Source organism: Chionomys nivalis, chromosome X, assembly GCF_950005125.1.
Source record: "Chionomys nivalis chromosome X, mChiNiv1.1, whole genome shotgun sequence".
Classification (NCBI taxonomy): domain Eukaryota; kingdom Metazoa; phylum Chordata; class Mammalia; order Rodentia; family Cricetidae; genus Chionomys; species Chionomys nivalis.
Genome location: NC_080112.1, coordinates 133,710,554 through 133,854,732, shown reverse-complemented (window position 1 = coordinate 133,854,732; position 144,179 = coordinate 133,710,554). Strand labels below are relative to the sequence as shown.

Sequence of the window (144,179 nt, the reverse complement as noted above, 5' to 3'; positions counted from 1 at the left end):
TCTCCCCAGCCCTTTCTATCTTTCCTAACATATTTTGTGTTAATGTGTCTTTCCCCAGCACATTGTCTTTTCCAACCCTTTATCCCATATCCTGTTTAGTACCCTTTCCCCTGATCCTATTGCTGTCTCTCTCCCCAACCCCTGTTCTCTAGTTCCTCTTCCAATGTCTGAGTTCTCTGCTTTCCCAAGCTTCTTCCCCATCCTACAGCTTTCCTCTTTCTGTTTCATGTCTCCATTTCCAACTCCCTTCTCCCCTTCCAGTCCCTTTGCAGCTCCTTTTCCTCTTTCCTTTTGTTTTCTCTTCTCTGCTTTTCTCCACATTTTCCCCATCCTTTGGACTCTGTATTTCTTTCATCATTTTTCGTTTTATTTTTTAAAAAAAACTATCTTTTTTTATTTACATACCAATCCTAGTTTCTACTCCCTCTTCTCCTCCTATTCCCTGCAAAGTCTGTTCCACCCCAATCCCATATCCAGTTCTCAGGGATGGTAAAGCACTTTGCTTTGAGGATTGTCCAAGGTTCTCCCTACTGTATCTAAGCTGAGCAAGGTATCCGTCCAAAGAGAATGTGTTCCAAAAAGCCAATACAAGCAGTAGGGATAAATCCTGGTGTCACTACTAGTGGCCCTGAAGTCTTCTCAAGCCATACAACTGTCACCCACATTCAGAGGGTCTAATTTGGTCCAATGCTGGTTCCTTCCCAGTCTGGCTGGAATTAGTGAGCTCCCATTAACTCAGGTAAACTTTTTTCAGTGGGTGTCCCCATCATGGTCTTGATCTCGTTGCTCATTTTCTCACTCCTCCTACGCTTCAGCTAAACTTTGAGAGCTCAGTCCAGTGCTCCACCGCAGGTCTCTGCCTCTGTTTCCATCAGTTGCTGGATGATCTTTCCATGGTGACATTTAAGATAGTCATCCATCTGAATCCAGGTCAAGGCCAGTTAAAGCACCCTCTCCGCTATTGCTTAGGGTCTTAGCTGGGGACATCCTTGTGGATTCCTGGGAATTTCTCTAGTGCCAGGCTTCTTGCTATCCTGTAATGGTTCCCTCAATCAAAATATCTCTTTTCTTGCTCTCTATCTTTGTCCTTCCTCCATCTTGATTATCCCATTTCCTCATTTTCTTTCCCACTTACATTTTCCCCTTACCCTTCCCTCCCCCTCCCTTCTCACTCAACTCCCATGTTCCCAATTTTGTCTGGAGATCTTGTCTATTTTCCCTTCCCAGGGGGATCTATTTATGTTTCTATTAGCATTTGCCTTGTTACTTAACTATCTAGGGTTGTGGTCTATGTTTGTTATTCTTTGTTTACAGCTCGTATCCACTAATGAGTGAGTACATACCAGTTCATCTTTTTGGGTCTGTGTTATCTCTCTCGGGATACTTTTTCTAGTTCCACCCATTTGCATGTGTATTAAAAGATATCATTTTTTTGTTTTGCTTTTTTTGTTTTTCTGCTGAGTAGTACTCCATTCTTCATCAGTTCTTCGGTTGAGGTATATCTAAATTGTTTCCAGGTTCTGGCTATTAAAAATAATGCTTTTATGATGATTGGTGAACAAATGTCCTTGTAATATGATTGAACATCCTTTCAGTGTGATATTGCTGGGTCCTGAGCTAGGTTATTTCCTGATTTTCTTAGAAAACATCATAATGATTTCCAGAGTGGTTGTGCAAGTTTGCATTCCCACGAGCAATGGGGGAATATTGCCCTTACTACACATTCTCTCCAGCATAACCTGTTATTAGTGTTTTTGATCTTAGGCATTATGACAGCTTTAAGATGGTATCTCAGAATCATTTTGATTTGCATTTCCCTGATGGCTAAGGATGTTGAACATTTCCTTAAGTGTCTTTCAGTCATTTAAAATTTTTCTGTTGCAAGTTCTCTGTACTGTATTTTTAATTGGATTATTTGGAATTTTGATGTCTAATTTATTGAGTCCTTTGTATATTTTGTAGATAAATCCCCTGTTTGATGTGGGGTTGGTGAAGATCTTTTCCCCATTCATTCAGCTGCATTTTTGTCTTATTGACTGTATCCTTTGCTTTACAGAAGTTTCTCAGTTTCAGGCGGTCCCATTTATTTATTGTTGCTCTCCATGTCTCTGATACCTGTGTTATATTTAGGAAGGAGTCTCTTGTGCCCATGTTTGAAGGCTACTTCCCACTTTCTTTTCTATCAGGATTAGTGCAGTTGGATTTATATTGAGGTCTTTAATCCACTTGGTCTTGAGTTTTGTGCATGGGGATAGATATGGGTCTATTTGCATTCTACATGTTGACAAACAGTTATGCCAGCACCATTTGTTAAAGATACTCTCTTTTTACTATTGTGTAATTTTAGTTTTTTGTCAAAAATCAGGTGCTCATAGGCGTGTGGATTAATATCCAAGTCTTTGATCAGATTCTGTTGGTCAACCTTTATGTTTTTATGCCAATACCAAGTTGTTTTCATTACTATAGCTCTATAAGAGTGTCTGATGTCAGGGATGGTGAGGCCTCTGACAGTTCCTTTATTGTACAGGATTGTTCAGGCTATCATGGGTTTTTTGTTTTTCCATATGAATTTGAGTATTGTTCTTTCAAATTCTCTGAATATTTGTGTTGGGATTGATGGGGATTGTATTGAGTCTGTAGTTTGCTTTTGGTAGCATTGCCATTTTTATTATGTTGATCCTACCTATCCAAAAGCATGGATGACCTTTCCATTTCTGGTATCTTATTCATTTATTTCATAAAAGACTTAAATTTCTTGTTCATCAGGCCTTTCACTTCTTTGATTATTGCTACTCCAAGATCTTTTATGCTATTTGTGGTTATTGTGAATGGTGATGTTTTTCTGATTTTACTCTCAGCTTCTTTATCATTTGTATATACGAGGACTAGTGATCTTTTGAGTTGATCTTATAATTACTGCCACATTACTGAAGGTATTTTTCAACTGTAGGAGATCCCTAGTAGTTTGGGGGGGTCACTTATATATCATCTACAAATACCAAATATATCATCTAAAATTTGGCTTCTTCCTTTTCAATTTGAATCCCTTTGATCTCCTTTTGTTGTCCTACTGCTCTAGCCAGAACTTCAAGAACTATGTTGAAGAGATATGGAGAGAGTGGACATACTTGTTTTGTTCCTGATTTTAGTGGAATGGCTTTGAGTTTCTCTCCATTTAATTTGATGTTGGCTGTTGGCTTGGTGCATATTGCTTTTAATATGTTTAGATATGTTCCTTGTATCCCTGATCTCTGCAGGACTTCTGTCATGAAAGGATGTTGGATTTTGTCAAATGCTTCTACTCTGTCTGTCAGTGCTTGTGTCTCAGAGAGCCACTTAGATATCTTTCGGCACACTCTCTTGGTCCACTCCTTGGTTTGCTCTCTTTGTCCACTCTGTGCCATCATAGCTTGTGCTTGAGAGTCTTTATTGGTCCTCTGTGTGTAGTTGCAGCCTGTGCTTCAGAGTTCCTCTGAGGTGCAGGAGATTAGAGTGCTTGGAGGCAGAGTGGGACTTGCAGCTTACTGGGTCCAATTGATGGCGTGGGGATTTTTGAGGGGTCTACATCTTGGACATGTCTGTGTATCTGCAGCTTGCATTTCAGAGTTCCACAGAGGTCACGGGGGATAGGAGGGTTAGGGGAAAGATTAGGACTTGTTGCTTACAGGGTCCAATTGATGGGATGCGGTCCAGGGTTTTACCCTGGTATGAAGGGCCTAGAGTTTGTAGTGCCCTGCTGGTGGGTGTTCACTTACCCCTTTTCAGAGTTCCTCTAAGTTCCTTGAGGATAAGAGGGTTTGGGGACAGATTGGTATATATAGCTTACAGGGTCCAATTGATAGGATGGTTGTGTTATAGCAGCTACTTACAGGAAGATTCCCTGCTGGCTGGCTAGAGAAGCTGAGGCAGGTGGGAGAAGGGGCCCAGGGATTTGCCCTAATATGGAGTGTCTAGAGTGTGGGGTACCCTGCTCTGTAGGTGGTAACTCACCTCAAGGTCGTCTTTGTGTATTTTCACCCTGTAGTTCAGAGTTCCTTTGAGGTTGTAGGGGACAGGAAGGTATGCGGGCAGAGTAGGAATTGTAGCTATATAGGGTCAAATTGTTGGGATGTGGTTTTTGGAGCAGTCTACCTGCAGGACACTTGCCTTCTGCTTGGGTAGAGAAGCTGAGGTAGATGGGGGAGGTGCCCAGGGATTTTTCCTGGTATTGAGGGCCTAGAGAGCTTGGTGCCCTGCCAGGTGGGTTGGCACTCACCTCTTGGACATCTCTTTGTAGTAGCTGTCTGTTTTTTAGAGTTCCTCTGAGTTCATGGGGGACAGGAGGATTTGGGGTTAGAGAAGATCCCATTGATGAGATCTATATCTCTGTTTTTTAAGAGTATACGTTTCAGGTATAAGTAATGTGCAGAGAGTATAAACCTGTTGCAATTGATGATCCTGGGAGGATCAGGTGTTAATAGGCTATCTGTTTCCACTTTTAATAACATGTAAAGGATTATTTTCATCTCTGTTCTTATGTCCAGCACTGGATAATGCTATTATTAATGTACTTCGGTGTCACATAGCTTTTGACTGTGGTATTACCTTGAGAGACCGTCATCTTTAACTTTTAATCTCTTGTTTCAGTTTTGGGTTGAATCTGTCTCTCCCCTCCATCCTTTTCTTCCTTCATCCCTCCCTTCTCTTACTCTCTGTCCTCCTCTGTCTATCTTTCTTTCTGTATATGTGAGTTTGTGTGTTTTTTGTGCATGTGTGAAAGAATGAGTTTAGTGTTTTCTTTATATGTCTGCATCTCTATGAATGTAAGTCTTTCTGCTTACTGGAGGCATATAGATTCCCATGGACAGCTTGCTGGAGCTGGGTTTTTGAATCCACAATATAAGTTTCTGATCGAATCTCTTTGCCAGTTATGAACCATGCATCATTTTGCAGGTGGCTCCTTGAGGTTTTTTTTTCTAGTATACAATACAGCTTTTCTACTCTTGAGGTTTTTTTATGCTATACATTTACAATTTCTTGCATGCTTATCTTAGTTAAGGACCTATTTTTAATATTTAAATTATGAATCTGTGTCTTTTAAAATTACCTAGGCCAGGCTTCAAAATGCTCTGTATCTCAAACATGTGACATCTTTTTGTATCCTTGACAAGATTTGTGGTGCTTATACTCTGACCTGTGCTTCTGTAGTGCTGTGATGTCAGGAGCCTACCACTGTGTCCACTGTGGAATTTTTTTCTATGTTTATTTTTTGTTTATTTATATTTTTTGGAATAGGATTTCTCTGTGTTACAATCCTTCAAGTATGAAAGTTGATTCATAGTCCAGGCTGGCCTCGAACTCATAGATATCCCCATGCCTCTGCCTCCCAAGGGCCATTTTTGTTTTTCTAAGAGAATGTAAGTTAATAACTGGCATCTGTGCTGGACTGTCCTGACCTCATGGTCTACCTGCTGCCTCCTCCATAGTAGTTCCATTGTAGGTGTGGGCAGTATGGCCCAGAAATTTTTTTCATGCTGTTTTTCACCCTCATCTCGGGTATGCATGCAGGCCATCATGTATTTTTAAAGCTGTTTGTGCTGTTATTACTCACGTTTGGAACTCATATGTATTATTTATTGTTGTTGTTTTCTATATGTCATTACAAATAAGATGTTTGCTATGTGTCTGTGAATAGTTCTGGGCTTTAAGATGAGGTCTCTTTGACATTTCTGAGGTATTCTGATTTTTTCTCCCTGCTGCAGGAACCTAGACCTGTGCTTGTCTTTTTGAGAACAAAATCTGTCTTTTATTAGTTTTTCACAGCATGGTGGCAAATGTCATTTTCTGGGCTTTTGTTGTCTGTAGAAAATGAATGGAATGATCCCACTGATGCATATTAAGTATATGTGAAGATGCTTAATGAAAAATTAGATTAAGAAGACAGTTCGTTCATTGAAAGAAAAATTATTCCACCCCAAGTACCAGTCCTGCTGCAGGGGAAAACACTGCGTGAAGGTGTACAGAGAGTATATTGGGCTCTATGAATAAGATACAGCACTGGGAGTGTAATAGGTTTTCTACAGTCCTTACACTTCCTCTGTGATAAACTGGACGCATGTGTGACTCAGTCCTGTTGGTTATTCAAAGATATGAATTGTACAGGTTAGCAGATCCATCATGTGGTCCATACACATCTAGTATGTGGAGAGCTCATCAGATCAGGCTCAGTTGTGCTTATTTTGCAGCCATCAGCTGTCCACACTGGTCTGTCTACACTGTATTTTCATTTGTTTGACAGTTGCACTCTCTCTGAGTTGTGCTTCTACTCTTTTGGCGTTTTTCTGTGTTCTGTGAATTTAACAGGGATTTGGCTCATTTGTTTTAGCCCTTTCTCATTTCCTAGACTTTTTGGCCATGCAAGTGATGTCATAAGGAATTATGTTAGTGATACCCTCTTACCTACCTCTATTTTGATGCCTTGTTCTGCATACATCTTTACTTTTTCCTGAGGTAAATGTTTTTCTGTTATTCTGTCTACTGTTTTTCTGTCTTCTATGCATCAACCTATGAGTTCTTGGCAAGTAAATGCTCTTTTCCAGGGTTTTCTTGTGTTGTAGGAGGCCGCTTGTTTGTTTCTGGCTGCACAGTCCCGAAATAATCACACAAAACTGTATTAATTAAACCACTGCTTGGTCTATTAACTCTAGCTTCTTATCGGCTAGCTCTTGCATGTTAATTTAACCCATTTCTATCAATCTGTATATTGCCACGTGGCTGTGGCTTCCTGGGTAAAATTCCAACTTCTTTCTCCGGCGGGGCTACATGGCTTCTCTCTGAGTCTGCCTTCTTTCTCCCAACATTTAGTTTTATTTTCCCTACCTAGCCACATTCTGCTAAACCACTGGCTGAAACAGCTTCTTTATTCATTAACTAATAAAAGCAAAAAACATACAGAAAGACCTACCACACCGTTTCCTCTTTTCTGTTTAAATAAAAAGAAAGGCTAACAATAAAATTACATATAAAAAAACAGGTATCAAGTCTACTTTATCTTTTATCATCACTAAGGAACACTATATCTATTCTTAAACTCCATTAAATACTCCATAAGGATAGAAACAGGAAGTGCATTTTAAGCAACTTCCAAACCTCTAGAATTAACAGAGACATCTTGCTGCCTGGACCATCACCCACGGTTCTTCTGCAATGTTAGGCACATACATCTTCAACCCACAGGCCCATTGTATCTGGCAGACTTTTCTACAAAGCAGGAAATTTCAAAGACAGTTCTACCTCTATTGACAGTTTGTCAGTCACTTTCTTCTGTGTCCTGCAGAATGTCTGGTAGTGTATTTTATGAAGCAGGAACCCTCAAGGATGGTCTCACCTTTAGGAAAGTTCAACAGTCATTTCTTTGTGGGCCCTGCATGTCCAGTTCACATAGCATATCATCAAGCAGTCCATGCAAGAGCAATTTCTTTGTGGGCCCTGCATGTCCAGTTCACATAGCATATCATCAAGCAGTCCACGGAAGGGCAATTTCTTGCCCAAATGGCTAACAAACTCCATGAAGAGCCTCTTCGATACCCATCATCCTTTTGAAGTAGATTGGTACTGCCAGAAGCAGATGTGTCTCACTGTCATGAAAAGTCTTAAGTTCTTAAAGCATTTTAAATGTCATACTGTAGTCTTTGAAAGATCTGAAGGATACTTATCTAACTGAAATATATCTGTATATCTAGAAAGCCTAACTAACATGACTACAAGCTTGACTATTACAGATGATAATCTAGTAACCTATATTTTTAATTATAGATTACATTTTTAATTGAGCTGAACAAACACAATACCTTACTCAAGAACAGAAATACGTATACAGAGTATAACAAAATTGACCTTAAATGTGTATCAATAAAACAAGTTCCATACAAATGGAAATATCTACAACATATCCCCCTTTAAATGTAAACAAACATTTATAGACAATATTTGGGAATACGGGCGCATTTCTCTCCAAACTGTATCCTGCTTTTTATTGGGGGAAGTAATTTTGGGGGGTATTTACGGTGACCTTTCAAGGGTATTGGTACTTCAAACTACATTAGCCTGGAAGGATTCCACAGGTTCTCATCTTCTGTGGAAACAAAAGAAGATCCTCTTTTCCAAAGCCACATATTCTTAGACTCAAATTTTGAAGTCAAGAAACCTTTAAAACATACGTGTTATTTTTGTTCAGCATTCCCCAGAATCAAATGTCTCTCTGCAGTCAAAAAATTTACAAAACGCAATAATATATATAATCCAGATTCTCTGTGTATATTCCATCTTTACATGGCTTATTTTCCTTACTCTATTACTTTTTCTACAAGTTTCATGTTTATTTTGTTATCTTTACTTTTTTAATTTATGACTGTGTAATATGTCTCTTTAAAGACTTTGTTTTTTTTTTTAAAAAAAAATTTACTTCTTTTTGTAACTCTCTATACTCTTTTTCTTCTCTCTTCCAAGCCTACATACATTTATCCATGACTGTGACCCATTTAGAGGCCTTTTCCGTCTGAATTTGTCTTTATTGCATATCTGTGGTCCCTTTCTGACCAGAATCACTTTTTAAAATGTTAAATGTCTTGGCTAGTACTAAGGCTGCTTTGCCTTTTGGCTCTGCCCAGTCCAACATGGCAGAGACATGTTTGCTATTTCTGAGAGCCACGCACGTTGCTTCAGTTCTAGGTATGCGATTAAGCAGATTGTAATCCACTGCTTACAAACCCCATTTAGGTGCTCAGCCTCCTGAATGAAGCAGAGTTAGTGCTGGCAGCATGACCCAGGAAGCTGCCATTTTGAAACTGCATTTTTTTTCCTGTTAACACTGAATAAGGAAGACTCTCTTGAGGGAGCTGTGGCACGCCACCCGCTGGAAAAAATGTGGCAAAACTTTGTGGATTTTTTTTGTCTAGAATTCCTTTTCAAGCTTTCTCTGGTTTTATGTGGATATAGTTGACCACATTGGAGCACCAGTTTGTTGTAGGAGGCCATATGTTTGTTCCTGGCTGCTCAGCCTCAAAGTAACCACACAGAAATTGTATTAATTAACTTAGTGCTTGGTCTATTAACTCTAGCCTCTTATTACCTGGATCTTACATGTTAATTTAACCCATTTCTGTTGATCTGTTTATTTCCATGTGGCTGTGGCTTACTGGGTAAAGTTCCAACATCTCTCTGGCAGGGCTACATGGCTTTTCTCTGACTCTGCCTTCTTTCTCCTAGCATTCAGTTTTGTTTTCTCCACCTAGCTCCAGTGTGCTAAGCCACTGGCTGAAAAATCTTCTTTATTCATTAATCAATAAAAGCAACACACATACAGAAGGACCTCCCACACCATTTTTGTATGCTTTTTTTCTTGAAACTTGTCACTGTTCCCCATGTCTTATGATTGTCTAGGTTTGTAAATGAATACACCATGGAATCAGGAGTTTCCCTCTTGAAAATATAGGCCCATATCCTTGTTATTATAGTGAAAAAACTCATATTTCCAAGAAAACCAGAGCTTAAGGATTAGAGGAGACCCTGCAAACATGGAGGATTTTGCAGAACTCTGTGAAAATGGTCAGGAGATCAGGGGAATAAATAGTTCAGCTTAGTGAACGTTGGATAAGGAGTGCCTCTAGAGTGTGGGTCCCTCCTAGCTACCTGTGTGACTTGAAACCTATGTCCCTCATTTGTCCTGGAGAGCAGGTCTCTTTAGTTTTGCCAGATCAGGCCTACACTGCTGGACTAAAGCCATCTTCCTCATCCAGCATTCCATATTTCTGGGATATGGGGTCTTTTGACATTCCCATATGTCAGGTTTTTTTTCAAATTATATGGAATGGAGTAAAGAGAGCTGCAATTGTGTTTCAAAGTCTCAGGTTATATTTTCAGTGCCATTTTGTTTTAGACCCGTGTCAAATTCTGCTCCAAAGAGGTTGTTGAGAGTGTGGTCATTTGTAGCTGCTATTTTATGCCTTTCTGGGTACTTTAAATCTATATATGCATACAAGTAGGCATGTATGTAGGCACATTTGTATGTATGGGTATGTGTATGTAGGTATGCGTTTATGTACACATACACACACACACACTCATGCATTGATTTCTCAGTGCTTACAGAATATCCAAAGCTGTTCTTCTTCTGACCCTGGTTTCTTTTTCCTTTGTCCCTTGAACTCCAGGATTTCAGGCCCAATACTTCTTTATAGATATTTCTATTGTATTTCTTTCTTTTATCATTCTTCAAACCCTTTTGTTGCACTTGAGTTGTCTGCAGCTTTCTCTGAGACACAGATGTGTGGAGAAGGAACTTAATTCCTGGGTGAAACCCAGGCACAGGCTTGACAAGTCCAACAGAGGCTTAGAGTTAGGCCCTAACATGGGTGATGTCTTTGGGTCCTAGAACCCAGGTCTTCCTATCGTGAGAGACCATGATCATCATTCCTATGGCCTGTGTGCACTCAGCTTGGGTCTCACCTGCATAACTCTGTGTTACCTTGTGCATCATTACTTGATCATCTTTCTACTGACTTTGTCTCCTTGTAGGAGAATTTTTGCTGACACTGTCCCATTTTTCCTTTTAGAAAAACTGTATATAGGATTTAGAATGTCCTAATATATATGCTTGTACCAGCAGTCAAATTGTATAAGCATGCCTGATCCCAAACTTTACTATCTTCTCTAACTTTTCATCCCCTGGTCATCTCTCTCTCTCTCTTAGGAACCAGTCAGTAGGAAACAACCTGCCAGTGCAGGACAACTGATTCCTCAATATGGACCCCAGACTACAGGAGGAGGAAGAGAAGATGCCCGTGGAGGAGTAGAAGATGCCCGTGGAGGAGGAGAAGATGCCCGTGGAGGAGGAGAAGATGCCCGTGGAGGAGGAGAAGATGCCCGTGGAGGAGGAGAAGATGCCCGTGGAGGAGGAGGAGAAGATGCCCGTGGAGGAGGAGAAGATGCCCGTGGAGGAGGAGAACATGCCCGTGGAGGAGGAGAAGATGAACGTGGAGGAGGAGAAGATGCCCGTGGAGGAGGAGAAGATGCCCGTGGAGGAGGAGAAGATGAACGTGGAGGAGGAGAAGATGCCCGTGGAGGAGGAGAAGATGAACGTGGAGGAGGAGAAGATGCCCGTGGAGGAGGAGAAGATGCCCGTGGAGGAGGAGAAGATGAATGTGGAGGAGGAGAAGATGCCCGTGGAGGAGGAGAAGATGCCCGTGGAGGAGGAGTAAGTATGGCCATAACATAGAGAAAACTAAGAGAAGCCAGGCTGAAGGACTGCCTGAAGGAAAAGCAGAAGGGTTGGGAGTACAATTACATAGGACAGCAGTATTTTAAAGAGCTCTTTCTCTTCCCTCATGTGCATCTGTTGCTTTTCTATTCTAGTTCTTGGGGTGTATTGCTAAAGAACTTAGAAAGAATCTTTACTTTCAATCAAGAAGTCTGCCTTGCCGGGCGGTGGTGGCACACGCCTTTAATCCCAGCACTTGGGAGGCAGAGGCAGGCGGATCTCTGTGAGTTCAAGACCAGCCTGGTCTACAAGAGCTAGTTCCAGGACAGGCTCCAAAACCACAGAGAAACCCTGTCTCGAAAAACCAAAAAAAAAAAAAAAAAAAAAAAAAAAAGAAGTCTGCCTTTAGTTACCTGAAAATATTTCAATAAATTTTAAAAATATGGGAGCATATAATTGAGAGTTTCAAGGCGAAGTATTTCCTAACAAAGTCAAATGTGTTTCGTATCGATAGGTTTGAGCTGTCTGTGTAGACACACGATTGCATTGCTTAGACCTATAGTGTGCATATGATTTGACTGTAATCTGAAACCCTCATAAATGTTGTCAGTCTAATCCAAAACAAACAGAAATTCACAGAAAAAACATAAAAATTCTAAACAACAGGAAGAGAAGGGGCTGAAGGAATGGAAGCTGCTTTACATCTCAAATTAGTTTTTCTTTGGGATGCCTCAGAGGACAAGGACATTGAATCATTAAAATTAAAAAAATATAAATGTGTATATATACTTAGAAACATATATACCTATATATATTTGTGTATATATATACATACACAAATAAAAAATATATATATTACCATTATGAAATCAACAAAAATAACTCTTGCCTGTATAGTATGTACCCCAATTTGGACAGAAACTAAATTATTTATCCATACCTTGTGACCTCAGGGAAAGTCTCAGACAGGCCTAGCTCTTAACAACCTCCAACCTAGTCCATTATTCAGGACGTTTCCATGAGCAAAATCCCAATTTTTACCCGTCTTTTGACTTTTAAGTTTGAAATATGTTCTCGGCAGTGGCCTAGGTCAGCTCTGTGACTGTTCTGTCACTAGGTGGGTTTGGAAGTAGTCAGTTGTCATGTGCTCTCCTCAGACCCTCAGACAGCTGGCTGGAGCACAGGCCTGAATTGCCTACACCAGATCATAGACATTCCTCCTTTCAGTCATGACATTCACCCACTGAGCCAATGTGCCTGAGCTAATGGGAGCTAACCCACTCTAACTGGACTGGGAATGAATGAGCATGGAATCAAACTAGTCCCTCCGAATGTGTTTGACAATTGGGGCAGACTGAGGGGCCAATGACAATGGCTCTAGAATTTGTCTCTACTGCGTGTACTGGGTTTTTGGGATCCTGTTCTCTTTGGATGTATACCTTGCTCAACCTGGATGTAGTGTGTTGTAATATCAGCGGCAGGACTGCGTCCCCGGCACCCGGCTGCCCGCATGGCTAGCTTATGCCCCGAAATAATTACACGGAAACTGTATTCTTTTAATCACTGCCTGGCCCATTAGTTCCAGTCTCTTATTGGCTAGCTCTTACATATTGATCTAACCCATTTCTAATATTCTGTGTAGCACAACGAGTTGGCTTACCAGGAAAGATCTTAACCTGCATCTGTCTGGAGTGGGAGAATCATGGCGTCTCACTTACTCGGCTTCTTTCTCTCAGCATTCTCTTCTGTTTACTCCGCCTATCTAAATTCTACCCTATCAGAGGCCAAGCAGTTTCTTTATTAATTAACCAATAAAAACAACAGATAAGATACAAGACCCACCTCCATCAGTAGTGGGGAGGGCATTGGACTTTCCACAGGGCAGGATGCCTTGTCCTCTCTTAGGATTGGAGGGGCATGGGGGAACGTGCGTGGAGGGAGTGGGAGGAAAGTGGAAGCAGGGGAAGAAGTGGAAATTTGGATTGATTTTTTTTAAAGTAATAAAATAAGAAAAGTAATGGCGTCTTTGAAGAAATGAAAGAATGCAGTTTTAGTTATTTGCATTCTTACATGTTTAGATGATGTTAACCTGTCTGTACAGAATTATCCTTATTTGGTCTCCTGTCTGTAATTTATTCATGTTGAAAAACAGGCTTATAAAGATACCATCCCAAGAATGCATGTCTACTTAGATTATGAAAACCCTTTTGTGAATATTTGTGATAACTTATAGAATTTTGTCATTTTGTCTACTGCTGCGTTGGAAATAGACCTGACTATAGAAATCATATGCTATAGTTTCTGAGAGCTTTGTTTATGAGTGGCTATCCTTGTTTAGCATAGGGTTAAAACTTATTCAAAAATGAGGTTCAATTTCTCCGAAGATAGAAAATGTAAAAGATTCTGTTGGTCTGTAGTCTTGTCAACTCTTAATGCTGTCAGGATATTAAGGTTTGCCTTTAGGAGAGCTTTTTGTCAGTGATGTATGCATATTTGTTTCTTGGACAGTGTTTTAATGTGTATATCATCAGTTTCAGTCATTATCACGGCTTTATACACTTTCTGATTCCCCCTTGTCCCAGTGACATCCCTTGTATGTCCTTCACTCATTTCTTCATTCAGTGGTTCATTTGTTCATTGGTCCTCTCTGTCCAGAACTCACAAATTTCCTTTTTCCCTACTGATGTCTGCTTCCCATGATCTGGATGCACTGGCCAACAGTGGTGGAATTTGTCTCCTGATTTGGTATTTTGACTATCCTAGGTATTTGTTTTTTTTCATATGAATGTGAGTATTGTTCTTTCAAGGTCTCTGAAGAATTCTGTTGTGATTTCCATGAGGATTGCATTGAATCTAGATTTCTTTCAGTAGGCCTGCCATTTTTATTATGTTGATGCTACCCATCCAAGAGCATGGGACATCATTCCATTTTTCTGGTATCTTCTTCAAATTCTTTATTCAAAGACCTAAAGTTCTGTTTTTAATTGATTTTATTGATCTATACATTTTTTTCTGCTCCCCTCCCTTCTTCTCCCCTCCCCTTCCACCATCTCCCATGGTCCCCATGCTCCCAGAGTACTAAGGAGAGCTTGTCTTTTTCTACTTCTCATGTAGATTAGATCTATGTATGTCTCTCTTAGGATCCTCAGTATTGTCTAGGTTCTCTGGGGTTGTGAATTGTAGACTGGTTTTCTTTGCTTTATGTCTAAAAGCCACTTATGAGTGAATAATATGATATTTGTCTATCTGGATCAGGGTTACCTCACTCAATATGATGTTTTCTGGCTCTGCATATTTGAAGATGACATTTTTTCTTGCTGTGTACTACTTCATTGTGTAAATGTACCACATTTTCCTTATTCAGTCTTCAGCTGAGGAGCATTTAGATTGTTTCCAGGTTCTGGGTATGACAAACAATGCTGCTATAAATGTACTTGAGCACATGTCCTTGTGGTACCATTGAGCATCTTTTGTATATATGCCCAAAAGTGGTATTACTGGGTCTTGAGGAAGGTTGTTTCCAGATTTTCTGAGAAATCGCCACACTGACATCCAAAGGGGCTGTACCAGTTTGCACTCCCACCAGCAATGGAGGAGTGTTCCCTTTACCCCACAACCTCTCCAGCATAAGTTGTCATCAGTGTTTTTGATCTTGGCCATTCTTACAGGTGTAAAATGGAATCTCAGAGTTGTTTTGGTTTGCATTTCTCTGATGGCTAAGGATTTTCAATATTTCCTTAAGTGTCTTTTAGCCATTTTAGATTCCTCTGTTAAGAGTTTTATGTTTAGGTATGTGCCCCATTTTTGTTGGATTATATGTTATTTTGATGATCAATTTCTTGAGTTCTTTGTATATTTCGGAGATCAGACCTCTGTCTAATGTGGGATTGGTGAAGATTTTTCGCATTCTGTAGCAAAGAAAACCAGCCCATAAATCACAATCCCAGAGAAATTAGACAAAAATGAGGACACTAAGAGAGACATACATAGATCTAATCTACATGGGAAATAGAAAAAGACAAAATCATCAACTCTTAATGCTATTGGGATATTAAGATTTGCCTTTAGGAGAGCTTTTTGTCAGTGCTTTTTGTATATCTGATACTTGTCCTAATGTGTATATCATCAGTTTAAGTCATTATCACTGCTTTATATGCTTTCTGATCCCCCTTGTCCCAGTGATACTCCTTGTATGTCCTTCACTCATTTCTTCATTCAGTGGTTCATTTGTTCATGTATTTCTCTCCTCCCATTTTAAAAATTCCCATTTCAAGGCAGGAGAACCTTCCTCAAATTTTCCCCCTTCTAAACTTTTTTCTTTTCTTCTCTCTCTCTCTCTCTCTCTCTCTCTCTCTCTCTCTCTCTCTCTCTCTCTGTCTCTACCTCTCTCTCTCTTTCTTTCTCCATGCTGTCTTTCCAACTCAGGACCTCATTTTCATTAATTATTTTTACATATATTTTTATTCATTTATTTTTAAATCTCATAGGTTCTGTTATTTTGTTTGGCTCCATTTTGTTTAACCTCATTCTGAAAGTCTTTTATTTTTTATCACGTTGTGTGTCAGAGAACGTATGTTGAAGTCAGAGCACAAATTTTTGACTCTGTACAAACAGAGTCAGTTTTTACCTTGAAGCAGTATCTCCCTTGTGTTTGTAGCTGCACTGCATAGTCCATACTAGCTGTCTGGGGACTTTCTAGGCACTTCTACTATCTTCACCTCCCATATCCCCCATAGGATTACTGAGATTACAGGTATGAGCCCCAGAATCTAGCTTTTTATGGGTTCTGGGAATCAAACTCTGGTTGTTATGTAGGTAAAAGTTTTCCTTGCTTAGGCCCCTTCTGCCAGAACCCATTTTTCCGATTGTTATCTTTTGTAGCAGTTTTTCTATGCTTGTCCCTAAGGATCCTGGAAATTACGAAAAAAAAAAAAACCAATTCTAAGTATTATAGCAATATGACATCCAGTTAACATGTTTGTTAAAGCATAGATCTATAGCCAAGTATCTTCTTTAAAAGACCAAACTAGGTATATCTGTTGTTTATATCTGAAGACTGAATGATATAGGTTAGTTAAGTTTGTTTTTTTATTATTGTTTATTTTGTTTTGTGCTTGTTTGCTTTAGTTTTGTTTTGTTGTTCTTTAGGGTCTTGCCACACAGGTCAGTCTTATCTCAAACTTTCAGTCTTTCTGCCTCCTTCTCCTGAGCATGCATTGCTTCAACTCCTGGCTTGAGCAATTGTTCCTTTCTCTATACATATGTTTTATGAATCTCTTCAGTTGTATGCCAAATTTTTCTCATGTGTGTGTTTTGTTTTTATTATGGGTTTTTAGCCTGGATCCATTGTGCATTCCTTTAATCATAGTACTTATAAAGTACAGGCAGGCTGATTTCTATGAGTTCATGGTCAGTGTGGTCTACGTATTGAGTTCACAGCTAGCAAGGGCTACACAGTGAAATCCTGTCTCAAAAAAAAATTCTGAGTTTCAATATACTATGACATTTTGTTACACTGTACTGTTAGAAGAGTGCATCTTACTCTTGTAAGGTACCCAGGTTCAATTCCCACTACCCATATGGCAGTTGCATTTCTAGTTACAATTGTAACTCTAATCCCTGGGGCTCTGACACTCACTTCTAGCCTCCTTGGGCATAGCAAATAAGTGATGCACAGATACCCATACAAACAAAACATACACATAACATTTACAAAAGTGTAAATTTTTAACCTAATCTAGATTTCTAGTTGATTTGAAGCCAAGGTAGATCTTGAAGTTGAAATACTTTTTCCTCAAAGTCTTAAATAGCTGGGACTATAGCACCTATTTTGTTTTCTGGATCTGAATACATGCATGTAAATTTTTATTATTTGCTATTAATTTTGCTACTTTCATTTTTATTCATTCTTTGCATCTCATTTATAGGATTGTGATTTCTTCATAAATAAGTAGTCTTTTGTCATGGAAGTTCATATATATATATGTTCAAATTGTGTGTTTTATTGTGATTTCCCAATTGATTAGGTTTGTTAACAAATAATATAATTTGAGAAAGAAATGTGGGGATCTAAAAAATATGAAACCTCATTTTCATTATGAAATGACTAATGATTTTCCTCTGAAGACCAAGACTCAAAATATAGATGAAATCATTTAGAATAATATATGGTATGCCACTCAAAAGCTTATAAAATGTTCAGTAAAAACTAGGTTAATACATTGGCTCATGAAATAAGGTATCAGGAGCTTTCCTGCCACATTTCTGAGAACCCTTTATAGCTTACCATAGGATGTTTAAAGGTTGTTTCTCTTGTTTGTTTCTTTGAAGTTGTCAGGGACCAGGCTCGACTAAAATACTACTCACCAGGGTATATCTTAGGAATTTTTCCTAATGCAAGCTCTCTGCCGACACAAAAATCCCCATCAAGCCAAATCACAACAAGCCAAATTTAAAAAAATATCCAAGTTTAATGGAATTCCTCTGCTCTCGGGTGATCCCGAGGAAAAACCGGGAGGACGCTCCTGCAACTACCAGGGGGAGGGAAAAAAGAGACCACGAGGAAACTTTCCAACGAAGCAGTTTAGATAGACTAAGGGCATGGTCAGGATTTTGGCGGGCTCGTCTTGACCCTCCTCCAGGGAGGGGTCAAGACTTGGTGGGCACAGGGACAGGGCCTCCGAAGATGGAGGCCAGAGACTGGGGCTTACATTCTAGATTGTTTGTATAAGGAGTAACAGGAAGCTGAGGGGATATTGTGACTAACATTTAGGCTCTCCTAGGAAAAAGGGGCATTGGGGGCATTGACTCAAGTCTGGCTACTTCCTGCAGGCATAGGGCAACATGGGAAAGGGGAGAGCTAGGTGTTAGTGTTTCCATGCTCAGCAAGAGGTGTGGCTGGAAAGGCATCCTGTGTACCATCATCCAGGAGACGTCAGGCATCTATTCCTTAGGAGAGGTGTGAAGGCAGGTGTCAAGTGTCCTGAGTAGGTGCCCGCTTGAACCTGGAGAGATGGTACCATCATGGGTGTCCCAGGAACTTGGCAGCCGGGGTGGTGGTGAGGAATACCATGTGAGGTCCTGTCCATCTCCATCGAGGTTCGAGAGACCTAGGGGTTAACTGTTTGAGGTGTACTCTGTCCCTTGGGGAGAGCGGGGCAGGTTTAGGGGCATTAGAGACCACTGGTCTGGGGCAGGGAGACAACTGTCAGTATGAGAATGGAGAAGGGACCTTAAAAGGGAGAGGTAGGGTAGGTACCCTGCCAATGGAGGAGTTTGGACTGGGAGGTGATAGTTAAGGAGAAAGGGCCTGCCATAAAGCAGCTCAAAAGGGCTCAGGCCCCTAGGGGAACATGGGGGTGGTCCTGAGGCGAGTAAGGGCAATGGGAAGAAGGGAGGGCCAAAATAACCTGAGTTCAATGGAGAGTTTGGTTAGCTGTTGTTTGATGAGTTCATTGGCCCTCTCCACCTTTCCTGAGGATTGTGGAGGGTAGGGGGTGTGGAATTTTCAGGAGATGTTGAGAGCTTCTGACATGAGTTCCATGACCCTGGAGGTGAAGGCTGGCCCATTGTCCATCTGGATGGGTTCGTGGGACACCAAACCAAGGAATGATGTGGTCCAGAAGTACCTGAGCCACCACATCTGCTGTTTCCCTGGAGGCCAGAAACACTTCTATCCATCCAGTAAAAGTGTCCACAAGTGTTAAGATATAACAGAGTTCTTTATGAGTAGCCATATGAGTAAAATCAACCTGCCAGTCTTCACCCAGTTGGTGTCCATGAAGCTGGTATGTGGAGAGCCCCTTGTGGGTTGGCCTGGGCACACGTCTGGTAAGAGTAGTGAACCTGTAAAATAGAATCTCAGAGATGGGTGGGGTCAAAATGGGACTCCAAGAAGCAGAACAAAGCTTTGGGGAAGTGGTAAGGATATCTCGACCCAGTAAAGGTGCTGGGAAAGCAGGTATCACTAAGAAAGAACGGGAGAAAAATTGTCCTGCAAGAATGCAGGGCAGTGGCAAAGTTTTAGGAGGGGAGTTTTAAGTTTTAAGAGGAACGGGTCCCATCCACCCCCATAACTAAAATTGGTGAGGGGAACATAAGGCCCGAGTGAGATGTTAGAACAGAATAGGTAGCTCCCGTGTCCAAAGTAAAAGTAATGGACTTACTTGCTACCTGCAGCTTTACCCTAGGCTCGGATAGGGTTACGGGATTTACCAAGTCTGGGCAGTGCCAATCCTCTGCAGGGCTGAGAAGTTCAAAGGCTGGCACAGTTTCACTTCCCGATGTTGGTGAGGCCAGACCCCTGTTGCGTGGCATAGAGGACAAGCCTGCATGGGAGCATTGTGATTTCCAGTGTCCAGGTTGCTGGCAAATAGGGCATAATGTCAGAGGAGGCGTAGTGCAATAGTGTGCCCATGACCATTTAGGCCACACTTGAAGCAGCTTGCCTGTGAGGTTGACTTAGGCTGGGCTCTATCAGGGTAGAGCCCTGTGGTTGGCTTCCCTTGTCCCCCTTCCTGTAACCTTAGGGCAGCTGCTAAAGCCTGGGGCTGTAGGTTACCTGCCTGTTGTAGCCTTGTTTGTTGGGAAGACTCAGCTGTTTCTTCTCAGGCATTAAAAACTTTAAAGGCCATTTTCACCAATTCTCGTATAGGGTTTTGGGGATACTTCTCAACATTTTTAACTTTAAGCAGAAGGATTAGTAGAAAAGGAACCTAGCCACTTTACTGTCTGAGAGAGATCTGGAAGAGAAAGGGGAACATGAACTTTCATAATGCCGTTGACTCCCTCCTCCTCCCAGAGAGGACAGAGAAGGCAGAGCTATGGTGAGATCTAGTATGGAAGGAGACTGGGGAGGATTTGGAGTGGCTAGACAGGGTACAGAGGGGCACAAGGGTAGGGAGATAAGGTAGGAGGGGGAGGGGGAAGGGGAAGGTGGGTAAGGTGGAAATTGACCTGGAACTTCTGGATTGGGAAGGGAGGGGGTTGACAGAGAAGAGAAACGTAGAGGATGTTGCTCCACAACAGGGGGAGTTGGGTAGTGTGGGCTTGAGGGAGTCGAGGAGGGGCCAGTGCCTCTGGCTGCATAGTCCAGCTGGAATTGTCTGGGTCCCAATTCTCAGATGACTGGGAATTTGGAGGCGTTGCAGCTTTAGCAACCAAGACTGGTGCTGCGAGACACTGGCTACTAAGGGAAAGGCAAGAGCGCAGAGCCCAAACACCATGGGCATATGTAAGCACCCATTTGTCTTTACGGTGGCAAAATTTTTTAGGTCCTGGAGGATAGTAGTACATAGGGAAATTAGCCATTTGGGACGGATTGTATCAGACAGGTCCAATTTTATAGAATAAAAATAACATTCCTTTGACTTTAGTAAGTTTTGTTGTTTTACTAAATTATTTTCGTGAATAATTAATACCTGAGAGTAGAAGTTGTTTGTATTTGTAAGTTTTGGATATACATAGTGAGATATGATCAGATCAGTCAATGCATGAAATTCATTATATATTATAGGTAATAGTAATTTTATATAATATTTTTAATAATGTGCATGAAGCAGGTTTTCATGGTGTGGATTTTTCTTGAAACATCATCATGTTTTCACTGTTTTTGGATTCTGGTACATTTTAAGTTATTGGTTTCAAGCTAAAGACATTCAACTTATACTATGCTAGGGTAACAATAGAAACATGATATTTTAAATTATTTTAAAATTTATTATGAACTGATTTATAATGCAGAACTAGTAAGTGTTTTATGCTTGGATATTAAATATAATCTTCATTGTAGATATATACTCTTAGATTTTCATATTTTAATTTTAATCCTACTTACATAATAAAAAGTTTTCATAAGTAAGTTCTGATCCCTGCAATACATGGTTTTCTTAATTCTTGGGTATCTTGAATCATCCTAGGTTGAAGTTCAATAGCCCTACCTCTATTGAGATTTCATTTATTTCTTTTTTTTCTTTTTATTGTTTATTTATTTATTAAAGATTTCTGCCTTCTCCCCGCCACCACCTCCCATTTCCCTCCCCCTCCCCCATCAAGTCCCCCTCCCTCATCATCCCTAAGAGTAATCCGGGTTCCCTGCCCTGTGGGAAGTCCAAGGACCACCCACCTCCATCCAGGTCTAGTAAGGTGAGCATCCAAACCGCCTAGGCTCCCACAAAGCCAGTACGTGCAGTAGGATCAAAAACCCATTGCCATTGTTCTTGAGTTCTCAGAGATTTCATTTATTTCATTCATCAGTCCTTAGTCACTGGAATTAGCTGGCCTCACTTCCAAGAGAAGGACTTTTTTCCTTTAGCTTCAGGGTTATTTCTACAGATTTTTTTCAGGTTTAAGAATTTTCAAATTCTTCTGTTTTTCTGTTTTCTTTGGATGTTCACATTCTTAAAGCATATTTTAAAGTAGTCATAATTTAATTATCCACTTTCCAGTTTGTTGCTGTGGTACAGTTTTGTGATGTCTTTTTACAAAAACAAGTAAGCACAGCCTCTTTGCTCTTCCTTAGTTCCTGTCTCTTTCCTCGTAGTAACCTTTCCAATTTTACTATGCTTAAAAAATACCTGCTATAAGTCGTTTTCAAGGAGTATGGAAAGTTAGATGCATACATTGTGCTCTTACTTGACATTAACCACAAAGCATTTCTTCAGGTAATGCAGTCCCCTGAGAAAAAAGAGTACCTAAACCTGATTTTTCTTTAACCCCTGTAGTGGCCTTGATAGGCCTAATGAGGATCAGGCACAGAGACCAGGTGGGAGCAGTAGAAGTATTTCTGGATCTCCTTGTTAAAATTTTAATTATATTTTCATTAAAATTTCTGTGTTTAGTACCAAGGTTTGAACCTAGAGTCTCCCACATGGTAGGCAAATGCTCTGCCACTTAACGAATTTTCAGCCCAATTAATTTAAATTTAATTTTAAATACCCACATGTTGCTAGTGCTATTATAGTAGAAGCCACATTTATTACTTGTTTCAAGATACAGGGTTAGGAAAAGTGTACTGTAGAATCATTTTAGGTTCATAAAAGATATAGTTTCTCATTTCTTCAATGACAAAATCAACATGCTCATGTTGTAAAGACCGTATGTGTTCTTTCTGAAAGTCTCAATAGTTACATTGTCTTTATAATGATTTCAAGGAAACAAAAATTTATTTATATTTATTTCTTGGGGGGGTATGCTAATATACGCCTGTGGATCTCAGAGGTCCTCAGGTCTGTGCACAGTTGCCTCTACTAGCTGAGTCATTTTGTCAATCTTGGTTCCTAGAAAATATTTTATTTCAATTTATGCAGTTTTTCGTCTAAAATTTGTTTCTCACTTAGAAATTTTCCAAAGTCACCAATGTTTAAGAAAATAAAATAGGATAATTTATTTATTTTAATATCTGTTATTAAAATATTCATCCTAAAATAATCCTGAATATTCAGTTTATAAATAGTAAAACATACTTGAGATGGTTGGTCACTTTGTTAACCATGGATTTAAATTATTTAAGGGTGTTCACACCAAAACACATTTGTGGTCATTTCTAGAGACCTTCACAAAGCTGCCTCATTGTTTGTGGAAACTGTGCTAGCAAATGCTAGATGACAAGAACCTGATTGTTCCTGACACGAAACCTTTAATGTGTTGTACATTGAAATTTTGCAGACTTCGGCTGGGTGTATTTTTCTTTACCTTTATTATCTGGTACTGCATAATAAAGAAGGTTTTACACTGTGAGTTTATTCAAAGCATCCCGCAAAGTTGCAGATTTCCATCTTCTTTTCTCAGTCATATGGGTTGAGAGTCCCCACCACTGTAGGGTAAAATATAGAATAATGGCTTATTCAAGGCCGTTGAGAACACAATTTCTTTTTTTTTTTTTTTTTTTTTTGGTTTTTCGAGACAGGGTTTCTCTGTGGCTTTGGAGCCTGTCCTGGAACTAGCTCTGTAGACCAGGCTGGTCTCGAACTCACAGAGATCCGCCTGCCTCTGTCTCCCGAGTGCTGGGATTAAAGGCGTGCGCCACCATCGCCCGGCCGAGACCACAATTTCTAGACTATGTAGGTGACTGAGTGACTCTAATTGCTCAGTGCCAAAGTTCAGAAATACAACTTACTGGGGGTTGGTAAGGAGCATTTATTATTTTTTATTATTTTTTGAAATTTCTAAAAAACAAGGGGGCCAAAAAACTTTGAGGGAAGTTTTTTTTCTATGAATTTTATGTTATCTTGTCTAGTGTTACTATATTCTTCATTAAAAGAACTGTGTTTTGCATGAAAGGCTACTTTTATTTATTTACTTTAACTTAACTGCTGAGTCCCTATTTGTATCTATAAACAATACATTGATTTAATTGAGAACTTACCATTGAAATCTTTTACTAAGTATGTTATGATTCAGTGATAAGTATAACAGTAGCTTTTCATGTCTGAGCAATATGATTTGATTTTTTGTATACCAACCCCACCATAATCACTTGTTTATTTGTCTGGACTGCGTACAGGTGTTGGAGCATGGTGGGCTCAGCAGCTACTACTACTTGACTAAAGAGTGAATATGCACCATGTTCCATGCAGATGCATTACAGTTTTAGAACTGGTTTTAGCTCACAGTTCTTTTAAACAGCCTGGGGATGCTAATATCTGCTGGGATTGTTTAATGTGCAGTTTGGTTTATTTTGCATCAGCCACAATTCCAGAAAGGAGCAGAGCCTACTTTAACTGCTTCTGCTTTGTTTTGCTAGTCTCAGGAGAGACCCTAGATGTTCAAAAACAATGCACATTGGATATAAAGCTACTGGTACAATACATATATAGAATTTTCTTCTTTGAATTTTTGCTGTATTTTTTAATCCAAGTGTTCAAATGCCACTCTGACTAAAACATTGCCCATTCATTCCATCCTCTTTTTTATTAAATCAACATTGTTGTGAGATATCCATTTATAAAAAGTTATTTGTAAATTGCGGTGAGGGATACTTTGAATGCGTCTGTAACTTAACCTGGAATTTCTGAGTAATTTTAAATGTTAAACCTTTCTTTTTTGAAATTCTGTTGTGGTTTTGCTGCTAAAGTGAGATTGATTACATATTTGTACTTTTCAATCCTCATTTAATGTTATAAAGATCCTAGAAAGTAAAAATGTCAAATGAGCAAAGACATCAGTGTGTTCAAAGAACAAAAAGTGAATTTGAACTAATCAAGGAGAAAAAATATGTTATCCTTCATAGGACAAAAAGTGCTATTTGCTATCTTTTAGGCCCTGAGTTAAGAGTTTAGATAGGTGACAACTTCTCTTTACCATATTACTTCTTTTTTCTCCCCCTTTCTATTCACTTGAGCTTTATAGTCTCTAATTATACCTTTTATTTTCGCATCTTAATTTGACTTTCTGCCCTTTCAACTAACTTCTTTTGATTATTTCCTTTGTAATTTGCTTATTTTGGGAATAAAAGCGCAAACAAAAATGTCTCATCTATGAAGTGCATAGAAAGTAAAAAAAAAAAAAAAATTCTGAATGTTTGTCCACTCAACTATTTTATTGGATTACATATCTGTTTCAGACAGTGAACTCATAAGGAAAAGAAAGGTTATAATTGACTTATATAGTACTGTTTATGAGACAAAATAAAACCTGACCTTGACTATGAATAAGCAAAGCTCCAAAGATACCTAAGATAGCTAATATTTAGTGTAGCTGGAGGTCAGACTATAGCCTCAGAGAATTTATTAACAGAAGATTACACTAATTAGAAGACAAATTCCAATGAAGTTCAGCCCAAACCACATCTTGTGGGATAGGGATATAGTGAAGTGATCTGCAACACTTGCTAAAAATGAGCATGGTGCTCTACCAATAGGCAAGAATTCGAAGGACAGATGTTGAGTGAAAGGAAAACAAACATGGGGTGGAGAGGGGGCTCAGCAGTTAAAAGCACAAGATGTGGATTTGGTTCCCAGAACCCATATCAGGTAGTTCACAGCATTAACTCCAATTCCTTAGATTTCATGCCTTCTTCTGGCCTCTTTGGGTACAACAAACTCTTGGTATACATAGAGACAAGCCGAGTAACACACACATAACACACCATTTTTAAAAAGAAACAAAAGACTATATATGTATATTTATGCTCATTAATAAGATATCAAGAAAAAGCATAACTAATTCATAGTAATAGGAATGAGAGTAATATCATTTGAGTTGGAAGGATGTTCATCATTGGGAAGAATCCTGAAGAGATTTTCTGGGTTCTAGAAGAAAGGTGGGGGATGATGGCTCAAATGGAGAATAAACATTATGAAAAGAGTAAAATCAAAATTAGTGTGTTTTGTTTTGTTTTGTGTTTTTATGTTCAAAGGACCACTTTTCAGCTGACAAAGTGCTTTTCCATCTCATCCAATATTCCATGATATAGGTTCATCTCAAACTGATACATAAAGGATGTGATATTTGGTCCTACTTCCTTTTAACAGATCTTATAACATTTTTCTCTTTTCTCTTTCTCAAATTTTCTCACTCATCTTGCTGTCTCTATTTCTAACAAAGCTGCATATAGCATACAGTGAGAATTCAGTAAATAACCTGTTTGAATAAAGAACTGAGTGATTATATTGAAGGCTAAATGTAGTATAATGTAGTATTTATGGAATCCATGCCAGTTTTCACAGCCTGTAAAACACTTGACTTGGCTAGTTAGCTCATATATCAGGTATTTTGCTATTACAGACTAATATACTTTTACAATGTGAGGATTGGTTAAACAAAATCCATGTGGTTTTCTGATCAGTTTGACCAGTGTTTTCTCATCTGTGACTTAAATGCCATTTATTTCTTTGCCACTGTTTATAATTTTTTTAAGTAGAGGCATAGGATTGGTTGTGAATAAATAACTAATTGATGGAGCTTGGAACTTGGATTTTAGACAATAACTAAGAGCTCCTAGTACAGTCATGTCTTCCTTTCACCTGTTAGGCTAGCTCTATGGCTTCCTAGCTGAATTCATTTTGTGTTACTTTTCCAGAGAAATTACTATTTTGAAGTTATAAAAATAACTTGTTAAAACCAACAGTAATGCTAAAGTCATCTCATAGCTTTTTGATATGTGCTTTCAGTTTAATAATGATATTAAAAGTTTTTCAAGAATCTAAAGGTATTTGTAAACTTAGTTAACTCTTAAGTACTTTATTAGTTATTTATTGCCTACCATGTGGTTTTTATCATCAAGGTGGAAATAGACAAATGCTGTTTACTAATTACAACTTGAATCTCTAATTTCTGCCTTTTGTGTTGTAATAAGAAATACATGATGTAGGAAAAACATTTTTTATTAGTTCATCCTAGATTTTTAACTTTATGTTTGCAAATAGTACTCAGTATAAGCTATAGCATGTGTATTGATAAAATTATGGGATAAACTTACCTAGAAAAAAACTATCTTTTTATTCTGCTTGATTAATATTAAACACAAAAGAAAATTTCAAAAGGAACTAACCAAACGCACTTGAGATACAGGATTTTGCAATGGATTTTGATTAAGACAAGAGTGTGGTAGAACAGTGTGTCAATAAAGTCATAATAGGTTTTGGTCTGAGTCAAGAGAACTATCAGAGAAAATTAATAGGAGTAAATCTGTTGCTTACTTGATAAATTATGAAAATGTGGATTATTTCAGCCGTAGTTCTTACCCTTTCAGTCCAAAGAATCTTCTCTGTAAATTAATGAAATTTGTTACACACGTGTGTAACACATACTGACCTCTCTCACCCCAGGCTCTACACTCAGTTTTGGAAAAAGTTGTAGAGCGAGGAGAAGACCTATCAGTAGTTTACTTTTGGTTAACATGGCAATTGTGTATTTTCCTAACAAAACTTTGAAATTGGCTTATAATAAACTCAGAACTAGAGGTGCATATTTTCTCTGAATTTCTATTTGATATATGTTGTGCAGATTGATAGGGTGTTTTAAGTCATTTTTTCCTTCCTCTCTTCAGAGTGATCTTCACTTATGCTACAGGTTCCTCCCAGGTTAGAAAGCATGTGGAGGGGCAATTCCAAATTGCACTATTTATGACCCTTCTGGGCCCTCTCAAATGTGAGCAAATGATTTCTGTCACTGGGCTGGTGTAGTGTCTTTTAGTTTAAGCATAAATTAAGAAGAACAACAAAATCCAGAAAGTGGGACTAGGAGGGCATTGGTGTTAAAAAAAAAAAAAAAAAAAAACACCCCATGGTTAAGAGGGATAAAGGTGAAAACATTGGAGCCACAAAAGGATGGAGTGAGTGCCTTTGCTCAAATTCCTGTGGCCAAAGCAGGAGTCTGACAGGCTGATGGGAGTGAGTTTCCAGGATGGAACTGGATGCTAGACTTCAGGGCTCTTGGGTGCAAGGGCTGCTGCTAGGTAGTTTTTTTGTTGTTGTTGTTGTTATGGCTGATAAGGAAAAACTGCCAAAAGGACTTTTCAGGGTCGCCATGTCTCTATGGTGGCCACTGCTTGGATAAGCACAAGCTGGTTACTGGGTCCAGGACTCAAGCTCCATCGCGGCAGCCCGCTGAGGGTGTGTTTGCAGCCAACACAGGGCACTTAGCCTGCTGTGGGAGGGCGGGGTGGCTAAATCGGTTGTGGGGCATGCGCGGCTCTGAGCGCGGCTTCTCAAAAATGGCGGCGGCAGTGTGAACTCTGGTGTCTGCTCCGGGAACTAGCATGACAGAAGTTTTGTTGCTAGGGCGGAGGAGACCCGACGTGCGTGGTGCCCCCGGCCCCCCATGGGGAGTGGCTACTAAGTTCTGGTGTTGCAGTCCTGATGGCTGTCTGCAGGGCGGGCGGTGGGGAGCCTTAGGGGCACGTCCTGCGCTGGGAACGCCCCCTTACTGCCGCGCCAGCGTCCCGCCTCAGTTTGTCCCGACACCCCTGTCTCACACCCCTGGACTCCTTACACCAGATGCCACGGCTGCCGTGTCTCACTTAGTGTTCGCTGTAGGCCACTTTGGCTGCTAGTGCGCAGTGCTGCCCTTCACACTTGCTTGGAGCCCCTCCACCGGCCCGTCTTGCTGCAGGCATTCTGGCCCCTGGCCCAGCTCCCTCGGAGGGCCCCTCTCCTGCAGTGCCGACAGCGCCCTCTGCAATTCTCCCCAGGGTAGGTGGGACCAGGCTGAAGCCTGGGGGCTTTGAGGGTGGTTGGTAGGGTTGAGTGGGGCAGAAGATGACTTCTTTGCAAGGTTTGGGTTCAGATCAGGATTTGGGAGGTAACTTGGATTTGCGGAGGGGATGTCAGCCTAGAAAGATGCGCCTGTGGCCTGGAGCCCGCGCGGGTCTGGTGCCAGGTGTGTGCCTTGGGGCTCCTCGCGGGGGTGGGGTGAGGTGGGGGTGGGGATGTGTTAGTTCTTTAGAGTGGATACCTCCTGGATGAAGTCAAATGGGAAGGCATGGACAGACTCCTCCTGAAAGGGTTTAGGCGAGGGGATGTACTCAGTCAAGGTTTGAGAATAGTGACCACTGTTCCTTCCATTTGAAAACAGCCCTGTAAAGGTTCCTCGCCTTTATTGATTTTTTTTTAAACCTGACTAGTATTCCAAGAGTCTGGAAAAAAAGATACGAGATATTAGGAGAATTTGGGATCTAATCCAACTCATTTATTTATTTATTTGTTTATTTATTTATTGGTGTCTTGAGCCACATATGTAGCTTCAAAGACTGAAGAGTAATTGCCCCTCTCCCCTCCCCTCCAGTCCTGTGTTGTATGTGGGCTGTTTTAAAATTGATGATGTCATGAATGTACACAGTTGCTCTTAAACATTGATTCTTATTTGTCACGAGGCATTTGGTCAGCCTTTTTGATTTATGGCTCAGTTAACAGGTCTTCATTAAGCACCTGTGCTTTTTTTATTTTATGGAATTCACTCAGTTTGAGGTATATTTACTCAAAGCCCATTTTGTGTTTCGGTTTCTGGGTGTTTAAGGTAACCAGTTCCACCAGTAGTACCTTATTCCTGTATATTCCAAGGTTGCTAAGGAAATCATAATTGATATAGAACATGTATTTCTTTGCCTAACGGTGAAATTCGAGTATTTTTGCCACTGTTCTTTACATTTTGGTTGTAACCAAGAATTATTTCTGATTAGGCCTGTGGGAGATGGGTATTTTTGCTAATATTAGTTGAAATCAGTATGCATATTGGAAATTGGGTATTTTAAAATGATAAACAATTGCACATTTATGACCAAGTAGCTTACGTTATAACTAGATTTAAAAAGTACTTTTTTTATTTCAAAATATATCTTAAATCTCCCTAAAGCCAAAATAATAAAGCTTATGATAGTCAGTTACAGACTAGATGTGATGCTCATTTTTTTGAGTGTGTTCCTTTTTAGCTGCCTGCCTGTTCCTCCCAGATGCTTCCTATCACCTCTTTTCCTGCCCCTGTTCTCTTCTGTTAGTGTCTGTTTCCGCATTAGTGAAATGGTCTGGGTAATCCTGGGCTGTCTCAAGAAGAAATAATTGATGATGGTAAAGTGCCTTAAAAGACTGAGTAAATACTAGGTCTTTTGAATGAAAATGACTTATCCCCTTGTTCCATTATAAGTTAGTTCCAAATACAAACTTTTAGTTTGAATTCTTATGGGGGGTATTTTACTTGAGATTTTTATTGCCACTCTCTTTGGGTTAAGTGGAATACTGGGGTAAATGCAAGAGGATCCTCTGTTCTTTGAGCTACTAGTCACCTTTTAGAAACAAAGCCATTAATGTCAGAGAGTTAGTCCATGGGATCTTCAGATTAGAAGTGATTGTAGAATTTGAAAACCTGGGAACGTGACAATAGTCAATGTTGGTGATTTTAAAAGTTCACCTTTAATGGAAAGTCTTGATACTCCTTTTTCCTGAGGGATACAGAAGGATGCCAGTTTCACTTACTAACTCCAATGTTGTATAATTTACTTATTTAATTTTATAAATATAGGAATAAAATAGTGTTAAATATGTTTTTCACACTTAGTAGCTTGGGCTTTGGTTACTTGAGGCATAGAAATACCTTTACCTCTAATGTCTTATTTTTGTAAAGCCTAACAGAAATGATAGTAAATTGAGAAACAATCTAAGATTTGAAATGGGCATATGTTGTTGGGTTTTCATGAGTAAGGCATTTTTGGTTATTTTGCCTTTGTTACCTGGTATAAGTATACCGTGGTAGCCATAGAAATAATAGTGATGGTGTTTATATCATGATTTTTATTAAACGTAATGTCCCTAAATCTTTCTCCTGCTTTTGTTTTGGGCATCTGGTGCGATGTTTGTTTTTTTTTTTTTTAACATGAAATGAGGATAACTTATTATGTGAAAAGTTGAGTGATTTTGAGTTCACACAGCTGGATATGCTGGTGTTTTAGAGACTATATGGACTCTTTAAAGAGTTAAAAAGTGGAGTAAACTTGTTGAATTTTTGTGTGAGTAAAGAGCTGGGAAATATTTGAAGATAGAGAACACTTAACTCCTCTACTTGTAACTTGTGTTTATGGCTGTGGGTCTGCCCCTTCCTAAGTTTATGGACCAAATTGTTCTAAGAGCGGAAAGAGAGTGCTCACCTTTTGTAGTAACTTACATTGTAAACTTCCAAAGGGTCAGATACACCGCAGTTCTATGATATACTTGAGGATGCTTTTTGTTTCTTGGGGAACAACTTGCATGTCTTGCTTCTTGTCTTCGGAATACACATCACAGTTTTCACTGCATTTGTTTCTCAAAAGGATTAGCTAGTTCAGAATTCCAGATATAAACAACTCTATTTGATATGTACCTTGTAGCCTTTATTAGTTATTTAAGAATGAATGTTGTCAAAGTCCTTGGTTTTAATATTTGGTCACTTTTTCTACATTTTATCAGTTTTGGCTAGCTTTTATTTTTATTATATATACTTAAATTCAAACACTAATTCAAATGTACTTAAGTTTTCTTTTGAACACAGATATATCCTTGTTGCTGTGAAACTGGGTTTTTTTCCTTTGAAAATAATTTAAAGAGTATTATTTGGATTACACTTTAAAGTTATTTTGAAGTAATGTCCATATTCAATTTTTAACTGACTTGGTAGAGTTTCATAAATATGCTCAGATAAAGCAATCTTTGTAGTCATTGTTGAGATAAAATAGCCAATAGTGACAAATACATGTGTGTATTCCTTAACTTTATATTACTTTATAATCTGATTTTTTTTTCATTTTAGATTTCAGAAGTTATAGAGCTATTTAAATGAGTAGTTTGAAGATACCTGCTACATGTTTGATATAGTGTCAGGGATGTTTCGTTTTCTAGTCACTTTAGATTTTAGTTTACTGCATGCTTTTCTCCACTGTTGTTTAGTAGGCACGGTTGTCATCATTTCCATTATTTCTTGTTGGACTGCTGTTAGAAACCATAAATCTAGGTTGCACTGATAATAGAAGCAGGCTGTAACTTGATCTATGTCTTTTGTCAAAGTATAACACCATGAGCTGCCTGTAGTAAATTGACATGCCATGCCATTAACTCTAGCCCTTCACAAATGTCAGTGGGCAGCAGGTCTTCGGGTAATTAGCTTGTGGCTGTGCTTTAAAACCGTAGGAATTTACAACTATAAACTGGAATTTTGGCAACCCTTAACTTGTATTTCATTTATCTATTCTCATATAAAATGCTGCCTGACTGTGTACAAAACTTCCACATGAATAATTTTAAAATGGCAAGTGATTCTTTAATTTGTAAGTTATAATTTTTAAATAACTTAAAAATATGACTAATGAATGCTCTTGCTTGCTTGCTCTCTTTCTCCCCTCCTCTCCCTCCCTTCCTCCCCCTCTTCCCCTCTCTGCCAGGGTCTCAATAGCTCCCACTGACCTTGAACTCCTTATCCTCCAGTCTCCACCTTCCAAGTGACATTGGATTTATTTTGACACACAAAAAGACTAATTTCTAGTTTCTTGGGGGTAGATCTTGCTAAAAGATTGCTAAAATATTTCCTATAGAAAATTTTATTTCCTTTGGAAAATTCAATTTGTTGCAAATCCTTACTGCCATAATATTCTAAGAATTGGTGAGTCACCAATGGACTTTTTATTCCATTTTATCCTTAGTAATATTTTACTTTTGAGACATAGTTAGTTTTCCTATTTGTCATCTTATCTTATTGACTTACCTTCTTGTGTGCTGGGGTTTACAGAAGTGTGTCACCATGCCTGGATATTTTTAAATGTATTTGTGCAATTTAGGGTTTTTCTAATTACTTTCATTTATATGTAAAAGAGGGACTTTTGATTATTTTAATAACCTGGGTGAATTAAATCCATAATCATAAAGTCTTAGCATAATGAATCATGACCGAGTCAACAAGTAACATATAGATATATACACCTTTTTTCTGTCTTTTTTTTTAAGATAGCTATCAGCACTGCAAAAGTCTTAGTTGTGAGAGTGCTTTTTTCAGAGAAACATGTTACTACAATATACTTTAATTAAATGAACACTTACTTCAAGTCAAATGAAAAACTTTTTTTAAGTGTGTGTTTTGTGCCTGTAACTCATATTTTTCACTCTTGTATACTATGATGACAAAGGATTTTAACTGAAAATGTTGGCTTTATAAATTTATAATATACATGGATAGAGTTTCATTGGAAGATTATTGGTATGTGGAACTTTGAAAGTGCATATAAAATACATACTTTCAAATTTGTATTTTTCGTGGGCTTGTGTGTGTGTTTGTTAATTGGAAGGATAAACAAGAGGTGGATAGCAGCATATATTACTTGATAGTTGGGTTAGAGGTGGTTTTTCATCCTCACAATTACTTGTCTCTAGAATTTTAAGGAGAATATGTCCAATGATGATTTTTTTTTAAAGAAAACAAAACAGTTTCTAGGAATACACAAGGCTGGCTCAGTGTGGGTCCAAAAGTTTTTCCAGTGTTAACTTAGCTTAAAGAAAAAAATACTTGTGGTTATTTATCCCAGAGTTATTCAGCACAAACATTGGTTTGGGTTTTGCTAGACCATTTCTCTGATAACTATTAGAGAATAGCTTCTCTTTTGGCAATGAAAATATCTGATCATTTAAAACCTATATATTTAACCTACCTCACTTACTTTGTTTATGTCTTTGGGTTCTCACTTGTTCAAGACTCTAGATTGGGTGCTATGCCTGTGTGGCGATATCTCACTTTCATGGCTAAATGGCTATATAGCCATGTTAGCTATAATTTAGCATTGGAAAATCTCTGAGCCATCTCTACGGCCTTATCCTCCTTTATTGTCTTCTGGGCTTATATATCTTGCATTTCTAGCTGGTATCAAATAGTCCTCCCAAATGATTATTCTAGTCCAACTTTTAAAGGTAAGGTCAAAGAAAGATGAGTGATGTTTTATGATTTGTGTGTGTATGGATACCCCATGAAGCCTTGAGCTCTGAGAGAATATAGAGGGAATTGAGGACCTAGAAGAAACATGATCAACAGTGGATTTCATCAAGCTAGTGGCAGAACAGGATCTTATTTTGTGTCTTCAGTCTGAAATTCCACTTTGTTCTTTCTCTGTTCATTGAAACTGTAAGCCCTGTGAATGACTCACCCCCCCCACACACACACACACTGTATGCATGCACAGGCAAATATAACCTCATGATTTTACTGTCAGTGTAGCAAAAGATGAAGCTTAGAAGTGGATTACTTGACCCTTTCTCCTCTTAGTATCCTCTTTATTACCAGCATTATCTTAGATTTGCAGTTGGGTTCCACACTTTAATGCCTCATTATACTGTTTGTGTGTGTGTGTGTGTGTATAAATTTTTTCCTCTTTCCTCTCAGAAAAAAATTATGCAAGGTTGTTCATAAAGCTGCTTTGCATTCTGTCACAACACCTTTTCCCTTGGGCTTATGAGGAATCCCTTTCCTACCTGTACTGTTACTCTGGGGTTGGAGCTTGCTTCATTTCTTATACAAAGCTGGTGGGTTTCAGGAACATTTATCATGTTCGTATGAGTGTTCTAAGCACAAAAAATGAAATTATCTTTTATATGATAAATTCAAGAACCTTTTTTATTCCAAGTTCATTATACTTTCTGATACTAGAATATCATTTTAAATCCTCTTAATGCCTATACTTTTGTTTTCTTTAATAATGTTATTTTCTTCTGTGGAATTCTTAGCTGTGCCAGGCTTTTTCTTTTAGGCCATCTACCAGCTCCCAAACCATGACACAGAGACTTATTATTAGTTGTGAATAAGATTGCCCTAGCTTAGGCATGTTTCTGGCTGGCTCATGTTTATGTTTTTATTTGTTTTCGTTTTTTTTTAAAAAACTTCTTTATTGAATTTTTTTGGGTTTCACATCTTGCACCCCAATTCTGTTCACCTTCTGGTCTCCCAGTATTCCTCCCCATCCCTGTTGCATTCTCCCACAAAACAAAACAAAGTAAGCAAGCAAGCAAACAAAACCAAGAACAACAACAAAACAATAAATTAAAACAGAATAAAATGCACACCTAAAACCAAAAACTCTCTGTTTCGCCTTCTCTCCTGACTCTTTATCACCTCTTCATTCATCCTGATGGTATTGGAGGCTTCAGTGTGTCATTTAGTATACTCCTTTGTCCCATCAGCTTGACTGGCAAATGTCCATTGCAGTGAGTCATTGGTCTGGTTCAAGGCCTCTGGTCTTTGGTACACCATCCTCACTGGATCCTCACCAGAGCTCTTCTGGGGCACCTTGTGTCTTGGAGATCTTGCTGGTATAGTTTCACAGGACCAGGCCTTTCACAAACTCCAGCAGGTCCTAGATGAGGGAGATGCTAGGGTGGGTCAACCCAAGGCCCAGCTGTGAACCTGGGCATTCTGCCTAGCTCTTTTAATTTTATTAACCTGTTTCTATTTATCTACATTTTCCCCCAGGGCTTAATACCTTTATTACTTTTGTATATCTTATTTTCACTGCTTCTCTACATCTGGGTGGCTGGCATCTGCCTGGCTTCTTGCCCTGGATGTGTCCCTTGTTCTTTCCTCCTTCTCTTATTCTTCCTCTCTTGAGCCTAGATTTTTCTTCCTATTTCTTATTTCTGCCTGCCAGCTCCACCTATCCCTCTCTCTGCCCAGCTATTGGTCATTCAGCTTTCTTAAAACAATCAGGTGCCTTAGGCAAGCAAGGTGAAACAAATGTAACATATCCTTATATAATTAAACACACATCCTTACGTCATTAAATGCAGTATAAACAAAAGTAACACACCTTTACACAGTTAAATATTCTGTAGTATAAACAAATGTAACACGTTTTTGCTTAAAGTAATATTCCACAACACTCAGCTTTTAAAAATATAGCACGCATGCACACCCACTCACCTGCCTGCCTGCCTGTCTGCCTGTTACCGTGTTTTGTGTTTGTGCTCTTGTCTGTCTTATGTTGTTGGAGTTCAGAAGATGGTTTCAGATCACCTGGAGCTGTAGTTAACAGCATCTGTGCTCCCGAACATGTTTTCTGGGAACTTCAGTATATTGTAGTATATTGTAAGAGTTCTTAACCATTGAGCCATCTCTCTAGCCTCCAAATCCCAGATTTTATGTGGTAAACTGTGTGTTGTAGCACCACCCCCCCCCCAATTTTTTTTTCCTTCACTCACCGTTCTTTCTGGGTACCAAAGCTGGTTTCAAATTCACGAATCTCCTATTTGAGCCTCTTAAGTGCCAGGATTATAGGCAGATTCTCCACTACTAACTCTAGAGTGTGTATCTTCTATCCACATAGTACCAAGCACATCATGGGAATTATATCATTATTTATTAAGTAAATGAATAAACTAAATTTAGAATCAGATACTTGTATTGACTAAAGAAATGGGAAAGCTTTCAGGAAATAGGTTGGGTTTATTGATGGTCTCTAAGAACTGGTAGTATTTAAAGAAGCAGAAAAGCCGGGCGGTGGTGGCACACGCCTTTAATCCCAGCACTCGGGAGGCAGAGGCAGGCGGATCTCTGTGAGTTCGAGACCAGCCTGGTCTACAAGAGCTAGTTCCAGGACAGGCTCCAAAACCACAGAGAAACCCTGTCTCGAAAAACCAAAAAAAATAAAAAATAAAAAATAAAGAAGCAGAAAAGAAGAAGAGGGTATTAGATGTAGTCAAAACAAGATGAGTCATTGAAACAAAAATCTTTTTCAGTTAGTATATATGGTGTGTTTGATTGATACATGTCTGATGATTTTGAAATTGAGGAGGATCTTATTATTAACCCATAGAAAGCTCTGGATTTTTTTCTTAATTGCATAGCCAGTTGAAGCCTGAGGGTGAATTGGGAGGAAAACAGCCCAGACTGTATCTGACATTATGCATTATTATGGTAGAAAAGTACACCTATGGCAAAACAAGTTGAACAGCTGTGTTACTACTCCAGGTAGAACTTAATGAAAGTATAGACCGGTAAGTGTCAAGGGGAAGGGTAATTAGGTGCGTAGTCTATTGTTGGCCACTGAGTGAAAGAACAGATGTACAGCTAAGTCTTGAGAGAAGTATTGGTATTGGTGAGAGAAAACTATCAGAAGCAGCAAAGTTTGGGGAGTTGAGGCTTTAAATGCAAATAAATCTCTTGGGCTAGAGATATAGAAATCTTTCTGCATAACTTCATAAATACATTCCCTTAATTACCAAGTTACATTCAGTCTGTATACCATCCCATCTTAACAACAGGCAAATATATGCGCCTGATCTTTTTCCTAATGCTTATTCTGTGTTTCATTAATATTTCTTGGATTGGACTCTTCTCGTAGAAGGATGGTCTAATATTTTCTTTTTCGTATTTGTTTTAGAATATGGGGCATGTTGGGGACATGCAGGAAAAAAACTAATTAATAGTAGTTTAAATCTATCAGGTCTCCTAACAAGCAGTTTGCCACTAAAATGAATTTACTTGAATTTTGAGACAGAATCTCACTATGTAATCCAGGATGACTTTAAATTTAAGATCCTCTTGCCTCGGCTTTCTGAGTACTGAGATTATAGGCCTATTCCACAGTACTTACTTGGCTCTTAACAGGTAATTATTGTTAGAAGATTTGTTTTGTGGAACTTTTCAGTGCATTTATGATTTTTCTACTCACTGATGTTATGAGGGCTCTGTTAAAGGCCTTAAATCAAAATTCAGTGACTGCCAATCTACCATCATCTCTGATTTACTCTTTCATTTTTGAGACCCTAAAACAAAGCCCTGTACTTACCCATGTTCCATTAGCAGCTTTTCATTTTATTTAAGTATCCAACTCTGAAATTCATATTTTGCTACTATTACATCTCAGAAATTTATGGTACTTAAGGCATTAATTGTTTTGCTTTTAGGAAAATAGAGGAGAAGGGAATACCATGGGACAAACAGTGAATGAAGGTAAGATTTGCTTATCTAAAGATTGTTTTTAGCTGTTTCTAACAAGTATCTTCGCATATACTGAACTTGTGAAATAAAGCCTTTAAAATGTTTTAACAAATAACATAGTATTAAACAATTACCTGCTGATTATACCTTTTTCCCTATTGAATACTGTCATACTCTGTTTCTAGTATTTTCCTTCCAGAATTATTTTCTTTTTCATATTTGAAAGAAGAAATGCTTTCTTAGATTTCTCTGTAGACATATTTTATTGACAATTGATTAGAGTACAGCATTCTTAGAAGCACCTTTATTTAGAAGGTAATCATCAAGTAATTGAGGAACTAAATTGCTCCTAATCTCAATAAATTCTTTGCTACATACTTGGAATTCTTATATTCATTTCTTAAAGTCAGTTTTATTGCCCTTATTTATTCTGTTGTCCCTTAAGGGATTCAGGTAAAGTCTTCTTTTAAAAATGATTTTTACTTTTAATTACATGTATATATGTTATGTCTTTGTGGATATGTGCATTTGAGTGAAGTTGCCTATGGAAGACAGAAGAGGACATCAGATGCCCTAGAGTTGTGGTTTCAGGCAGCTGTGAGCCACCTAAATAGGGTACTGTGGTAGTCATCTGCAAGAATAGTAAGTGCTCTTACCAGCTCAACTTTCTCTATGGCCTCCAAATAAGAAAACTAAAAGTCTTGGAGGTAACTGAACAGGTCTTATAATAGGGTTTTACCAAGCCAAAGTAAGAATAGAAATATCCTGGGCTGGGGATGTAATTTCGGCATTAAGAGGACTTGCCTAGCATGTAAAAAGCACTTTTTTTCAGATCACCCTACCAAACAATAAAATTAAAAATAGTAGAGTAGAAACTAAAAAAAAAAAAAGAATAAATAGAATTCAATTCTTTTAACTGTAATATTAATGACTAATTCTTTCATCCTGTATTTCTCTGTAGAAGTCTGCTTATTGACTCATTCATATGCCACACCTCTTTGCATTTTGTTGCGCTTTATTTGCCATAATACATTCTTCACACATTTGCCTCTTTATCCTAGTTCAAGTCTTGTATATCTTATTGCTTTCTTCTGATCACATGTTGAGTGCTGGATGCTGTCCTTTAATCTTGTTTAGTTTATTTGTTTGCTGACCTTGGTATAGTATTTATAAATAGATTGTTCGTTTCCTTAGAAAAAGACCCATGCTGTTAACATTTTTGTCATAGAAATTCTTACTACAGAACTATTTAGTAAATTTTTTAAGTGTGTGATTTCTTCAGACAATTTAATCAGAATTGTCTCCCTAAAATATTCATAGACCTTTAAGGATTTCTTAATCAAAACCTGAAATACATATCAATCATTGCTATATGGAAACTCTGAGTCCTGAGATTCAAGCATTCACACTTAAGATAATGAAAGACATTTGAAAACCAATGATACTGTTGATTATTTGATGATATTAAGAACTTAGGATATTTTAGCATTATATTTTATATTTATTTCTTTCATATATATACTCTAATTTGTCTGAGTGAAGTGATATATTTTAGATTTGGTGACATCTCAAGAATTTTGAGCCCTCATTGAAATATGTAGTTTAGCATAGAGAAAAACCTGAGTAGTTCATTGAAGTACATTGTGTTCTATTCTAGCTTGCATGTGATGTTTTTTAAACACTTGAAAGCATCACTTATTTCTAGGAAATTATTTTAAGCAGTGTAAGGATCCACCAACAGTTGATTTAGATTATTGACACATTCACTTAACAAATGTTTTAGTGCATTATATATCCCAGATCCTGGTCTATGTTGCAAACATGTATTACTGAGCAACACGGGCAGAATTAAATACTTATTTTTATAAAACTCTCATTTTAGTAATGAAAAATACAGTAAAGAAAATGAAAAAGTAAATTATAAAGTGTAGAATGTACTAGAAAGTATTAGGACACATAGCAAATGAAGATAATCATAAAATTTAAACATGTTCTCATTTAAATATTAAACTAATTTTATAATCTTTGAAGTGTTCTTTCAGACTATTCCAATTTTATTTTCTTTCCCTTTGGTTAGAATCAATGGATGTCAAGAAGGACAATCAAGAGAAAACAAGTCATTCAAGTACATCTTCTGTGCAAAGCAGTAGGTTTTTAAGTAATTTATTTAATACATGATTTTTCTTCCTCTTTCAGTGTTATAATGAACTCATGTTGCTTCTGGTATAGTATGTATATACTAACTTCCAATACCTTAGGAATCTTAGTCATAGAAAGGGTCAAAAATGTACTGTGATATTTTAACTTTTAATTTATTTAAAGATGAATTAATAAAGATTGCATGAAATTACAATTGTATATTTGAGTGCAAATTTGTCCAATTTTTAATGGTAGAAATTTGTCAATTAAAATTATCAGACTTTTTTATATATAAATGAGATTACCTAATCAACTAGACAATTATATGAATATATTTTCAAGGATCTAGACCATGGCATTTCATTTTAGTAATCAGTGAGTTACTGTTAGAGGTAAATTCTTTTTTTTTTTTTTTTTTTTTGGATAATGCTTGACACATGCAATAATCTAGTGCCAAACAGAACAGGTATGATTCCTGCTTTCTCTGATCTTCAGTGGGCTGGTAGATAGTAAATACCTAACTATATCTTAGTCTTTTGTTGTTTGTAATTTATGTTTTATTTTGTTCTTTTATTGCTCTGTTGGATCATGTGGTGTTAGAACTTCAGTTAGAATTGTAGCACTTCTGATTTTTATGTTAGGAGACCATGGAAATATTTTGACAATTTAGTTGTGGACTTGGATCTCAGTTTTTACTTTGGACAAAGCTATGTATTTACAACTTTAGGGACAATTTTAACATTAATCTTTTACTGTACACTATTTAGTACTCATAGGCGTTATTTAATGCTAAACACACATGGTACCATATGTACTCATTTTTAACTAAGGCAGAGACAGGGTTATATAGTAAGTCGTGGACCCGTACTGCAAGCAGGGAGGTCTGAGTCTGACACTTTGCTTCACGATTTTCAATACTGGGGGAGTACTCACTTTACGCCATCTAGAAGCAGGATCAAATTGTGATTTTAGATCATTGGCTGAGTTTAATGAAAACTTCTGTAATCTTACATATAACATGTGTATTACATATGCATAGATATGTGAATACTTACAATATTTTATGGTATACAGGGGATGGCTCATACTGACTTGAAGGAGCTAGTTGTACACATTTTCCTCCAACTTAGTGGTTAATAAGTTTGGTTTGGTATACTGCAGTCAGCCATGGTGTCAATATTTATATTATAGAAATCTACAGATACTTAAAGCCAGGTTTTATTATTTGTATTTTCCAGAAAATTGATTGGTAAATAATCTCTATTTTAGATATCTGTGTTATCCTTTGAAGGATGTAATAGTCCTTCCCTTGGGGGAGGTGTATTCCAAGATCCTACTCTGGTAGATGCTTGAAACTGGATAGTAATGGATGCTTTACATATAAATATGTGATAATTGTTTGATTTAAAAATAAGACACAATTAAGAGATTCTCAGCTATTAGCATAAATATCAAGACCCTCAGCATACTACTTTTCTTTCATTGTTGGGAGCTTTTACCTTTTCATTTAACGAAAGAATAGCCCTTTATGGTTTCTCTCTGGCATATCTGAATTACCAAGTATCAATATTCTTACACTTTGTGGCTATTGTTAAGTTGAAAGTAAGGTAAGATATTTGAATACTGTCTATTTGTTACCTTAGCAGGCAGCCTGATGACAAGTTGTTGCTAAGTGATTAGCAGGCTGGTTGCATTTGTGGCATAAATCTTTTGAGTGGGATAGAGTGTGACTATGTGAGATTTAATCACACTACTTACAGCAATTATACAATTTAAAACTTATGAATTATCTCTGGAATTCTCTCTTTAACATTTTGTGCTGCAACTGAATCAAAATAGTTGAGATTATACATAAGGGAGGCTGAGGATAAAAAAGTAGCACTGTGTATCAGAAACTGGTAACAGAGATTCACCTAGGGAAGAGAAGTCAAAAATTTATAGTGTTTAACAAGAACATAAAAACTTTCTGTTTGCTGAAAATTAGACTCTATATATGAATATGTATTTTGTAGTATTTCTAGTCAGTTATTCAAGTGTTCTGGCGGTCTGGCTAGCATAATGAAAGTGTTCAATCCAGGAAGAGAGACTACTTTCCAATAGCGCTGTGACATGTTATAAAGACTCTTGAAAGAGCACAGCAAGAATCTATAGAACATGTCTAACACTAAAATCATCCATTTCACTGACCACACTGTTCAGTGTTTACTGCTCTATCTTAACACCATGTTTTTTACATTGTGGATGGAAATTTAATATTTGGTTCTCCAGAATTTTCTTTTTGTGAAACATTGCAGTGTTAAAATTCTGTTAGAACACGTACTAATCACTTTTAGCCCCCCCCCCAAAAAAACCAAAGTGCCTTCATATTAATGGAATGGTATAATGTCAACAACATTGATAATCAAATGTATATTTGACACATATGCAAATTTTCTAGTCTCTAAATTTTTCTAGTTGTTTATGGTATCCACACCTTTTTTTGCAGTGTAAAGTCTTGAACCTCTACTTCTACTTCATACCCCCAACCCATTCCTTTAGTCCACAGTTCATTGAGAGGATATGGGTTATCATTACCATTAGGACCATTATTATTAGGAAGTTGATTTTATTTCTTGCATAACTGAATATAAATTAAGAAGTTTGAACTTGGTTTGTAGAAAGTATTGTTTCCCTTTTTTAATTTTTGAGATTATAATGTAAGTATAACACTTTCCCCTTCCCTTTGCACCCGTCAGAGCCCTCCTATATCCCTCCTTGTTCTATGTACATATTAAAACTTACGCTATTCAGAGAAAAAAATCATAACTATATACTCCGAACCTAACCTATTTTATGTTTTTTTTTCCAGATTATTTTGACTGGGACAAGTATTTGAAAGAAACTGGTTCTATAAGTGCTCCTTCAGAGTACTTCAGACAGGTATGCCAAAATTCTGTTGAAACTTTATACATTAATGTACAACCTTAACATGTGAAAGAGTAACTATGTGGTTTCAGGTTTCTGGTAGTATGAGGAGAAAGTAGGATTATGTTTGTGCCCAAGTGATCTATTTGCAGTTATTTTGCTAGCTATAGTAAGCCCTTAAAATTGCCCAATTAGAGGGAAAGACAAAAATAGCAAATATAACAAACATAGTAACTCGTACTGAGAGAGCTCCATGGAACAGATGCTATTTAAGATTGTTAGAATGAGAAGAAAGAAAACATGCAAAACAATTTAAGTATTAAGAGATGGCACAGAGTAGCTGGAATGCAAGGTAGATAGAGCACTGTAGGATCAAGGCTAAAGGTGTGTAAGGAGTTTGAAGTGTGTTGGAAAGTTTAACTTTATCATAGACTTTGATAGGAATTCTAGTTTGTTCATTTCAAGGGGAATAGCTTAATAGGATTCTTATTTTTTAATGTCTTTCAGGATGTATTTTATAGACTATATTTGTGTTTTCTGGATATACAGATGTGTGAGAATAGTGATAGCCAGCAAATTTTTTTCTGCATGTCAGTCAAAAGGAAGACTTTTCCTTGAGCCTTGTAACACTGACCTCATTCACCTGCTGTGACTCTACCTAAATAATGTCTCCTAAGTATTCTGGTAACTTAATTTACCATCTGTTTTTCTTATAGTTCATGCATTTTAACACAATGTTGTTTATATATTTAGTCAAAGATTCCACCAACTAATGAATTCCAAGTTGGTATGAAAGTGGAAGCCCGTGACCCTCGCAATATTGCTTCAGTGTGCGTTGCTTCTGTTATTGCAACTACTGGTGCCAGATTGCGTTTACGACTGGATGGTAGTGACAATAAGAATGATTTTTGGAGACTTGTTGATTCATCAGACATACAGCCTGTTGGGACCTGTGAACAGGAAGGAGATTTACTTCAACCCCCACTGGGTAAGGAGAAAGAAACAGTTCTTGAACATAGTCTTACTAGTAAGCTAAGCTATTCACTAGAGGTGGTTTGAAGTATTCTTTTAAAAATCACTTAGGCCAGCCAGGCAGTGGTGGGGCACACCTTTAATCCTAGCACTTGGGAGGCAAAGACAAGCGGATCTCTGTGACTTTGAGGCCAGACTGGTCTACATGAGCTAGTTCCAGGACAGGTTCCAAAGTTGTCTGTAGAGAAGCCCTGTCTCGAACTCAACACCCACCCCCCGCAAAAAAAAAAAAAAAAAAAAAAAAAAAAAAAAAGCCAATTTGGCCTTCTTACATGTTCATGGCCAGGGAGTTACAGTAGAGGACATATGATGTTCTAAGACACTTTCATACATACTTCACAAGTGTGCTAAAAGGCCTCATTTTTTGAGCAAACGTTATAGTAATCTTCAGATTTAAAACAGCAAAAGAAATTTCCGTATACCATGCATGCAAATTTAGAAACTCCTTTAGAAAAGAAGCCATTATACATCATGAGAGTGACACACCTCTTGATAATGTCCATTGAGCCATTCAACACTTTGGGTATGAAGATGAGGATAGGAAGAATGTGAGATTTTACATTATGAGAGGAGTACAAGAATCAGTACCTCTTAGACATTGAGAGAGTTCTTTCAGTCCTAACCAAAGAACCTAGTTACTGTTAGGCATAGAAAAAGATGAGAGAATGGAAATTTTAGCAAAAGGCTTAAGTTTAAGCGCATGTAGTATTTGGTTGGACCATGTTTTTAAAATACAAAATGGTTACGACATATTTTAGAAAAAAACCCTTTAAGAATTGAAGAATATGCATATAATCTGTAGAAAATAAGTGTTTAGTTTATTTGGTCATCATTCTTCATTTTAAGTGAATTTCAGATGTTAGTTTTCATATTCTTTACAATGCTTAAAATAAAAATTAATGTAAAACTCACAATGAATTTTTCCCTATTAGTAAAGTATTTCCCAAGAACCAATAATACATAATATTGAGAATAATTACTTTAGTATTATCTTATAAATTTTTGTTAATTAAAATTGATTTAGTTTAAGAACTGGAATGTAGCCCAGTGAGAAGAGCACACACAAAGAGCTTATTATCAATTCTTATTACCAAACATTGTTTTAAAGTAATTTTAAAGGAGATTCAGTGAAACTTAGTGACAAGGTGCTTGTTTAGCAGTCCCCCTTCATTGGTTTTTTACCTGTCCAAGATAGGTTTGTTTCAATGTTTTTGGGACTGTATTTCAGTAATGTAGCTCATGTTGCCCTTGAACTGTATTCATCCTCCTGTTTCAGTTTCCCAAATGCTGAGATTATAGGTATGTGCCACTACAAAAAAGTTGTTTTTTTTTAAAAAAAAAATTTGCCTTGTTTTTATTTCTTTTACACTTATTTAGTGTGTGTGTGTGGGGGGGTGTGGGTGTGAGTGTATACACATGTGATACAGAACACAAGTGAAGGTCAGAGTACAACTTAGGGAAATCAGTTTTCTTCCGTGTACCATGTGGTTTCTGGGTATCAAACTCAGGTGGTCAGGCCTAGCAGTAGACATTGAGTAGCAACCATTCCATGTTTCCACTATCACCATTTTTTTCCTAGTTATATTTTGGAGAATTCAGTAAAAGTTTATTTGATAATGACTTGGTGTATCTTAACATTTTTGCATATTTTGCCTGTTGATAGCTCTGTTGTCAGTGATTCACATGCACCTCTATCTTAGTGAATGAATTCATCAAGAGGTCATAGAAACTTTTTTCCAATTCTAGCATTTTGAGGAGGCAGGTTTTCAGTGAAAATGGTTGCTCCAGAAAACAGACTAGCAAACTAGTCCCTACTGTATATGCAAAATGTTGATATAAGTTGGTGAAATTTCTAAACAAGCCTATTTTGGTAACTTCTCTTTTAAATTTAAGATCATGTCTAGTATGTGTAAGAACTGCTAAAGGAAGAGAAGTCTTTTTCCTAATATTTTATAAAAGTTTCAGACATACGCAAAATGTAAAAGAATTTTACAATGAGTATCCATAGACTCACTACCTCATTATTTTACCATATTGATTTATTATTTATGTGTTCATCTGTCATATTTTTATGTATCCCAGGATAGTTGATATTAAATATTCTTCCTTTAAATACTTAAGCATGCATATTGTTAACTAGAATATAGTCATAATTTTTCACCTTTAAAAATTTAAAATAAGATGGCATTTTGTATATGTATATTTGTGAAGTTCAACAGACATGATCTTTTTGAAAGTCAGGGGCTCCAAGAAGAAGGACTAGAAGCCTTTTGCCACCTTTTCCTATTCTTGTGTGGTTTTTGGTTGTAGAATAAAAGGTTTACTGAACTGCAGTTTGTATCAACTGTATTATTATGGCCTGTCCTCAACATAAGTGTGTTTGTTGGCAAGCCCTATCCAATGGCTGCTCTAAAATGAAAGTTTCTGGTTCTACTTTGACTTTGTTGCTAGATGTCAAAGCGATGGTTGTAGCTACAAGAAGATCCATCTCCTTTTACTCAAGTCCTTAGAAAGTCATTCTCAGAAGATGATATATGAATGTAACCCATTTTTCTCTATTACCATAGTTTCACGGGTTTTTTTTTCATATCTAATTTATAAAACAGGGTACAGAATGAATGTTTCATCATGGCCCATGTTCTTACTACGAACACTAACTGGATCTGAACTGGCACCTGCAGGGTTCTTTAAGAAAGTAAGAAAAGCATTACAAAAAATCTCTGTCCTCTATCACATGATTTTATTTTCTAATGGGAATGCTTAATACTTTGTCTTTTCTGACATAGAAAAAAGTTGTTTTTTTTTAAATTGCAGATTAGCAAATACTTTGTTATGGCCACTGTAACAAAGTGGAGTAATTTATACAGTTAAATATATTTCCCCACAGTTTGGAGGCTAGAATAAGAATTAAGGTGCCTTGAAGACTGGTTTATAGTTGACCATCTTCTATTGTCCTTTTATGAACTTTGTGTGTGCACACCTAGTGGGTCTCTTATTATTATTAGGTCTCACCAGTCAGACTGGATTAAGGCTCCATTTTCAAATGTGTTCATATTGGTAATACTTCAACAGAAGTTTGTTATAGAACAGACACCATTCATTTCGTAATAGTAACTGAAGTTCTTATGAGTTCATGAATCTGATAGACCCATCACACCCAGAAAGATTCTGTTTTGCTCTGGTTCTTTCTGACCTCTGACTCTTAGAATCTTCCTGCCTTTCTTTTCTGCAATGGTTCCTGAGGCTTGTGGTGGTGGGATGGTGGGATGTGGTTATCCCGTTGATAGTTGACAACATTTATTCTCTGCACAATGACCATTGATTAACAGTTTCCTTTGTAGTATAGAAGCTTTTTAATTTCATAAAGTCAAAATTGTTGATTGTTGTATTTATCCTGGGTGACTGAAGCCCTATTCAGCAAGTTCTTACCTCAGTCAATATACTCAAGTGCATTCCCTGCCCTTTCTTCTAGAAGTTTTGCAGTTTCAGATCTATCATTGAGATTTTTTTTATTCATTTGGCTTGATTTGTGTGAAGGTTGAGAGAAAAGGATCAAATTTCATTTTCCATATGTATATAGCTAGATTTCTCAATACGATTTGTTTAAATAGCTACCTTTTCCCTAGTGTATGTTTTTGGTATCTTTGTCAGGAAACAGGTAGTTGTAGGTACATGTAATTATACCTGGGTCCTCAGTGCTCTTCCATTGCTCACCATGTCTTCTTGTCCTGGTACCATGCTGGTTTTACTACTATGACTCTCTAGTGTAACTTGAAATCAGGAGTACTGACACCTTCACCAGTGTTGACTTTATTATTCAGGGCTGTTTTGATTATCTAGGGTATTATTTTGGGCTTTCATATAATTTTAAGATTTTATTTCAGTTTATGTAAAAATATTTTTAGACTATTGGTAGAGATTGCACTGAATCTGTAGATTGTTTTTGGTAGGATAACCATTTTTATAATATTAATACTGCCATTCCATATGTATAGGAGGTCTCCCTTTCTTGTGTCGTCTTCAATTTTTTCTCCAGTATTTTCAAAATGTTTTCATTGTAGATGGCTAGATTATTTAAACATCAGTTCTAGAGATTCAAGTCTTACTTGAAGGTGTGGACAGCACTTCTGAAGCTTTCCGAATTTCCATGCATGATCTTTCTGTGTCATCATGCTTTTCCACAGCCTTACTGTTTTGTGACTGACTTCCAGAGCAATTTCTATTTTTATCTCTTCAGAATAAAATATATCTTTGATATTCTGACACTTCTTTCCTGAAAACAGAGAGGAAACTTTTTAAAGTGATACTTCTCTAGAAGCAATATTTAATATTTTTTGTCAGTGAATCTTAAATTTCTGCCATGTGATAGAATATATTTCTTGTGTGAGTGGATGGATCAGGCTAGTTTTGTTTCCTTCTAGATTCTTTGCTTTGCAGGGAAAAAGTAAAAAGTTAAAGGAATAGTTTATGATTTTTAAGAATACCTTTCTTCCTAATGAATATGAAGTCTATGTTTGGTTGCTAAGGATTATAAAAGAACACACTGAAAAGTTGGATCTTAATATACCTTATCTGTGAAGAATTTAAAAATGTTTTTTTAGGAACCACCACCACCACCCCTAAATAATTTTAAAGTTGGGATGAAGATTGAAGCCGTCGATAGAAAAAATCCATTTTTGATCTGTCCTGCCACAATTGGAGCTGTCAGAGGAGATCAAATTCATATTACTTTTGATGGATGGAATGGGACATTTGATTATTGGTGCAAATATGACTCTCGGGACATCTTCCCAGTTGGATGGTGCTGCCTCACAGGAGATGTATTGCAGCCACCAGGAAACATTGGTAAGCTAATTATATATTCTCTTATTTTACATCTTATTTTGATGGCAGTGTGTTTAGTAGTGGTGATCTTAGGACTTGGTACCAATTTAGAATGGTAGGTAGACCATTAATAACATTCTATAGTCTAGGTACTAGAGATGATGGAAGTTTCAAATTAGGATAATTAGAATTCTTGAGAACTCCCCACGCATCTTATGTTGCAGTTCATGCTAAGAATATTAGCAAAGCCAAAAGTCACATTAAGAACATTGGAACTGTGTTGTTATAAACCTTGGCTATGTATAGGAGATGGTTATATTTAAAATTGCTTTTGTAATTATTTTTCAATTAAAATGTATACTTGAGTTCTGGGGATATACATGGCTCAGTATAGAGTGAGTGTGTATCATACACAGGGTCCTGGATTCTATTCTCAACACCAAAGCCTTTTTAAAAACATTTGCACATGATATTTCATTAGGTACATCTCAACCGTAATTTTAAAATTTGGACATAAGTATTGGAATATGTTTTACATGGTTCTGTTTATATTTTAAAGATAAACTGGTACTCTGATATTCTCAAGTAAAATCTATATGTGAGTAAACTTTCTGACTCTGTGGTAGGTGTTGTAGATTTCTTTTGAGTAATTGAAGTTTTTGTCATTTGTAATGGTGTTTCTAGATTGAATACTGTGATCATGTAGATGCCTTCTTTCAGAGAAATGAAATCTCTACAAAATATCAAAGCTCTTTGCAACTCATCCAAGGGCTTAAGCAAGCCTGATGTGGTCTTTGAAGTAACATTGCTGAGATATACTGGCCTTGAGTTTAATATAAATTTACTGCTGGAATCAAATATAAACATGATTAAAGTTTACCTCACTAAATGTTATCTGTATCATGAAAAAGAAATATAAAATAAGTAGGTAAGGAATATAGTGGAAGTTAGGGACTAGAAAAAGGCTTATAGGTATGTTTTTATTGTAACTGACTGCCCTTGAAGTCTTCTGTGATTTAATACATCCCATTATAGTATAGGAATACTTACCAGTTTATTGCTGCTGTATCTAGCAAGTAAATGTTAGTGGTCAATTTTGGTAAGTGTTTCTGTTACACAGATCTATTTATGATACTAAGGCGGTTAATACATAGTATCTACTCTTACAAAATTTATTTGCAAGTGAAGAGAAATGGACTGAAGGGTATACCTGTTAAAAATTACAAAAATAGAAAAGTATGGTAAATATGGAAATAGCTCAAACTCTGGAGAGAATGATGATTGAGTAAAGAAAATCTTCAGAGAAATATATGACTGTTGATATAAATTTAATATATGACTGTTGAGAGAGGAGAAGAAATTTGCTATGCAGAATAGAACTGTAGGTAGGTATCACATGTATAAACTTTAAGTTTACATTGAAAATGGATGAATTTTGCTTAAAACATGGTTGAGTTTGGAATGTGTGAATAGGAATGCTTTTTCCTTGAGTACCAATTTTCTTATCCATTGAGCTGCATCCCCATCCATGTGGTGGTTCTGGTTATGATTTTGTGGTGATAGAAATCATACCCAGGACCTCCTTATATGAATCATGCCCGAAGTCCCTTTTGGCTTCTTTCTTTATGTAATAACAAGAAGATATTTGTACATCATTTTGTGCTTTAAACTTTCAGGTTGAAAGAGATTATCCCGAATATTCTATTTCCTTGCTTATTTCTCATACTATTATGACTATGTAGATGATCCCTAATTTAGGATGACTACATTTACAAGTTTTTTCAGTACAATTTAGTGAAAGCAATAAACATTCAGGAGAAACCATACTTTGAATAGTAAAATTTAATAATTTTCTAATCTAGTAATATATGTTAAAATATTTTATCGTGCTAGGCATTGGCAGTGAACAGAAAGGGGGAAAATGTTCTTCTGGTGTTGGTAGTGGATATATGATTCTGTTGGAGACTGTTCATGTTTTCACAGCTGATGATATTTGAAAAATGCCCATATGTGTCTCTTATATCCATATATACTTTCTGATTTTTACTTTGAGTACAGTTTTCAATAAATTAATAAGATACCCAGTATTTTATTTTAAAATAGGATTTTTTGTTAAAGTTACGTGATTTTACCCAACTATAAGCCAGCATAAATCTTCTGAGCATGTTTTAAGATAAATTAAGTTTAAGTTTAAGCTATGATGTTCAGCAGGCAAAGTGTATCAAATGCATTTCAACTATCAAAATGCAATCCCATCATATCTTGAACAAAACATATATTCCTTTATAAAATATGTCCCTACAAATTGCAATTTCATTCTACAGGCATTCTATCATATGACTATATGTAATTAATTAAATTTCCAGTTTGTTAGATATTGAAATCCTTTGACTTGTATGTATATTATTAGACTAGATGTTATAAGTACTTTTATGTTCATATACTTGCATTTTTCCATATTTCATACAATAATTTGCTGACATAGAGAATATGTTTTTAAGCTAGCAAATTGTCTTTCTCCTGAAAGACAACTCATACTTGTACTTATTACCCTAATAATTAGGTAAAATATTGCCACGCACCGCACCTCCATGTCTGTGCTCTGTGCACTGGCACCCAGTTACCGAGCTTCGGGCAAGAGGCAGGAGGTTGAGAATACACAAACACACATAGACAGAGAGCGACATGGGTCATCCTTGAATTCCCCAAGAATGCCCCCTTTTATTGTGTTCAGGGGCAGAGTCTATAGAGATAGCCATGTCCCAGCCAAACCCACCAGAATCCACTCTCCTGCCATCAGGAACTCCTGAAGGTCTTGTGCTCAGAGCAACTGTAGGCACTCAGATCAGGGGATTACAAGAAATTCAGGATCTGGGGTCTCACTGCTCCCAACAAATATTTTTCTCCATCCTGTCCAACCTTGAGGAAAAGATGTTTCTAAATTCATTATTTTCACATTTTTCTTCTTTAACTTATTTTACAGACCAACCAATTTTCTCTTCCTCCTCTCTGTCTGTCCCCCCCGACACACACTCCCATTTACCACCCTCCCCATACACTCCTCAGTTTCTATTCAGAAAGGGGCAGGTCTCCCATGGGCTTCAACAAAGTATGGCACATCAAATTGAGGCAGGACTGAGCTTTTCACCTTACATCGAGGCAGTGCCTGGTAATTTGGCATGGGGAACATGTTACCAAAAGGCAGCTAAATGCCAGAAGGTTCTGCTTCCACTGTTAGAAAGAGACCAAGATACAGGATTGTCACACACATGCAGAGGGCCTAGGTCAGTCCCATTCAGGCTCCCTGTCTGTGCTCCTGCAATCTCAGGTCAGCTGTCTCTATATGATCCCCAATCATGACCCCTCTGGCTGGTACAATCCCTCCTTCCTTTCTTCCACAAGAATAGGAGCTCAGGACAGTGCTTGTTTGTTAATCTCTGCCTCTGCTTCTGTAAGTTACTGGATAGAGTGTCTCTGATAGCAATAAAGGAAATCACCAGTCTGCTTACACTAGATGGCCAGTTCAGGTGCCCTCTCCACCATTGCTAGGAGTCTTAGTTGGAGTCATCCTTGTGGGTTTCTGGAGGTTTTCCTGGCACCAGGTTTCTCCCTAACCCCGATATGCCCCGCCCATTATGACCTCTCTTTTGTTATTCTCCCCCTCCATCCTGCTTCCAACCTGACTCCAGCATCCAGCCCACCCAAGCCTCTTCCTCTCCTTCCCATTCCCTCCTTCCCCCTAACCTCTACCTCCAGTACCCAGGAGATCTTTTCTACTTCCCCTTCCCAGGGAAATCCATGTGCCCCTCTTTGGGCCCTCCTTGTTACCTAGTCTCTCTGGGGATGTGGATTATAGGTTGGTTATCCTATGCTTTACTCCTAATAACATCTGTGAGTGAGTACATACCATGTTTATCGTTCTGGATCTGGGTTACCTCCCTCACTCAGAATTATTTTTTTCTAGTTACATCCATCTGCCTGCAAATTTCATGAGGTCATTTTTTTTACAGCTGAGTAATATTACCATTGTATAAATGTACAACATTTTCCTTATCCATTCTTTGGTTGAGGGGCATCTAGATTGTTTCCAGGTTCAGCCTATTGCGAATAATGCTGCTATGAACATAGTCGAGCATGTATCCTTTGGGTATGTGGCCAAAATTGGTATAACTGGGTCATGAGGTGTATTGATTCCCAGTTTCCTAAGAAACCCCCATACTGATTTCCAAAGTGGCTGTACAAGTTTGCAGTTCCACCATCAGTGGAGGAGTGTTCCCCTTATATCCTTTCCAGCATAAGTTGTCATCAGTATTTTTGCATTTTTCATTCCATAATTTGCTAGGGAGTTTAAAGCCCTTTCTTTCTATATGTTTTGTTTATTAATACTCCTTTATAATTTGTCTACTAATTGCCTTTTCTCATTTTTCATCTTAGAATACTACTATTTTTTTACTAGTTTGTTTGTTTTGTTTATTGCATAACTTAGAGAGATGGCTCAGTGGTTAAGAGCACTGCTGCTCTTCCAAAGGTCCTGAGTTCAATTCCCAGAAGCCACATGATGGCTCACAGCCATCTATAGTGAGGTCTGGCACCCTCTTGAGGAAGAGACCTGGTCAGTCATCCCCATCAACTTAGACCATGAAACCTAATATGCACAAGTTCAACAGAATGGCCATATACAGGCAGATCATGCATGCTTCAGCATTGCCAGGGGATAAATTTCATTCATTCATTCATTCATTCATTCATTCATTCATTCATTTCTTCATTCAAATCCATGTCCCCCAATTAAAAATATTTTCCTCAGTCATTTGATTTTTAATATGATAGTCTTTTTTTTCAACTAAAAAAATTTACTGTTTTGGGGCTGGAGAGATGGTTCAGTGGTTAAGAGCATTGTCTGCTCTTCCAAAGGTCCTGAGTTCAATTCCCAGCAACCACATGGTGGCTCATAACCATCTGTAAAGAGGTCTGGCGCCCTCTTCTGGCCTTCAGGCATACACACAGACAGAATACATAATAAATAAAAAAAATTTACTGTCTTAAATATTAAATAATTTAAGGTCTTGCTATTTTCAAAAGGCATAAATGATATTAAGTTAATCATATTTAATAAATTAAAAATTTATATTTTCAGTATTTAAATATACTAGAAGTGTCTTTCAACTTATAAACAATTTCTTTTTTATAGCACTGAAAACTTTTGAAAAATAATCACTAAACGCAATATAGTTACAGTGTTTTAGAAAAGTACAGTGAAACATGAATGCTATTTAATTTGGAGAATAGTAATAAAGTTTAATTTTCTTTTTTTTTTTCCATTGTTTTTTTTTTCCATTTTTTTTTATTCTTTTTTAATTAAAATTTTCAACTGCTCCCCATTTCCCTCCCCTCCTCCCACACATTGCCCCCTCCCCCCACTCCCCTCCCCCATCCCCACTCCTCTTCTCCTCCCCCCAGTCCATTCCCCCTCCCTCTCGATACTGAAGAGCAGTCCAAATTTCCTGCCCTTCAGGAAGACCAAGGTCCTCCCACTTCCATCCAGGCCCAGGAAGGTGAGCATCCAAACAGGCTAAGCTCCCACAAAGCCAGTTCATGTATTAGGATCGAAACCTAGTGCCATTGTCCTTGGCTTCTCATCAGCCTTCATTGTCCGCCATGTTCAGAGAGTCCAGTTTCAACCCATGCTTATTCAGTCCCAGTCCAGCTGGCCTTGCAGAGCTCCCAATAGATCACAGCTTATTCCATTTTTTTAAACTCCAAACACTTCTAGGATCAGAAAATAGTGGAGTTTTTAATTGGTCTTCGCAGGGGTAGATAAGTCTGTATTTTTTTCTTATTTATCCATTTTCTTTTCCAGGCTCTTGTTATGACCCTTGCTCTTTTAAAGTTCTTTGCAATGTCACAGCTGATTAAATTTCTTTCCAAGACTGTCAATACAGGGTATCTAGTGAAAAAAAGAAAAAGCAGAGCTGCATATGTATTGCTATGTTTGTAGCAACTTGGAGGAGACTATCACATAAGTAAAAACAAGGCTTATTGCAGGTTTTCTTTCAACAATTTTATCTTGCTGTTTTCTTTTTTCATTTTCTCCTTCATCTTCTTTGTAAGTCTCAGTTTCCTTTAGATTATTTATATACTGATAGAAATTTAATGATTCCTTATAAACTATTTATTTTTCTCATATTGCCCTTTCCATGTTTCCAGCATGTTGTAGGAGTTTATCACCAGCCATTAATACAGGAAGGAACAAACAAGATACTTTAGTATTCCTTTCTGTTTTTGGATGAGGATATACATTTGTCATTTGAGACATTCAGAAGAATAAGATACTACTTTAAAAAGTGCACCAGGGGCTAGAAAAATGATTCAGTGGTTAAGAGCACTGACTGCTTTTCTAGAGGACTTGGGTTTTATTCCCAGCACCCTTATATCAGCTTATCACCTTCTGAAACTCCAGTCCCAGTGTACCTGACATCCTCAGGTCTGCTGAGAACACTATGCATGGCATACACATCATGCAGAGACATACATGTAGACACAATATACACAAACATTAAAAATTTTTGCCACAGTAATTTTCCTAAGATTATGAAATTATTCAGTCTTTAAGAAATAGTTTTATTGTATATGTTTTACTTTGCTTTAACAATTCTTAAGTACTTTAAACATAAGCTATGTAAATTAAATTTGAACCTAATTTCCAAGACATTGAATTTTTAAAATTTAGCTATGTATTTATATATTATTGATTGTAATAATGATCTTCAGTAGTATGAAGTTTTCTTTCCCAATGACTCTTTAATCAATTATAATATATTCATTTCCTTCACCTGTTTGTGTTTTCCTTGATTTATTTAAGGGATTTGCTCATTTTCTATTTAAGTGCTTCCATCATCTTCATAAGAGTGAATTTAAGGTCATCTTCTTGTATGTCCACTGTTTTGGAATATCCAGGACTTGCTGTAGTAGGATAGCCGGGCTCTGGTGATGCCATATTGCCCTGGGTTGTTGATTGTGTTCTTATAGTGGCCCTACTGGGTTTGGGTGCTGATTTTTGAGTTTATCTTTTGTTGAATGGGTGCTTTTTGGATATTTTTCCCACTTGCTTTCTGTTTCCTCTCTGGTCTTCTGGCCTGAGTGATGAGTTGTAACATTAGAGACTAGCATGAAGAGCAAAAAGCAAACTTTCACAACATTTGGGTCCAAAGTTACAGTATCTCTAAGGTATGGAAGAATTCCTTCTGTCCAAGAGGAATTGTGGAGGAGGAGCAAACCTAATTGAGCATGGTGTAGCTATGCCTTCTATTTCATTTGTATCATCCCTAAGGTTAAAGTAAAAGAAAAATGAAGTAGATATTAACCATAATTATCTTTGTATTATTTGCTATTTCTTTGAATGTTTATTCTATGCTTTCATGCAGGACTGCATAAACAACTTAGTTTTTTAACTAAAAATATAATGTAGTAGATTTTGGTATCTAAATTTGATCCTCTAAAAATGTCTAACTGATTCTTTACGTAGTCTTTTCTTATTTTGGAACAGTAGCATTTAGCATTTTCTTAACTGTTTCAAAGTTTGTGTCTTGGGAAGTATTTTATATCTTTAATTTGCAAATAAGAAACAAGCTTTATTTTCTCCTTCTTTATTACTCCCTACACACCAAAAACATATAAATCATGGCTGCCGGTTTCTTTGTTCAAAGGATTATATATGTTCTACAACTTACTCTTTACCTCTCTAAATTTCAAACTTAAGATTTTGTACATTTTAAAGCATTTCTTTATCAACTTTATTATTGTAGAACTGTGTGTGTTTAGTTCAAAGCTACATAAAGTAGCTTTCTGTCAGATCAGACAATGGTAGTGTACATATAATGAAGGCTATAAAGCGTTCAAGATAGATTTGATCATATTGGCTGACATTCAAATACTCATTTAGATTTTTGCTCTTAATATGCTTTATAATACAGTATAAGCTAATATAATTAGTACATTGAACATTCTTTTCGTTAGGTATGAATTAAATTGCTAGAGGTGCTATCAACCCAAAAAGGCTTGAAATCTAAAACATGATATTTTCTGTCTTATATGAACAGCTTGGATCAAGTGTTTGACTTGTGTGAAAGAGGAAGCTGTTAGAGTGCAAAGAAGTAGCTTGTAGTGAATAAAGAGGCTTTTTTTCTGATGTAAATATTTCTTGCTAAGTATTATGCTAATTACAAGCAATGTTTACATTTTTAAATCTTCCTTGGTTCTGTGCTATGATATATTTTAGGAGGGTTCTCTTAAGGCTATTAAAAATGCCTTGGTTAAAGGAACATGCAGTTCAGCAGGGATAACTTTCTCGACAGACACAATGGATTGATAGATTTTGTGTGTCTTTTCATTTCTTTCCAAATTCTCTGACCCAGGGTAACCTTTGGTCCTTCTTGGAAGGCGAAAATGAAGGGAGTTTGAGCAGGTGACTGATGGTCCCTGTCTCAACAGCTCACAGACAATATACAGATTACATTACCAGCCCCTTTATCTACTCCCTTCACTCCTCCCTCCTTAAATCAACAATGCAAATAGCTCCATCCCCATTTGCTAGAAATTCAGGCTTGCTCAGGCAACATGGGCTTTGTTGTGAGTCCTTTTCTCTAGAAATTCAATTTTAATCCTGGTTAGGAAGAGTAAGAATATGAAGTGGAACCTAAGTCACTTTAATGGTAAATCCAACAGCAGCTTGTCATTCTGGGGTCTTTATAAAGGTAGGAATTGTCTTTATATTGTAACTAAAATCTGGGTAAAGAAATCTATTGTCTGCTTTGTTAGTTTTTGTGCATTACATATATTAAAGACTTTAGTTAGACGGTCCTGTTTTAAATATTATTTATTGAAACTTTGAACACTATTATTAGAATAGTCACTTACAAAAGTTGTTTTTAAAAGGCTTTAGGAAAAATTCAGTCTTTGCTTATTTCTACCATAAAAATGCTTGTATTTTTTAAAAGCAAGGAACAATCTGATTATAAGTAATATTTAGTTATTTAGAATACTAGTTTATAATAAAAGTATTCTAATTTTTCTCTTAAGTTTTAGGAATATAACCATAAATAATTTTCCACTAATGTTGAATGAGATATACTAAAAAATATGCTATGGAAATATAAATAACATTCTGCTGATTATTTTAAAACATTTAATTTTTTATGAAAATTGTTCCAATGCCTGCTGTGATTATTTTGAACAGTACAGCGGAAGTCAATGTTAGAAATTGTTCGGGAGGAAAAAAGATACTATGTTTTAAAATTCAAGTGATTTTTAAAAGGTTATATTGCTAGGTGAATTTCAAATTGACCTAAAACTGTTTCTTTTGTGTATGTGCAATTTCTTCTGAAAATATTAAAGATTATAGATATTGTGTTTTTTTAATACTGTCAGGTATATATTAGTAGCAGTTGTGAAATAAAATAGTCACCATGGAAAGTATTCCCCCAGAGAACTGAAGTTACAATAAGTTACAATGTTTCTATGGTCCACAAGCACATACACCTTTAAAATATGTCTCTAAAGCCCTTCTAAATTCTGGTTGTGATTTCTTGCTTATTGATTTTTTTTTTGCTTCTTTTCTAGGCTGAATATTTATGAGACCAACTATATAACAGGACTGAAAAATCATGTAAATGTTGTTAGATCTAGTTTTATTTCAGTATAGAATTATGCCAAGGGGAAAAGAAGCTCTTGTTTTTGTTTTTCAAAGACAAGATCTGTAATATAGGCTAGGCCTGACCTTACAGCAGCTTTTCTGCCTCCCTCTTCCAAGTGTTGGGATTATAGGCCTCAATAACCATTCTAGTTTTTCCCTTCTGTAACCTTTAAAAATAACTTAAATCCATAAGCCCAGTTTTGAAATAGGATTAAATCAAAGCTGTAGATAGAGCCTTTAAATATAGTTGAATTTTGGCTTAGTTATCTAGGCATAATGTTTTAAAGCTCTTAAAAATGGCATGTTATTGCTTCTCAAATGACAGTGCTATCTATATTTGACACTTTCCAAAGTAAAGTCATTTAGATGAATCCTTAGTTTTCTGAATGTGTCATTTCCTTTTATATAAGCATCACTTTTTATTGTGTGTTTAGGTAGTTTTGATACTGGAAAATGTATTGTTGATTCCTAGAGAGAAATCTATTTGAGTTCTCAAAGAGACTCAGGAAGGATGATGGAGGAGGTAAGGTCTAGACTTGTTGATATTATTAGGGTCTTAGAGTGTGGGTGATAAATAAATGGGCAGTTAGTGTAAATCTTCAGATCAGAATTGAGAAATTGATGCAAGACCCACCAAGTTTTAAAATAAAAACCTGGGACAGTTACTACTAAATTTTAAAAACATTATTTTCCTTTGTAGCTATTTCTTTTTTTTCTTGTAGCAGTTTGTAAATGTTAATAAATATTTGATAGATGGCTGAAACATAACAGAGAATACCGACTCTTGTAAATAGAGATAACATTGTGTTTGTAGAATTCAACTACCTGGACAACAGAGAGATCTTGTCCCTTATAGAATGCCAAGTCAGACTGTTTGAATGACTTCTATCTAACACAATCAGTCTATAATTGAATTCTGAAATTGCTCAAGACTGAGCAGTAGATTACTGTGTATCAGTTTTGAAGACTCTAAAGATCACTGCTGACATGCACTGAAACTATAGACAGTCATCCCTCAGTATACTGAGGGAATTGGTTCCATGGCCTCTAGACATAGCAAAATACGAATATGCCCAAATCCTATATAAAATGGTGGAATGTTTTTTATATAACCTATTTATACCATCCTTTATATTTTAAATCATCACTGGAATACAAACCTGGTCCAAAATAAGTGCTTCATAAATAGCTATCATTTAAGAAATAATGACAAAAGTTTGTGTGTGTGTGTGTGTATATATATATATATATATATATATATATATATATATATATATATGGTTTTTCGAGACAGGGTTTCTCTGTGGCTTTGGAGCCTGTCCTGGAACTAGCTCTGTAGACCAGGCTGGTCTCGAACTCACAGAGATCCGCCTGCCTCTGCCTCCCGAGTGCTGGGATTAAAGGCGTGCGCCAACATCACCCGGCAAAAGTTTGTAAATATTAAGTAGTAGTACAAATTTTTTTTTTCTCAGTGTTATCTGTCCATTGGTGATCAGATCTACAGATTTACTATAGGGCCAGCTATATGACCACTTAAATGCAATGTTATGCCTTATCAAATAATTTTTCTTTAGAATAGCTAATTCTGTTATTTATAGAAGTGGCTAGATTGTTTATCTTTTTGATACATTTTGCACTCTAAATTACAAATTGATATTTATCACAGAAGATTCAAAAAATAAGATAACAGTGGTCAGAGGATAATCTAAAATTGTATATATTCCTTCCTTTTAGAAGTAATGATTGCTAGCCGGGCGATGGTGGCGCACGCCTTTAATCCCAGCACTCGGGAGGCAGAGGCAGGCGGATCTCTGTGAGTTCGAGACCAGCCTGGTCTACAAGAGCTAGTTTCAGGACAGGAACCAAAGCCACAGAGAAACCCTGTCTCGAAAAACCAAAAAAAAAAAAAAAATTAATGATTGCTAATATTTTAGTATATAAGCTTTAGAATATTTTAATTAAAACTTGAAATATTAATTGCCAGTACTCATGACCAATTGGAGACATCTTACAGAGCATGTATTGTATTGTTGTCATGTGTATAGAGTTATAGTGACTTGATTCTATTTGCTTAGATATTCTGTTATTATTATCATTAGTGGATAAACTTTCTCTAAGAAATATTAAAGAAGCAAGAAATTTGTCACCAAGTACCATCCAAATATTTGGTGCAGGTTTTTAACTTTAATGTATAGTCAACATATAAAATTGAAAACACATTTGTTTTTACTCATAGTAATTACTTTGATGTCAAACAAAATAAACCTTTATATCAATATGAAGAAAACCTAAACATTGTCTTACTGAGAGCACATTGGTGCTTATTTCCAACACTACTTTAAATTGTATTCCTTTGATGTTTGCGTGTAAGCTTCCTCAAATTTGAACATAAAAAGGTTTTACCCTCATTACTTAATTCTATACTTTTTAAATCCTTTGGATTTTTAGTGTTTTATATTATAATATTATCATTTTTATCTCAGATTTTACTAATTTGTGGCTTCTTTGTTTTAGTTAGCTTAAAGGTTTATCAGTTTTATTTGTTTTTCAAAAAAGCAAATATTTATTGTTTTGGGGTTTCCATTTCATTAACTTTAGGGCTAGTCATTTTCCCTTCTAGGAATTTTTAGTTTGACTGTTTTTACTTTCCTAAGACCTTTAGATACATCATTAGGTTATTTAATTTGATATCTGATTTTATTGTAGGCACTCTTAGCTGTGTGTGTTTGTAAGTGTATGTGTGTCATCTCTATTAGCCAAACAATTTTAGAATTAATAACGTTTACTATGTAAATTATAGATTTTCTACAAAGGAAATTGTCATGGCATAATTAGTGAAATATCAGTTTTTAAACTGGACATAGACACAATTTACCTGGCAGATTATCTTTACACACAATATTAAAATTGTATGAATTATGCCACCAGGTAACTAGAAGCTGTATATCATATGAGAATGAATTTCTTCTTATGATGACATTGTATTAGAATGTATAAATTAGTATTAGAAGCTTTAATATTTGGTATGCATACAGGAACTTAATGTGTTCTAGCTTTTAAGTGAACATAATTTTCTTCACTTTATTTCTCAAAAAAGCTGAAAAGAAAGCAAGGAGCAAAGCAGGGACTAAACCTTGGAAAGATGGAGCCACAGCTTTGGAAAGTGAAGAAGCAGCTCCAGGTGATTGACTTTTTTCTACACCAATCTGCAAAATGATTCCTCTACATTGAATAATAGTGTAGTGTTTTCAGAAGGAAAGTCTCTTTTCTGTTTTAAGAAAAGTAGACCAATGTAAAATTGCTAGGAATTTTCGCTGTGATAAGTCGGTGGTGCTTGGTATTTAATGAAAGCCTACTTTTGAAAAAAATTAGACTATTTCCTGACTATCTGAAATTCAAATGTACCTAAAATTCCATCTAAGGTTAAAATATTTTTAGTTTTTTTTAATGCTTTTCTTTGAAAATTTCATATAATTTATTTTAATCATATACTTTCCCTGCCCCCTATTCCTCCAGGAGCTTCCCTTACCTCCCTATCCACCTAAATTCCTGTTTTTTACACTATTAAAAAAGAGAGACTGCTCTTTGGACTGGAGAGGAGGGGGAGAGGAGTGGGGGGAGGGGGAGGGAAATGGGAGGCTGGGAGGAGGAAAAAGAAGTTATAATTTTTTATCAAAATAAATATAGAATTAAGAGAGAGAGTGAAGCATATAAAAATGGGAATCTGATATGTGTTTTCAGACTATTCTTGAACATGGGGCCTGCCTTGGAATGATACCTAGTACCATTCCAGTGAACAAATCTGATCTCTTATCTAGCAGTTCTCAATTATAAATTGCTTCTTGGCTAGGGCCAGGACTTTGTCCCCACTTCACCTGTGCCACTCTCTGATTTGATCAGGTTTGAGCTTGTGTAAGTAAGTATTATACATTTTGTTGCAGTGTTTCTCTGTTCCTTTCTGCATCTGCCCTGTTAGGTCTTGAAAACCCTGTCTCCTTGAAGACTTCTACCTGTAACATGAGGGCCTGTTTGTTGGGGTTTTTGTCCCACCTGGTCTCCCAGCCATTTAGTCCCAGAGAAAAATCATACAGAGATCTCTATAAGTTATAAAATTGATTGGCCTATTAGATCAGTTTTTTTTTAACTCTTGTAGCTTTTATTAGCCCATTATTCTTATCTACGTTAGCCACATGGCTCAGTACCTTTTTCAGCCAGGCAGATTACATCATGCATTTTCCGTGGTCTGGGCAGGACTGGGAGGAATGGGCTTCCTCCTTCCCAGAATTCTCCTGTTCTCATTGCCCCTCCTCTACTTTCTGTCTGGTTGACCTGCCTATACTTTCCCCTGACCAATCAGCATTTATTTAAAACATAATTGACAAAATACAGACAATTCTCCCATACCATCTACCGTCTCTGGTTCTTACAATCTTTTTTGTCCTCACTTCTACATAGATCCTTGAGCCTTGACAGTAGGGGTTTGATATAGACATCCCATGTAAGGTTGAGTATTTCAAACTCTCACTTTCTTCAGGTTTCTATGTTAATTACCATACATTGCATAAAGCTTTTCTGACAACGTTTGAGGGATACACAGATCAATGAATATCTCATTAGAAATCATTTTATTGTATTTAGCAGAATAATAATGGTAGATTTTCCCCTTAGGACCCAAGACATATCTAGTCACAGGTTATTGGTCTCATTGACATGAGATGATCCTTCAGTCCAATGAAAAACTGGTCCATTCCATAACATTCTTGCTACTATTGTACCAGTGAGCATACCTTGAGGGCAGATGGTTATTAGAGCTCAGAGGGTTCATAGCTCTCTGAGATTGATGGTTTCTTTTTTCTGCTGGCAGTGTCTATAGATATGAACCCTAGATAGTAAGGGTGACGCTTTCAGTTGAGTACCGGCTGGTTTCTCTATGTACCTTGACATCAATATGTAGTGTGTTCAGCAATTTAAAACTACCTTGAAATTCTTGTCAAGTTGTAGAAGGTTACTAATAGCATAGGCAATGGCCTCTCATGTTAGGGATTTGGTCTATGAGAAACCCTTGGCCACTACCTCAAAAAGAAGTTCGATGTACTAGGGTTTTTATTGGTAGTATATGCTATCAAGTTGGCTTCTTGTCCCTCCATTAAATATTATCATTTCACTTAAACTCCATTGATTTCAAATTTTTATTTATTCAGTTTTTCTTTGCCTGTATCTCTTTTTTTTTTTTGCAGAACTTTTATCTGTTTGCTAGATTTTGTATTATAGTTGTTGAATATCTTATCCTATCCCTGAACTGCCTGGCTGAATTTACTTACATATTCATTTAAATCCATTTTGAGGTCATTAATCATCTGTAAAAGTAGAGTTTTGAATCCTTTGTCTCATAGTTTTACCATTTCAACATCTTGGATTAGGTTATATGGTAGTTGGAAATTTTACACACACACACACACATTCATATTTCTGTGTGTGTGTGTATGAATGTGTTTCTCAAAAGCATATAGGTACAGAGACAGAAAAAGGCATTGGATACTCAGCAGCTACAGTTACAGATAATTGTGAGCCTCTTGATGTGACTGTTGGAAACTTAACTCAGGTTCTATGGAAGGGAAGCAGAAAATACTTTGAATTGCTGACCCAATTTTTTTAGGCCCAATGAGAGTTTGTTTTTTATTTATTTATTTATTCTTTTTTACTGATTTTTATTGGGCTCTACATTTTTCTCTGCTCCCCTCCCCACTTCAACCCTACCCCAAGGTCCCCATGCTCCCAATTTACTCAGGAGATCTTGTCTTTTTCTACTTCCCATGTAGATTAGATCTATGTAAGTCTCTCTTAGGGTCCTCATTGTTATCTAAGTTCTCTGGAATTGATGTTTGTGGGCTGGTTTTCTTTGCTTTATGTTTAAAAACCACCTATGAGTGAGTACATATGATAATTGTCTTTCTGTGTCTGGGTTACCTGACTCAAAATAATGTTTTCTAGCTCCATCCATTTTCCTGCAAAATTCAAGATGTCTTTATAGTTTTAAGATGGTATAATAGAATATGTAAGCTAATACAGAGATGGCCTTTAAGCTTCATATAAAGTGGAGGGAGGGTTGGAACATTTGTTGAATGGAACAAAGAGATGGAGGTGGAAACTTAAATAAAAGAAAACATTTTACATAGTGATGTAACAGGTGACTATACTTAGAAACCGTCTGCAACAGCTATTCCTTCATACCATATCCAGCTCATGTAGCTGTGTGATGAGATTGCTTTTTAATGTTCTTTGGTTTGTTATTTTTTTCTTTAAAGTATACAAATAATGTGACAGACACAGAGACCATATGTATCTTTTGGAATGTTTACTGTGTAGCTCCTTACAAAACAAAATTGCCAACCTCTTGTGACTCAGAGGCAGGAGCTGACTCATTGCTCAGGAGCTATAGGAAGGAACACTTAATTTAGAAGTACTGGTGGAGATGGACAGTTGTGTAAGGTGTAGAGCCAGAAGAAACATAATGGATTGAATGACAATACAAGGAACTATGGGTAAACTTTGCAACAAGAGTGTAAAACTTGTTCAGTTCATGTGAAACAACAGATAGCAAATAAGGGAGTTGAAGGGTGGGCAAGGGGACACTGTTGTCTTGGAGATAAAATAGTTCCAGAAATTGACAGGAATAACCATTCCCAGGACCTTAGCTGGACTCTTTATTGAAAATGTCAATGTGAAGCTCTATGCTGGTCTAATCCTGAAAATCATGACAGGGAGACAGTGTAAAAAAAAATGTAATGTGAGTAACATCACTAGAATTATGTAAAAAATAGTGGACACATTGAACCAAGAGTTTAAAGTAGCTGTTAAAATAAGAAGACTGGGTTATATGAGTGAATTAGTTGTAAATAGAGGGTGAAGTTATGCCGATAGTTAAATGATCTTGTATTTGCCTTGGTAACTGAGGATAGACTACTTCTATTCAGTGTTTCATAGAACTAAAATAAGAAGGGCTACAGAGAGAGGGGATGTTTGCTATCACAGCTCTTGTTATGCAAACCGTGCGGTCTTTGGGTAAGGAAGAAACAAGTAGTAGACTGTTTTAACTTACAAAGTTCTGAGAATGAGAGCAGTTGAGCTTTAAACACAAGGGCATTTATGTGTGATTGTATGTGTTTCATATATCTCCTTAGGAAAGAATTTTTATTTAGAATTACTAGTTTTTACCTATGTAAAATAATCTCTCCAAAATAACCAAATTGTGAAGGTATTAATACTGAAATAGCTCTCGTTTTTAAATTGTAAACATAGACACAAGTAACCTGGGAAATAATGTTCACAAAATAATAAAAATTACCTGAATTTGGCTACCAGGCAACTGGAAGCTACCTATCACATGAGCATGATGGTAGCTTTTTCAAAACAACACTACAGAACCATCTATATTTTATAATAGGAAACTTTATTATTTGGCATACAGAACACAATGAAGTACACTGATTATAGCAACTGTAGTCATATATTATTTTTTATTTTTCATTAAATAACCCCCCAAAACTACAAACAAAAACTCCCAAGGACAACCAACCCTTTGGAGATTGAAGACAGACCTGTGAAAGATGATCAAGCAGCCCCAGACCATTGCTTCGGTTTTTATATTGATTTGCAAGATAATTCCTGTACACTGAATAGTGCTTTCGGAAGGAAAGAATCTTTTCTGTTTTAGGAAAACAAATACAGAAAGTATTTGCTAGTCCAACATTTTTCTTTTAGTGAAAGATTCCTTTTTATAGAAATAGACTATTGCCTCCTTTTTGGAGAATTAGACTATTTCCTGATTATATGAAAATTTAGGGTATATAAATCTTCATTTATGTGGCATATTTGTTTAAAATTATTTTCTCTTTATGTCAATGCTTTTATTTTTCCTTTGAGAATTTCATATAATTTATTTTTATCACATTTCTTGCCTTCCCATAACTCCTCCCAAATTGACTACCATGGGTTTTCATCTGACTTTTTTGAAAGAATTTTCTTTTTAAACTTGGAGTGTAAGGCAGTTGTTAAAAGTGAATAAGAGTTTAGTGAATAAAGTTGAGATGTGAATAAAGAGTGAAGTTATCGCAGCAATTAAATTTAATTAAATAATCTTTATAAGTCTGATATTTGCCCTGTACTTTAAAATCGACTTCATCCTTTACTGTGAACAGAAGAAGTGGCATAAAAAGGTTCTAGAAAGATGGGATATTTGTTTTCATATGTCAGGTTTATTCATATTTTATGTATGGTCTTTGACCCAGAAGAAGCAATTCTGTAAACTGTTTCACATTATCAAATAACCCCCCACAATGTGTGCATATGTTTTAACTCTCTTCCTACAAAGAGTTTTATTTAGAAATACTACTTTTTAACTAAGTAAAATTCATTTTTCTAATAACCACATGGTGAAGGAATTAGTTATGAATTTTTTTCTCTTGCTAAACTAGTAACAGAGACACAAATGTCCTGGCAGGTATTCCTCACAGATACTATTAAAGTTTTATCTGAATTGGTCTATCAGAAAACTGGAAGCCACGTATCACATGAGCAAGATTGTAGCCTTTTATTGACAACGCTATAGGAGATTCTATGCTTTATTATAGGAGAGTTTATTATTTGGGATACATAAAGCACCATAATGTGTTCTTGCTTTTAATGTAAATTATTTCTATTTTTATTTCATATCTCCAAGAAGCTGAAGAAAACCCTAAGGGCAGTGTATTCACCAACCCTTTTGAGGATGAAGACAGACCTGTAAAAGATGATCAAGCAGCCACAGGTGATTGCTTTAATTTTCCATATTGATTTGCAAGGTAATTCTTGCACAGTGAGTAATGGTGTAATGTTTCAGAAGGAAAGACTCGTTTTCTCTTTTAAGAAAACTTTTAGAAAGTAGCCTAAAGGTAAAATTGTTAGAATTTTTAGTGTTCTAGTTCAAAGTTTTTGTTGTTTTAAATCAATGCTTCCTTTTATACTACTTCCTAATTATATGAAATTCTTCATATTATATCTAATTCGATGTAAATATTCATTTATATACAGCAACTTTGATTTAAATTATTTTTGTTTAGTGTTTTTATTTATTATATAATAATTTTTATACATTTTTATTTTGCTCCTATTCTTTGCTCTCCCCCAAAGCTTCCCAAATTGTTCTCTATGCCTGCAACCTCTGGACTTCATGTTCTTACTTTCTCTTAAACAAACATGAAAAACATACAGAAATGGGAATCTGATTTGTGTAAAAACATGTAGCCTGCCTTTGTGTGTGGTTGATATAATTAGCATTATTCCATTAAAGAAAATGGGTTTTCCCTTTCTCACAGCTATCAATTCTTGGATAGGGCTTGAATTTGTATGCCCACTTCCCCTTCTCCATGCTGAGATTTTGGTAGGCTTGAGAAAGTATAAGACGTGCATTCAGTTGTGGTCTTTGTGAATTCCTTTGTATACCTATTCTGTTGTGTTTTTATTTTTTATTATTTTTTTATTTAAAAATCTTTTTTATTTTTTAAAAAATTCACAGAGTATATTTTGATCATATTCTTTCCCCTACCTCAACTCCTCCTTGATTTGATTCTTCTCTGTTGTGTTTTTAAATGCTGTCTGGGGGACATCATTTCCCAGCTCTAGGTCAACTCTTTCTGCCCATTCCTCTATATAGATCTCTGAGCCTTGAGGGGAGGGATGTGATACAGACATTCAATTCATGATTGAGCACTGCAGTCTCTTGCTCTGTGCATGTGGTCCACTTATAAGTCACTGTCTTACCACAACTTTAAGGAGCTTCTCTGGCGATGCTGGAGGGATGCACTGATCAATTAGTATAGCAATCTGTCATAGGAGTCATTTTATTTCTATATCCAGTCAGCAAAATCATACTAGTAGGATTTTCCCTAAGGCTTTTTATTTACCTAATCTCGGGTTCTTGGGCTAATTAATAGTGTCAAGTATGGGGGAAGGGGGAGAAGAGTGGGAGGAAGGGGAGGGAAATGGAGGCTTGGAGGAGGCAGAATTTTTTTTTTCAATAAAAAAATAAAAAAAAAAGTTGTACAACGAGAAAAAAAAAGTGCTTTGTTACTTCCATAATATTTGGTCTATCTTTGCACCAGTATATTTTATAGGAAGGTTGATTTCGTATATCACTGGGTTAGTATATGGGTCAGATTGATGATTTCTTTGCCCCTTTGGGTAGTGTGTTTAGCCCCTTTTGGCACTATGAAACATAGCCAGTTAGAGCAAAGCTTCCATTTCAATACCAGCTAGTTGTTTCCATGTTCCAAGACTTAAATTTATGATGCATTCTGCAAATTAAAACTACCTTGAAATCTTACTGTCAAATTTTAGAGAATAACCAATAGCATTACCAGTGGCTTGTAGAATATTAGGGTGGACACAGAGACACTGTTGTCTTGAAGATATAAGAGATCAAGAAATTGCCAAGAATAATCATTTCAGGGTATAAGCTGGAATCTTTTTTGATGATGTCAATGGGTTGAGGCATCACTGGTATGGTCCTGGTTAACAAGAAAAAGTAATGTAACATTACTAGAATTACTTAAATTTGAACCTGGGGTGTAAGTAAGGTAGTTGTTAAGAATGAAATAAGAAGAGTCTAGTGTATATAGTTGAAATTAGTTGTAGATGAAGTCTAGAGTTTTGGTGGCAGTTATCTGATCTTATAATTGCCCTAGTAACTGAGGATAGATTATATCCCTTTTGATGAGTAGAAGTAGAATAAAAATGCTACAAAAGATGGGAGAGCTTTTATGAATTTATGAATACTTTTGAACACGGAAGTAATAAAACTGTAGATTGTTTTAAGTTGTAAATCCCGTAAAATGAGAATAGTTAATCTTTGAACACAGTTGTATTAGGGTGTGTGTATGTATTTGTGTGTGTGTGTGTGTTTCATAGCTCTCCTTATTTATAATTGGTACATTTTGCTATATAAAATTATTTTTATCTGATAACCAAATTGTAAAAGTGTTGATGCTGAAATATCTCTTCTGTTATAAGTGTGAACATTGACACAAAGAACATGACAGATGCTCTTAACACAAAGCATTGAAATTGTCTAAAGTAGTTTACCAGATAACTAAAAGCTGTGTATCATGTGAGCATGATAGTAGCCTTTCCACGACAACATTATAAGAGAGTCTGTATTTTATTATAGAAAGTTTTATTTGACATCCATATCTGAGAATAATATGTTTTAACTTTAAATTTACACCCTTTTTTTTCATTTTATATCTCACCAAAGCTGGGAAAAAACCCAAGGGCAGAGGATTCACCAAACCTGGGAAAGACGAAGCCAGACCTGGAAAAGATAACCAAGCAACTCCAGGTGATTGTTTTTCTATTTTGATTTGAAAGTTAATTCCTCTATGTTGAATATAGTGATGCAGTATTTCAGAAGGAAAGACTTTTCTGTCTTAAAGAAAAAAATACAGAAAATAATTCAATGATTAGAAATTTTCACTGTTCGTTCTAATAAACGCCTTCTCTTTGAAGAATTAGACTAAAATGAAGGGCCTTCATTTTATATAATGAAACTAGTTCTTGATGATATCAAATTGTATTGTATATAAAACTTTCATTTTTGTGGCATTTTGGGTTAAAATTGTTTTTCTGTATTTAATGCTTTTATTTATTCTTTGAAAATCTTATACAATTCAATTTGATCCTATTCTTTCCCCTCCCTTAACTCATTTCAAACTGTCTTCCACCACCCTGTCCTTTAAACTTCATGTTCTTTCTCTCTCTCTTAAAAATAATGAAAATCACATAAAAAAATGGGCGTCTGACTTGTGTTAGCCAACTATTCTTGAACATGTGGCCTGCCTTAGACTATGGTTGATATACCTACCTAGTGTTACTCCATTGGAGAAAACTGATTTTCTCTTTCCCAACCGCTATAAACTGTGAATCAGTTTGCTAGGACTGGGACTTTGTGCCCACTTCCCCTCATCCATGCTAAGAATTTGTCAGGTTTGAGCTTATACTCATCTTGTACATTCTGTTACAGTCTTTCTGGTTTCATGTGGTTGTCTACTCAGTTGTTTCTGAAAAAAAAAAATATTACCTGGTGGAAGTCCTTTTCCACTTCTGGCTGGAATCTTTTTGCCTCCCATTCCACATAGAACCCTGAGCCTTGAGGGGAACAGTGTGATACAAATATCCCATTTGAGGTACAGCACTTCAAAGTCTCTCACTCTCTGCAGGTTGTTCAGCTGTTAGTCCCTGTATTGATTACCATACACTGCAAGAAACTTCTCTGAAGAGGATTAAGAATTACCGTGATCAATGTTCATAATATGTTTTAGTGGTCGTTTTATTACTGTGTCCATTTAGCAGAGTCATAGGAGTGGAATTTTCACTAAGTCTTATGATCTTATCTACATTAACAGTGTCAACTATAGATTCCATCTCATGAAATGGGCCCTAATTTCTATAAAAAAGGGTTGGTTTTCTCTATAAAAGTCGCATCAGTATTGCACCAGTGTATGGTGCCAGGAGGTTGTTATAATAGGTCACAGGATTAGTAGATGAATCAGGCTGATGATTACTTTTCTTCTCTGAGAGTGTGTATTGCAATGTTTACCACTATAAGTCATAGCCATTAGTGCTGAAGCTTCCATTTGAATAGCAGCTAGGTTTTTCCATGCTCTATAACAGAAGTATTTGGTTTGTTCAGTAAATTAAAACTATCTTGAGATTCTTGCCATCATGTTGATGAGGGTAATTAATAGCTTTGTCCGTGGCCTATAATATTAGGAATGGGTTCTCTGGAACATCTTTGTCTAACACCTCAAAAAGTGGTAACCCATTTCTTGCTTTAGCGGGGATTTTTGGTAATATGTGTTTTCTAGTTAGGGTTGTTTTCCTCTATTACATGCAGATTTCACTTCAACTTTTTTATATGCATATATGAATGTGTATATGTTTCAGGAAGCTTCTAATATAGTAGTTTCCTTATGGATTTTTTGAGAGGCTTTACTGTTAGATATTCTTCTCCACCTTCCTAACTCTGATCTTTATTCCTTTCTCCTACAACCTTTAATCTATATAGTTTTGAAATTTAGCCTACTTGATTAATCTTACAAATGTGCCTATGTCCATACAGTTTGTTGCAGATTATCTTCATTATTTATAGATGTGCTATGCAACTGGTGATTCCTCCTGAAGGAGATAAGATGTGGCACTCACAGTCCATGTCTAGCCTACACTCAACATCTTCAGGCCCATATCTTCTTTTCCCTGCCTGGGACCAGTGGTCTATTGAGTTTTAAATTTTGATTTAATATGTTTTCTTTGCCTAAATAATTTATTTGGAATCACTATTTTCACTTTTCTATGCAAGGTGCTAAGTTTCTTATCTGATTACTGAACTGACTGCTTGAATTTGGGGTCATTAGTCATCCTTAAAACTGAACTTTTGAATTCTTTATCCCAAATTTTTACCATTTCCGTATCTTTGAATTTCATTGTGGAGGAGTTAAGAACTTAATAAAATGACATATTTCTTTTAATCATCTGTCTGCATGTTTGTTTTTACACTTACATGCAGGTATCTTCAAAGGACAAAACAGGATATTGGAACCTTTGAGCTGTAGTTACAGGCAGTTGTGAACCATTTGCTACAAGTGTTGGAAATAAACTCTGGTCCTTATAAAGGCAGCATCTTGTGCTCTTAACTGCTAAACCATCTCTTTAGTCCCCAGGAATGTTTTAAGATAGTGTGATGGAATAGTTAAGGTCAATCACAGAAAGAGATGTTAATCTTTATATAAAGTGGAAGGTTGAGTCATTTGCTGAATGGACCAGAGAAAGATAGAGGTAGTAACTTAAGCAGAAGAAAACACTAGATCGTGAGAATATACTTAAAAATCAATTACAAGAGTGACTCCTCCTTGTAGATGAGTGTGGAATTTTCATAAAGCCCATGAAATTGGACACAAGATTGTTTTTTATATTAATTGGCTTTATTTATTTATTTATTTATTTATATTTTGCATACCAACCACAGTTTCCCTCTCTCTTCTTCCATTCCTTTCCCCCCACCTCCCTTTTACCTCTCCCATCCACTCCTTCTCTGCCTCCATTCAGATGGGGTAAGGCCTCTAGTTGGAATCAATAAAACATGGTATATCAAGTTGAGGCAGGACCAAGCTCCTCCCCCCTTCATCAAGGCATCCCACCATAGGGAATAGGTTCCAAAGAGCCAGTTCATGCATCAGGAACAGGTCCTGGTCCCCCAGCTAGGGGCCCCACAAAAGACCAAGCTACACAACTGTCACCCAGATGCAGAGGGTCTTAAGTTGGTCCCATGCCAGCTCCCAAGCTGTCCATCCAGTCTGTGAGCTCCCACATGCTCAGGTTCGCTGTCTCTGTGGGTTTCCCTATCATGATCTTGACCTTCCTCCTTGTTTGTATAATCCCTCTACCCTTTCTTCAACTGGACTCCTGGAGCTCGGCCCAGTGCTGTAGATCTTTGCATCTACTTCCATCAGGTACTCAATGAAGTCTCTATGATGCCAATTAGGGTAGTCACCAACCTAATTATAGGGGAAGGCCAGTTCAGGCACCCTCTTCACTATTGCTAGGAGTCTTATCTCTGCTCATCCTGTGAGTTCTTAGGAATTTCCCTGGCACCAGGTTTTTCCCTTAACCCCATAATGGCCCACTCTATCAAGAAATTTCTCTCATTACTCTTACCTCTTCGTCCTGTCCTCAACTTGACCGTCCTGATACCTCATGTTCCCATTCCCCTCATCATTGGTTTTATTTTTAACAGCAAGCACACAAATATGTTTATGTGACAGACTGTATATGGCCTTTAGAATGTTTACTATTTACAAATGTCTAGCTCTTTACAAAAAAAGATTGCTGACCACTTTTCTGTTGATTCTGCTAGAGGAAGTGATGACAAATGACATGGAGGTGAGAACTGATAGCTCAGGAGCATTGAAGGAAGGGATACTTCATTTTAAAAGCATTGCTGGAGGTAGACAGCTGAGTGCAAGTTGTGTCAGAAGTAGAGCAAATCCTGAAGGAGCCTAAATATAGCTGGACCCTAACATCTTCCTTGGGGAGGGAGTGAGAAGGCACTGTATCAATGACTCAGACACTGGGAATCAGGTAGAAGGCATATAGCAGACTCATTTATTTAGCTATGTGGAAAACTTTATATACGCTCCCAGCACCCAGGCATTCTGATCTGTTATCATTGTGTGGTTGCCCCTTATTGGCTAGGCATGAACAGGACCTCTGGAAGCACCTGTTGCTATGCCCTCAGGAAGCATTGTTTGGTCACCCCTCCTTGGCTAAGCACCATCAGGACCTCTGACAGGGACTGTTGCTAGCCCTTCAGGCAGACTCCAGGTAGACTCAACTCTCAGCCTTGTAGGCCTTTTCTTCCTGTCCCTAATGACTTGAATAAAAATAGAGGGAGCTGTGGCTAAACTTGGCAGTGCAAGTAAAACACTCTCATTAGTCTGAAACTAAAGACAGCAAGTAAAGGAGTTGAAGGTGGACAAAGGGACATGGTTGTCTTGGGAATAGAAGATTCAGAAATTGCCAAGAATAACAAAAGGGCCACTGGAATATTTAGTGATAATGTCAGTGTGATGGAGTATCAGTGGTCTGATCCTGGTAAAATCCTGATATTGATGACAGGGAGTGTGAGTAATATTACTAGAATTCTTTTAAAATAGGAGTTTTCAACATGAAATATAAGGTAGTTTGTAAAAATAAATGAGTATAGTCAAGTTTATTTAAGTGAATTAGTTGTAAATGGGGAGGTTAAGTTATGACCACAGTTAAATGGTCATATTTTTCCTGGTAGCTGAAGACAGATATGTATGTGTCTTTCATATCTCTACTTGTAAATAATTGTTAGTTGAATTCAGTATTTTTTGCTATGTAAAATTCATTTATCTTATAACTAAATTTCAAAGTCATTGATATTCTCTGTCTCTCTCTCTGTCTTTCTCTCTCTCTGTGTGTGTGTGTGTGTCCTGTGAACATAGACACATATAACCTGGCAAGTAATCTTTACATAAAATACTAAAGTTTTTTGAATTTGATTACCAGGCTGCCAGGCTGCATGTCAGAAGAGCATGGTTGTAGCCTTTTCATGTTATATGAAATAATAATATTTGGCATTCCTACAGGAACATAATGAGTTCTATTTGTAAATATACATCATTTTACTTTTCATTTCATACCTCAACAAAGCTGGGAAAAAACCCAAGGGCCGAGGATTCACCAAAACTTGGGAAGAAGCCAGACCAGGGAAAGATGTCCAAGCAGCCCCAGGTGATTGCTTTAGTTTTTTATATACATTTGCAAAATAATGCCTCTATATTTAATATTCTGTTTTAAGAAAACAAATGCAGAAAGTATCTCAATAATTAACTGCTAGTAATTTTCATCATGCTAGTTTAATGTATATGGTTGTTCTAAGAGAAGCTTCCTTTTGGAGAATTAGACAGTTTCTTGATTATATGAAAATCTACTGTATGAGAAACTTCAATTTTGTACTTTTGTTTGAAAATATTTTATTTTTCTTCATTTAATTCTTTTATTAATTGTTGAAGATTTTCATGCTGTTTATTTTGATCATATTCTTTTCCCTGTCCCACCTCCTCCAAAATTGTTCTTCATGGTCTTTCTCCAATTTCATGGTCTTTCTATTTCTTAAAAAAATGAAAGACACATACAAATGTAGAGTGATTTGTGTTACCTAGCTACTTCTGAATATGTGGCCTGCTGTGGAATGTGGTTGACATAACCAATGTTACTCCATTGAAGAGAAATGATTTTCCCTTTCTCAGAACTATCAATTATTGAATAGTTCTGCATTTTATATCCACTCCCCTCCTCCATGCTGGAATTTTGTTTGGCTTGAACTTGTAAAGACATGGACATTCTGTTTGTTTTTCTTTTTGAGTTCCTTTATGCATCTGCTATTTTGTGTTTGGAAAGCACTGTATCATCTAAGTTCTTTTCCACCTCTGTCTAAAATATATCTGCCTACTCTTCCACATCAGTAGCTGAGCCTTGAGTGGAGAGGGCTGTGCTATAGAAATCCCATTTAGACTTGAGCGCTCCAAAGTATCTCATTCTCTGTGGATTGTTGGGTTGTAGGTCTATTTCTTAATTAACATCCACTACAAGAAGCTTTTCTGAAAAGAATTGGGTGTTGTAGTAATCAGTGAGTATAACAGTAAGTCATTAGGAGTTATCTTATTACATTATCCCTTTATCACAGAACCTGTCTAGTCTCAGGTTCTTGATATCATTAACAGTGTCAGATATTGGCTCTATCTTATGGAGTAGTCCTTAAATCCATTTAAAACATGGTTGGAAACTCTCATAACATTGCGTTAGCGTTATGCTATTCAGCATGTCTTCTGGTCATGTGGTTATTATAGCTCACAAACTTGACAAAAATTTGTGGTATGCTCAGAAACCAAAAATACTTTGAGATTCTTGCCATCAAGTTTTAGAATCTAATCAGTAACATTGGCAATGTCCTGTAGCAGTGGTTCTCAACCTTCCTACTGCTGTGATTCTTTAATACAGTTCTCATGTTGTAGTGACCCCAACCATAAAATTATCTCATTGCTACTTCATAATTGTTATTTTGCTACTGTTATGAATTGTAATGTAAGTATCGCATATGCAAGATATCTGATATGCAACTCCTTTGTGGGTCATGACATAGATTGAGAACCACTGACCTATAGTGTTAGGGGTAAAGCAATTTGGCCAACATTTACAACTCATTGATGGCACAGGGTTTTGTTTTGTTTTGTTTTGAATTTTATAACATGTCTTGTCTGTTTGTGATGGCTTCCTTCCAGTTGTGTATATGTTTAATATTCAGGACCTAGAAGGGTTCCGTAAGGCTTTTTTGAAATGCTTTTCACTTTATATGTCCCTCCCCAAATTCCTTCCTCTACTCTTTGCTCCTATCCCCAGTTCCCTTGAATCCATATATTTTGTTTGTTTGTTTGTTTGTTTGTTTGGTCTATAGAATAAATCATTAAGGGTCTGCTTATGACCGTTTGATTTGTAGTTGGTTTTCTTCATTATTCATGTGATGTACAACTGGGGATTCCTATTGAAGGAGATGAGGTGTGATACTCAAATCCCTGCCAGGCCTTCCATACTCAGGACCTTCAAACCTATATCTCCTTTCCTAGGGTCTGTGCTTCACAGAATTTTAAATTTTGATTTATTAAAATTTTCCTTGCTTAGATCTTTTTTCATGATCTCTGCCTACTGACTTTTGTATGCAAGTTGCTGAATTTCTCATCTTAGCCCTGAACTCCCTGTATTTGTTTGTTCAATTGAGAACAATTTGAAGTCATTAATTGCTACGCACCGCGCTCCCGTGTCTGCGCTCTGTGTGCTGGAACCCAGTTCGCGAGCTTTGGGCAAGAGGACTGGAGGTTAAAATACACAGACACAGACAGAGAGACAGCGACACGGGTCATCCTTGAATTCCCCAAGAATGCCCCCTTTTATTGTGTTCAGGGGCAGAGTCTATAGAGATAGCCACGCCACAGCCAAACCCACCAGAAACCACTCTCCTGCCATCAGGAACTCCTGAAGGTCTCGTGCTCAGAGCAGCTGTAGGCACTTAGCTCAGGGGAAAACAAGTTGTGTACAAGAAATTCAGGATCTGGGGTCTCACTGCTCCCAACAATTAATCATTTTTAAAGCTAGACTTTTGAATTCATTGTCCACAATTTTTACTATTTTAGCATCATATTTAGACATGGAAGATTTATTTTTAATTGAGTTGTATTTATTTTTATATATGCATTTCATTGTCATAAGAGGATAGGTGAGTATTGTTTCTCTGGAAGTAACACTACAGGCAGTTTTGAGCCACTTGATGTAGATATTGGAAATGAACTGTGGTCCTCTGGAAGGGTAACCACAAGCACTCTTAATAACTGTCCACCTCTTCAGCCCTAAGGAATGTTTTAAGATGGTGTAACGGTATAGTTAAGGTCATTCACAAAGACAAATTTTAGTCTTCATATAAAGTAGAAGGTTGAATGCTTTGCTGAATGGAGCAGAGAGAGCTAGAAGTAGGAACTTAAGCAAAAGGAAACATTGTAGCCTCAATATATACTTAAAAGTCAAGTAAAACAGTGACTTCTCCATAGAAATTAATTTGGACTTTACATAGAATCATATACAGCCTATGTATTATATGTGATGAAATTGATTTTTGTGTTCTTTGAATAGTTTTTAGCAATCAGACAAAGAATATGTGAAAGATACCATATGTCATCATCAGAATGTGTACTGTTTAGCCCTTTACAGAACTAGGCTGCTAATCTGTATACTGTTGCTTCTTATTGAAGGAAGTAAATGAGTGTGTGACTTAGTCAGGAGCTGACTTACTGTTTAGGGGTGACAAAAGGGCACTTCATTTAGAAGTATTGATGGAGGTGGACAGTTGAGGACAAGTTGTATCAGGATTAGAGAAAACCAGAAGAAATCTAAGAGAACTATGGATAAACTTTGCAATGAGTGTGTAAAACATGATCATTTGAAAACTAAAGGTACTGAGTAAAGGAGTCGAAGGTAGACAAAAAAACATTGTAGTCTTGGAGATAGATCCAGAAAATTGTCTAGAATAACCAGTTCAGGGCCTTAGCTGGAACCTTTAATGATGATGTCAATGTGATGAGGTGTAGGTGGTCTGGTACAGGTCAACATCCTGAAACTGACAGCAGGAAGACAATGTAAGAAAGAATAATGTAAGTAATATTACTAGATGTTTTTTGTTTTGTTAAACTGGAAGTTTTAAACCTAGAGTGTAAGAATAAAATGGGTCTGGTGCATATAGGTGTATTGGTCGTAAATAATGGATACATTTATAATGCCACTTAAATGATGTTAATTTACACTCGCAACAGAGGATAGACTCTGTCCTTTTTTGGTGAGTAGTAGAAGTGGAAGAAAACGGCTGGAGAAAGATGGGATATTTGCTATCCCATGTCTTGTTTATGCATACTCTTGTGGTATTTGGGCAATGAAAAAAACAAAGCAGTAGACTGTTTCAACTTAAAAAATAAAGCCCTCAAAATGTTAGTATTTGTGCATGTGTGTGCATGTACATGCATGTGTGTCTCATATCTACCTACAAAGCATTTTAAATTATACTTAGTAATATTTGCTATGTAAAATTCATTTTTATTAATAACCTAAATTTGTAGGCATTGATACCCATATTTATTTTTTTAACTATAAAACACTTAGAAAAATAACCAAGTAGTTATCTTCACAGAAAATATAAAATAATCTAAACTGAGTTACCAGGCAATTGGAAGCTGTGTATCATGTGATCATGATATCCTTTTCATGACAACATTGTAGGAAGAGAATCTATATTTTATGATAAGAAGCTTTATTGTTTGGCATACATACAGGAACATAATGAATTCTAGCTGTGAATATAAATCATTTTTATTTTTTATTTCATACATCAACAAAGCCGGGAAAAAGCCCAAGGGCAGAGGATTCACTAAACCTTGGGAAGAAGCCAGACCAGGGAAAGATGTCCAAGCAACCCCAGGTAATTGCTTTGGTTTTGTATAAAGATTTGCAAGATTATTCCTCCATATTTAAGAATGTTGTAGTATTTCAGAAGGAAAGACTCTTTTCTATTTTAAGAAAAAAAATGTAAGCCAGGCTGTGGTGGCATGTGTCTTTAATCCCAGCAATTGGGAGGAAGAAACAGGCAGATCTCAGTGAGTTTAAGGCCAGCCTGGTCTATAAGGCAAGTTCCAGTACAGCCAGGACGTTTACACAGAGAAACCCTGTCTTGAAAAAAATCGAAGAAGGAGGAGGAGGAGGAGGAGGAGGAGGAGGAGGAGGAGGAGGAGAGAAGAAGGAAGGAAGGAAGGAAGGAAGGAAGGAAGGAAGGAAGGAAGGAAGGAAGGAAGGAAGGAAGGAAGGGAAGAAAGGAAGAAAGGAAGGAAGAAAGAAAAGAAAAAAAAATAAAAGCAGAAAGTAGCCAAATGATAAACTGCTAGAAATTTTCACTGTGCTAGTTCAAATTTGCTGGTTGTTTTCATGGAAGCTTTTTTTTTCTTTTTTGTGGTGGTGGTGAAGATTAGACTAGTCCTTAATTATATGAAATTTTAATGTATGTTAAACTTTGCTTATGGTGCATCTTTGCTTAAAAGTATTTTCCTTTGTTTAATGCTTGTATTCCTTTTTTGAAAATTTCATGAAATTTACTTTGATCATATTCTTTTCCCTCCCCAATTTTCAAATTATGCTCCACATCCTTATATGCCCACTTCATTTTTTTCTCTCTTGAAAAGAAATGAAGCCCTCCCAACACACACACAATAGGAGTCTGCTTTGTGTTAACTGACTACTGAACATGTGGCCTGCCTTGTTATGTGGTTGATATACTCAATATTACTCCATTGAAGAAAACTGATTTTCCCTTTTCTAGCAGTTATGAGTTCTTGGCTAGGGCTGGGAATTATGATCATTTCCTCTCTTCCATGCTGCTGATAAGTGAGGCTTGAGCTTATACAAGACATGTGTATTCTTTTAGTCTTTCTGAGTCCTTATGTTCATGTGTTGTTTCTGAAAAATGTTATCTGGGAGAAGTGCTTTTCTACCCCTGCCTAGAATCTTTCTGCCTGCTTTTTTTAACATAGTTTTCTGAGCATTGAGGGGAAGGATGTGATAAAGACATCCTCTTTAAGGTTGGGCTCTCCAAAATCTCTCATTCTCTGATTCTTGTTCAGTTGTAGGTCTCTTTGCTAATTACAATCCACTTAAAAAAGCTTCTCTGATGATGTTTGAGTGATAAATTAATTAATGAGTATAGCAATATGTCATTAGGAGTTGTTTTATTGCTGTGCCCATTTAGAAGAACCTTGGTAATAGGATTTCTCCTTTGAAATGTGACCTCTTGTCACAGGTTCTTGGACTCATTAACAGTATCAGGTATAAGTTACATCTCATGGAGTGGATGTTAAATTCAATCAAAAGGTACTTTGTTAGCCCTATAATATTTGTGCTATTATTGCACCAGTAAGCATGTCTTAGAGAAAGCTGGTTTTTGTAGCTCACAGAGATAATAGACCTGTCTTTTGATTACTTTTCTTCTGTGGTAATGTTTATAGCACTGCTTAGGAATATGAACCATAGGGAATAGGACTAAGGCTTCCTGTTGAGCATCAGCTACATTTCTCATTGGGGCATGACATACATTTATGGTATGTTCAACAGATTAAAACTAATTTAAGATTCTTGGTGTTATGGTATAGAATTTAACCAAGAAGTCTTAAGCCTGAAGTGGACAGTAGTTGTTTAAAATTAAATAAGATGAAGCTGGTTATAAATAGGTGAACTAGTTATAAATGAGAGGGAGTTATAGTGGCAGTAAAAGGATGTTACATTTGCCATGTATAGACTGCTCCCCCTTTTTTTAGTGATAAACTGATTGGCCCATTAGCTCAGGCTTCTTATTAACTCTTACAACTTATATTAGCCCATTATTCTAGTATATGTTAGTCACATGGCTTGGTTCCTTTTTCAGTGAGGCAGTCACATCTTGCTTCCTCTGTGGCTGGGTAAAGGACTTCATCCTCTTCCCATAATTCCCCTGTTCTCATCAACCCACCTCAACTTCCTGTCTGGTTGTCCTGCCTATACTTCCTGCCTGGCTACTGGCCAGTCAGTGTTTATTTAAAATATAATTGATAGAATATAGATGATTGTCCCACACCACTTCCCCCTCTTTTTTAAAAAATAAAAAATAAGAACTAGGAATCCAATATTCTTTGTTTAGCTTTTCTCCTGACCATTATCCATAACAACTTATAACCAACATTCTAAACAAAAGAAAATATTCATAGTCCATTTTTGGTAATGAGGGTGTAGTTTTCCAGGCTACTTCCTGCTTGCTGGGGGTGCTGATAATCTTATGGGGACCTAATGAAAATTTATAAGTATGATCAAGTAATGACTGGAATATCCTGTGAAGCTTCATCATCTCTGGCAGCAGTCTTGACTCTGTTCTAGATGTGGAACTCAGACATCTGGGTGATCTGTTCCTTCTGGAGATTTCTCAGGTGGTCTTCCTTGATCAAACTTGATTTTTTCTTAACTCAGAATGAATCCACAGCTTCTCATTTCCTGCAGAAACAAAAGCAAAACCTCTTCTCCAAAGTAACATACATTTTGACTTCAATTTTGAAGTCAAGGTATTTTCTAAATATTTATGTATTTATAAATATTAATATTTATTAATCCAGCAGCATTTATATTTAAATGTCTTTTAGCAATTCAAAGACAGCATAATAATATACAGTATCCAGACTCTCTGTGTCTTTTTCATTTTTACATGGCTGTATTTTAACCTCTATTTCTTTTATTTTTACTTTTAATTTTTGGCTTTTTGAGACAGTTCTCTGTGTATCTTTGGCTGTCCTGGAACTCCCTCTGTAGACCAAGCTGTTTTTGAACTCACAAAGATCTGCCTGCCTCTCCCTCCCAAGCGTTGGGATTAAAGGTGTGTGCCACCACTCCCAACTACTCTCTTTTTTTTTTTTTTTTTTTTTATTATATATTTTTTTTTATTCTTTTTTAATTAAAATTTCCAACTGCTCCCCGTTTCCCATTTCCCTCCCCTCCTCCCACACATTGCCCCCTCCCCCCCTCTCCCCTCCCCTATCCCCACTCCTCTTCTCCTCCCCCCAGTCCATTCCCCCTCCCTCTCGCTACTGAAGAGCAGTCCAAATTCCCTGCCCTACAGGAAGACCAAGGTCCTCCCACTTCCATCCAGGCCCAGGAAGGTGAGCATCAAAACAGGCTAAGCTCCCACAAAGCCAGTTCATGTATTAGGATCGAAACCTAGTGCCATTGTGGACTTTAACCTTTTTCTTTTCTCTCCCAAGCCTGTATATAGTTTTTAAACACACTATAAACCATTTACAGGTTTTCTTTGAATCTATCTTTACTGTATATCTCTCTTTTTCTGACCACATGAGTCTTTAATATGCAAAGCAATATGGAAAGGATTAAAGCCGTGACTTTGATGGCTGGATCCAGCCCAGTCCTTAGCTTTCTGAGATTCCTGCCTCATGGTGGAGGTATGGTGGGAGCCATGTTTATTGTCACAACTCTATGGCATTTCAAGGTTCCTGCCACCAAGCAAGCTCCAGCAGTCTGTTCACAAACCACACTCAAATGCTCTGTAGCTGGACCTCTTGTCTGAAAGAGTCAGATTTTGCACTGACAGGATGGCCCAGAAAGCTGGTATTTTAAAATGGAGTGGCATTTTTCCTGCTATGGATGAAAACCAAAAAGCATGTGGTCAGCTTTTCATCAATACCATTTAAGTGTTTTGTGGCATGACCTCTTAAAAGAGCTGCAAGGTTTTGCAGCTAATACTGAGTTAGGAAGCCTTTCTTAAATGAGAGCGCTTGCCTCTAGCAAGCAGAGCCCACTAGAGAAAATGCTGCTATTAATAAGCCATGCTTTACTCTTATTTTTTGTCTAGTATTACTTTTTAAGCTCTCTCAGGCTTTATGTGGATGCAGTTGTTCACACATTGGGCACCATTCTGTTGTCAGGATTTCTGTCCTGCCCAGTTCCCACAGTCATTAAGTCCTAAAGAAATCACACAGAGGTCTACATTAGTTATAAACTGATTGACCCATTAGCTCAGGGTTCTTATTAACTCTTATATCTTATATTAACCCATTATTCTAGTATACGTTAGCCACATGGCTTGGTACCTTTTTCAATGAGGCAGTCACATCTTGCTTCCTCTACAGCTGGGTAAAGGACTTGGCTGCTCCCTTTTTGGTGAAAAGTAAAAGTAGGATGCCAAAGCTGCAGAAAAATTTGATATTTGTTATCACAAGTTTATTGTATGCATATTATATCATCTTTAAGTATGGAAAAAGTAAAGCAGTAGTAGTCAGTCTGACTACTCTTTAAGTTTGTAAAGTAAAACACTCCAAGTAAATGTAGTTGAGCTTTGAATATGTTTATAATTTCATATATCTCCCTCAAAAGCTTGTTTATTTAGAAATAGTGGATTTTAGTATATAAACATTATTAAGTTGTTAAGGTATTGATACTGAACTATCTCATTTGTTTATTTGGTATTTATTTATTTATTTATTTATTTATTTATTTATTGCTGATAACATAATCAAAATTAGCCTGGCAATCAGTCTTCATCCAAAGTATTAAAATGACCTAAATTGGGGTGCCAGGTAGCTGGAAGCTGCATATGACATGAGCATTTTCTGAAGCTGTATAGCAGCATCTGAGTCTTTTCAAGACAACACTGTCTTAGAGAGTATACGTTATGAGTAGAACCTTTATAATTTGCCATACCTATTCAATATAATGTGTTCTAGCTTTAAATGTACATAAATTTGTCTTTCATTTTATAACATAACAAAGCTGAGAGTAAACCAAAGAGCAAGAGAGTCACCAAACCTTGGAAAGAACAGGCCACTCCTTTTGAAGATGAAGCAGAAGCCCCAGGTGATTGTGTTGCTTTATCTGTCTGTATTGACTTAAAAGGTGATTCTTGTGTATTGAGTGAATAATGATGTAGTGTTTTCAGAAGGAAAGACTTTCATTTTAAGAAAAAAATTTTAGCCGGGCATTGGTGGTGTACACCTTTAATCCCTGCATTCAGGAGGTAGGGGCAGGTGGATCTCTGTGAGTTAAAGGCCAGCCTGGTCTATAAAGTGAATTCCAGGACTGCTAGGACTATTAAACAGAGAAACCCTGTCTCAAAAACAATTTTAAAAAGAAAACAAATTTTAAAAGTAAAAATGATAATTTTATAGAATTATCACTGTGATAATTCAAATTAGATAATTATTCTAAGAAATTCATCCTTTTGAGAATTAAATGGTTTTCTGATTATAAACTCTTTTGGTTTTTAAAAAGAAAACTCTTTGTTGCAATTATAATTTAAGTCTAACCTTTCTCCCTTCCTTTAACCTCTCTCCAAATTCTACCATATACCTTTCCTGCTCTCCAAATTCATGACCTCTTTTCTCACTAATTCTCACATACTAATGCATATAATATACTGCATGCATATGTGCATGTGTATATAAATATATAAAATGTATTTCTAAATATAACCTGTCCAGTCTGTATAATGCTACTTGTATGTATGTTTCCAGGGCTGGCTTTTTGGCACCAGTCAAATAATTGTTGTGCTTTTCTTTGAGGAAGGCCACTTCTCCAGTTTCCAGCTTTCCTTGGTTGCTGATAGTTCACTGTATAGGGTTGGCACATTGTGGACTTTTCTCTTTCCAATTTGGTATATGAATAGTGAACACAAAAAATGATCTGTAGGTGTAAAGGCAAATGTTTATAGATTTTTGTTAGAAATTATGCTGGTTTAGCAAATTAGTGGTTGTAGATTCTCCTCCAATAACAATCACTTCACTAGCACAGAGGTTTTAGGTGGGTTTCAAATAGCAGACATAGTCTCCCTCTTGTTGAGTTGTAGGTTTTACGTCCAAGTAAAGTGCTATTGGTTACTGCCAAGGTATGTGTGCTACTAATACATCCTTAGGTTATCATGTCATGATGGGCATTATGACATATCAAATGATCAATAGGATAGCCTTTTCATGACTATACTGTAGTACAAGTTTTTTTGGCATACATACTAAATGGAACATAATACCTTCTTGCTTTAACTGGACATATTTTTTATTTTTATTTCATACCTAAATAACACTGAGAAAAATTATGTGTATTGATTTACAACCTGACTCCTGCATATTCAATAATGTTTTCAGTATAGAGTTTCAGTCTGGTGGACTTTTCTCTATCAAGTTTGCATACATATAGGTATCACTTTTGTTCAGCTCTTGTTTGGGCAATCATGTTGACGAAACTTTATGGGTACTGTTTTTTATATTACTGAATGACACAGTCTTACAGCAAGCTCCTCTATATTCTGACCTATCAAATCTTTCTACTGCCTCTTGGACAGTGTTCCCTGAGCCTTTCCTAAGGTGCAGGAGTATTTTGTAGATGGATTCATTGTGATTGAGCTCCATGTCTCTGGGTTTTGAAAGGTTGTGGATATTTGTAGTGATGTTTGTGATTTGCAAAGAGACGTTGCCCTGATGAAGAGTACAGACTACTATTGTCTTAGGATATGAGGACAAATGTTTATGAATTATTGCTAGGGATTACCTTGCTTAGTAAATCAGTACTTGTAGATTCTTTTCTAATAATCATTTCACCAAGCACAGAGTTTTTACTGGCTTTCTGGTACCAGGTATTCTCACCCTCTTGTTGAACGAGTCTTAAGTCCAACTAAAGAGCTGTCGATTACAAAGAAGGTATGCATGCCACTGCTCTATACTTAGAGTTGTCATACCATGAAGGGCATTGTTACATTTCAAGTGAGCTTGATGGTAGCCTTCTTTAGAATGTATGCATTACCATTAGAAGTTTTATTATTTGGCAAACATAGTGGATTAAACATAATGTCTTCTAGCTCTCAATGTACATGATATTTATGTTCCATTTTATACTTCAATAAAGCTAAGAAAAAGCCCAGGGGCAAGACAGACACCAAACCACAGAAAGACCAAACCGAACTTTTTGAGTATGAAGAAGCAGCCCCAGGTGATTGTTCTGTTTTTACTATATTGATTCATATAATGTTTGCCATATATTTAATAATGATATAATGATTTTAGGAGGCAAGACTTTTTACCTTTAAATAAACAAATATAAGTACCAAATGATAAATTTATAGGAATTTTCAATGTGATAAGTCAAAATTGTTTCTTAGTATAAGAAATTCATTCTTTTGGAGAATTAGATTGTTTCTTGAATACAGATTTTTTTAATATTTTCAAGGAGAAGTTTTTCATATTTATTGAGATTATCATTTAATTGCAACCTTTCTCCATACCCATTCCTCCCTTGAAAACCTCCCATTTTAACCACCTTCTCTGTGCCATAATTCATGACCTTTTTTACAGTAATTCTTAGTGATTGTATTTTAGAACGTCTATGTGTACACACACAAACACACATATTCATAAATATAACCTGCTCATTCTGTATAATAATACCTGTATATATGGTTTCTTGGCTGGCTTTTTGGTACCAGTGATTTGATGTATTCTTTCTGGGTATTCCCACACCTCCTGTTGATTGTTTCCTTCAGTTTTCTATCGTCCTTTGAGTAGGGTTGAAGCCTCATGGACTTTTCTCCGTCTAGTTTATATTTGTATTGGTGCTACTCTTGTTCATCTCATATTTGGACAGTGATGTTTGTCAGGTTTTATATTTGTTTCTCCTGATATTACTAAGAGACACAGTCATAAAGCAAATTAACTCACCCTCTGCTCTGATGAACTTTTAGGCCCTTCTTGGATAGTGTTCCCTGAGCCTTATCTTAGGTGCAGGCGTGTTCTGTAGATGTATCCACTCTGATTGTGCTCCACTACTCACTCTCTGCTTTGATTGATTGTGGATTTCTGTAAGGGTCTCGGATTTTTCCAGAGTTTTCTTGATGAGGAGGAGTAAGGCCATACTTATCTTGGGGTATAAGAACAATGTTTAGAGATTGTTGTTAGGAATTATGCTGTATTAGTAAGTTAGTGGTTGTAGATTTCTTCTTAATCATCATTTTACCAGCATAGAGTTTTTAGCCGGGTTTTTATTACCAGGCATGCTCTCCCTCTTGTTGCAATTTAAAGTACTATTAATTACAAAGAAGGTATGTGTTCTGCTTCTACATACTTTATCATGCCATGATAGGCATTGTGGTAGTAGTCTTTTTTACTGTAATGCTATATTAGAGCATATGCTTTAGTATTGGGATTATTATTTAGAAACCATAGTGGATTAAACATAACATGTTCTAGCTTTATTTTTTTATTGTGGAAGAATGTAGCATTTTTCCCTCTCTTCATGCATCACGTCACTGAATGCTTTTTTATCAGAGTTCCTTTCAACCAGTATATCATGTCTGGACTTTAACAAAAAGTTACATGACCTATTACACATCTGGAAGAGATGTAAGCATTATAACAAACTCAAAAATTCACTAGACTAGCATAAATGTTGAATGCTTTCTAAGTCTCTGGCAGGCCCAACTGGTAAGGATTTTTTTCATCAGTTACTAGATGTTCTAGTTTTAAATGTACATAATCTTTGTTTTTCATTTCATACCTCAATAAGCCAAGAAAAAACCCAAGGCCAAGACAGTAACCAAACCATGGAAAGACCAAGCTGGACATTTTGAGTATGAAGAACCAGCAGCCCCAGGTGATTGCTTTTTTGTTTTGTTCTTATCTATATTGATTCACGTGATGTTTGCCAAATATTGAATAATGGTGTAATGTTTTTAGAAGGCAAGAGTGTTTTTCACTTTTAAGTAATCAAATATAAGTAACACAATGATAAATTCATAGAAATTTTCACTGTGATAAGTTAGATTTGTCTCAGTATAATAAGTTCATCCTTTTGGAGAATTAGATTGCTTCTTGATTACAGAATCTTTTCATGTTTTCATGAAGAAGTATCATTTTTATGAGATTATCATTTAATTGCAACCTTTCTCCACATGCTTTCTTCCATTCAAAACCTCCAATTTCAACCACCTTTTCTGTGCCATAATTTATGGCCTCTTTTCACAATAATTCTTAGTGATTGTATTTAAAAACGTCTACACACACATGTTCATAAATGTAACCTCTTAGAATCTGCAATATATATATATATATATATTTTTTTTTCCATGACTGGCTTGTTGACACCAGGCAGTGATTCAGTATTTTCTTCATTGGGTAGTTCCAACTTTCCTTTTACGAGTTTTCTTCAGTTTTCTATTGTCTTTTGTGTAGGGTTTAATCCTCATGGACTATTCTCTGTCCAGTTTGTGTATGTATTGGTGCCATTCTTGTTCAGCTGATGTATTGACAGGGATGTTTGTGAGGTCTTATGTGTGTTTCTCCTGATATTGCTAGGAGATACAGTGTTAGAGCAAATTCCTTCATGCTCTGGCTCTAATGATCTTTCAACCCTCTTTTGCATAGTGTTCCCTGAGCTTTATCTTATGTGCAGGAGTGTTCCGTAGATGTAGCCCTTCTGATTGGTTTCCACCATTTTCTGCTTTGATTGCTTGTGGATTTCTGTAATAGCCTCTTGCTGTTTGATATAAGTTTTCCTGATGAAGTGTAAGGCAACCGTTATCTTCAGGTATAAGAATAATGTTTATAGATTTTTGTTACGGATTATGCTTTTACTGAGTTAATGGTTGTAAATTCTTCTCCAGTAATCATCATTTGAAAAGCACAGTTTTTGGCTGGGTTTCCATTACCAGGCTAACCCTCTTGTTGAGCAAGTTAAGTCCAGTTAAGAGTTCTAAGTTACAAAGAAAGTATGTGTGGCACTGCTGCATACTTATAGCTATCATGCCATGATGGGCATTGATATACATCACATGAGCATAATGGTAACCTTCTCTATAACAAGGCAATAGTAGAACATATACAGTAGTATTAGAAGCTTTATTAATTGGAAAAGTAGTGCATTAAACATAATGCATTCTAGCTTTCAGTGTATATAATCTTTGTTTTTGTTTCATACCTCAATAAAGCTACGAAAAAACGCAAGGGCAAAAAAGTCACCAAACCATGGACAGACCAAGCTGGACTTTTTGAATATGAAGAAGCAGGTCCAGGTGATTGCTTTGTTTTGTTTTGTTTTTATCTATATTTATCCACATGATATTTTCTGTATATTGAATAATGGTGTGATGTTTTAGAAGGCAAGATTTTTTAACTTTTAAATAAACAAGTGTAAGTAAGTACCACGATGATAAATTCATAAGAATTTTCACTTTGACAAGTCAAATTTTCTCTTGTTATAATAAGTTCATCATTTTGAAGAATTAGATTGCTTCTGATTGCAGATTCTTTTCATGTTTTCAAGGAGACTGTTCTCATTGTTTGTGAAATTATCACTAAGTTTCAACCTTTTGCCTTACCCTTTCTTCCCTCCAAAATCTTCTGTTTCAACCACCAACTCTATGCCAAAATTCATGGTCTCTTTTCACACTGTTAGTGCTTGTATTGATATATATATATATACACACACACACAGAGAGAGAGAGAGAGAGAGAGAGAGAGAGAGAGAGAGAGAGAGAGAGAGAGAGAGAGAGAGAGATTGATTAAAAAAATAGTCTGCTCAGTCTATATACTAATACTAATACCTGTATATGTGTTTTCATGACTGGCTTTCTGGTACCAGACTCTGAATTAGTATATTCTTCCCTGGGTATTGCCACCTCTCCTATTCTGTTTTCCTTCACTTTGAGTAGGCTTGAAGCGTCATGGACTATTCTCTGTCCAGTTTGTGTATGTATTGGTGTCATTCTTGTTCAGCTGATGTGTGGACAGGGATGTTTGTGAGGTTCTATGTGTGTTTCTCCTCATATTTGTAGGAAATTTAGTCTAGGGCAAATTCTCCCACCTTCTGACTCTGACGATCTTTCAGCCCCCAAGTTGGGGAGTATTCTTTGAGCCTATGTTATGTGCAGCAGAGTTCTGTAGATATATTCATTCTGATTGGGCTCTGCCACTCTCTGGTTTGATTGGCTGTAGAATTCTGTAATAGTCTCTGGCTGTTCCAAACCAAAGTTTTCTTAATGAAGAGTAAATACGACAATTATCTTCAGGTATAAGAACAATGTTTATAGATTATTGTTAAGGATTATGCTGTATTAGTAAGTTAGTAGTTGTAGATTTCCTCACCAATAATCATCATTTGATCAGCACAAGATTTTTAGCTAGGTTTCCATTACCAATCATGCTCTTCCTCTTGTTGAGGGAGTCTTAAGTTCAATTAAGGGTTTCTGGTTACAAAGAAGATAATGTGTTCTAATGATGCATACTTTGAGTTATCATGCCCTGATGAGCATTGTTACAAATTACGTAAGCCTGATGGCTGCCTTCTTTAGGAAAAGGATATGTCAGAGCATATGCTTTAATATTGGAAACTTTATTGTTTTAGAAAACATAGTGAATTAAACATGATGTATCATTGCTTTCAATGTACATAATCATCATTTTTCATTTCGTATCTAAATAAAGCTAAGAAAAAAATCAAGGGCAAAGCATCACCAAACCATGGAAAGACCAAACCGGACTTCTTGAATATGAAGGAGCAGCCCTAGATATTTGCTTTGTTTTGATCTACATTGATTCATATCATGTTTGCCAGATATTGAATAATTGTGTAATGTTTTTAGAAGACAAGACTGTTTTTCACTTTAGAGATAACAAGTATAAGTACCACAGTGATGAATTCATAGAGATTTTCACTGTGATATGCCAAATCTTTCTCTTAGTATAATAAATTCATCTTTTCAGAGAATTAGACTCCTTCTTGATTACAGATTCATTTCATGTTTTCAATGAGATTGATCTCATTTTTTATGAAATTATCATTTAATTTCAACATTTCTCCATACCCTTTCCTCCATGCAGAACCTCTCATTTCAACCCTCTCTCTATGCCAAAATCATGGCCTCTTTTCATACTAATTGTTAATAATTGTATTTAAGAATGTCTATATAAAGCTGGGCGTAGTGGTGCACGCCTTTAATCTCAGCACTTGGGAGGCAGAGGTAGGCGGATCTCTGTGAGTTCAAAGCCAGCCTTGTTTATAAGAGCTAGTTCCAGGACAGGCTCCAAAGCTACAGAGAAACCCTGTCTCGAAAAACCAGCCAAACAAACAACAACAAAGCAAAAAACAAAAACAAGAGTGTTTATATAAATGCACACACACACTCCTAAATATAACTTGTACAGTCTGTATAATAATTTATGGCTGGGTTTTTGAAACCATATAGTAATTTAGTATTCTATCCTAGGAATTCCCACTTCTTCTTTTGTTCATTTCCTTCTGTTTTCTATTGTGTTTTGAATAGGGTTGAAGCCATATGTCTAGATTGTATATGTATTGGTGCTATTCTTGTTGAACTTACATTTGAGCAGTGATGTTTGTCAGATTTTATGTGTGTTTCTCTTGATATTACTAGGAGACACAGCCGTAGAGTATATTCCCTCACTCTCTGACTCTGATGATCTTTCAGTCCCCCCTCTTGGGTTGTGTTCCCCGGGCCTTATCTTATGTACAGGTGTGTTCTGTAGATGTGTCCGCTCTGATTGTGCTTCACCAGTCTCTGATTTGATTGCTTGTGGATTTGTGTAATAGCCCCTTGCCATTTGAAACCAAAGATTTCTTGATGAAGAATAAAAACTACAGTTATCTTCAGGTATAAGAACAATATAGATTGTTGTTAGAGATTATGCTGTTTTAGTATATTAGTGGTTGTAGATTCTTCTCCAATAAACATAATTTCACCAGCACCAAATTTTTAGTTGGGTTTCCTTTACAGGCAATCTCTCCCTCTTGTCGAGGAGTCTTAAGTCCAATTAAGATCTTCTGGTTACAAAGAAGTCTGTGTTCCAATGCTGCATACTTAAGAGTTATCATGCTATAATGGGCACTGTTACATATCACAGGATCATGATGGTAGCCCAATACAAGGCTGTATTAGAGCATATGTATTAGTATTGGAAGCTTTATTATTTAGAAATCATGGATTGAACATATTGTGTTTTAGATTCATTATACATAATCTTTGTTTTTGTTTCATACCTCAATAAAGCTGAGAAAAAACGCAAGGGCAAAAAAGTCACCAAACCATGGAAAGACCAAACTGGACTTTTTGAAGATGAAGAAGCAGGTCCAGGTGATTGCTTTGCTTTGTTTTGCTTTAAATCTATATTGACTTAATGGTCTCTAGCTATTGCAAACCAAGGTTTCCTTGATGAAGACTAAAGACTACAGTTATCTTCAAGTATAAGAACAAGGTTTTTGGTTGTTGTTAGGGATTATGCTGCTTTAGTAAGTTAGGAGTTGTAGATTTCTTCTTAATCATTTGATTAGCACCGTCTTTTTAGCTGGGTTTTCATTACCAGGCGTGCTCTCTCTCTCTCTTGTACAAGTAAAGAGCTCTTGATCACAAAGAAAGTACATGTTCCACAGCTGCATACTTGTCATCATGCCATAATGGACATTGTTACATGTAGCATGAGCATGTTGGTAGACTTCTTCATGACAGAGTTATATTAGAGCATATGTATCAGTATTGGAAGCTTTACTATTTGGAAAACATAGTGGATTAAACATAACATGTTCTAGCTTTAAATATACTTAATTGTTGTGTTTCATTTTGTATCTCAATAAAGCTAAGAAAAAACGCAAGGGCAAGACAGTCACCAAAGCATCGAAAGACCAAGCTGGACTTTTTGAATACGAAGAACCTGCCCCAGGTGATTGTTTTTAATATATATACATACACATTTTGTATATACATTTGTATATGTATATTTTATAAATATAAATCATACACAAAGTAATTATAATATGTATGAATAAATATAAATATCTAAATATATTTAACCACATTGTGAACATAAATATAATGTCACTATATATCATGACCATACACCTATACACATAAACATAGTCGTTATATAATGTATATACATACATAAACACAAACCTATATTTATATATAATTACTATATATATTCAGAAGGTGTTTGCCATATATTGCATGGAGTAATGTTTTTAAAAGGATTTTTTTTACCTTTTGTAAAAAAATAAAATTATCACAATAATAAATTCATAGAAATTTTTACTGTGAATGGTCAGATTGGTTATAATAAGTTCATCCTTTTTGAGAATTAGATTGTATCCTGATTATAATTTTCTTCATGTTTTCAAAGAGAAAATTCTCTTTTATTTTGAAATTATAGTTTCATTTCAACCTTTCTCCCTACCTGATCCTCCTCCCAAATTTCCTGTATACCCTCCATTCTCTCTGCCAAATATATGACCTTTTTCCTCACTTACGGTTTAGTGCTTGCATTCAAGAATATCTACATACATGTATAGCCCTGAATATAACTTGTTTAGTCTATTTAATCATACCTGTATTTTTGTTTTCGTGGCTATCTTTTTCTAAGAGTGAATTAGTATGTTCTTCCCTGGGGATTCCCACCTCTCCCATATCTTCCATTTTCTGTAGTTCTTTTGTTTAGGATTTAGGCCTCATGGGCTTTTTCTCTGTTCAGTTTTTATATGTATTGTTGTCATTCTTGTTCAACTCATGTTTGATAGTAATTTCTCCTGCTATTACTAGAAGATGCAGTCTTAAACTCCCTCACCCTGTGGCTCTTAAGATTTTCTACACTCTTTTGAGCAGCATTCCCTGAGCAGTACCTTATGTGCAAGATTGTTCTGTAGATATCCATTCTGATTGGTCTCTTCCACTGTTTGCTTTTATTGGTTGTGGTTTTCTATGATGGTCTCTGTCAGCTGCAAACAAAAGTTCCCTTAATAAAGAGTAAAGAATACAGTTATCTTAAGGCATAATAAAACTGTTCGTAGATTACTCTTAAGAATTATGCTGTTTTAGTAATTGAGTTGTTGTAGATTCTTCTCTGATAACCATCATTTGACAAGCCCAGAGTTTTTAGCTGGGTTTCTATTACCAGGCATGTACTCTCTCTTGTTTAACGAGTCTTATTTCCAAGTAAAGCGCTGTTGGTTATAGAGAAGATATGTGTTCCACAGCTGCATACTTAGAGTTATCATGCTATGATGTGCATTGTTACACATGACGTGAGCCTGATGGTAGGCTTCTTTAGTGACAAGATGATATTAGAACATATGCTTTAGTATTAGAAGCTTTGTTATTTGGAAAACATAGTGGATTAAACAATGTGTTGTACCTTTAAATGTGCATAATTTTTGTTTTTATTTTCATATTTCAATAAAGGTGAGAAAAAACGCAAGGGCAAAACAGTCATCAAACCTCGGAAAGACCAAGCTGGAATTTTTGAATATGAAGAAGCTGTTCCAGGTGATTGCTTTTTTTGATGATTTTTAACCTATATTTATTATCATGTCTGCAATATATTGAATGATGGTGTAATGTTTTTAGAAGGAAAAACTGCTTTTTACTTTTAGGAAAACAAGTATAAGAAGTAGCATGATAAAAAATTCATAGAAATTTTGAGTATGATACGTCAAATTTGTCTTCTATTGTAGTAAGTTCATCACTTTGAAAGATTAGTTTTTTTCCTGATTATAGTTTTTTTATGTTTTAAGAGAGAACATTTTCTTTTTTGAGTTAATAATTAAACTCTGACCTTTCTCCTTCCCCCCCTTTTCCCCAAACCTCCCATATATGCCTTCATCTCTCTGGCAAATGTGTGGCCTCCTCTTTTAATAATTGTTAATGCTTGCATTCAAAAATATCTATGTATACATATCGTCCTGAATATAACTTGTTCTGTCCGTATAATAGTAACTGTATTCTGTTTTTATGGCTGACTTTTTCACACCAGATTGTGTGCTTCTTTCTGGTGTTTCCCATCTCTCCTGTTCCCCATTTTCTTCAGTTTTCTATAGTTCTTTTCTATGTGCTTGAGGCTTCATGAGCTATTTCTGTATATTAATGTCATTCTTATTCATCTCATGTATGAGCAGTAATGTTCATGGTTTTCAGTGTATTTCTCCTGATATCACTAGGAGATACAGTTTTAGAGAGAACTCCTCACCCTGGCTCTTTACAGTCTTTCTACCTCCTTTTTGGCAATGTGCAGAAATATTCTGTAAATGTATCCATTCTGATTGGACTCCACCACTCTTTGTTCTGATTAGTTTTGGTTTATTGTAATGGTCTCTGTGGCAAACAAGTTTTCTTGATGAAGAATGAAGACTACTGTGGGTATGAAGACAAATGTTTATAGATAGTTGTTGGGGGCTATGCTGTTCAGTTAAATTAGTGGGTGCATATTATCCTCCAATAACCATCAGTTCTCTAGCACAGAATTTTTAGCTGGGTTTCCAGTACCAGTCATGGTTTCCCTCGTGTTGAGTGGATCTTAAGTCCAAGGAAAGAGTATTTGGTTACTGCCAAGGTATGCATGCCACTCCTGTACAACTGTGCCATGTTGTGCATTGTTAAATGTCATGTGAGTATGATGGTAGCATTTCATGACTATTCTGCATTAAAATCTTTTATTGTTTAGCATGCACACTAGAATGTAATGTGTCCCAGCTTTAAGTATACGTAATAGTTGCTTTTCATTTCCTAACTCAACAAAGCTGAGAAAAAACGCAAGGGCAAGCCAGTCACCAAACCTCGGAAAGATGAAGCAAGTCATTTTGAAAATGAAGAAGCAGCCCAAGGTGATTGCTTTTTTTTTTTTTAATCCATATTGAGTCACAAGATGTTTGCCATATATTGAATAATGGTACAATCTTTTTAGAAGACAAAATTGTTTTTCACTTTTAAGGAAACAAGTAAAAGTCCCACAAAGATAAATTCACTGTGATAAGATTTGTGACTATGGTGCATTAGATGCTTTATTATTTAACATGCAGACTGGAACATAATGTGTTCCAGCTTTAAATGTACATAATTTTTGTTTTTTTATTTCATATCTCAATGAAGGTAAGAAAAAACGCAAGGACAAAAGAGTCAGTAAATTTTGGGAAGACCAAGCCAAACTTTTGGAAGATGAAGAAGCAATTCCAGGTGACTGATTTGCCTTATTTTTTCTATATTTATTTACAAGATGCTTCCTCAATATTAAATAATAGCATATTCTTTCCAGAAGGAAAGACAGTTTTTTTAAAGAAATCTAGTACAAGAAAATAGCACGATGATAAATTTGTATAATTTTCAATGTGCTAAATCAAATTTGTTGGTTATTCTAATAAATTTATCTTCTTTAGATAATTAAATTGTTTCCTGATTATGATAATCTAATGTACCTAAAATTTCATTTGACTGACATTCTTGTTTAATCAGTGTCTTATTTTTAATAATTTTATTCATTGTTAAAAAATTTATGCCTTAAATTTTGATCTTATTGTGTACCTTCTGACTTGAATAAGATGAGATTTTAAGTGTTTTCCTGCTGCTTACAGATGTTTAATGTATTTTTTTATTTTATTGAGCTCTACATTTTTCTCTGCTCCCCTCCCTGCCTCTACCCTCTCCCCATCAACCCTCTCCCCATGGTCCCCATGCTCCCAATTTACTCAGGAGATCTTGTCTTTTTCTACTTCCTATGTAGATTAGATCTATGTAAGTCTCTCTTAGTGTCCTCATTGTTGTCTAAGTTCTCTAGAATTGATGTTTGTGGGCTGGTTTTCTTTGCTTTATGTTTAAAAACCACCTATGAGTGAGTACATATGATAATTGTCTTTCTGTGTCTGGGTTACCTCACTCAAAATAATGTTTTCTAGCTCCATTCATTTGCTTGCAAAATTTAAGATGTTATTTTTCTCTGCTGTGTAGTACTCCATTGTATAAATGTACCACATTTTCCTCATCCATTCTTCAGTCAAGAGGCATTTAGGTTGTTTCCAGGTTCTAGCTATGATAAACAATGCTGCTATGAACATAGATGAGCACATGTCCTTGTGGCACGATTGAGCATCCATTGGGTATATACCCAACAGTGGGATTGCTGGTTCTTGAGGTAAGTTGTGTCCTAATTTTCTGAGAAATTGCCACACTGACATCCAAAGTGGCTGTACCAGCTTGCATTCCCACCAGCAATGCAGAAGTGTTCCCTTTTCCCCACAACCTCTCCAGCATAAGTTGTTATCAGTGTTTTTGATCTTGGCCATTCTTACAGGTGTAATATGGAATCTCAGAGTTGTTTTGATTTGCATTTCTCTGATGACTAAGGATGTTGAACATTTCCTTATGTGTCTTTCAGCCATTTTAGATTTCTCTGTTGAGAGTTTTCTGTTTAGGTCTGTACTCCATTTTTATATTGGATTATTTTTTCTTTTGATGACCAATTTCTTGAGTTCTTTGTATATTTTGGAGATCAGACGTCTGTCTGAAGTGGGGTTAGTGTGAAGTGGGGTTAGTGAAGATCCTTTCCCATTCTGTAGGCTGTCGTTTTGTCTGTTGACTGGGTCCTTTGCTTTACAGAAGCTTTTCAATTTCAGGAGGTCCCATTTATTAATTGTTTCTCTCAGTGTCTGTACTGCTGAGGTTATATTCAGGAAGTGGTTCCCTGTGCCAATGTATTCAAGTGTACTTCCCACTTTCTCTTCTATAAGGTTCAGTGTGGCTGGCTTTATGTTGAGGTCCTCGATCCATTTCGACTTGAGTTTTGTGGAAATGGTTTTTTTTTGTTGGTTTTTGTTTTTAATTTTCCCCATTTAGAAGGAACATTGATGCATCAGCTTGTTATAAATTGCCTTTGTTATGTTGAGATATGTCCCACATATTCTTGATCTCTTCGGGACTTTTATCAGCAATGTTGAATTTTATCAAAGGCCTTTTCTGTATCTTTTTGAGATGATCATATGGTTTCTGTCCTTTGGTCTATTTATGTAATGACTTATGTTTATTGATTTATATATGTTTAATCATTCCTGTGTCACTGATATGAAACTGACTTAATGGTGGATAATATTTTGATGTATTCTTGAATTTGGTTTGTAATATTTTATTGAATTTTTATTTATATTCATAATGGATATCCATCTTTTTTATTTTTGTTGAGTCATTGTGTGATTTTGGTATCAGTGTAATGATGGCCTTGTATGAAGCATTTAAGAATGTTTCTTCAGGGTTTTTTTTTTGAGAATAATTGAAGACTAATGTCATTAATTCTTTTTTTAATGCCTGGTAGAATTATATGCTGAACCATCTGTCCATGAACTTTTTCTAGGTGGGAGATTTTTAGTTACTGCTTCTATCTTACTAGGGGTTATGAATCTGTTTAAATTACATTTACTTTATCTTGATTTAACTTTGATAGATTATATATTTTAAGAAATATATTTCCTTTAGGTTTTCCTGTTTAGTGGAATACAAATTTTTAAAAAAGTATTCTTTTATGGTTATCTTGATTTTCTTAGTGTCTATTGTAATGTCGTCATTTTCATCTCTAGTTTTGCTAATTTGGATCTTGTTTAAAATAATTTCTTTGGGTTCACTTTCTTATTTAACTTCTATAGGATCGCACATTATATGCTTAATGTCTTTTACTTATGGCTAGAAACCGATTATGAGTGAGTACATCCCATGTTCCTCTTTTTGGGTCTGGGATACCTCACTCAGGATAGTGTTTTCTATTTCCATCCATTTGCACGCAAAATTCGAGAAGTCATTGTTTTTTACTGCTGAGTAGTACTCTAATATGTATATATTCCACACTTTCTTCATCCATTCCTCCATTGAAGGGCATCTAGGTTGTTTCCAGGTTTTGGCTATTACAAACAATGCTGCTATGAACATAGTTGAACAGATACTTTTGTCATTTGATGTGGCATCTCTTGGGTATATTCCCAATAGTGGTATTACTGGATCTTGGGGTAGGTTGATCCCTAATTTCCTGAGAAATCGCCACACTGATTTCCAAAGTGGTTGCACAAGTTTGCATTCCCACCAGCAATGAATGAGTGTGCCTCTTTCTCCACAACCTCTCCAGCAAAGGCTATCATTGGTGTTTTTGATTTTAGCCATTCTGACAGGTGTAAGATGGTATCTCAAAGTTGTTTTAATTTGCATTTCCCTTATCGCTAAGGAGGTTGAGCATGACCTTAGGTGTCTTTTGGCCATTTGAATTTCTTCTGTTGAGAATTCTCTGTTCAGATCAGTGCCAAAAAAAAAAAAATAATTTCAATGAGTACCCTTTGGAAAGTTTTAAAGATAAGCTTGAACTTTTTTCAGTCATATGATAGTGTTTTTACATTTTCTTTAATTTTTGTTGCTAAGCTCTTTTCTCAGCTCTTTCAGTGAAGAGTGCAGAGAACACACCACCTTCCTCCTATGAACAAACAAAAACCCCTACCTCTGAGAAAAAAAAGTCTTCCACCTCCAAAGGGGCTCAATCTCCAAAAAAGAAGTCTCCACAGAAAACAACTCTTGCACTACCAGTACCAAAGACCAGCAAGAAATCAGGAAAAACTAAACCGACTGGAGATACTTCAGCTACAACGAAGGGTACTTGTAAAACTGTCTTACCAAAGGAAAAAGGTAGAAAGTCGGGGGTAAAGGTTAGTCATGTCTCTTGCTAATTTTTATTGTCTCTGTGTTGGAGTATTATTTTTAACACTCAGTTTAGCAATTTGCTAAGATTATGCTGAATTTTCTAGGACTGTTTTAAATGTATAAAGCTCTTTTTGTCTTAGTTAGGTTTTCTATTGTGATTAAATGAAAACAATTCATGAGGAACTTACACTTCTATATCACAGTTCATTATCAAAGGCAGTCAAGGCAGGAACTCAAATAGGGCAGAGAGTGCAGCTGGAGTGGGGGTGGAGCAAAAGTAATATCTAAAGTAAAATGGTCATTGAACATAATTGGTAATTACTGGTGATGAAAGAACAAAGAGTAAATGAATTGGAGAATAGAATAGAAACTATCCAATGTGAAAAACTGATACAGAATTTAAAAAAACTGAGAAAGACAGCAGAGATTTCCTTAATGTGTAATTAGTCAGGAGGAAGAGAGGGAGGGATAGATATGGGCAGGACAATACTGAAGAAGTTTTTCTTATAATCATTTCTAGTCCTGTACAGCTTATATAACAGATACATATAACTACATAAACAGTTTACATTATGAAAGCCTGAATATAATTTTAGTTTTAACATTTTGTGCAAAATGATACATTATGAATTTTGGTTTGAAAATTATGCAAAGTTATGATGAACCTCTAGTTATAATATAAAAAATGTAAATTATGTGTACCTAAAAATCCAAGGAAGAAATTATGATGGAATTTTAAGTATTCAGGTAACCCCTCAAAATATAAGTGGAACCACCTCAACAAAAAAAGAATAAAGAAAACAAACAGATAATTCATAATAAAATGGTTTACTCAGACCCAAATATAATAATAATTACATTAAATATTAGTGAATTAAATTCTTGGTGAAATGACAGAGATTTAATTCTGGAATTTTAAAAAGACTCAAGTATCCATAAGACATGCACTCTAAATATAGAGGTAAAAATATTTCAACAGTATTATACATCTAGTATTTCCATATGATACCAGCAGAACATTTGTGTCTATGAGTACTTTCCATATGGAACAAAATAATGTCATCTTGTAATTTGTAATTTGTAATTCACTACTTGACATGATTTACTAGATTGCTACGAATCCAGATAACAGCCATTAGTTTAAAGCATATTGCGGAAACCTTAAATGATACTTTTGTTTTACTCTTTTGTCTTTTGTCATAATTGTTCTAGGCACAGGAGTACCTTTCGTGACACTGCAGAGCAGTTTGAAAGTAGCTCCTAGCCAAATCCCAACATTTCACATCATTAGAATACTAGTAATATTCACCTGTGTTTAAGAGATATTTGTCTCTTACATGCAACAAGCAGTCTTCACCAAATTATTTACAATTTTATGAAGTTTATTGCTGGCCAGAGCCAATAGTAATGAACAGCTGCTTTCTAAGGTCCTCTGCCTTTCTGTGGTTATTTTTGCTTATGGAAAAAGAGATTTATAGAATTAACAGTGATTAGCCAGGCATTGGTGGTGCACGCCTTTAATCCCAGCACTTGGGAGGCAGAGGCAGGCAGATCTCTGTGAGTTCGAGACCAGCCTGGTCTACAAAGGGAGTTCCAGGACAGGCTCCAAAGCTACAGAGAAACCCTGTCTCGAAAAAACCAAAAAAACAAACAAACAAAAAAAAAAAAACAGTGATTTAAAAAGCATGTCTTGCCTGATGGTGATGCCGCACGCCTTTAATTCCAGCCCTCGGAAGTCAGAGGCAGGTGGATCTCTGTGAGTTTGAGGCCAGCCTGGGCTACAAGAGCTAGTTCCAGGACAGGCTCCAAAGCTACAGAGAAACCTTGTCTTGAAAAACAAAGAAAAAACAAAAAAATCATGTCTTGCAAGGAACCTCAGAAATTTTTTGAGGTTAACAGGTTTTGCACAACTAATTTGACTAAGGTATCAATAGAAGATAGAATACAGAATCCTACCTAGGCTTTGGTCTCTTTCTCTGGCACCTGAATAGCTTGTGGGCCTGAGTTAAGTTTGCAAATCATTGCAGTTCTTGGTACCCAGAAAGTTTTCAACCATTTTTTTTAACTGATGCTTTTGTGATCCAGTGATGTCTCCCATTTTTGTTTTCTAATCTGGAAGCTTTTAAAAGAGACCATTACCTGCATTCTTTGTTCCTTTTTTTTAAAACAGGAAAAATGTATTCCAGTTATTTCTTCTACATCTAAAGCATCTCTCAGTTCACTAATTAGAAGATCTTCATCTAATAAGTTTCCTGTGGGGCCATCTAAAATAGTGATGTCTACAGGTAAGTTAGTATTTTCAGAACAGTAATAAACATTACATATTTTATTCAGCATTGATTTGAGTGTTGCTAAAGTACTGAAAATGAGTAAGATACTAATGTATTTTGTTAAACTAATAGTTCAGCTTAATGTTAAGCAAAAACAGCCTGTGTAAATCTGTTACCTGAAAGTAAATATCCAACATTTTGAATTTGTGGCATTATCAAATCCTTATTATTTCAAAGTATTTTGTCATTTCATATTATATGTGTTTTCCAAATAACTCTTACCTTTTGAAAATAATTTTTCTGTCAAAGGACATGGTGATATTAAATTCTTCTCTGGTACAAAGAGCACAAAACAAAGCAAATCCTTTTTTATCATCCCATATACATTTTCTTAATCTTTTTGTATTTTAATTTTCCTTTCATTTTATTTTGTATGTATGAGTGTTTTGCCTACATTTGTATTTGTGCAACCATGTATCTGCCTCGTGCCCATAAGAGAATGTCAGATCCACTGGGACTAGAGAGATACAGGATGTAATATGATTTCTAATTGGTCTTAATAATAAAAACCCAGAGTCAGAGTGAGACACCACTGCTTGGCTCTATTTTTCTTTTAGACTGATTCAATCTTGTGTAACCGAGGATAGTTTTGAACTCACAGAGATCCATCTGCCTCTGTATCCCAACTGCTGGATTTAAAGGTGTGTGCCACCACCCTGCCTCTATGGCTAACTAGTGGCTTGCTTGGCACGCTCATTCTCAGGCAAGCTTTATTTGTTATAGTACAAACAAAATATTGCCACAACAGACAGTCGTAACTGTCATGTGTGTGCTGGCAAGCAAACCCAGGCCCTCTGGAGAGAGCAGCCCCGTCAGTGTTTTAAAAGTGTGTCCTGTTCTTTCATACCCTGAAGTGCCACCTTTATGTCTTATTTTCCTTGGACTCTTCCTTATCATTTTTCTCACTTAAAGGAAATTATTTTTTTAAATACCACTTGTTTTTAAAGGTTCATTTAACACACTTAATTTCTTATTTCTTATAAGAAATAGTGTATTATATTTAATACACTAGCTAAATGAATGCAAGTTGATAATATCTAATCCAAGAATGAACCTATTGAGTACTGACATGACACCACAAGTAAAAATCACCTGATTTCATATGATGAGTTGCAATCAAACCACGAGTGCCACAAAAGTATGATATCAAACTACCTCAGGCTTTGTGTATAAAGTTTTTATGAAGTATACGTGACGTTTATGCTCAGACATATGTTCCATCCCCCAAGTTATCTCATTATGTTTGAAATATTCTGGTACCAATGATTCCTTATAAGGGATCTCAACATGTAAAGCAGAAATATGGTAAAACATTGAAATCCTTCTTTTGCTTTACTTTCTGAATGTATCTGTGCTATTATCACCTTGGGTTAGGTTTGAATCACTGTTTCATTTTTGTGAGAGAGGCTATCCTTCCTCTGACAGTTGAGACAAGTCAAATTATCATATTTCAACCTAGTAAAATTGACATGTATGGTTTTTAGTATACTACATAAGTGTGTATGTAATTTTTCAGTACAAATTAAGTTTAAAATGGTTTGAGTACTGATAAACCTGCATGATTTTCTAGTATACATTGATTTGCATTTGTCAATTTAAATTATCTACACTTGACACCATGATTATAGATGAGAAACTTCTGTACTATATGATTTTATAGTACAAAGAAAATGGTTTAAAATTTCGCTCAGTAGCCGGGTGGTGGTGGCGCACGCCTTTAATCACAGCACTCGGGAGGCAGAGGCAGGTGGATCTCTATGAGTTCAAAGCCAGCCTGGTCTACAAGAGCTAGTTCCAGGACAGGAACCAAAAGCTACGGAAAAACCCTGTCTCAAAAATTTAAAAAAAAAAAAAAAATTCCGTCAGTGAGCCTAGTCATATATAGAAGGAAATTTTTATTTTCATATTCAAACTTTGTCATTACAACTTACTATTATATATACTATAAGTCATTTTATTGCTTTAGAAAATGTAGTTGAAGTACACTATCAGTGATTTACAATGAGTAAGGATGAACAATTTTCAAAGGAAATTTATATATTGTATATATAATGAATTTGGGTAGGTAGAGAAGCGGGAAAGCTCTAGGAGGAGTTGGAGGGGGAAAGATCAAAATTTAAATAATAACAAGAAACTACTCTTTAATTTTGTATCATTTCTTGCAATGCTAAATTAAGAATGATTATATGATGCCCTTTAAGTCTTCTCAAGCATATATTTTATATAATCAGTTTGAATAGAAGTCATAAATGCTACATAAGCTATTTTTGGACTATTTGCATGTTCAGTATCTTTATATAATTATGAAAATATATCTACCTGCATGTTTTCAGAAATGGTCAATGATATGAACTATTATTATGTTTCCATTAAGTGAAATCACTAGTAGGATATGACAATTATGTAATATTTTCAGGAAATTTGTTTTAATTCATCTCATTTTTATATACTTTTTTTCTCCTCAAGTCTGTGTCTATATAAATAAACATGGAGATTGTGGCCCCTACCTGAATCCACAGAAAGTTCAGCAGTTGCCTGACCATTTTGGCCCAGGTCCTGTGAATGTGATTCTCCGGCGGACTGTGCAGGCCTGTGTGGATTGTGCCATTGATTCCAAGACTGTGTTTTTATTTATTAAGCCAGATAATCGAGGAGGAGAAGTAATAACTGGTATATTAATCTAATTCTTTATATCTGTTCTAAATTTGATTTGAGGTTTAGAGAAACAGACTATTATTGCATAGCGATTATTTATAATATTTATATTCTACTATAGCACTTTATTATACTGATGTAATAGAATAAGTATGGTGGTTATATACTTACAAAATTTTAAATCTCATTTGGAAAGTTTACTTTTATCAAAGCAGACAGATAAAAGCCAGGTATTGTGGCATATACCTATTTTCCTTGTACTCAGGAGTCTGAAACAGAAGGACTACTGTGACTTCAAGGGCACTCTGGGCTATAAGTAAAGTACCAGGTCAGCCAATGCTATATATTGATACCCTGTTTCACACAAACAAACAGAAAATAAAATAGGTAGTAGTCAGCGTAGTACTATAAGTTTAAGTAAAAGATACTGATTTTTTTCTTGTACATGCTTTACTAAGCTAGATGTTTAAGCATAGTACTTTGGCTATTAAAATGTTTTATTTTTTTGAAAAATTTCTAATAAGCTTTAAAGAATAATGTGACTCAAAAGAAAATCTTCTTAAGATAAAATGAAAAGGCTAAGGATTATAGCTCAGGGATAGTATGCTTGCCTTCCAGGCACAAGGCCTTGAATTTAGTGCTCAGCACCATAAAAAAAAATTTTAAAGAAAAAATATAATAGGAGAGAAGTAATTTGTAGTTATTGTCTATCATGATTCTATAAACAGATATCATAACATTTGTGCTCATGGGATGTAGAAGGGTTACTAGAAACCAAGCCATTTCTGTTGCACTATTTATATATACTTAATAGGATTTTTATCAGTTCCTTTTTAAATTTCAAAACCCAGAAAGTAAGCTTAAAAGTACATTTCCTGAATTGATTTCTTTTATTTTATTTCTCATCTGTCTATGAGATGACTGATGACTGACCTTACCTCCCCGCCCCATAGCCTTCTTTGATGAGAAAGTTCATAGTGTTCAGCTCCCTCCCGTGAATAGTGCATCATTTGCGCTTCGCTTTCTTGAAAATTTCTGCCGCAGCATGCAGTGCGATAAGTTTTTGAGTAGCCAGCCTTTTAAACCTAAGGCTCATATTCCTACCTCTACTACAGAGCTTGATCAAAACGAACCAGGTAAGAAAAATAAAAGTTTTGTATACTATATATCTGAGAAAGTGGGGAGGGGATGTTGGGAGCAGTGCACATATGGAGGCCTGAGAATAAGTTTATAGAGTCAGTTCTCTCCTTCCATCTTTGCATGGATTCCAGGAATTGAACTCAGATCACCAGGATTGCGTAGCAAGTGTCTTTATCTGCTGACCCCTACTATGCTTTTATTTTGCATTTTATACTTGGGAATCTGAGTATTTCAGAGTTTTCCTTTCTGTCATCATCAAACATTTTGACACATTGAACTAATGAAAAATGTGTAGTCTATAATTATACTTTCTTCACTTAAAGTGAGAAACTAATTTCTTAACTGTATTCCTAGTAAACTTGAGAATCAAAGCCAGTGTGCTATGTTTTGCTTCTTTATGAATAGTTGATATTTGACATATTCTGTTAGGTTGAGGTATGGCTTTAACATTATTGACCTTAATCTAAAGAAAGTAGCAAAGACTATTGAGCCCATAGATAAAGAATGATTTTCTCAAAATTAGCTACAATTACCTGTCTTCCATAGACTCTCAAACTGATGACTGAATAAAAAGGTGAGTGCAATGTTGTCCTATAGAACCACAGATGATATTCTTGTTTCTAATCTCTGCAGTGAAAAGATTGTTTGAGGTTTTTGTCCATTTTTTTGGATGTTTGTTGCTCTTTCATATAACTATTGACAAGTAACCATATTCTGGTTGTAGTAGAAGTCTATGTATGTCACAAGAGTAGCTGTAAGTCCCGGTATTAAAGCTGCATTGTCTTCTTGTCAAATGCTGTCAATTCTGGAACTAGAATACCATGATAGTCTTAATGTGTTTAAGTCCAGTGTATTCCAATCAGGTAGAAAACCGGGGTATCATCTCCAGTTACTCATTTTCAGGTCTTTCTGATTATTCTCATTTTTCCTCATAAACTTTATTGCCTCTGTTTCAGTGAAGTGTCTCCTCTCTATTCCTTTCTCTCCCATTTTCTTGCCACAACCCTCATCCCATTTAGATCCCTATTGCCCCACCCCTTTTCTAGCTTAGTAAAGTGATCTCCTAATTGGAGTCCCCTTTATGGTTTCTCCATGCTGGTATAACTAACTGCCTAGTGAATCCCTCTGAAATAAAGTTAGGATACAGAAAGTCCTTACACGAAAGTACAATAGTCATTGTCATAAGGTGTTGGAATTTATCAAATCTGGGTTCCAGTGCTGTGTAACCTGTACACTATAAGGACATGAAGTCTGGCAGATCTAAATTTTAATCCAAGGCTTGCTGTTAATTAGAATTATACTTTATGGACAAAGTACTGAACCTCCCTTATTCTCAGTTTGCCTTTCTACAAAGTGGTTACTTTCTGAATTATGAGGAAATATGTACAGCCATGTCTGTTGACATAGACTTGTGATCTCAACTACTGGAGATTTTGAAGCAGTCTAAGGCCTATGTGAGATAAATTTCAAGCCTAGCCTGTATCACAATAGAAAGTAAGTAGGGGATATAGCTCAGTGGTAGAGTGTTTGCCTGGTATGTGACCACAGGATAAATAAAATTTAGACATATCTTTCTCTAAATGCTTCTAAATTATTCAAAATACACACATATACAAACACAAGATTTTTTTTTTTTTGAGACAGGGTTACTCTGTGTAGCTTTGTAGCCTGTTCTGAAACTTGATCTGTAGACTTGACTGGCCTCAAACTCACAAAGATTCACCTGCCTCTACCTCCTGAGTGCTGGAATTAAAAGCATGCACCCCCACCATCCTGCTGAACACAAGAATTTATTTATGTATGTGTGTGCATTAAAGTGCTCACAAAACGCAGAAGGGCGAATCAGATCTCTCGGAGTTTACAGGCTTTGTAAGCTGCCTGATGTGGGTGCTGGGATCTGGTCTCCAGTGCTTTGATAGGCTCTTAACTTCTGAGCTATCTCTCCAATCCAAGTCTTTAATATAGTATTTCAGTAGAAATACATAATAGAATACAGTGAACCTGTTATTATAGTCAAATAATTGACACTGTTGTTGAAGTCATAGTCTGCAAATTACTTTGATGCAGAAGTACTTCATATAGATAATACAAAAATACCTGACTATAGTAATTATAACATGGCCGGGCGGTGGTGGCGCACGCCTTTAATCCCAGCACTCGGGAGGCAGAGGCACGTGGATCTCTCTGTGAGTTCGAGGCCAGCCTGTTCTACAAGAGCTAGTTCCAGGACAGGAACCAAAAAACCAAAAGCTATGGAGAAACCCTGTCTCCAAAATCCAAAAAAAAAAAAGTAATTATAACATGTACCTTTTTTTAAAGGACTAAGTGAGGAACTAAAGGAAAGTAGAAGACTCAAACGATGTTCTCAGCGACCTCTAACTTTTGCTCCAGTCTCATCAAAGGTTCCCAGAAAGAGTGGGCGAGCCTCTAAAGGTAAATGGCATTCACACACACACCAGAACTGAGAAAGTCAGTCCCTCAGTCACCACCTATGTATGCTCTTGGTGGGATAGTTTTGAGGGTAGGAAGTTAAATTCACCCATGCTTGACAATTACATTATTACTTTGGTCACTGAGCACTGTATTCCTTTCAGAAATAATACTTCTGTCATTTTTCCCTGGGTTAAAAAAGACTTAGAATAGCACTATCTATTCTGCTTTGCATTGCTTATAACCAGGAAAATCAGTGAGAGAAAAGCTAATATGCTTTCTCCAGTGAAAGCAAATATGAGAAAATAACAGTATGATCATAAGGAATATTTCTGAAGAATTGTGCTCCTAAGAAGAAATGTTTTTTAGAAGTTTACAGCTTTGGTTGCAAGAATGGAAAGATCTACTAAATTGTCATATAAAACATAAATGATGGCCTAGAATCAATGTGGATTTTAGGAGTGTCCATTAATTTGAATGATGAAAAAGAGTTGTCCATGTATTTTGTGTTAGAAGCTAGCCATTCAATAGAACACTAAGTGATCTATTATTGGAAATAAGCTATTTTTCTTGATTAAGAATTACATACCTGTATGTAATGTATTTTAATCAAGCCTCACCTCATTCTCTCCTCCAACTACTCCTCTACACCTACACCACAATTTCCTCCCAATTTCATGGATTCACTCCCTCTGCTGTTGTTATTATTTCAACCCACACAGTCCACATAGTTCTGCTATTATGTACATACATACAGGACTATCTACTGGAGCAGATTCTCAGGGGCTGTATCCCTGAAGAAAACTGACTCTCCGTCTCTCAGTAGCAATCAGTTGTTAGTAGTTCCTTGGCTAGGGGTGAGATGTCCTAAGCCCCTTTCATATCCATGCTGAAATTTTTGTCTGATTTGATCTTGTGCATGAAGTCACAGATGTTAGTTTATATATGCAGTTGCCAAATTGTATCTAGAAAATAGTTTTGTTGTAGTTATTCACTGCCTCTGGCTCTCATAATCTTTCTGCCCCCTCTTCTGAGATGATTACTAACCTTGCGGTCACAGTATAATATAGGTCTCTGCTAATCTCCATCTACTGCAAAAAGGATCTTCTCTGAGGAGAGTTGAGAGAGACACTTATCTGTGTATAAATCTCTAGGAGTTAGTTTAGTACTGTGTACTTTTAGCAGAAAAAGTTCTCTAGGACTTGTAACCTATACTCAGGTCCTTGACCTCATTAACATGCCAAGCATGAGTTCAGTCTTCTGAAGAAGGCCTTAAAACAATAATACAATACGATCATTAAGTGATTGGTTACTTCCATAGCATTCATACCACTATAGTAACAGTAAATATGTCTTGACAGACCATAATTATAATAGTTTGTAGGGTTCATACCTTGGTAGGACTGTTGATTATTTTCTCCCTTAATAGAGTGCCCAGCACCACCCAGCATAATGAAAGCTAACCAGTAGCTTACAGGTCAGAACAGCTTGATTTCTCTATGTTCTATGTGGTATGTTTAGCAAATAGAGTCTTATGTGACCTCATAACCTGACCTTAGGTTCTCAGGGGGTAACCAAGAACAATGGTAATAACCCTGCTTATATTTACTGGTCTATGAAGCCCCACTGACCATCCATTTCAAAAGAAGTAACATGTTCCTGGCACTGAGTTTTTGATAGATTATCATGTCTGTGAGAGGCCCCATTTGAATTTTTTGCATTTATATATATATATATATATATATATATACATATACATATATATGTATGTGTGTGTATATACATATATATAAAACACGTTTTGTGTGTGTGTTAGGAAGCTTGTACAAGTAGGTTTCCATTTGGCTTTTTCAAAAGTGTTTTGTGTTAGTTATCTCTCTGAAAACTCCCTCCTCTACTCTGCCCTCCAACCTGTAACACATTTAACCCTTCTTGCTCCATTATTCCCTGTTCTCTTACTGTTTTCCTGACTTCTATGTGTACTCCAAGTTAAATACACATATCTGGAGATTCAAAGCTAGAGTTCACATACAAGCAAAAATGTGAAATATTTGTCTCTCCCAGTCTAGGTTACCTCACTAATGGTTATTTCTAGTTCCATCCTTTACTTGTGAATTTCTTGTTCATTTTCATAGCATCTTAATAATATTCCATTATGTAAGTGTATCACATTATCATTAGCCATTCATCAGTTGATATGTACCTAGGCCATTTCCATTTCCTTACTCTTGTGAATACAGCAGCAATGAACATGGATGAACTAGTATCTCTGTAATAGGATATAGAGTCCTTTGAATATATGCTCAGGAGATTTATAGCTGGATTATATGATAAATTTATTTTTAAGGAACCTCCACACTGATTTCCATACTGGTTGTACGAGTTTAAACTCCCATCAATAGTGTATAATTATTCTCCTTTACCCACATCCACACCAGAATTTTTTGTCCAACTTATTTTTAACTCTTAGTCATTCAAACTGGGGTACAATAAAACCTTAAAGTAGTATTAGTTTGCATTTCCCTATCACTAAAGATATGGAACTATTTTTGAATGTTTGCAATCCATTTGTATTTTGTCACTTGAGATCTTTACTTCGTTACATGCCAAAATTTTAAATTGAGTTTGTTTTGTTGGTGCTTAGGTTTTTTTTTAGTTCTTTTTATAGTCTAGACACTAGCCCTCTATGAGATGTAGAGCTTGTAAAGAATTTTCTTCTCATTCTATAGACTGGCTCTTCACTCTAATGATGGTATCCTTTGCTGTACAGAAGCTTTTAATTTAAGCAGGTCCCATTTGTCAATCACAGATCTTAATGCCTACACTACTGGCATTCTGTTAAGAAAGTCCTTGCCTGTACCTAAAAGTTGAAGTTTATCCCTGATGTGGGAGGTCCTTCTGTCTATGTGTTGCTTTCATTGGTTAATTAATAAAGAAATTGCCTTGGCCTGTTGATAGGACAGAACTTAGTTAGGCGGGGAAAACTAAATGGCATGCTGGGAGAAGGAAGGCAGAGTCTGAGAGATGCCATGGATCCGCCAGAAACAGACGCTGGGAATTTTACCCAGTAAGCCACTGCCACATGGCAATACGCAGATTAATAGTAACAGGTTAAATTAATATAAGAGTTAGCCAATAAGAAGCTAGAGCTAATGGGCCAAGCAGTGATTTAATGAATACAGTTTCTGTGTGGTTACTTTGGGGCTAAGTTAGCCGGGCAGCTGGGACAAACAAGCAGGCCCTCCTTCTACATATCCCTACTATTCCCTCTAACAGATTTAGTGTATTAGGTCTTATGTTGAGATCTTTTATTCATTTAGAATAGAGTTTTGGTTTTTTTTTTCTACATATATCTATTCAGCTCAACCTACACTATAAATTGAAGATGTCTTTTCTCCAATATATATTTTTGGCCTCTTTGTTAATAGCCAGGTGGCCGTAAGAGGGTCAAATTGTATCTGGGTCCTCAGTTCTATATTACTAATTGATGTGTTTTGATGACAGTACCATGTTGTTTTTATTGCTATACTTCTATAATGTTTCTTGAAATCAGGAATGCTGGTACCTCCAGCAAGTCTGTTTATTATTCAGGATTTTTTGAATATCCTGGGTCCTTCTGTGTTTCCTTGTAACCTTTAAGATCTTTATTCAGATTCTGTGAAGAAATTGCATTGGTATTTTGATGAGGATTGCCGATTGCATTGAATCTGTAGAATGGTTTTCCATCTTCTGTTATCTTCTTTGATTTCTTTCTTTAGTGTCTTATAGTTTTCATTATACAAGTCTTTCACTTCCTTTGTTAGATTTATTGGCAGATACTTTAATTTTTTTAAGATAAAGTCTTACTGTTTAACTCTGACTGGCTTGGAACTCACTATATAAACCATTCTGGTCTCAAACTCAGAAAGCTATGCCCTTCCCTGTCTCTTCAGTGGTAGGATAAAAGGCACAGTAGGAAAATAAGATATTTTTTATTTTTGTGGTCATTTGAATGGGAATGACCTCCATAGACTCAGATATTTGGATGTTTCATCACCAGTTGGTGGAACTATTTGGGAGGGATTAGGAGTTATGGCATTGTTGAAGGAGATCTGTCACCAGGGTAGGCTTTAAGATTTCAAAAGAGAGATTCATAGTGTGACTGTCTCTGCCTTGTTGTGTTTCAATATGTATGCTCTCATCTATTGCTCAAGTTCCATGCCTGCTTGCTTGTTGCCGTGCTCCCCATCATAATGATTATGAACTCTTAACTCTATAACTGTGAGCCCCAAATTAAATGCTCTCTTTTGTAAGTGTCTTTGGTCATGGTGTTTTTTCAGGGCAATAGAAAAGTGACTAAGATAGAATGTGGTGCCACAGAGAGGGCTAGTGCTGTAACAGGCCTGGTCATGCCGTTTTCCAGAGGGATGTGAAAAACTTTGGGATTTTGTACTAAGAGCATGCTTGAATGCTGTAAGTGGAACTTAATGGGCCATCATAGTAGGAGCTTAGAAGATATTAATGCTGAGAGTGATGTGAACCAGCCCAAGAGATTTCAGATGGGAACAATATTAGCAACTTGGCTAGCTGTTTTGGTGATATTTTGGATAAGAATGTGGCTGCCTTTTGTCCTTGTTTAAGCGTCTTCATGACACTAAATTGAAGAGTTTTGGATTAGTTTCATTTGCAGAAGAGATTTCAAGACTGCCAAATATTGACTCTGTCATGTGGTTACTAGTGATCACTCTTATGCTGATCTGCAATGATAAAGAACAAGCAGGGCTACAAGAAATACAAAATACACAGTTTGAGGAGAAAAAGACCAACAGGAAATTTTATGTTAGAGCCTTGGTTTGTGCTGAAAGAGATAAGGAGAAATGGAATAAATGGAATGGTGACCTCAGAGCAAGATCCCACCCAACTAATTCTACAACTTGTGAAAAGGCCTAAGGTATTATCTATTCCTAAAGAGCAACAACACATCAAAGCTTATGTAAATATTTTAAGGAAGGGGCCAGGTTTTATCCTGATCCTGCAACAGAACTTGGCAGCCGTGGTCTGGCTTTAGAGTCAAGAAGGATACAAGAATAAAGGGGTTGTGGAGTCTTCCTACACAAAGAAAGGAGTGTTGCAGGGAAGTCTCTGTATGCAGGCCCAGAGAGGCCATTGCATGAAGCTGTGAAAGTGAAGGCTGGATTTGTATTGGAGACCCCAGGATGTTGGAGATGACAGAACTGTAGGATACCTGCCAAGGAAAGCTGCATACAGTGAGTGGAACCCGTTCAAGAGACAGAAATGTGTTGCAGTCAGCAAAGCTGGTAGGGCAGAGCCATCTAAGCCCTTCGACAATCTGACATAGATCTACAGGATTTGGAGGATGCCCTGCTAGATTTTAGTCTTGCTTTGGTCTAGTATTTCATCACTATGCCCCTATTCCTCCCTTTTGGAATTGTAATATGTATTTTGTGCCATTGCATGTTAGGTATATGTAATTTACTTTTATTTTTACAGGGGCTTACAGTTAAGAAACTGCCTCAAACCTCAAAAGAGACTTTGGACTTTTACATAGTTTCATTGTTGAAAGAATGTTGAGACTTTTGAAGTTGAATCAAATATATTCTGCCTTATGATATTGCTGCAAGCCTATGGGGACCATGGAATGGAATGTGGCAGAATGAGAATGGAACCCAAAGGCTCATAGAGTTGAATATTTTATCCCCAGTTGCTGGAGCTCTTTGAGAAAGATTAGGAGGTGTGACCTTTTTGGAGAAGATAGGTTGCTGAAGGAGGGAGTTGAGGTTATAAAAGCCTACACCAGTCCCAGTTGGTTGGCATTCTCTCTCTCTCTCTCTCTCTCTCTCTCTCTCTCTCTCTCTCTCTCTCTCTCTCTCTCTCTAACATCAGATGTAAGCTCTCAGCTCTAAATACTGCTACAGCACCATGCCTGCCTGCCTATTCCCATGTCCCCCACCTTGATGGTCACGAACTCTCTCTTGAACCATGAGCTCCCAGATTAAATGTTTTTTTTTTGTTTTTTGCCTTTGTCATGGTGTCTTGTCATGGCAATGGAAAAGTAAGACATCCTTCTAATAGAATTTGAGCTGTTGAAGATAATCTCTTTTCCCCCTATAGTAATATCTTCTGAGGGACATGACATGTCTAAAATGAAAAGTTTTCTTGAAACTTTTGAGAATTCATCAATAGGTGATTCCTTGTATCCTGCATATACTTCAGTATCCAAGAGAGTTTCTGAGATTGTGTCAAATACATCAAGTACATCTATAGTTATGAAAAAGTCATCTACCTTATAAGCACATTAAATACTAATGGAAAAAGAAAAATGAAGGTATATTCAAGAATAGTGTTTCCCAGTCAGTGTGTTTATCTTTTTCCTTGAGGATTCCATACCTGACCATACCACCTGATCACCTCTTGAAATGCCAAAATTAGAGAGGTCATGTTCTCTCTTCCACATTGCCAGGGGCAATGCTGTTGTGGCTATTCCTGTCCTCATAGCATCACAGAACTGTCTCTGGGACTTTGGATCACCAGCTGTATTAGATAGAGACTTCTCTGATTAGTAATTCTCAAGCAGGTGTAAACAATTCCTGAAGTACTATAAGAACTCTTAAACCTCTCATGGCTCTTTTGGCCAAGAAGGACACATTCCTTCTCCTTGTTTCTGATGTGATGTCATATCTGTTAAGACCTTTCCTGGTACCAGCCTGTGTGTGGCTCTTGGATCAGGTCTCTGGCATCCTGTTTCTGTAACTACATCATTTCCCTAATCACCACATCCGCTGTCATTCTCTTAGATCTGCCAAGAAAAGGTAGCATCTTCTTTAAAAAGAAAAATATCACACAGCATTTCCTGCTGCTACTACTTAACCTTTTAAGGGCTAAGAGTGAAGGAGATAATAAGTGTTCTGTCCATTTTCTTTGGGCTGTGTTGAAGAGTAAAGAACATAGAAAGCAAGTGACCTCATTGGGTTTTTTGTTTTTTGTTTTGTCATGGATGTTATCTATGAGCAACCTCACTATACACATCTATGACACATTTAATGTTGTCCCTTCTATCCTACCCCACCTCCTGTAGTGATTGCTTGTTTTTAAAGTGATATTGTTTACCAAAGGTCTAAAAATGGATATTTAGTCCATAAGAACTTATATGAAATGTTAATTCTAAGTTCACTAAATATCAACTTGTGAAAAAGGCTTTCTTAGTAAAAAGTTGTAAAATTTTCTGATTTTAAATTTTCTAATGCTAGTTATCTGACTTCCAGATGTTTGAGTAATGCTACTGACAATTCTAGGAATGGAGAGATAAATAGTAATGATATTGCTTATTAATACTTTGTGATGCTAGAAATAAGTCATCATCATCATGTGACATTATGTGCCAGGCATGTATTTTATATGGCTTCATAGACATAATTTTTAATTTTTAAAATTCCTTGTAGAATAGCTACTAGTAAACACCTTCATTGAAAAAGAATCTCAGAAGTCACTTGGCAAAAATGTGACTAGGCCAGTTCTTGAATCCAGACACTGATTGCCTGCACCTCTAGAGAAAAGATAACCATTTCATTTCAAAGCTATCTAGATGTGTCATTATTTTCTTTCAGGTCTGTTAGTTTAAGCTTCATTTATCACTGTTGCTGACACAACTCTTATTGTATTACTCTCTCATTATTTGAATAAAAGAAAATTGTTCACCTTTACATTATGAAGAAATTCCATGATAGTCAGGAGAAATTAAATCACTTTATTTCAGGTATATTTATTGATATCCCAATCTATAAAGGCAGGAAAAATATACCTGAACTTTGTTTTCTCATGATTAGTTTGTTTCATATTTGAGTAGTAGTCATGTAATGATCAGAGGTTAGAACCACCTCTCATCATTTTGAAGATGCATCCTCAATTTTGTTTCAGTAATAGAGTGAAAACAGAAGATCTTATAGTCTTATCTTAATTTGAAATTAATTTTATTCCAGAAATCATACCTTTTCATACAGTCTAGCTGTAAAGTAGTTACATGTTATGCAAGGCATAACTATACCAGATTCTGATGACAGAAACCTTTTTAAAACCTAGATTTAGAAATATAATTAACCTTGTAAATATTTTAATATTTATGGCATTGTTGAGTAAAAGATAACTTCTAATTGTTCTGGTTCCCAAATGGTACAGCATTGTCCGTAGACTTGTCCAGCCTGGGGCTCATGGGTCACAAGTGCGCCAGCATAGTTGAGAATATAGCCCAGCAGATCTGTAGACGACATCATCTTGCAGTACCAAATGTTGAAAACTCCCAGCTACATTATCACCAGTTTTACCTGGATTAATGAAGTCCAGCAAATTTTTATTTATGTTTTCTGAAATTTTAAGGCTAGGATATATTTTAGTAAATATTTATTTTACTTTACAGTTGTGGTTTTGTAAAGAAAAAAAAAAGTAGAACTACTCACAGAAAATCATTATAATTTTGAACACATTTTCTTTATTGTTTATACTTCTTGGGTTAAAACTCAAAGCATCCATATATTTGCCATGACCTGGATGATAGGAAACAAATTATATACATTTGACTAATTCATACCTAGAAATATAAACATTTTTCCTAGAAAAGTTCCAAACCTTCTTTATCATCACACACTCAGTAGGAAATTGAGCATTCTCCTTAAGTTAATGAGTATTTGAACACAAATTTCTACACAACTTAGTGAGCAACACCTCTAAAACCTGAATCTCATCAGATGAATACCTTAGTTGTGTTTTGTCTTGTTGCCTTTTTAGTAAATGTCTAATCAAAATATCTATTGCTAGACAGTGAATCATGAAAGAGGGATCAAATAAAAATACTAGTAAAGCTACTTTGTGACAGAACTGAGCAGGAAATAATTTTGTTTTCTTTAAAATTGAGATTAACATTTAAGTCAGAGATGAGAATCTATAAAGTGTAAAAGTGATGCTAAAAATGACCATACTGAATTGAGGAGAATGGTTCCAATAACTAATCTCCTTCTCAAACATAATGGGATTGCTGAAATATATTAATTAAAATTGAAAAATATAAGGGATTATAAACCTGTAAACTTGAAAGGCCCCATCATATTTAACAAAATAAAGTCAATTTAGAAGAAAAAGACATTAAAAGAGCAGCTTGTGTGAAGTTTGTTGGATCTGTTCAAAGAAGACAGTACTGAGTTAGCTCAGTTTATCCCAATTTAATTCAAGTAGCACCTTTTCCTGTACTTGCTTGTGACCTAAGAGGCCTTGGATTGATACTCGTGTTTCATGACCATGGAAGCTTTGTACTTTCTAGTGTAAAGCTATTCTGCTCTTTGGGGAGGTCCAGTGACATACTCTGTACAGTACTCCGCAGATCATCTTCGTTAAGGCTCTCAGGAGATTTTACAGTTGGAATCTTAAGTCCTTACTTTAGGTACTGAAGAGAAGGTTCCAGGAGTGAGACCATTACTTTCAACCTAACGTCTCTTCTTTCAGGATTATGATCAGGTCAAGTATGATTTGTTTTTTTTCCCCTCCCATTGAAGCTTCAAGTTATATAGCTGTACCTGACCCCAGTGTCCTGAAACAAGGCTTCTATAAGGACCCTTCAACCTGGTCTGTGGATGAAGTGATACAGTTTATGAAACATACAGATCCTCACATAGCAGGCCCCCTCGCCGACCTCTTCAGGCAACATGTAACGTATCTTTTGATCCGGTTTTCCTGCTGCCCTTATGCCTTTGAATGACCTCTGTGCAGGCCTTTCAGTTTGCTACTGAGTTGTATGGATGGTGGGGGAACCATATCAACTGATCTTTTTCATTTGTGAGAAAGATTGCTTTGCCCAACATTCAGGCCTTAAATTATAGGTTAACTGACTGTTCTTTAAATGGGTATCTAAGAATCTCGTACACTAAACAACCTCAGGTTTTCAAGAGGTGGTGTTATAGGATTGCCACTCTCATGTAGACCACCCCTTCTTGTAATGACAAATACAAGAACCCTCCCCCCAACCTGCTCCCTGTTCTATTCTAGGACCACGAGTAGGAGGGGTTGACTCACAGCATATACCAGGGTGGCCTTCTCGTGATACCCAGTGAAAACAGCAACTTCATTATAATTTGAATAACAAATAATAGGCTTTTATGACATAAATTGTATACTTACAATAATAAAAAATTTTAAAAGGATTCCTTGTGACTGTTAAGCAATGTGTTCACAACATTTTCTAATATAAAATCATTGGTTTAATGTCTGGTGTACACTATTTTATGCGTGCGTGTGTGTGTACACATGTGTGTGCAGGTGCAAATGCACATGTGTATATGTCTTATGGGAGCCAGAGGACAATCTCAGGTATCATCTTCAGGAAGGCTATCGAGCTTCCATTGACACAGGTCTCTCATTGCCATCTGGGGGCTCATCAACTAGGTTACACTGATTGGCCAGTGCACCCCAGGGATTATCATGTCTTTACCTCTTCATTGTTGGAATTTAAGTACATGCCACCATGTCTGGCATTTTTACATGGATTCTGGGCATCCAATTCCAGTCTTCATGTTTTCAACACAAGTGCTTTACTGACTGAGCAATCCTTCTGAGCCCCTCTTCAATATTTTAAGTAAATCAGTATTTGTTTCAACAACTAACTAGCTTCAGACAGCTGATTAGCTTTCAACATGAAGATGAAACTGTAAAGCATCATTACAGTTTTCATTGGTAATGACATACTCTTTCCCTTCTCAGAAAGTGAATAACATATGAAATTCATTTCTACTATTCTTAGTCTTTAACTATTTGTCATAAATATATGCTAGTATTTTGTTCAGTACACAGTAAAGTCAGATACTTTGGTACTTAGAACATATATTGAAAGTACAGGGTTAAACCTTTTTCTTAAAAATTAGATTAAGTTTGTAAATTGTCAAATGATGCTCCATTGTACAAATCAAATTTTATTAGTTTTCTTAGAAATATATCCAGAGAATGAATATATATACATATATATGTGTGTATTTATATGTATATATATATATAGTACAATACTGTATAAACTATGGAAGGATTCTTACTATAATTTTCTTCTCTCTATAGGAAATTGATGGAAAAGCTCTACTACTACTGAAGAGTGAACTGATGATGAAGTATATGGGGCTGAAACTAGGACCAGCATTAAAACTATGTTACTACATTGAAAAACTTAAAGAAATAAAATATAATTGAAAATATGCAAATTTAGATTAGAGACAATTCTCAGGTATACTTAAAATGTTTTACTTTAAAAGTAATTTCCTTCTCATCAGTTTGTATTTTATGAAAGGTTTTTATAAAAATATTTTATCAAAATTGTAGTACAATTACATAGATAGTATGTTCTTACTCTTTAAACAACATTGAATATGTTTTATTAGCATACTTATAACTGGCAATTTATTATTTATGTCTTTAATTATTTTTATTGTGTTTACAAGTGTACTTCATGTAGTAAACAGAGGAAAATCTTTTATTAGGATTAATTTTATATCTAGAACCAAATAGCTAAACCCCAAAGGGGAAAATACCAGCAACGTAATCTCTATTACAAAACCATGACAATTTTCTCTCAAAAGAGTTTCATGATGCACTTAAGTTCTCATCTCCTTCCCCATTCTTCAGTTCATGATACACTACTACTAGAAAGAAAAGAGCCATATAAATTATTTTCCTTTCTTTTCATGCCCTGGTGGTGTATTTGTTCATACAAAGGGGAAAAAGCAAGTTTATAAGCTTGCATAAAGTGTTCTTACTAGTCTTTGATATTTTTAGGATAGATTAAAGTGAATAATTTTTGTGGAGGAGATGTTTATTCTACAAGAGTGGATTGGATGGAATTAGATAAACTTTATACCTATTTAATAATTTTCTGAATTTTTGCTAAGCTCAAACATTAGACATTCAATCCTGACATGTCTATTTCCAAGATATTTGTGTCCAATTTTTAAAAAATTATTTTATTTTGTGTTTATTACTCATATGGATACTTTAGCATATTTATATACTATTCTATATTTGTGAGAATACACAAGTGATTTTTTGATTTATTATGGCACTTTACACTGCCACAAAGGTAATAAAGAACTATATATAGATGTTTATTCCATCAAAAATATGTACATCATTTTACTATTACCAGTACCTCTCAGCTTATTATTCAGGTGTTAAGAAACTCTACTTAGATTGGCTCCCACATAGGGAAGCTCTTTATTCTATGCAATATTTCTAATTAATTTACTTATTGAGCCATCAATTCTACTACATTTTAAAAAATACATTAATTCTGACATTGGGGCTCTGTTTCCATAAATGAGAGCTTTCAAAGGAAAATGTTGCTGTGTGCCATTACTTTATATAGTGGTGTAATACATATAAGCTGTGAGAATCAGTTATACATGTATTAGCCATTTGTTCTAAATGTCAACAAAATGTTCACCAGGATAAGAATGTCCATTTTCTCTTTAAAAATACCAAATGTGTTTTATATAACAGCAGAAATGTATAAAAGATTACTTCACCTATGTCATTTCTGGAACAACTAGATTCTTAAAATTGATCTTCTTGCAAATTGTTTGTATGAAGATGCTATGTCCAGTTGAGTGGTCCTCGGGTGTTTATAATACTATGTTTTGTTATCTTCAAATTTGAAGAATATAATAAAGTTAAATAAGCACAGCAATTAATCCCTGAGTCTGAGATTTTATTTTACTTACCTTCTCCACAGTGTATTGATGTGTGCGCTTGTTGGTCTTGTGAAACTACTTAGTACTGTGCTTAACAGTGAGACTCTGGTCTTCCATACCACAGAAGAGACTTTACTTGCAGTTTTCTGTGTAAATGAAGTAGGTTGAAATCTCTGGGGCTCATTTTACAGGCTGAAGCTGTCACATCTTATGAAGTTCCCTGAAACTGACCCAATGTGAAACAATGTGGGATAGAATATATACATACACAAATGCTCGCCATCAGAATACACCATCAGATAGTCTCTTTCCTCTACTTCCTTTATTTTTACAATCTCACATGAACAGTAAATATTTAAGATATCTTTCTCAAGAGTGCTAAGAGTCAAACCCAGAGTGATCTATCACTAAACTATATCTCCAGTCATTTAGTGTTTTCAGTCTCACCTATATAATTTAAACTGACCTTGAACTCACAATGCTTCAGCCTCTGTGGTGCTAGAATTGTATGAGTGTGCTTAATCTCTGCTTAGATATTTATTAGTTGGTATTAATATTGTTTTTAAATAAAAAGGTAAAGTGAGGATTTGGAGACATTAGAGCCCTTATATGCTAGTGAAATTTAAAATATAGTTACTGTGTAAAACAGCTACTATGTTATATATCAAATCGCAAAATTTTTAAAAAGCAGCATCCGATGCTTAGGATATCAGTATTCCAAACAGTCTAAAGGTAAAAATGAATCTTTATCATCAGATGAATGAAGTATGAAATACACTGTGTATGCATGTGTGTGTGTGTGATTTATTCTTTAAAATGAATGAAATTCTGACACATACTGCCAGATGAATTACATTAAGCCAGGCACAAGGACAAATACTGTATGAATCCACTTACATGAAATTCAGAAATAGAAGTAACCAGGTGGTCGTTAAAAAGGGAATGGGAAGTTACTGTTTCATTGCCCCAGAATTTCAGTATGGAATGAAAAAAAAGTTGTGGATTTAGATAGTACTAATGGTTGTACAACATTGTAGATACATGTAATATTCATTGTATATTTACAGTAGTAAAGTAGTAAATTTGTGTATATTTATCAAGGTAAATTAGAATAAAAGAAAATGGTTGAAGTAATAGATGTAAAAAGATAAAAGAGCATTTTTCTCTATAAATACTCTCAGGAGTCATGTAGAAGAGTTCCATTTTAAAGATAAAGCATTCTTAAAATATCTAGGCTGATTTATATCATCAGTCCCTCTTTCAATCCCGTGTCTCTTAGCAGCTGTCTTGCTTATCAGCAACCAGAAAAGTCAAAACCAATTCCCTGTGTATTTCCCATCTCAAGTGGCTTTTTTTATATTGCTTTTATTCTCTTTAAAGACTTTATTATTTTAAACAATTTTTTTTACATTTTAAGATTTATTTATTTATTTATTATGCATACAGTGTTCTGCCTACATGTATTCCCACACCCCAGAAGAGGGCACCAGATCTCATTACAGATGGTTGTGAGCCACTATGTGGTTGCTGGGAATTGAACTCAAGACCTCTGAAAGCAGCCAGTGCTCTTAACCTCGGAGTCATCTTTTAAACAATGTTTTCTAACTGTCTATATGCTTTCTCATTTTTTTAAGCCTATGCATATTGTTAAACACCTTTTTTAGAAGATTTTCCATCTGCACCTCTTTTACTGCAGATCTTTTAGACATTTTTTTGACGGAATAAATCTTTAAATTGCTAAGTGGTGTGTCTAGGACCTCAGTGTGGCTTTGGTGGCTGGCTGTGCCTGCTTCTCTGGTCACGAAAGCCAAGCCTAAAGCCTAGTTGGAGGTTTCTTTGACCAGGAACTGCATTTAACGCCCCCATATCCGAAATGCTGATGCTTGCACTGTGGCAGGCATTTTTTTTTTTGATCTAGCTTTTTTGTTTTGTTTTGCTTTGCTTTGCTTTGCTTTTATTTAATGTACTTGCTGCTCAAGGGCTTGCTCTTAAAGAAGCTGTATCTGTTTTTTGCTGTTTGGTGTTTTTTTTTTTTAAAGCTTTCTCAGTCCCTAGGTGGAAATATGGGGCCCACGGTGGAATACCAAAATGTTGGTTTTTGGGTTTTTTGTTTGTTTGTTTTGTTTTTACTCTTTGACTGCCACCAAGTTCCCAAATAATCACATAGACTTAACCTTTCCTTTTGCGTGTCCAGCCTTAGCTTGGCTTATTTGTAGCCTGCTTTTCTTAAATTATCCCATCTATCTTTTGCCTCTGGGCTTTTATAACTTTCTCTATTTCTATATCTCTTTTCTTTCCTTCTTATTCTGTGTCTGACATCTTTACATTATTAAACAAATGTTCCACAGCATAAACAAATGTAACAACACATCATTAACTAATATTCCACAACAGTGCTATATCCCTGTACCTCTGTAGCTTTTCTTACTTTTAAAGTAGCTTATCCTTTATAGTGATTTGGAATCTCAGGTTCCACATTGTGATCCATACTTTTCGTGGGCCCTGGGCTCCTTTGTCACCTTTGTTTCTGTTACTGTGGAATTTGGTCAGGGGGCCACTCCTCACTGTAACAGTGTCTGACCAAGAAAATGAGGAAATGGATCTTTTGTAAATAGTCTCACCTGCTATCGATCCAAATAATACAACACATGCCTCCTTTAAACCTGTCAAATCCCCCTATTCTACTTCCAGTGTACCAGTATACCTGCCTCCTTCCAGCCTCTGCTTTATTTTCTTTAACCTTGTGAATTTTTATATTGTCCACAATTGATATTACATCCCATCATGAACCCTTGTTTATCTAATGGGCACAGGACCTTAAGAACAGCAATCCAACTAGAATCTTTAAACACTGGCAATAAATAAATCTCAGGTGTATTTGATTCTGCCATGAGAGTGGTTAAACTGCTACCTTAAGACTGGGTTGTGCTGTTGACAGAAATGACACTGAGCTAAAGGCATTCTGTCATCTTCATAATTATTGATGTCAGTTATTATGTGTCACTGGGATATGGGTACTTCTGTGGCTCAAATATGTGGTGATATATAACTGATACACTTCCTTCCTTGCATCATAAGATTAGTTGTACATTGACTGTCTTTTCCCACTAAAGTGAATTCTTCAAGGGCAGTCAGTGAGTTTCATTAGTTTGATTATTGGTACCTAGCACATAGGTAACCCAGTCACACATTGAATGAGTAATCTTAGGACCCAAATATAAGTTGGTGTTTTAGTACTAAATATATATCTTTCCACATATAAGTAATGCCATAAATTGCTCTTTAGCCTTTAGATTATGTTTGAATGGTTTTGCTTTCTGTTTTAAATACATACTATAAGGCACTGAAGCAATAGGAAGGAGTGAGTAAAAGTCCCAGTCAGTCATCTGACTTTAACAGGATGTTTTGCTGGCAGTCACTGGAGTACTCTTGCTTTCTCACTAAATATTTAAATGAAAATGAAAACCAGGGTGGGCAGGCAAGATTTTGCTAATCTTTCAAATATTCCTACTAGCTCAAAGGTCAGTGATACCAGATTGAGAAATGGGTACACCACTGATGCATGACTAATTAAAAATTGAGAGACTGAAATTGGGATTCAGTCTGGAGATCAGGAAAGCAAAGCAACCAGCCACTGGCTCTTACCTCTACCTCAGTCTGAAATGGCGATCTTGCTCCAGGAAGCTCAGAATGAGACTGTGTTGAGAACTGTCCTCCTGTTTTATAATCCTCTAGTTCTGGCATTAAAGGTGTACACCGCCCAGTTTCTATGGCAACTAGTGTGGCTACTGAGATTAAAGGAGTAAGTTACCATTGCCTGGTCTGTAAGACTGACCAGTGGGACTTTTTTACTCTCTGATCTTCAGGCAAGCTTTTTTTGATTAAAATACAAATGAAATGTCACTACATATCACTAACTCAGAGATATGTCTGATTTCTGGATACACTTTAGCATCACATCTTTAGATTCCATGAAGTATGATGATTTGTGGCTTGGCCATGCTTCACCTTTTGATTTTTCTACAATTCAAAACACCCATCAGACCCTAGCCAAGGAAGCAGAGGAAACTGGCGTAGTTCTTGCACCATGAGACTTGTACATCTAGCCTTCGTAAGTAGACAGTGCACTAAAGGAAGGTACTGTAGCAAAAAAACAACAAACAAACAGGATCAGTGACTACATTCTCTCTCTCTCTCTCTCTCTCTCTCTCTCTCTCTCTCTCTCTCTCTCTCTGTGTGTGTGTGTGTGTGTGTGTGTGTGTACACAGTGGCAAGGAACTAGAATATGGATTAGTTACTTGTTGCAGCAGCAAGAAGCAACAGGAGGGAAAGGAGTATATTTAAGATACGGGGTTTTTTTTGTCAGGAATTAGAGGATACAATCCATTATAGTGGGAAAAGTGATGACAATAGTTCATGGACAACTGTGGAGACAAAACTTGCTCATGTATGAGAAGACCAGGAAGCAGAGATAGGAGGAAGCATGGTCAGTCTATCAACTTTAAAATCTACCCCACAGTTGGGCGGTGGTGGCGCACGCCTTTAATCCCAGCACTTGGGAGGCAGAGACAGGCTCATCTCTGTGAGTTCAAGGCCAGCCTGGTCTATAAGAGCTAGTTCCAGGACAGGCTTCAGAGCTACAGAGAAAACCTATCTCAGAAAAAAAAAAAGATCTATTTCTCCAGCTAAGACCCACCTCCCAAACAGTTTTCACACATGTAAGCCTGTAAGGGAGATTTCACATTCAGACAATTGTAAGGTTGGTGAAATTGATCCCGTGAGAGTACTGAATAATGGCTGTCATTTTAGCATGCAGAAGTAAACCAGATAAGCCTTGATTTCAGGGGACATGCAGCAGGTCTTGGGAAAGAGCACTAAAAATAAAACTACATAAGTAATCTGTAAATGTAAAAAGTTCATCAAAAAATGAAGTAGCCATGTAAAAGTAACCTTTCCATGGTGAAGAGTACAGTCTGAATAAGTATTGATTTCACTAAGAACTGTGGGACAACAGGCAAGTGCAAAGGAGATGTGTATTGAAGACAATGGCTAATGAGCATGAGAATTTCTATTAATATATACCTCTAGCTTCTCTAGTAGGTGTGTGGATTTCTTTTAAATGGGTCATAAATACATTTGATGATTATTTTGGAAACATTTTCTATTTTTCTCCTTGTAGTAACCAAGTATTCCTATGTCACTGAGTGAATAATTTGCCAAATGTTAAATAATGCTAAAAATATACAAGACTTCTATGAATAAGAAGGAAAAGGTTTGCTTTTACTGTTAATTTTTATTTATTTCCAATGTTTTCTCTTTAAAATAACATACAAAATAAAAGGTTCATTATGTCTCATATTATGTTCTTTGCTCATATTCATCCCCTATTACCCTCTCTTGTTCTCACTTTTTCCTCTCACTGAGCTCCTTCCTCCTCACCAGTAGTCCTCCTTTTCTTTTAATATATCATATTTGTTTGAATCTTGACTATTTGTGTGAACGAAAATGTTATATTTGTCTTTCTGAATCTGACTTATTTCATTTAGTATCACTCCAGTTTGATCTATCTTCCTGCAAATGACTCAATTTCCTTCTCCTTTGCTGCTGAATAAAGTTGCATTGTTCATAGTTATATTTTCTTGGCTATTGATCTTATCTGCCTAAGGTGATTCTGTATCTTAATGTTAATAGTGCTACAAGAATATGGGTATATAGTTATTTTTCTGGATGCTGACTTAGATTTTTTGAGGTGTATAACAAGTAGTGGTATAGCTGGAGCAGATACTAGTACTGTTTTTAAACATTTTTCAGGAACAAAATACCGATCTTCATAGTGACTACATTAATTTGCATTCCCACCAGCATTGTATAAAGATTCCTTCTACCTCCATCCTTGCCTGTTTTCTTCATGATGGCCATTCTGACTGGAAAGAGATGGACTCTCAACAAAGTTTTAATCTTCATAGCTAAGGATGTTGATTGAATTTTTTCTCTGAGAAATAAAACATCCCAATGTGGTCCCTTGACAAAGGCACATACCTCAGCTAGGGACTGTAGGCATAAGCCCTGCCCATTAGGGGGCGTGTTCGCCTCAGGCTAATGCTTACATATAAATCTGCCGGGCATGCTCCCAGCCGCCCCTTCTGCTTTCCTGTTCTCAGCTCTCCGCGGGAACCTGTGGTTCTGTAAGTCTATTTCCCCATTAAAGCTGTATATATTTTTACAATCTGTCTGCATTCATTTATGCCGTTACATTTTGGCGTCCAACATTGGGCTATTTTGCCCCCACCCCGGCGCGGGGGGGGGGGGGGTGCGCAAGCTCGATCTTTCCCAGCCTTTGCGAGCAAGTTAGCTACGGGAGCTCAGGAAGCGCGATTGGGCTCCAGCAAGCATAGCCCGCTAGCTTTCATAGCGCGCTCCCAGCTCGCTTTCCCTTCCCCCACTCCAGGCCACAATACAGTGGCAGAGAGGTGACCCCCACTAGGCCCCCATACGCCTAACCTGCAGGCCCCGCCCCGTCCTTCAGACTTACTTGGGCCAGAGCACGTTAACTGCTCCCTGCCTACCTTGGCTAAGTTTGCAGCGGAACCCCACTGCCTGAATTAGTGGAAGCACCTACGGTTTTGAAGCAAAAGCCGCCACAGCAGCAGATTTGGTCTGATACAAAGTGACCGCTTCCGCGACCAATCTAACTTCTCAGGCAGTACAATAATTCTCGGTTTTGAGTTAATTGTTTCAGACCGGCTCTGGCTTAGACTACGTGGACTCAGGTACATTTCTTTTGCCACCATTGGCAGGAAAACATCATTAAAGGTAAATAATTTTCTTTTATAAATAAGAAAAATGTCTGAAAACATTACCATTCAAGACTTTAACAGCCTTTTTGATTGTACCATGTGGGAGATTTTACAAGAGGTGTCTGTCACCCCATAGCTATGGATCTTTCTGGGATTCGTAGTTTTCCTTGATAATAGAAATACGATAAAGTCTTTACGAGACGAAGCCAGGATTCTTAAGGCAGAGGTTGAACACTTAAAAACAATTGAGAATGACAACAATCTTCTCAAGAATCAGTATGAAGAAGCTCTTTCCTTTCGCTGCTGCGTCCACAGCCATGAGTATGCTCAGGCTACAGAAGAGGTTTGCCTCTAGCGTCCTGCGCTGTGATAAAAAGAAAGTCTGGTTGGACCCCAACGAGACTAATGAAATCGCCAATGCCAACTCCCGTCAGCAGATCCGGAAGCTGATCAAAGATGGGCTGATCATCCGGAAGCCTGTGACTGTCCATTCCCGGGCTCGCTGCTGGAAAAACACTTTGGCTCGACGGAAGGGCAGGCATATGGGCATAGGAAAGCGGAAGGGTACTGCCAATGCCCGAATGCCCGAGAAGGTGACCTGGATGAGAAGAATGCAGATCCTGCGCCGCCTCCTCAGGAGATACCGTGAATCCAAGAAGATTGACCGCCATATGTATCACAGCCTTTACCTGAAGGTCAAAGGGAATGTCTTCAAAAACAAGTGGATTCTCATGGAGCACATCCACAAGTTGAAGGCAGACAAGGCCCGTAAGAAGCTCCTGGCTGACCAGGCTGAGGCTCGCAGGTCTAAGACCAAGGAAGCAAGAAAGCACCGGGAGGAGCGCCTCCAGGCCAAAAGGGAGGAGATCATCAAGACTCTGTCCAAGGAGGAAGAGACCAAGAAATAGAGCTTCCCTAGAGTCTGTACATAGTGGGCTGCCTGTGACCTCAGGTGGATCAGTCATTAAAATAAAACAACCCTTTGTCTGGTGCCCTCTAAAAAAAAAAAAGAATCAGTTTGAAGTTCTCCAGGCAGAGAACAGATCTTTGTTTAACACAACTTGACAAACTGAGCAAAATTTAGAAGAGGTACAGGCTGATGTTAAGGAGAAATTCATTACTATGGAAGAGGGAACAGCTGATTTGGATCGTGAGCTTCAGTCCCTTTCTGTAAGAACTGAAACATTAACTGAGAGAATCAAAACTGCTGAATGTGACAATCAGATTTTGTCTAAAGCTTATGACAGATTGGCAGAAAGATTGTCAATACAAGAAGGCACGGATTATGCTATAAAAATTATGTCCAAAGATGAGATGTTATCTCTAATGGACAAACTTCATACTTTAGAATCCTCAATGAAGGCTTTGGAACATAATTCTGGACAGGAGATTCAGACATTGCAGAAGGCAATGGTGAATAGAATTGAAAAGATTGAGGAATTTCTAAATTCTGATGAAGAAGAGAAAGGGGTAGAAAGGCAAATTTTAACTACATCTGTGGGTAAATCTCTCCAGGACAATTCCCACAAAGCTCTACCTACAGTTCTACCTGCCTTTCTAGTAATAACAACAGAGAAAGTGGTTGGTTCCAGAAACCCTAGGGTCATCAAAGAAGATACATGGGAGCCTGTCTGTATGAATGATCTCAAAGAAATTAAACAGGCTGTAATGACTTTTGGGATGCATGCCTCTTTTGTTAAAGAGATGCTAAAATCTTGGGCCATGACAAGCAGAGCAACCCCCTCTGACTGGCTACAGTTGAGTTCTGTGGTACTTGAGAGTGGACCACAATTGAAATGGAAATGCTTATTCAGGTAAGAGGCTAGACTTTTAGAACAGCAGGAAAGAGTGAAGGGAATTGAGATTTCCCTAGATCAAATTCTAGGAGAGGGGCTCTTTTCCGACCCTCAGGAACAAGCTAATTTGGATGAAAACACACTCTCCATGTGTACTACAGCAGCCTTAAGGGCTTGGGACAGGGTGCAAGACCCAGGACAGAGAATGGAATCATTTGCCAGAGTTAAACAGGGTCAGAGAGAACCCTTTAGTGACTTTTTACAAAAAATAACTAAAGCTGTACAAATAGGGATATCTGACCCAGAAGCAAGACATATAATGATTGAGTCTTTGGCTTATGAAAATGCAAATGTGGAATGCAAAAGGATTTTGGGGCCTTTAAAGCTCAGATCAGCGCCCTTGGAAGAATGGGTCTTGCATACACTGAATGTTGATACATTTGACTATGGCACTGAAGCATGGGTAGAAGAAGCAATTTCCAGTGGTAAAGGGAGACATCAGAATACCAAATGTTTTAATTGTGGCAAAATAGGTCATATGAAAAGGAATTGTAGACAACGGATTTTCAGAAATAATAATAATGCACCTTCTAGAAATAACAGAAATAGGAGGACTCAGCCTTCAGGTTTATGTAGAAGATGTGGAAAAGGCAGACATTGGACGAATGAATGCAGGTCTGCAAGAGATAGACAAGGCAACCTGATACAGACGGGAAAAGTGTGTGGGGGGGCTCACAGGCCCCCATGGCAAACATGGTTCAGTCATTTCCAGTTACTGCAGAGAACATGACTCGTCAGGACAATTAGGAAGCCCCATGCCTACTGTTACAAGCAATAATGATCAGAAAGATGAGTTCCGTGTGTTTCGGCAAACTTCTATAAATGATCAAAGACCAAAGCTGAGAGTGTGTGTAAATGGCATTTTTATTACTGGTTTGCTGGACACAGGTGCTGATGTAAGTATCATTACCCCAGAATCTTGGCATCCGTATTGGCCTCTTCAGAATGTGAATGTTCAGCTCCTGGGAATTGGAACCCTATCTCGAGTAAGGCAGAGCACGAGATGGGTTGGATATATAGGACCAGAGGGACAAATAGGAAAATTAAGGCCATATGTAGCCAATATTGCAATGAATTTATGGGGTCGTGACCTATTACAACAATGGAATACCCAAATTAACATTCTTGCTACTTCTAGAGCCTATATTTCTGAGAATAATATTAAAAGATATTACAAACGGAGAAAACTGGCCATTCGGGCTGTACAAGAACAAGCAATTGATGTCCCTTGAGATACCAACAGCCTTGCCTCTAAAATGGTTGACTGAGAAACCAATATGGACAAAGAAATGGCCTTTAGCTGAGGAAAAGTTACAGGCGTTAGAACAGCTGGTACAAGAATAATTAGATGCTGTACATATAGAAGAATCTACCAGCCCTTGGAATTCTCCTGTATTTGTGGTTAAGAAAAAATCAGGTAAATGGAGAATGGTGACAGATCTCAGGGCCATCAACAAGGTTATTCAACCTATGGGCCCTCTGAAATCTGAAATTCCTTTGCCCTCTTTATTACCAAAAGGATGGCCTCTCATAGTTATTGATTTAAAGGATTGTTTTTTCACTATACCTTTACAAAAAGAAGATAGAGAAAAATTTGCCTTCACAGTGCCTACTTATAATAATTCTCAACCTTCGAGGAGGTACCACTGGGCCGTCCTCCCCCAGGGTATGTTAAATAGCCCCTCCCTGTGCCAATATTTTGTGAATCAACCATTGCAAATAATATGCAAGAAATTTCCCAAGTCAATAGTATATCATTACATGGACGACATTTTGTTATCCGATTCAAACATGTATACCTTGAACAGACTGTTTGAAGAAATAAAGATACTTTTACCTAAATGGGGATTGCAAATTGCTCCTGAAAAGATTCAGAAGGGAGATTCTGTTAATTATTTAGGTTATAAAATAGGTTTGCAAAAAATTAAGACACAAAAGGCACAAATTAGGAGAGATCGCCTACAGACTCTCAATGACTTTCAAAGACTGTTAGGAGACATTTCCAGTCTACGACCAGCTATTGGGATAACACCTGATCTAATAATTCATTTGAACAAAACCTTGGATGGTGACAAAGATTTAAACAGTCCCAGAGAATTAACAGCTGAAGCAGAAAAGGAACTGACAATGATTGAGGAAAAATTACAACAGGCACATGTGGACAGGGTGAATCCAGAGCTCGATTGTATTCTCGTCATACTACCATCAAAAATTTCTCCTACCGGAATTTTAATGCAGAGAGATGATATTATCTTGGAATGGATCTTTTTACCACATAAACCAAGTAAGAAACTGAAAACCTATGTGGAAAAAGTCTCTGATTTAATTATAAAAGGCAAGTTGAGACTTCATCAACTAGCAGGCATAGACCCAGCAGAAATTATAGTGCCTTTCACTGCTGATGAACTAAAGAAATTATGGGAAGATAATGAACCATGGCAAAGAACTTGTGCTAATTTTTTGGGAGACATTAATAACAACTATCCAAAGAGCAAGAGGCTTAACTTCATAAAGAGAACTTCTTGGATCCTTCCTCGAATCGTCCGTGATGCTCCACTAACTGGAGCCCGTACATTCTATACCGATGCCAATAAATCAGGGAAGGCAGGTTACAAATCAGAAGACTTGGGTAAGGTGGAACAAAGTCCTTATGATTCTGTCCAGAAGGCGGAATTATATGCCATTCTTATGGTGCTAAGGGATTTTAAAGAACCTATTAATATAGTTACTGATTCACAATACACAGAAAGAGTTATTTTAAATATTGAAACTGCTGAATTTATACCTGATGATACAGAACTAACCTCATTGTTTGTCCAGGTACAAGATTTGATTAGGAACAAGCTTTGCCCTATGTAGATAACACACATCCGATCCCATACGGGTCTGCCAAGTCCTCTAGCACAAGATAATGCAGAAATTGATCAATTATTGGTAGTGTGCTACAAGCCTCTGAATTTCATATAAAACATCATGTTAATAGCAAAGGTTTGAAGAAAGAGTTTTCTATTACATGGCAACAAGCTAAGGAGATTGTAAAGAAATGCCCTACTTGCTCTTTCTATAACCAAATGCCACTGCCTGCAGGAGCTAATCCAAAGGGCACCCAAAGGAATGCAATCTGGCAGATGGACGTGTTCCACTTTGTAGAATTTGGCAAATTAAAATATGTTCATCACACCATTGACACTTATTCAGGCTTTCAGTGGGTAACTGCTTTAAGTTCAGAAAAAGCTGATTCAGTAATCACTCATTGATTAGAAGTCATGGCTATCATGGGTATACCTACACAAATAAAGACGGATATGGTCCTGCTTATGTCTCTAGGAAAATGAAACGGTTTTTCGATTATTACAATATCAAACATGTTACAGGTATACCATACAATCCTATAGGTCAAGCAGTCATAGAAAGATCAAATCGAACTATAAAGGATATGTTGAACAAACAGAAAGGGGTGGAAAACACCCCCAGAAATAGGTTACATAATGCTTTGTTAACCTTGAATTTTCTCAACGCTAATGAGAAGGGAACAACGGCTGCAGAAAGACATTGGATAATGGAAAAGTCTACTGAACTAAATCAACCAGTTTACTTCAAGGTTGTGCTGACCTCACAATGGAAGCCAGGAGATGTGCTGCGTTGGGGAAGGGGATTTGCTCTTGTCTCCACAGGTGAGGAAAAATTGTGGATACCATCAAAATTAATAAAGGTTCATTTTGATGAAGAGAAGCCACTTGGAAAAGATAAATAACAATTCAATCACAAGGATGGCGATCATACTGATGGTAAGTAATACAGATAGGTTGGGGGCAGGGTTCTTTTCTTATCTCCACAGGAAAATACCCATCTTCAAAGAATTTAAGGGACCCTGAATATTTAATTACTGATGGATGGACATGTTCTGTAAATATTAATTTATATATATATATATATATATATATATATATCTTAAACTTTCTTTGCCTTTCCTCATATCTGTGTCTTTCTTTATATGTCAGTATATGTCCTTGTTGTTAATGTTTAAATTTCCCATAACAAGCAACAAATTTTCCTACAGTAATCTTTAAAGTTTCCAGGATGAAGATGGGGCCTCATGACATCAACTCAACCTGGTTTTTATGACGTCATGAATTTTTTTTTTAAGCGCTAATATTAGACCTTTTTTTTGGTACCAACTACATGAGACAATTTCGAATGGTGCACATTTTTGACAACACTCTGGCCAGACCTTCTCAAAACGCTCAGAGACTAGTTACAATTTTCTTAGGTCAAAGGTTAATTTGGGAATTTTACCATCATTTGCTTTCACAGGACCCCCTAAGAAGAACGTCGCCCCCATGTCAGCTAGAAGCAATCTTAGAGGACGACATCCCCTTTCCCAATAGAGTTTGCCCTCAGGGTTAGGGACATCTTTTAGTGGTTGGTTTAGAGTTGAGGGGATGGGGTGATATTTTATGGAATTAGGGGTATTTTAAAAAGGGGGGGGGGATTAACTGGTTTGATGGGATGATTGATATATTGAATATTGAATGTGAGTGTTCCTACCTCTATTTTTGTATAAGAGTATGCTTATAACTTTGTCTATATTGTATTGATACATCTACCATATTACAATGTACATTTCTACCTCTGATACTATTTATATAATGACATTGTTTACAGTTGAAGATCATTGTCTTCATATATTGCACAGTTGTTTATTCTTTTAGTCTTCAAGTTAGATAGGTATTGAGAATTATATGTTTGTCATATTTATTTTTAGGTTAATCAGGTCTTTTAGATACATAGAGATTATGTTTGGTATAGATAGTATAATCTTCAGCCTCTTCGAAGAGCTGTAGAAAATGGCCTTTAATCTAACCTAAAATTCTGTGCCAACGAGACACAATTACTCCTGGCAACACCACTCTACTCCCGAGAGAACGTTGAGCACCAAAGACACTCCACTGGGAGCTTGTCTTCTTGGCAGAACTGGCCTTTGGGTTAAGAAAAGCCCATACCTCAACTTCTGACAAAGATACAGAATATCCATAAGTGGATGAAACAGGATTGTCTTATCTTGCCAAGACAGGGTAGGATAGTTCTAAGAAAGTTCCTTGCCTTTAATAATGGTATGCCAATTATGTTAGGCCTTAGCCAAAGTTGGTTGACTCAACATTGCAAACGAGACTTTGGGTGATTGCCCAGGTAGTCAGTTGTCTCTGTCAATTGTTGCACATTTTGGATATCTCTTGTTTGTTAAGTAATATTTATTCCCTTCTCAGATCTTTGATGGAGTTGAAGATTATATAATTGTAGTTACTCTCTACATTATTTAGACTCCTTGAGATAGAATGTTTAGCAAAACTTTTGTTCTCAATATTGTTTGTTATATTTATTATTTGTTATTATTTTATATAGTTGTATTTGGTTTAGTTCTGTCTTATTTAGACAAAAGGGGGAGATGTAGGGATAAGCCCCGCCCATTAGGGGGTGTGTTCACTTCGGGCTAATGTTTACATATAAATATGCGGGGCGTGCTCCCAGCCACCCCTTCTGCTTTCCTGTTCTCTGCGGGAACCTGTGGTTCTGTAAGTCTATTTCCCCATTAAAGCTGTTTATATTTTTACAATCTGTCTGCATTCATTTACTCTGTTACAAGGGACTCCCATTTTCAGACCCCATTTGCTTGCTGAATAAGAAAGTGTAGTGGAGCCAAGGAATCTGTTTGATAAACCTTCCAGGAATACTGATGCACCATCATTTGTGAGAACCATTTCTGGGGTTTAGGAGCCCTAGAAGATTTAATTGTGTTTACCCGCCCAAACCCAAATCCTCCTATTTGGGAGAATTTGAGTGAACTTGCAGGATGTGATGCTAAGGGGAAGAAATCTGTCATCAAACATGAGCAATGTAAAGTAATCAAACTCACAAACAAAGTAGAGCAATTTTCAAGGACCAGAGGAACAGTAAATGGAATGCGTTATGCTAAGGCTATAAAGTTTTGGTTGTGAAAGATAGGTCGGAGAGTTCTCCAGAAAAGCCCAGTGATCATAGTAAACAATACTGTAATGTGCAGTTAAACAATTGCTAAGGGGTTACACCTTAACTGGTTTCAGTTACTGACATGACTGTGAGCAAATACATGACAAAAAGGAATGGGCTTATTTATGCTCATGATTTCATACATATATTTAACATCTGATTACAAATGACAGCTAAAGCAAAACTGATGAGCTGAAAACTATTGAGTATAAAACTTAGTAAGATTGGAGCAGTAGGAAAGGCCTTGGACCTGCCCAAAAGCAATATGCCTTACCCTCTCTATGGGGTAGAGGAAATGGAAGGAGGGAAGGGAATGGGAACTTGGATTGGTATGCATAATAAAAAAATATATAGTTTGTTTTCTTTTAAAATAAATAGAAAAAATTTAAAAAGTCAAATATAGAGTGAGGCAGACTTGTTAGTGGAGACACAGTAGGGGAAACCGTGTGGAGATGTGGGGGGACTAAGAAATGTTGGGAGAAGGCCATTGAAAAGGAGTTTAGTGGTCTGAGTCCCTGTTCATGATAGGTTCAATAGCTATTGAATATTGGGGATTGTTTCCAGTATTGTTGATTCTAGAATTGTTTATATGAATGCCTCCCCAGTTTAGTATAGGGTATAAGCCTAGCTAATAAACTAGAAGTATGGAGTGATAGTAATTTGAGAATTACAGTATCCAGAGAAGAAAAAAAAATGCAGCCTAAAAGGATTAAAACATGTCATTGGCCAAAATATAAATGAAGGAAAACTCAAACCCTTGCTGCAACCTGCACAGTGGCAATTAAGACCTGAAGAAAGGACAGACACATGTACCAAAAATCTGGCATTAGGTGGGTTGGGCACTCTGATTGAGATGCACCAGCAGCATGGAAGCTCAGTACTTTTTAAAAGAAAAAGTTAACTTTTTTTCATTTATTTTACATACCAACCAATTTCTCTTCCCTTATCTCTTTCTGTCCCATCCCCTTTCTCTTCTACCACCCCTCCCCATTCTCTCCTCCATATCCATTCAGAAAAGGGCAGTCCTCCTATGGATTTGCACATCAAATACTGAGCTCCTCAGGTTGAGACAGAGCCAGGTAGTCCAGCATGGGCAACAGGTTACCAAAAACCATCTAAGCACCAGGGAGAAAGAGGTCCTGCTTCCCTTGTTCTAAGTCTACTAAGAGATGAAGCTACACAGTTGTCACACATATGCAGAGGGCCTATAGAGTGGTATTTCACTGGTATTTTAATGAATAAGGCCTGAAGATCAGTGTTGGGTGAAGGATTGCTGGTTATTCTTGGCCTCTCAGCCATGAAATAACCATTTAGAAAACCATATTATTTGTAATACTGTTTGGCCAATAGCTTAAGCGTATTTCTGGCTAAACTCATATCCTAAACTAACCCATCTCTATTATTTTGTATATCACCATGTGGCTGTGGCTTACCAGCTAAAGATCCCAGCATCTGTGTCAAGCGGTGGATCCATGGCTTCTCCTAACTCTGCCTTCTTCCTCCAGTGCTATAGGCCAAGCCAGCTTTCTTATTCATTAATCAGTAAAATCAACACATAGACAGAAGGACCTCCCACACCAGATCAGAAAAGTAAAGCAGCCACACTGGTCAGCCTTACAGACCAGGCAGCAATGACACACAACTTCAATCCCAGTAGCCACACTAGTTGCCATAGAAACCCCAGCTGGTAGTCGTGCACACCTTTAATCCCCAAACTAGAAAGGATTATAAAACTGCTCTCAGTTTCATTCTAAGGTTTCTTGGAGGCAGGATCACCATTTTTAGACTGAGGTAGAGGTAAGAGCCAGTGGCTGGCTGCTTTGCTTTTCTGTTGTTCAGGTTGACCCCCAATATCTATCTCTGAGTTTTTATTAATCATACTTCAGGCCTAGGTCAGCCATGCAGGCTCCCTAACTGTTAGCCCAGTGTCCATGAGCTCTCGTGAGCTCAGGTCTACTGCATTTGTGGGTTCCCTCATCATAACCCCCTTGGCTCATACAATCCCTCCTCCTTTTCTTCTACAAGACTTTCAGAGCTCAGTGCAGAACTTTTATTTTACATACTATTGAGAAAGAGGGTTAGTTTGCTATACAGAGCTAAAGAAAGCAAATTAGCTAATCTCTGTAGGGGCATAGTTTTAGGTTGCAGTCATCTGTGTGGAAAAGCTGTGGTTGAGAGTTTCTATATGCATTGATTTTCCCTAAAGGTCAATCATTTATAACATCTGTACATGACCCAGACAAAGGCTATGCCATTTCTCTGAGCTTGATTTGGAGAAGGCTTTGCTATTCCCTTGGATCTGAGGCATTGGGGTTCCTGACATAGCTGTGATCATGGTAACACACATTCACTCAGGACTTAAAATCCCCATAAGTCCTCGATTTTATTTGTTTTAGTGGCTTATTCTTAAAGTAACTAAATTGGAGGAGCTGGAAAGATATCTCAGTAGGTAAAGAGCTTGCTATGCCTGCATGAGAACATGAGTTCAGAATCCACATGACATACCAGAAATGACTAAGTTTACCTGTAATTTCTGCAGACACAGGGGAGGCAGAGACAGAAGGATCCCTGGGGCTTGCTGGCCAGTCAGTCTAGCCAAATTTGTGAGCTCCAAGTTCAGTACAACACCTTATCTCGAAAAATAAGGTGGAGAGTAAAAGAGGAAAATATCAAGCATGGATCTCTGGCCTACACACACACACATACTTTGGAGATCACATAACTGGACAATATGTAATTAGTCCTTCTATAGCTTTGCTAAATATGTCACATCTGATTCTTGTATGTTAACAGGATAACAATGGTTTGGAGCCATGTCCCCCTTTTCTGTGCTTTTTGTATGTTTGTGTATATCCATCAAGTCCATAATTATATTTTTACAGAAGAAAGGGTTTATTCAGTTTATGGTTCTAGAGGGATATGAGTCCATCATGGCAGAGAAGCGAGGCAGCAATCAGCAGACATGTCAGCTAGAGAAGAACCTGAGGCTCATGTCTTAAACCACAAACATGAAGCAAAAAGAGCAAGTCCATGTTTTGATTTTTGGTTGTTTGTTTTTTGTTTGGTCGTTTGATTGTTTTGGTTGATTGGTTTCTCTTTATAGCCCTGGTTGTCCTGGAACTTTCTCTGTAGACCAGACTGGCCTCAAACTCGGAGATTGATCTGCCTCTGCCTCTCACATGCTAGAATTAAAGATGTGCACCACCGATGTGGGATTCCCCTCTTTAGGCTGTGAATATGTTTTATTGCCATTGGTTAGTAAAGAAGCTCTTTCGGCCAGTGGCTTAGCAGAATAGAACAAGGTGGGAATTCCAAGCAGATAAAGGAGGAAAGAAGGCGGAGTCAGGGAGACACCATGTAGCTGCTGGAAGAGAAAGATGCAAAGATGTGAACCGCCAGGCAGAACCTTGCCAGTAAACCACAAGCCTCATGGTAAAATATAAAATAATAGAAATGGGTTAATTTAAGATGTAAGAGCTAGCGAAAAATATGCTTAAGCTATTGGCCAAGCAGTATTGCAATTAATATAGTTTCTGTGTGATTATTTCGGGTCTGGGTGGCTGGGAAATGAACAAGTGGTCTCCGTCTACATGCCACCACTGCCCAGCTAAGTCCGTGTTTCTTAAACTGTGATTCATAAGTAAAATGGAGCTGCAGAACTTATTGTACTGTCACAAAGACTTACCAACAGTAAAGGATTTCTAAATGCCCAATGATAAACTGTTAATTTGAAATCTAGTACGTAAAGAATCTGGGGTGTTTCTGATAGCATATGCCTGTTGCATCTCTGTATTTTCTTGTAACCTTAATTCTGAAACGTCACGTGCACTTTGCACTGTTCATTTTTATTACACCATGTAGTGCTTACCAAATAATCCCTGAGACAGCTCAGCTCAGATTCAAGACCACTGTATGTTATAGACTACAGTGTTTTTAATTGTACATACAAAATTTTCTACTCTCATAGAAACATAATGGTTGAATTATGTAAAATAATACTTTAATATAGTTCCTACTGTGATAATCATTATTTGTAAACAACACAAGCTAAGAGTAGTCTGGGATGAGGAAACTTTCATTGAGGAATTGCTTCCATCATATTGACCTGTAGGCAAGCTTGTGGGTCATTTTCTTGATTAATAATTTATGTGAGAGGATCTATCCCACTGTGGATAGTGTCACCTCTGGATCCTGGGTTCTATAAGAAAGAAAACTAAGCAAGCCATTAAGAGCAAGACAGTAATTAACATTCTTCCATGACCTCTGCGTCAGTTCCTGCCCCTAGGTTCCTGCTTTGAGTCCTTGTCCTGACCCAAGAGTTACAAGATGAAATAGAGCATTTCCATACCTAGTTTATTTGTCTAGTGTTTCACAACAGCAGAGAAGCAAACTGAGACACCCACCATCATTCTTCAGCATGGATCAAATTAGCTTATCATTGAATTGGATTGTGTTAGAATGTCTGATTTTTAAAATCTCCATTTCAACTGGATCATATAGCACATATCTTTAAATCCAACACTCAGGAGAGAGAGATGAGTGACTGAATTTGAGACCAACCTGATGTACATTGTTAGTTCCAGGCCAGCCTGGCCTACACAGTGAGAGTCTGCCTTTAAAAAAATAACTCTATGCTACTTACTTAGAAAAGAGATTTTAAGCCAAACTTTGGGGCCATGGAAATGCCCTGTGGCATATTTTTTCAAATGATTGAACCCTATAGGTACAAGATGACTCACCTGTCTGTAAGCATCTAAGAACTGTGGCAGCTGCTGCTAGTCTAATGAAAAACATCAAATTAACTCTGGGTCAGGATATTTTTATACTAATAACACCCCACAAAAGAGCTGAGGCCGTCCTCTGAGGAATACCAGAACACTGGCTGTCTAACGTTTGTGTGACCCAGTACTAGGCACTGCTCCTCGACTATTCGCAAATCAGATTTGAGAAATCCTGCTTCCCTCTTGCCTGATGACAACCTCCAGGTTCTCGTCCGTGACTACCATGCATTTTAAGATGCAAGCAAGTTCATGAGAGCTGCAGGAGCTACTTTAACTAAAACAATTTGGGCCCAAGCCAGCTACATCAACTCACAGAGCATAACTGATCCCCATCTGACCCAGGCTCTCAGATGGGGAAAAGGAAAGTCCACCACCATATACACAAACAGTTGCTGTGTCCACATTATGATCTATAGAGTAAAAGGGCTTCTTACCATTGAAGGAAAAAACATCAAAAACAAAGAAAATCCTGAACCTACTGGAGGCTATTTGGCTTCTCTTACTAATTTCTATCCTTCACTGCCAAGAACAGGTAACTGGGCTACTGACCTGGCTGCCAGACATACAGTTCTAAGACAAGTGGGACCTATATGATATTCTGCATGCCCTAACTGGGTGCTGCCTGAGACTCTAGCTTATAACCAAGAGGAAATATAGACTATAAAAGAAGAAATGGGCATTTCAACCCCTCAGGTTGGTGGAAGACACCAGAGGGAAAGATCATTCTTCCAGAAACAATTGACAGGCAGAACTCTGGTAACTCAACTTCACTAGGCTACACATCTGGCATCCACAAAACGTTCGGAGTTGCTCAGATTAAGGTGTATTATACCTAGACTGGACAGCCTGGGGCAAGATGTCTCAACCAGATTCCAGATGTAAGCTCAAGTAAATTCAAAGTAGCCCTTTCCCAAATGAGAGGCCAGCACCCTGATGGACTCTCAGAAAACTGACTCCACTGGGATCCAGCCTGCCAGGGAGGATACAGGTTCTTGCTAGTTGTTGTTGTTTATTTTGATTTAACTTTTATTTTATATCCTGACCCCAGTTTCCCCTCCCTCTAGTCCTCCCATTCCCTTTCCTCCTGCTTCCCCCCAATCTACTCCTCTGTTTCTGTTCAGAAAAGGGCAGGACTCCCATGAGTATCAACAAAGCATGGCATATCAAGTTGCGGGAAGAGTAAGTACCTCCCCTTGTATTAAGGCTAGGCAAGGCAATCTAGTATGAGGATATGAGTATTTAGACTATAATATACACTGATAAGGATTTAGAATCCCCTATGAGGGGTTTCACCACTGATGCACTAAGCCAAATCAAAATGAGTTAAGAAGACAGGTTTAATCTGAGCAAAGCACTCTCAGGTGATCTCGGGGGAGGGGAGGAGAAATACTCTGTGGTGCAGTCTTTGAACAGCACCAGAGGAGGAGTTGCTGCTTGAAGGGCTTTCTGAGGGCAGGTTCTGGAGAAGAAGAAGTGGGGCTGAAGCAGGATTCCCAGCTAAACACCCACCCAGACTGAAACTGCTCAGATAGTAGCTAAAAAGCTCCTCTAAGAACTGGTTCCCTGATTTGTCCTCCCTGAGCAATATGGTCTTTGTTTACTGATGTCCACTTTAAGTTGTATTGGAGAAAGGAAAGATAAGGGGGGTTATCTTTTAAAACAGGAATACAGAGTTTACAAGTTTACATATGCCCTGTGGCTAGCCCCCCCCCCCCCCCCCCCCCGCCAGTTACCAGGAACAAGAGATTTTCCATTGCAAAATTTGGGGTTATGAAACTGAGGCTTCCTGAAAGATTACTTTAAAAAGATTCTGGCCTTTAGAAAAACAGGTAGAACATGGGGAATCAGATCTTCTGCCACAGGAAGGAACCCTAGGGATAGATTTAAACTGCCCCTCATGGTTCCCAGAACTTTCGGTCCTGACAAAGATCTACTGGTGCCCAAGCAAGCCCTGACCAACTCTCCCCTCCAAAGCACTTGACACACCTGTGACCCCAGTCCTTCCTTCTGCTGTCCAGGAAACTGAAGGATGCCCATCCCTATTTTCCACTCTTGGCAAAGTCAACCACTTAGTTGAAATCAGCCAGGATTTCTGGTTGTGTTTAGATCCTCAGTCCCTATCCTACATAGATATAGGGACTAACCAGACTGTCAGTTCAGTGATCGATAAAACTCATGGTGACTGGGGGCAATCCTAATTACCATTAGAGGCCTTGCAGGGAGTTGGAACTTAATTAGTAGCCAAAACCTTTAATCTAGGCACTTCCCCTTATTCTGAAGCCTGCTATTCTGCCTTATGGGTTAACTCATCTGGACAATAGCAATATAGCTGGGCCCCTGAGAGTATTTGGTGTTCATGTACCAAATGACTAAATATGCTCCTTCTGTTGCTTTCCAAATTTTGCATGTTAGTACACATTCTTCCCCAGGTATAGCTATATAATAGGGAAGAAGGGAAAATATACTTTAATACTTGACTACAATGAAAAAAAAAGTACATGTGCTTGTCCTCACTCCACTCCTGGCTAAAGCCACTGACAAACAGTCATAAACATATTAGCCTTTATCATGGGAGATAAAACCTTTAAGACTAGGTAGACAAGTTGATTAGGACCTAGAGGTATTAAAAGTTTCTATTTCTTTTTTTTTCTTCAAGTCAGGGTCTTTCTGTAGCTTTGGAGCCTGTCCTGGAACTAGCTCTTGTAGACCAGGTTGGCCTCGAACTCACAGAGATCCGCCTGCTCTGCCTCCCGAGTGCTGGGATTAAAAGTGTGTGCCACCACCACCCAGCGAGTTAACATTTCTAAATTAAAGTAACAGATTTCCTTGCATAATGGTCCAACAAAATTGGAGAGGTTTAGCTACTTCTCATGAGACAAGGGGGACTATGTATGGCTTTGGAAGAAACCTGTTCTTTCTATGCTAATTGATCAGTAGTAATTAGAAAAAAATCTTGCCATGGTTGGGGGAAAACCTCAAAAAGAGAAAAAGACAAATGAATAAATAAGTTACTTGATATGAGTCTCTCTTCTCTTGGTACCCCTGGCTAGCGTGACTCTGCTATCAGCACTGGCTGGGTCTTTAATTCTCATCCTGATTGGATTAACAGAAGGGCTCTGCATCTTAAACTATATATATGACACTTCTTTAGAGAAGGATAGGTCCAAGATTTGACTCATCCACTAAGACCACTTGGGGGATATTATCAGCCTCCAAACCTCAGCGGGCCCTCAAACCTTAGCATAACTAACTCCATGATGGAAATACCATTTAGGCCATGAAATTCAGCATGTAGATAGTACCATCTGCTAAAATAAAAACAAAACCTGTTTCTTCGAAGTCCATAGTTCTGGTAAAGTCTCTAAATATACTAACCTTACCTTTTGGATTCTGAAGATCTGTTTCTGGATAACTATCTTTATTAGATGAAATATATTAATGTAATATATAGTTTATCTGAAAGGTTTTCTTTTTGAGACAGGGTTTCTCTGTAGCTTTGGAGCCTGTCCTGGAACTAGATCTTGTAGACCAGGCTGGCCTTGAACTCATAGAGATCTGCCTGCCTCTGCTTCCCGAGTGCTGGGATTAAAGGTGTGTGCTGCCACTACCAGGCTAACCCAAGATTTGTTTTATATGCTTAAAAATCTCTCCCTGAGAAAGGTGGGGGCTATACTGGGATCACAAACTTCCAGTGTGGTCACTGGCTGGCTAATAAAGAATTTCTATTTGGCTTAAACGCTGTGTCCAAGTAGTCTTCTTTGGTGAATACTCCACAAGAGAAGCAGCTCTTGGGTGAACCATAATACAAAGTCTCCTCTACAAGTGTATGTTGTAACATTAACACAAAGTCAGAAATTAAGGTAGTGAAGGATTTAAAACTTCCCACTTTTATAACTAAATATAGGTTTCAGTTCTCTGAGATGGGCAAAATATGTTTCTCCCCAACAAAGGGTCATTAATCAACAACACACTTACATTCAGGGACAAAGAGGGAGCATGTACAAGGTCTGAGTCAGCCCTACAATGTCTCAAATCCTGC

General features: G+C 36.8%; 2 protein-coding genes across 2 annotated transcripts; both read left to right on the top strand.

The window, feature by feature from the left end:
• Positions 1-28,315: 28,315 nt before the first annotated feature.
• Positions 28,316-117,711, top strand: Scml2 (Scm polycomb group protein like 2). Its single transcript, XM_057760792.1, has 23 exons — positions 28,316-28,368; positions 37,576-37,621; positions 42,597-42,667; positions 43,406-43,640; positions 46,291-46,379; positions 48,286-48,529; positions 66,919-67,005; positions 69,490-69,573; positions 78,751-78,831; positions 85,827-85,910; positions 87,480-87,566; positions 88,900-88,983; positions 91,978-92,061; positions 92,561-92,644; positions 94,159-94,242; positions 95,493-95,576; positions 95,842-95,925; positions 99,139-99,419; positions 101,585-101,699; positions 104,211-104,414; positions 105,353-105,535; positions 107,859-107,972; positions 117,509-117,711. Exons 2-23 carry the CDS (start codon positions 37,600-37,602, stop codon positions 117,709-117,711), a joined length of 2,688 nt encoding a protein of 895 aa, XP_057616775.1. The 5' UTR covers positions 28,316-28,368; positions 37,576-37,599.
• A 10,082-nt stretch (positions 117,712-127,793) lies between these two features.
• On the top strand, positions 127,794-128,465 carry LOC130867673 (60S ribosomal protein L19-like). Its single transcript, XM_057759786.1, has one exon. The coding sequence runs from the start codon at positions 127,794-127,796 to the stop codon at positions 128,382-128,384; it is 591 nt and encodes a 196-aa protein (XP_057615769.1). The 3' UTR covers positions 128,385-128,465.
• The last annotated feature ends 15,714 nt before the right edge of the window (positions 128,466-144,179 follow it).

Coding starts and splice junctions, on each gene's coding strand:
- Scml2 (XM_057760792.1), top strand. CDS start 37,600: ATGGGACAAACAGTGAATGAAG. Junction 37,622..42,596: donor GGGACAAACAGTGAATGAAG/GTAAGATTTGCT, acceptor TTTTTTTTCCAG/ATTATTTTGACTGGGACAAG. Junction 92,062..92,560: donor AGATGAAGAAGCAGGTCCAG/GTGATTGCTTTG, acceptor ATCTCAATAAAG/CTAAGAAAAAACGCAAGGGC.
- LOC130867673 (XM_057759786.1), top strand. CDS start 127,794: ATGAGTATGCTCAGGCTACAGAAGAGGTTTGCCTCTAGCGTCCTGCGC.